The sequence below is a fragment of the Solanum lycopersicum genome, chromosome 10, assembly GCF_036512215.1.
Source record: "Solanum lycopersicum chromosome 10, SLM_r2.1".
In the NCBI taxonomy this organism is placed as follows: domain Eukaryota; kingdom Viridiplantae; phylum Streptophyta; class Magnoliopsida; order Solanales; family Solanaceae; genus Solanum; species Solanum lycopersicum.
This window is the reverse complement of record NC_090809.1, coordinates 59,516,547-59,655,216: the sequence shown is the minus strand read 5'-3', so window position 1 is coordinate 59,655,216 and position 138,670 is coordinate 59,516,547. Positions and strand designations below refer to the sequence as shown.

General features: G+C 31.9%; 22 protein-coding genes, 1 long non-coding RNA gene and 4 other non-coding genes across 35 annotated transcripts in view; 18 read left to right on the top strand and 9 right to left on the bottom strand.

Annotated features, from left to right (window-relative positions):
* Nucleotides 1-1,279: 1,279 nt before the first annotated feature.
* LOC101253335 (uncharacterized) lies at nt 1,280-3,858 on the bottom strand. The gene has a single exon (XM_004249125.5). The coding sequence runs from the start codon at nt 3,409-3,411 to the stop codon at nt 1,504-1,506; it is 1,908 nt and encodes a 635-aa protein (XP_004249173.1). The 5' UTR covers nt 3,412-3,858; the 3' UTR covers nt 1,280-1,503.
* Nucleotides 3,859-5,262: 1,404 nt separating this feature from the next.
* LOC101250176 (late embryogenesis abundant protein 46-like) lies at nt 5,263-6,513 on the top strand. The gene is made up of 2 exons (XM_004249679.5): nt 5,263-5,457; nt 5,851-6,513. The coding sequence occupies exons 1-2, from the start codon at nt 5,371-5,373 to the stop codon at nt 6,427-6,429; spliced, it is 666 nt and encodes a 221-aa protein (XP_004249727.2). The 5' UTR covers nt 5,263-5,370; the 3' UTR covers nt 6,430-6,513.
* A 979-nt stretch (nt 6,514-7,492) lies between these two features.
* On the top strand, nt 7,493-9,786 carry LOC104644357 (uncharacterized). The gene is made up of 3 exons (XR_738226.4): nt 7,493-7,957; nt 9,222-9,309; nt 9,399-9,786. It is a non-coding gene; the product is annotated as an uncharacterized lncRNA (long non-coding RNA).
* Nucleotides 9,787-11,706: 1,920 nt separating this feature from the next.
* On the top strand, nt 11,707-12,734 carry LE25 (Protein). The gene is made up of 2 exons (NM_001309385.1): nt 11,707-11,856; nt 12,364-12,734. The coding sequence occupies exons 1-2, from the start codon at nt 11,782-11,784 to the stop codon at nt 12,553-12,555; spliced, it is 267 nt and encodes an 88-aa protein (NP_001296314.1). The 5' UTR covers nt 11,707-11,781; the 3' UTR covers nt 12,556-12,734.
* A 1,871-nt stretch (nt 12,735-14,605) lies between these two features.
* Nucleotides 14,606-15,417, top strand: LOC101249875 (late embryogenesis abundant protein 46-like). The gene is made up of 2 exons (XM_019216136.3): nt 14,606-14,910; nt 14,993-15,417. The coding sequence occupies exons 1-2, from the start codon at nt 14,824-14,826 to the stop codon at nt 15,185-15,187; spliced, it is 282 nt and encodes a 93-aa protein (XP_019071681.1). The 5' UTR covers nt 14,606-14,823; the 3' UTR covers nt 15,188-15,417.
* Nucleotides 15,418-15,547: 130 nt separating this feature from the next.
* Nucleotides 15,548-19,121, bottom strand: LOC101252539 (zinc finger CCCH domain-containing protein 14-like). Its single transcript, XM_010313756.4, has 3 exons — nt 18,803-19,121; nt 18,000-18,060; nt 15,548-16,537 (listed from the first exon to the last, which is right to left on the bottom strand). Exons 1-3 carry the CDS (start codon nt 18,873-18,875, stop codon nt 15,790-15,792), a joined length of 882 nt encoding a protein of 293 aa, XP_010312058.1. The 5' UTR covers nt 18,876-19,121; the 3' UTR covers nt 15,548-15,789.
* A 3,322-nt stretch (nt 19,122-22,443) lies between these two features.
* On the top strand, nt 22,444-27,028 carry LOC101252237 (enoyl-[acyl-carrier-protein] reductase [NADH] 2, chloroplastic). Its single transcript, XM_004249121.5, has 13 exons — nt 22,444-22,683; nt 23,801-24,091; nt 24,192-24,301; nt 24,397-24,452; nt 24,534-24,618; nt 24,709-24,756; nt 25,330-25,404; nt 25,492-25,603; nt 25,756-25,807; nt 25,886-25,937; nt 26,039-26,096; nt 26,430-26,528; nt 26,631-27,028. The coding sequence occupies exons 2-13, from the start codon at nt 23,818-23,820 to the stop codon at nt 26,786-26,788; spliced, it is 1,179 nt and encodes a 392-aa protein (XP_004249169.1). The 5' UTR covers nt 22,444-22,683; nt 23,801-23,817; the 3' UTR covers nt 26,789-27,028.
* Nucleotides 27,029-27,485: 457 nt separating this feature from the next.
* On the bottom strand, nt 27,486-31,291 carry LOC101251938 (non-structural maintenance of chromosomes element 4 homolog A). The gene is made up of 7 exons (XM_004249120.5): nt 30,800-31,291; nt 30,195-30,275; nt 29,334-29,586; nt 29,161-29,251; nt 28,577-28,793; nt 28,398-28,489; nt 27,486-28,044 (listed from the first exon to the last, which is right to left on the bottom strand). The coding sequence occupies exons 1-7, from the start codon at nt 31,008-31,010 to the stop codon at nt 27,787-27,789; spliced, it is 1,203 nt and encodes a 400-aa protein (XP_004249168.1). The 5' UTR covers nt 31,011-31,291; the 3' UTR covers nt 27,486-27,786.
* Nucleotides 31,292-42,635: 11,344 nt separating this feature from the next.
* Nucleotides 42,636-46,207, top strand: LOC101251632 (myb family transcription factor PHL5-like). The gene is made up of 7 exons (XM_004249119.5): nt 42,636-43,693; nt 44,117-44,303; nt 44,393-44,469; nt 44,565-44,604; nt 45,393-45,447; nt 45,528-45,597; nt 45,701-46,207. The coding sequence occupies exons 1-7, from the start codon at nt 43,133-43,135 to the stop codon at nt 45,917-45,919; spliced, it is 1,209 nt and encodes a 402-aa protein (XP_004249167.1). The 5' UTR covers nt 42,636-43,132; the 3' UTR covers nt 45,920-46,207.
* Nucleotides 46,208-51,652: 5,445 nt separating this feature from the next.
* LOC101251341 (uncharacterized) lies at nt 51,653-55,226 on the top strand. 4 transcript variants are annotated; one of them, XM_010313754.4, is made up of 2 exons: nt 51,653-52,068; nt 54,556-55,226. In XM_010313754.4, exon 2 carries the CDS (start codon nt 54,601-54,603, stop codon nt 55,006-55,008), a length of 408 nt encoding a protein of 135 aa, XP_010312056.1. In that variant the 5' UTR covers nt 51,653-52,068; nt 54,556-54,600; the 3' UTR covers nt 55,009-55,226. The 4 variants fall into 4 exon arrangements, with proteins under 4 accessions (XP_010312056.1, XP_004249166.1, XP_010312057.1 ...); XM_004249118.5 differs by having other exon boundaries at nt 51,657-52,068; nt 54,567-55,226; XM_010313755.4 differs by having other exon boundaries at nt 51,657-52,068; nt 54,551-55,226.
* Nucleotides 55,227-58,891: 3,665 nt separating this feature from the next.
* On the top strand, nt 58,892-64,408 carry LOC101250753 (squamosa promoter-binding-like protein 9). Its single transcript, XM_004249116.4, has 3 exons — nt 58,892-59,812; nt 63,276-63,415; nt 63,525-64,408. The coding sequence occupies exons 1-3, from the start codon at nt 59,448-59,450 to the stop codon at nt 64,136-64,138; spliced, it is 1,119 nt and encodes a 372-aa protein (XP_004249164.1). The 5' UTR covers nt 58,892-59,447; the 3' UTR covers nt 64,139-64,408.
* A 2,331-nt stretch (nt 64,409-66,739) lies between these two features.
* Nucleotides 66,740-70,447, top strand: LOC101251044 (outer envelope pore protein 16-3, chloroplastic/mitochondrial). The gene is made up of 3 exons (XM_004249117.5): nt 66,740-66,876; nt 69,046-69,388; nt 70,086-70,447. The coding sequence occupies exons 2-3, from the start codon at nt 69,055-69,057 to the stop codon at nt 70,229-70,231; spliced, it is 480 nt and encodes a 159-aa protein (XP_004249165.1). The 5' UTR covers nt 66,740-66,876; nt 69,046-69,054; the 3' UTR covers nt 70,232-70,447.
* Nucleotides 70,448-71,921: 1,474 nt separating this feature from the next.
* On the top strand, nt 71,922-75,792 carry LOC101250460 (FT-interacting protein 3-like). The gene is made up of 2 exons (XM_004249115.5): nt 71,922-72,234; nt 73,025-75,792. Exon 2 carries the CDS (start codon nt 73,189-73,191, stop codon nt 75,505-75,507), a length of 2,319 nt encoding a protein of 772 aa, XP_004249163.1. The 5' UTR covers nt 71,922-72,234; nt 73,025-73,188; the 3' UTR covers nt 75,508-75,792.
* Nucleotides 75,793-84,781: 8,989 nt separating this feature from the next.
* Nucleotides 84,782-91,809, top strand: LOC101250172 (bZIP transcription factor TGA10-like). Its single transcript, XM_004249114.5, has 11 exons — nt 84,782-85,380; nt 85,468-85,577; nt 86,078-86,160; nt 86,376-86,498; nt 86,870-86,938; nt 87,171-87,230; nt 87,473-87,550; nt 87,640-87,712; nt 88,254-88,525; nt 89,262-89,507; nt 91,440-91,809. Exons 1-11 carry the CDS (start codon nt 85,181-85,183, stop codon nt 91,587-91,589), a joined length of 1,464 nt encoding a protein of 487 aa, XP_004249162.1. The 5' UTR covers nt 84,782-85,180; the 3' UTR covers nt 91,590-91,809.
* Nucleotides 91,810-94,138: 2,329 nt separating this feature from the next.
* LOC101249690 (ribosome biogenesis protein RLP24-like) lies at nt 94,139-96,711 on the bottom strand. 3 transcript variants are annotated; one of them, NM_001307991.1, is given in 5 exon segments: nt 94,139-94,533; nt 94,625-94,761; nt 94,880-94,993; nt 96,296-96,408; nt 96,647-96,711. In NM_001307991.1, coding segments are annotated over 4 exon segments (501 nt in total). In that variant the 5' UTR covers nt 96,377-96,408; nt 96,647-96,711; the 3' UTR covers nt 94,139-94,364.
* Nucleotides 96,712-98,450: 1,739 nt separating this feature from the next.
* On the top strand, nt 98,451-102,389 carry LOC101249412 (IQ domain-containing protein IQM6-like). Its single transcript, XM_019215882.3, has 9 exons — nt 98,451-98,593; nt 99,101-99,581; nt 99,879-99,993; nt 100,108-100,173; nt 100,274-100,362; nt 100,468-100,555; nt 100,703-100,942; nt 101,042-101,143; nt 101,473-102,389. The coding sequence occupies exons 2-9, from the start codon at nt 99,106-99,108 to the stop codon at nt 102,217-102,219; spliced, it is 1,923 nt and encodes a 640-aa protein (XP_019071427.1). The 5' UTR covers nt 98,451-98,593; nt 99,101-99,105; the 3' UTR covers nt 102,220-102,389.
* A 7,745-nt stretch (nt 102,390-110,134) lies between these two features.
* LOC101248825 (small ribosomal subunit protein eS28) lies at nt 110,135-111,934 on the top strand. 2 transcript variants are annotated; one of them, XM_010313753.4, is made up of 2 exons: nt 110,135-110,275; nt 111,550-111,934. In XM_010313753.4, the coding sequence occupies exon 2, from the start codon at nt 111,551-111,553 to the stop codon at nt 111,746-111,748; it is 198 nt and encodes a 65-aa protein (XP_010312055.1). In that variant the 5' UTR covers nt 110,135-110,275; nt 111,550; the 3' UTR covers nt 111,749-111,934. The 2 variants fall into 2 exon arrangements, with proteins under 2 accessions (XP_010312055.1, XP_004249157.1); XM_004249109.5 differs by having other exon boundaries at nt 110,181-110,308.
* A 1,046-nt stretch (nt 111,935-112,980) lies between these two features.
* On the top strand, nt 112,981-115,480 carry LOC101248251 (small ribosomal subunit protein uS7). Its single transcript, XM_004249107.5, has 5 exons — nt 112,981-113,093; nt 113,175-113,326; nt 114,405-114,676; nt 114,958-115,161; nt 115,261-115,480. The coding sequence occupies exons 2-5, from the start codon at nt 113,210-113,212 to the stop codon at nt 115,313-115,315; spliced, it is 648 nt and encodes a 215-aa protein (XP_004249155.1). The 5' UTR covers nt 112,981-113,093; nt 113,175-113,209; the 3' UTR covers nt 115,316-115,480.
* Nucleotides 115,481-117,121: 1,641 nt separating this feature from the next.
* On the top strand, nt 117,122-118,500 carry LOC101248529 (ethylene-responsive transcription factor ERN1-like). The gene has a single exon (XM_004249108.5). It carries the CDS (start codon nt 117,352-117,354, stop codon nt 118,225-118,227), a length of 876 nt encoding a protein of 291 aa, XP_004249156.1. The 5' UTR covers nt 117,122-117,351; the 3' UTR covers nt 118,228-118,500.
* Nucleotides 118,501-118,768: 268 nt separating this feature from the next.
* Nucleotides 118,769-118,840, bottom strand: TRNAM-CAU (transfer RNA methionine (anticodon CAU)). The gene has a single exon. It is a non-coding gene; the product is annotated as a tRNA-Met (tRNA).
* Nucleotides 118,841-119,986: 1,146 nt separating this feature from the next.
* LOC101247768 (jacalin-related lectin 3) lies at nt 119,987-123,515 on the top strand. Its single transcript, NM_001324538.1, has 7 exons — nt 119,987-120,042; nt 120,292-120,504; nt 120,688-121,185; nt 121,255-121,500; nt 121,596-122,072; nt 122,392-122,613; nt 122,958-123,515. The coding sequence occupies exons 1-7, from the start codon at nt 120,040-120,042 to the stop codon at nt 123,252-123,254; spliced, it is 1,956 nt and encodes a 651-aa protein (NP_001311467.1). The 5' UTR covers nt 119,987-120,039; the 3' UTR covers nt 123,255-123,515.
* Nucleotides 123,516-125,623: 2,108 nt separating this feature from the next.
* Nucleotides 125,624-127,629, top strand: LOC101247272 (uncharacterized). The gene is made up of 2 exons (XM_004249103.5): nt 125,624-126,542; nt 127,267-127,629. The coding sequence occupies exons 1-2, from the start codon at nt 125,913-125,915 to the stop codon at nt 127,381-127,383; spliced, it is 747 nt and encodes a 248-aa protein (XP_004249151.1). The 5' UTR covers nt 125,624-125,912; the 3' UTR covers nt 127,384-127,629.
* A 530-nt stretch (nt 127,630-128,159) lies between these two features.
* Nucleotides 128,160-128,240, bottom strand: LOC112940214 (small nucleolar RNA SNORD36). The gene has a single exon (XR_003244179.1). It is a non-coding gene; the product is annotated as a small nucleolar RNA SNORD36 (small nucleolar RNA).
* A 165-nt stretch (nt 128,241-128,405) lies between these two features.
* On the bottom strand, nt 128,406-128,485 carry LOC112940213 (small nucleolar RNA SNORD36). Its single transcript, XR_003244178.1, has one exon. It is a non-coding gene; the product is annotated as a small nucleolar RNA SNORD36 (small nucleolar RNA).
* A 436-nt stretch (nt 128,486-128,921) lies between these two features.
* LOC112940232 (small nucleolar RNA U19) lies at nt 128,922-129,039 on the bottom strand. The gene has a single exon (XR_003244197.1). It is a non-coding gene; the product is annotated as a small nucleolar RNA U19 (small nucleolar RNA).
* A 2,315-nt stretch (nt 129,040-131,354) lies between these two features.
* On the bottom strand, nt 131,355-131,853 carry LOC101246976 (arabinogalactan protein 14). Its single transcript, XM_004249102.5, has one exon. The coding sequence runs from the start codon at nt 131,769-131,771 to the stop codon at nt 131,589-131,591; it is 183 nt and encodes a 60-aa protein (XP_004249150.1). The 5' UTR covers nt 131,772-131,853; the 3' UTR covers nt 131,355-131,588.
* Nucleotides 131,854-138,375: 6,522 nt separating this feature from the next.
* The window catches only part of LOC101246294 (uncharacterized), a 4,856-nt gene continuing 4,561 nt past the window's right edge, over nt 138,376-138,670 (top strand). Inside the window, exon 1 of one of the 3 annotated variants that reach the window (XM_004249101.5) lies at nt 138,376-138,670. This exon is cut by the window's right edge and continues 459 nt beyond it. The gene's annotated coding sequence lies outside the window, so the exon portion shown is untranslated. The other 2 variants (XM_010313751.4, XM_004249100.5) reach the window with 2 other exon arrangements.

Here is a 138,670-nt window from a genome sequence, read left to right as displayed (position 1 = left end):
CTTAAAAAGCAAAAAAAAAAAAAAATTGTTACAGTTGCACCAAGTTTGTACTAATCTGTTACAGAAGGTGATGGGATTCCCCTTTTGAAGATTATCATGTGTCAAAGCAAGCTTCATGAACAGCTTCGCCAGAGTCACTTTTCAGGAGACTTGCGTCTTCACGTTACTATGCATGGCATCTGGGATATCTCTCCATCTCTTTGTTTAGTAATCAGTTGTAACTTGACTTAACCGAGAAAATTCCATCGATTTTGATGGTCTGAGAAGAGAGCATTTACGAATTCCCGATCCGGAATCTTCCTCCTTGGACGCAGATTCCAGTGATATCCAGTAAAGCAGATTGCCAGGGTGCACTCTTTATTGTTAACCAGCTCATATAGATCTTGATAGAGTTTTCTCCATCCATTTATCCTGACATAGTCTTGTTTTCAACCCAATACCCACCCTAATTTCAACCATGTCCACATAATCTTCCACAGATAATTTGTTCCCCCACTGCCAGCACTTGATCAGATACGATCTTCTATATGCACCAATGATTTACCATTCTATTCTATGTGTGGCTACAATACTAATAGTCTAAAACTACTACTTCGTCAACAACAATGTCAGTCCCAAACAAGTTGGGGTCGGCTATATGTATCTTTACTGTTTCGTTTAAGCTCAACTCAAGCCATCAGTATTCAATACTTGGCTCTCACTACTTCTTTTCACTGGGCATTATTAAACCTATATCACAAAAAGACAAAAGATCTCTTGTTATGTACCCTTAAGTTCTTTATCCGTAATCCTCTATTTTCTTAGACTTGGTTACATCTGCTCACTTGATCAAATGTATCCTCCTCTTCTTTGCGCACTTACACCATCCGTTCTCTACTTAGTTCCAGAAACAGCAATGAAGTATAAGAAGTTATGGCATTCCAGCTCAAATATGGAGAAAACATATAAAACCACTCACAACTAAAGCTAATATGACAGGACTGGAGTAAAGAGGGATTAAATTATATCAAGTAACAAAAGGCTTCTATCTACATCAAAAAATCTTAAATCTTTTATGTGGTCGCCAAGTTTGAAATTGAGACGTAATTGATCCATTGATTGAATAAACAGCCTCTAGTTAGGATCTGAGTCTCTGACTAAGATTTATATCCCCTTCCTTGTGTACTTTATTTTACTAAAAGATAAAATATTCCACCCCAAAAAAATAGTTATAGCTGGCTTTTTTAAGATCATATTACTCTAAATGATGTTAGATGTCAGGATCCAAAAATAAGAAGACTTTATTTAAACAAGATATATCAGATATAAAAAAATCTTTTGTTCCATTACATAAAGAAAAAGACTGGGAAGATTTAAACAAAATTCCTCAACAACAAGATCATCTAAATTACATGCTAGTACATTCAAAGAAAGCTGCAAATACTTTGATAACTCATACGATGTTAAAATATAGAAAGCACAAAGACACACAAATTTTAAACCAAGAAAAGAAGTCATTGATGCTTAGTTGCATGTGTAAACTCCACTTGAATACCTGTGATCAACCTCATAAAAATCAGTCTTGCCCTCTAAAGCCGGCTGCAGAGAAATGCCAGACAAAGATCTAGTTCCTTGGGATGAAAACTTTACATAACCAAAAAGCTCTAGCTCTACCACATCATCATCATCATTAATATCAATGGGGAACCTCGCCTTCAATTTGCCAGGATGACCCTTGAGCGGAATCTCATCAACATGCCATTTCAGTTCTCTCTCAGAGCGGTTCAACACAGCTTTAGGTGAAACTTTCAATAATGTTGGGTCCACTGGCAATTTCAGGACAAAGGTCACATCGGTTAATGGAACTGGAATATCAGGATTTGCAACGTACTGCAGCATTACAGAAAGTAATGACCCGCTAAGACGCTTAACAAGTCGAATCCTCAAAGGCAACGGAGTTAAACGCGGTAGCAAACTGTACTTAATAATTGGTATAGGCTCATTTGATGGTGCTGTCTTTACATGAAACAGACCATTCCCAAGGCTGCTCACACGAGAATTTTGCATGACAAACCTTTTAACAGCAGCAGTGTCTTCAACCTTGAAAGAAAACTCAGTTTCCTTATCATCGGAAGACTTTGGCGGCAGGGTTCTTAAGTAAACAATGCCCATCAAACCAACTCTAGCAAGCAATGATTCTCTGAACTCGGCACTGATCTCCTCGGTAATAAACATTTCTGGACCATTCATTTTCTTCACCAAAATATCCTCAAGATTCTTCCCAGCACCCTCAGCAGTGGCTCCAGCTGCAGCTTTTGGTGGTTCACTGGTCGCCAGTAATTCAAGCCCACCAAGTCCTTGATCTTTCTTCACCTTTTTCGTACCCACATATTCAGAAGCATCTAAACCACCACCCCAGGCATCATTGATGCCTTCAAAATCTTCTCGCAGTGTTGATCCTTCATTACTAAATTCTATCCCTCCATACTCTCCTTCAAACCCTTCCACACCGATGTGAGTTGACTGGCTAGCTGCAGCAGGTGGCAGGGTAGTCACGTCAAGCCCTGCCAATGCCTTTGCGACATCTGAACTCTCATTAGCCTTGTCCTTCTTAAAACCACCCATCAAGGACTCTGGCTGATTAATCTTATCACTTGCTGCAAATGGATCCTGCTCCACCTCAATCTCCTCAATTTTCTCCTCCTCCTTTTCTCCACCCGTAATCGCCAATGTGGCTGCCACTTCATCTCCCGCCTCCAACGTCTCCTGAGGCAACTCAAACAACGCTTTCGAGAATGTCTCCAATCCACCTTCTTGTTCCAATGAATGTGCCTCCACATTCACCCAACTATCACCTCCCCTAATCTTATTCTCTGTATGAACAGCCGAATGCACCATCTTTGCTATACTCTCCCCGTGCATAGACGCCAACATAGCCGCCAACCTAATATTACTCACCCCTCTCAACACAATATCCAACGCCATATAAATCTCCGCGTATTTCTTAGCTAACTTCTCCGGTGTCACATCTACACCACGACACGCAGTAACCACCACAGAAACAGCTTGATTCACAATACTAATACACTCAAACACATTATTAACAACCATATCCTTATCATTATCATCAGCAGTAGTAATAGCAAGCACATAAATCGAGTTCACAAGACGATACACAACCCGATACCTCGATTCCACCCCAACAATAACTTGACCCGAAGAAGCAGCAAGTGGGTCATCACCAAGTGACATAGTAGGATCGGAAGGATATGACTCAGCGGTAGGTTGTTGTGGTTGTTTGGAAAATGCAAGACGCGTCTGGCGAAAAGCTGAAAGTGCCATTAGGGCTCGAGATGGTGGAAACCATTCACGGGTTTGGAGTAAGATATCAGGTCCATTAGTGGGTTGCAGAGAAAGTGCCAAACAAGACATTTTTCGGGTAGATCTTCACCAGATCTTTGCTAAATTTTGCACACAAAGTCTTGCTTAAAGCTAACAATTTCTGTATCTGAAGCGTGGATTCAAACTAGATCATGCTTATACGAGAAGATTGGAAGAGAGATTACTTACTTGAGAACTGTGCAGAGAATTTTGGCTGAGCTCCTCTCAATTGCAGAGATCGGAGAGAGATAGTACTATGACCGGAGCAAATGTTGACGGGATTTGGAAGGAGGAGATGATCAGTTTCGGAGCAATTGTTAAATGGGTCGGGTTGCTGAGATCCAATGTAATGGACAAAAATCAAAATTGCCCTTTTATGGATTAATAAATTTTAAAAAAAATAAGGCACTCCATTAATTTATTTCTAAAATTTAATTTAATAAATATATTTGAATATTATGAATCATTCAATAAAGTTTAAAAAATTACATTATCAGAGTATCACTTCTTTGAATTCTAGGAAGTATATGATGTTGGAGTAACTTACGTATTTAAAAATGAATAGTTTTTTCAATATATTTAATTTAAAATAATTTATTAAATTCTAATTGTCAACTCAAGAATTGATATTTCAATGGGATGACTACGATCAAATATAATTAGGTCAAGTTATATTCAACGGCTTTATAGATTCATGCTATGTGTACTATATAATAACTTATGTTGAGATCTATTTAAATTATATATTCATTATAATAATAAAAACAATAAAATCATCAATTATTTTTATTTTTTAAAATTATCAAATAAAACATTTAAGTGTATCCTAACTAATATTTTCAACAAAAAAATTAGACTAGCGACAATATGCGGACTTCCTGATTCTTTTACCTGCGAAACCTTGTATTTGTATTGAATTTTTCAAATTAGTACTATTTTTGAAGAACTCGACACTTCTGAAGAATCTGATTAAATTTTTTTTTTTATAATTATTTGAAAATCTCCACATAAGTATTTTTAAAAAAGAAAATCTATTATCACATTCTTAAGTAGAATTTCTATTTATAATTCAATTGTGCTTTTAGGTTTGATTTATTTTTAGAGATTGCTTTAGAATTTCGAGAAAACGGGTGTAAAAGTACTCACAAATAAGTTTGACGGATAAAAAATCAGAAAATTTATTTATTTCCGTCGATCTTAATTTTTTTTCTTCAAAATATTAGTTGGATACACTTAATTATTTATATAATAATTTTTAAAAAAATTGACAGCTTTATTTTTTGTAGTTTTAAAAAGTAAAAAAGTAGACAACTTTATTATTTTATTATTATAATGAGTACATAATTTAAATGAATTTCAGTCATAAATTATTTTATAGATACACATGTCATAAATTATATAAGGTCATGAAATACTACCTGACTTAATATTACTTGATCGAATCTTTATTTCTAGCGAGGATACGCAACAAATCGCGTAAAATTCACTTAATTATTAGCTTTAGTACTAATTAATCACACTATAAAACAAACATGACCATTTGATTCAAAATGTGTTCCAACTTATTTACGACCATAAAACTTAAAAACATGTAAGCTAGACAATTTTCTATAGATTGTAATTTTTAAATACTTGTAGTTAACATAATATCATTCATATTAATATTTTATTTTAAATTGAATTAAGTAAAAATGGACGAGGCAAACCAAATCCTCACAACTTAAGCCGCAAGCAATTTTTATCATTTTGACAAAATTTTATAAACGTGTTTGAATCTCATGCATCCAACCCGTATATGTATCCACGTATCACTTTAATTCCACGTGGCATCACCCCCCCCAATGTTCTTCTTAAATCATGCCAAACAATGAACAATTTTATCCTGTGCGTCATTTATAATCAAAATAAACTTTATATTATAGCCCCCATCGAATCATATTTTCTAAACGAATCAGACCTAATTAATCAATCAACATAACCAAAAAAAAATAAAGGAGGAATAATTTGAAGATGGAAGCAGCAAAGCAAACAGCAGCTAATGTTGCCGCTTCAGCTAAGTCTGGCATGGAGAAAACAAAGGCAGTTGTTACAGAGAAGGTCTTTTCTACCCCATTTTTTTAAATTTAAAGTAACCCTTGTAAACTCTATAAGGGTATATATAGTTTGTTTAGTTACTTTTTTGGTTATTAGTGAAAAACACATACATTCCCTCTCTTTCATTTATATAGCACTTTTTTCGTTTCTCGGAAGTGAAATAGTTTTTTTTTTTTTTTGAGATGAGTATATTTTTTAATTACAATAATTAATAACTCAAAATATCAATTCAACAATATATGTTAAAACATATATGGAATGTGAAATGTGTTACAAAATGAGAAGGAGGGAGTTTTATAAAATCAGATTAATTCACAAAGAAAATGACTCTATATACACCTGATTTGTTGCAACTCATATGTTATAATAGATTTAATTGAAATTTTGTTTGAACAGACGGAGAAACTGACGACAAGTGACCCAGTGCAAAGACAAATGGCAACAGAGAAGAAGGAGCAGAGAATCCATCAAGCGGAGATGGATAAGCTGGCGGCGAAGGAGCAGAACGCAGCCTCGAGACAAGCGGCTGCCACTGGAGGAACTACTGCTTATACTGCTACCGGTGGTGGCATCACCGGAACACATGGCACGGCTACAGGTCACACTGGTCTCGGTCACACCACTACTGCTACTCATGGTACTACCGCGAGTCATACTGGTCTCGGTCACACCACTGGTACGCATGTCCCAACCGCGGGTCATGCTGGTCTCGGTCACACCACCGGGACACATGGTACCGCGGGTCATACTGATCTCGGTCACACCACGGATCATACTGGTCTCGGTCACACTACTGGTACACGTGGCACTACACCAGGGCATGCTACTGGTGTGATGCCACGAGGCCTGGCAGCGGAGCACTCAACCGGGACCACAGGGAGCGATTATCTACCAGGGACCACCGCAGGAAGCGGAAGAGATACGGTTCAAGGCCCTAATACTGGTGGGCTTCATGGTTCTGATTCTGCCATTTAATTAGCTAGCTAGGAAGTTTTTCTTGTGAGAGTTGTAAGATTTATACTTCTAATGTTATGTAAACCGTGTAGCCTGAGTTTTTTACTTGTTTCTCAAAGAGTTTTTGAGTAGTGTACATCACCCATCTAGTCATGTTTATATTAAGATTTCAAATTTCATATTACAATTAAGAAACAGTCTCAAAATCGAATAAATTACAATTTGAATAAAATTCATCATTGTTGTAATAAAAACATACAATTTAAAGTAAATTTCAACATGTATATACAACTATATATCCGTAAAAAGGAGACTACTTAGGTTTTTACCTAATTATATAAAACTTTGAACTATATCTATATGCGTAGAATATAGTTTGTTGATTACTTCAAATATACTTTGTTCTATCGCCAAGGGACTAATAACGATTGTTGAATTCGGAGCTTAGCTTAAATGATATAAAAAGAAATTACTAATTATTGTTGAATTCGGAAATGATATTAAATATTAATAAAAATTTTAAAATTTATATAATTTAATATTAATCAAAATGATAAAATTGTGGCTATTTTTTTGCCGTAAAAAGCAAAATATTGCAAAATGTGATTTTTTTAAAAAAAATAAATATCAAAATTTCTTGAAAAAATCAAATATAAAATAATTTGTTGATTTTGCTTTTTTAGCGGAGGAAATCGTTGTTGTTTCAGCAATTTTACTGTTTTAGATAATTTATATATCATTTGAAACTTTTGATAATATTTTATTGGGATAATGTCAAATACCCCCTCAACCTATGCCCGAAATCTGAGAGACACACTTATACTATACTAAGGTGTTCTATTACCCCTGAACTTATTTTATTAATAATTTTTATCCCTTTTTAGCCTACGTGACACTATCTTGTAGGCCCAACGAGTTTTGACTTTTTTTCAAAACTAGTGCCACTTAGGCTAAAAAGGGGTAGAAAATTACTTATAAAATAAGTTCAGGGGTAATAGGATCTTAGTAAAATATAAGTGTGTCTCTGAATTTCGAGCATAGGTTGAGGGGGTACTTGTGCATTTTCCCTATTTTATTTCGTTTAGACTTTAAAATTATTATTTATTTATTATTATTTTCTCTTATATTAGAAAGAGCTTAATCAACATGTCTGTTTCATCTCCATACAGTTCTATTTTGTTTCCATGTGTCTGTGTGATCATCTAATTTTTCTTATACGTGGCTTCCATTCTTGAGCTTTATCCCTATAAGCTTTCACGAAGATCTCTACAGATAAAGTCCAACTGCAACCCAGATAGAACAACCCCTCCATGTAATACTCTTAAGCTGTGCAAATCAAAATTCTCAGAGCTGGCTTTTACAAGGCATGCATAAGTGAAGTTATCAGGCTTTCAGAATGAAGCACATCATTAAACAGCGAAAATGCATTTCTAAATTTGTGGGCTCTAGCATAACCTCAAATTAAGGAGTTCCAGAGGTAAATGGTTCGGTGCGGAGTTTTATCAAAAAGTTTGTGTGCCGAGATGACGTCGTTGTTTAGAGCATTAAGGTACTTTTTTCCCTCGGTTATTTTTTTCTCTTTGTTCTCAATTTTTTCATTGAATTGTGTTTGTGCATATAGATTAGAGTTCCTATTTACGTATTTGTCAACTCTAATTTTTGGGTTCATGAAATTTTGATTTTTATGTTGGTAAGAACTTGAATTAGGGCAAACATTGAGATAAAAATCACCCTGTTATTTCTCCAGAATTGTAGTCATTTGACTCACTATTCACTTATCAACATTGTAACTGAATCTGAAAATTGTGTTTCTCAATCAAATTTGATTTTAATGTTTCTATATTTCTTTTCTAAATTTGAATTTTGTTATTTATTACCTCTCTGGCTCTCTTCCTCAAATTAGAGGTTTTCCGAGATAAAAATATTTGTACTACATTTTAATCTATTTTCAATTGAAGTGTATATAAGTTAAGCGGCTTAAAAAATTAACCCAACTATTAATTATTCTGAATGTTTCTTGTAGGTTTCCGTCTCTGTTATTATGACTAACTTCATGATGGAGTATTAATCTTTTGTTTGCTTTGAATATCATTGTTTATCTTCTTCAATTTATCTTTCTCTTTGATTGTTTATTACCTTGGATTCATATGTTTGTCTAAAATTTTTATGATTGTTGTTGTGGTAATCATTTACTTCTCATTCAAACTATTTATTCCAATTCTACTTGTTTCACCTCTATACAAGCTTACTTTTGACAAATTGCTTGACCTTGGGTAAGGTTGCCTCTTGGTCGTCCTACTTCCTTTCCTTCCATTCATGAAAGGGCACTTAGTAGAACTGAGGAAGGAGTAGAGCTGAAGCTCTTAATTAAGGACACATTCATGTATGATGCCTATATAATATTATGCAGGGATTGAAAAAATCCAACACCACTTGGGTAAGCAAATGTGTTTGTTATATATAGCTGCCTTAATTATTTAAGGTTACATCATACTTCGTCTATAAATTGTTTCTACGTAACTGCATAAGCTGCTTGTTGTCGATCTTTTTCTTTTACATGCAAGGGATGGAAAATATAGTTTGAGAACGTTACTTCACGTCATAATATTTATTGTGAAGGCAAAATCTGTGAATTTTCATTCTGCTTTAACTCAACCGGTGATGCTTTCAGTTAAACCTCGCTCATTTATTATTATACTATTGGTAAGCAATACTTTAGTAGAGACCGAACAAATTAAGCTCCTTTATATGTTGCCCTCAGTTTTCACTGTGTTGTGTGCAGGATCTTTTTTTTTAATGATTTTTTTAAACAGTGTGAAGGTACTTTTGCTGGAATTAACACCATTTGACTTCCCCTAAAGTTCTAAGGGTATCTCCATACCTTCAAAATTCACAACCAAGGTAGGATACCTATTAAAGACAACACTTATGATGTTAGAGAATCAATAGTGAAACTATATATACATAATAATTCCTTTTTACTTTTTCAGAATTGGAGGTGGATGGGGTGGATGGAGCATTAACCAAACATTTTTGAAACCTCCCATGAACATATGAAAGGCGTTAAGACAGCCAAAGGTATCATTGCTGAAAATATTGATTCAGGAAGACATTGATCCCTTTGTAGTTATATACGACCTGTTGATAAATGGGTGTTGTTTGCTAGGATGTATGCATGAAACAAAAGAAATATGTTTCCATTATCAAAGGAAGAAAGTAGCCTACATAGTTATGAGTTTGTAAGTAGCCTATGTAGTTATGAGTTTGTAAGTACTCTTTACATGTAAGATGAAGCTATTTCCTAGCTCAGTGCAAATCATATATGAACTTGCTACAAAACTGAACAAAGCATAGAGATGAAATAATTGTGGTTGTGAATTTGTTGTTGGAGACGCATAGTGTCTATTTTGCAGCTATATATAAAAAATAGTCATATAATACCCTTTTTTATGAAAAATAATATTTATTATAATTTATTTAAGGAAAAATTGTATATAATAGCAAACTAATAACCTAAAATAAATAGAATAGCTAGGGTTTGATTTAATTGTGCTCCATAGCAAACGTTAGCTAAAATTTGTCAGCGTCTCTCTCCCAATAATCTCGCTCGCCACAAATTTGCCAGCGTCTCTCTCCCAAAAATCTCGCTCGCCACTCTCCATTCTCGTTCACCTCTCTCGCTTTATACACAGAAGTGTATAATTCTGTTTCTGTTTTGTATAAAGCGAGAGAAAATTGTATATATACATGCAAAAATATATATCTTCGTGTTATACACTTAATTATACAATTTACAAACATTTTACTTCAAATATTGCAGAGAAAAAGGCCAACGAATTATACAATTGCGAATTATACAATTGCAGTGAAATATAATTTTCTCTAGCTTTATACAACAGAAGTGTATATATTGTGTTTCTGTTTTTGTATAAAGCGAGAAAAATATATATCTTCTTGCTATACACTTATAATTAGGCAATATACATACATTTTAATTTGATTCAACTGTATACAAAGCAAATTATACAATTGCAGCGAAATAGGCCAGCGAATTATACAATTTAGACCAGCGAATTATACAATTGTATATGTATAGCGAATTATAAAGTTTTATGTTTGCTATGGAGCGCAATTATGCAAAGTTTACTATAGCATACAAATATAAATTTTTTGTTTGCTATATGTGAAAGTTGTCCTTTATTTAATTCAATATAGTATGTTACTTAATTGTGTTATGCAAAATTGTATCGGTTGAAACTTAATACGCTACGTGTTGGGCCGGTGCTTGCACGGCCATTATCAATCTAGTATTAAGAGAGATAGATAGACAAGCAGGTGACGGGTCTTTTCCGTAGGAGAGTAGTCTTATACCAAGTAATTAGGTTAAGATTCATTTAGGTGCTTTGGAGCATATCATTCACTCATATAGGCTCAATTTTCTACTCTTTTTTAATGACTATTTATAGCTATTATCTTGATTTTTTTTTTTAAAAAAATCGATTCAATATTTTATTTATGTCCTAGTTGATTCTGATTTTCAATGTTAAAAGTCTATTTAATTTCCCCAGTTATCAAATACTTTTGTCTATTAATAGCGCATATTTTCTTCCGTATGAGTGAGTTCTAACGGTTTATTATATATTTGTTATGTAATAAAGGTCTCTATATCAATTTTAAAGATGTCGAAAATACTATTTATATATATATATATATATATTAAAAATTAATTTATAGTATTATATAAATTTTAAAACGAAAAACGCATGATTTAACAGAATCCTTATTCAAAAGCTTTGCTTTAACTCGATAATAATAAGTAATAGAGAGCAAAGATAAGTGCGTCATCACTATATTCAAATAGACTATTGTTACAGCAATAATCGAATATTTCATTAGTAACTATATTATTCCATATTCAATAGTAATATAACTATATCGACGATCAATTCTCTTGTTTCTCATTTTTATGCAAATAAAATATATTTCCAATTTTAGTCTGTCCAGCAAACACAGAAAATACTCTGCATTTTTTAAAAAAAAAGAAGTAATCATTATTTATTACATAAAAGACATAGAGTTCAAAGTCATCTTTGCATGGACTATCTTGTTGATACAAATCCAAAAAAGGAATTAACATGTCTATCTATTCAATTACTGAAAAACAAAACGTGTCATGACCTCAAAGTTTCTACATCTCATGACTCACCACGCGTACGTTTATAAATATTTACGTGGCATCACTAGGTTACCCATCCAACTCCTATATAAAGTAATTTTCGTAATTTTTCGTAATAAAACGAAATTACGAAAGACTCTAGAAAGAAGAAGAGAAGAAAACGAATTATATTGATTTAAGTTAAGAAAAACAGAAAAATGCAGACAGGAAAGGACGCAGCATCTGCAGCCAAAGCTGGCATGGAGAAAACCAAAGCCAATGTTCAAGAGAAGGTTTCCAATTCCTTGCTTTTAATAGATTTTCTTTTTAATTGTTTATGTGCTAGTTAAGTTGAATTTGAATGATGGATAGAGTTAATAAATGAGGTTTATTTACTCGTTTAAAAAATATTTTGGGCAAATTACACTAAAAATGTATATAAACTTAGATTTTTAATTCGACATCAGTTGATAATCATGATTTTAAACGTTGAGCCTACAGAAGTAGGTATTTGAATCTGTAAAAACTTTTGTTATACTCTTATTTTAGGTATGTATTAAGTAGTATTTAAATTTGTACAAGATCAAATGAGTGGACATATTTGTCCTCCATAATAGCCTGTATGGCAAATTGATGTCCTGTGTGGCGTCTGTTCTATATGTATTGTGTCAATATCTAGTCTTGTGCATTTTTAAGTGCACAGTCAGAGTTAAAAGTCATAATTATCCGTGAAATTAAGTGTACGTATTATGTTAAAATTTCGTTGATTTTAATTTTGATAACCCATCGTATTTGTGTAGGCGGAGAGGATGACGACGAGGGATCCGTTGAAGAAAGAGATGGCGACGGAGAAGAAAGAGGATAGGGTTGCAGCGGCGGAGATGGGTAAGAGAGATGCAAAAGCACAACATGCAGCTGAAAAACAAGGAGCTGCTACCACTGGAACTGGAACTACTGGTTATGGTGCCACTGGCAATCATACAACTTTCTAGAAGAAAAAAAGGAGAAATGAAGCTAGTTGCTTTTAATTTTGATTTTCTCTTTTTTTTTTCTTTTTTTTCTTTTTGCTTTGTTATATGGGAAGTGATGTGATGACACACTTTTGTGTGGGTGTTGGCTTTTAAGATTTGACACCAAATTAAATAAATAAATGAAGTGGTAACTCTTCCTATAATTGTTTTGTTTCACATCAGTTCACTTTTGGATAGGTACGTTTATATACCGTGGTGGCGTGGTGGCTTCACACTTCTAAAAAAAATAGTAGGTGTTTTAGCCTTTCCAATTTAAGGGCTTCTATTTTTAGTAAGAAGCTTCTAGAAGCGGTGGCTTTTCGCCTTTCGAGTTCCTTCGAGGTGAGAATTAGTTGGAGAAACTTCCATTCTAGAAGTTTTTCGCCTCCCTCATTTCCTCGGGGTGAGAATTAGTAACCTTAGAAGGAGAAGCTTTCATTCTAGAAGCGGTGGCTTTTCGCCTTTCGAGTTCCTTCGGGGTGAGAATTAGTTGGAGAAACTTCCATTCTAGAAGTTTTTTGCCCCCCTCGTTTCCTCGGGGTGAGAATTAGTAAGAGAAGCTTCCATCCCAGAATCGGTGGTTTTCCTTTTCCACGGGTTTTTTCGGGCGTGAGAAGTTACCCTTTTCTGAGAAAAATGCTTGTGTTTTAATCTAGGGGTTTCATTTTTAATAATAATAAGTTAACAAATATGGATCACTTCAATAAAAAAAGTGAATTTTTCATCAAGAAATTATTAAAGGAAGAATTATTAAAAGAAATGACGAAATTAAGAAATTTAATTTATTTAGAATATTAATATTTTATAAAAAATAATTTAAAATAAAAATGATTATATTATTAAAAAATTAATTTAAAAAAAATTATTAATAATTTAAGTTTTATCTGTTTGATTTTTACTAGGCACTAATATGCATTTTAAGTCATTTTTACTTCAGATACTAATATGCTTTAAGCTGTTTCTGTGTCTAGAACTTTTGGTAAGAAATTTAAAATTTGAAGAATTAGATAAAGAAATTTAAAATTTGAAGAATTAGATAAAAAGGTTGAAGGGAATAATTTAAGTTTAGCTGATTTTTACTTTAGGTACTAAGCATTTTAAGTCATTTTTACTTTAGGTATTAATCGCTCCTACTCGTGAATGTTTAGAATTTTTTATAAGAAATTTAAATTTTTGACGTGAATGTTTAGAATTTTTTATAAGAAATTTAAATTTTTGACAAGGAATTTAAAATTTGAAGAATTAGATAAACAGGTTGAAGGAGTGGTTTGTATTAATTACACGTACCCAAAATAATATTTTTAAATTATTTTAATCATGTATTTTTTTTGTCTTGATATAATTTTTTGCCGCTGCTCATATAGTGTATATATGAAAAAATAATATATAAGAAGATTAAATGAAGAGTTAGATTAGTGGATATTTAATTTAAAAATATGGAAGAGCGTGTGATTTATCAATCTGGTGTTTATGAATTATGGTTTCTTCATTTATAAGTGTACAAAGATTGATGAATTTTTTAATTGTTTTTCATAAATTTGTAGGGCTCTAGCTTAAATTAATGAAAAATATTGTCATTTAAGAAACATAATTGGCATATGACAGTTCAAACAAAAATTTTTCTAAAAAGTCCCCTGTAAAATTTTATAAATATCATATTTGGGACCTTAGAAGTTGAATAATACTACTTTCTCCATTTCCAAGTTAGTGTTATTCTAAAATTAAAATAGAAAATAGAAAATCAATATGGCTTTTCCACTATATTCTTATATGATAATATGATAGAGATCCCACATTACATTTATTAATTTTAGTTAACAATGAAGATGATTTCTAATTGTACTGCTTACTTGGAGACAGAAATCATTTTATTATATTATACTTATCTCATTGTTAGGAAAACCATTATTCAAAATATTGTCATTTATTAATTTCATCTCCTTGGAATTTGTTGCTCATTGGCCATTGCCATGACTTTTATTCAAGTAAAAACCAACATGAAACACTAAAGAAAATTCCATTTTTTTTCCTCATCATGAAAAGTCTCTACTTCAGACATTTTGCTAACAATTCGATGAACTCTAACACCTGTTTCAACAGATGTCAAAATGTTAGTGAAAATCGATAATGTAAGATGCTTATACCGTTTACTCATTGACCAAATATATTTAAATCGTGATAATCGAAGCTTAAAATAAGTGTATTTTTACATTAACAGAAACTATTAAGGATAATTATTAGAACAAGAAAATGCAGTCATTGAAGGAAAAAGCATCAAATGTTGCCGCTTCGGCAAAATCTGGCATGGAAAAAACGAAAGCTACTGTCCAAGAAAAGGTTTTTTTTTTTCTTTCACTTTTTCATTTATAATTTTATCAGTTAATTTCCTCGATTCGTTTTAATTTGTTTGTTATAAAAGGTGGACAAGATGAAAGCCAATGATCCAACAGAGAAAGCAGTGGCAACAGAGAAGAAAGATGGAAGGATTTATGAAGCAGAGATGAATAAGCACGCAACTCAAGACCGGAATGCAGCTCTCCACCACGGCGCCGGCACAGGCACCGGGAGGCCACATTATTCAAACACAACCACTGGACACCCTCATAACTGCTAGCCAGGGCTAGTTAAGCTCGGGAGGAGCACAATAAAGTTACGGGTTAAGCAGAGAATTCAATAAATATTTGGCAATTGAAGCCTAATATTACCTTTAATGACACTACATTTAGGTGCTTCAATTGGTAATAGGTTTTTGAGGGGTATAATTACCCCTCTTCTTCGTGTTGTTATATTTTCTGATTATTGTATGTTTCAAGAAATGCAAATTAGTTTATTCCAAATGACAAACTGACTTGATGCAAGTAGTAGTTTTCATGTTAGATAGAAAAACAAACTTGAAGCAGAAGTACTAATGGAGATATACATCCCGCTAAAGAAAACGATTAATGGTTCAAAGGCCCTCCGAGAAGCAAAATCCTTCAGACAACAATCAAAACCTACTAAGATATTGAAGGGATTTATCAAATAAATGGAAGTACAGAGAAAACAGAGCTAATAAGCAACTAACACAACTCAAAAAAAGCTAGAATTAGTAGTGTACTGTTAAGAAGATACCAAATCATGCCTAGGTAATACTAGAGCCCAAAATTGAGATATACAATGTATCAGCATGACCAACCACAAGCAGGGTAACACAGGGAAGAAGTTGCCTTCTTAAAGTCACACCCCTGTTTTGCGCATTTCAGCATCCCCGTGGGCAAAGTGGCACCTATCCCCAAAAGTGCAAGACCCTTTAGCAAAATTCTCGCAGAGCTTCGTCTTGTAATTGTTCATAGGAGGGGCAGGGCCGCCACGACCAGCCGGATCTCTTCCAGGGCCACCTACTGGACCAAGGCTGTTGATCAACTCTCTTACCATAGCACTAGCCTGAGAAATTTGTTCAAAAGTACCCTCCAGTTCAATGTTTCTGAGATTTGTATCTGTTTCATGCTCCCGGATTGCCAGCTTTGCTCCCGTCTGTCGACAAATCTGCTTAGAGTTCACACCACCCTTCCCAATGATTGCTCCAGCGAGAGAAGCATCCACACTGATCTTTGCAGTTGCCGTGGTACCAAAGCTAGAAGCAGGTCCAGAAACAGCAGGCTCTGTCCGCCCACCAAAACGACTAGGAGCAGGTCCAACACCCATGGCACGTGGATCTTCCTGTGATGGCACAATCGGCTTACCAATTTGCCATTCCCCGTGAGCAAAATTGCATGCGTCTCCAAATTTGCATCCCTCAGCTGTGTTGAATTTGTTGCAAAGTTTGGTTTTCACAGCAGGAGCATTTCCATTGGACATGGGTGGTGCAGCCACATTTCTTGATGCTGGAGCTGATCCTAAGTTCATCATCTGGGCCACAGCATTGTAGCCACCAGGGACGTGATGAAGGAAATGACAGCTCTCACCGAATGGGCAGCCAGCAATGCTGTGTAAAAACAAATCGAACAAAATCAACTCCAAACCAGGTCAAAAACATAATTCCCATCTCAATATCAGCAAAGAGGTATGATCCAGGCAGCACATATTATCAGTTCACCATAACAGGACTAGTATACCTATGCAAATGAGAATCTTATCCAGACCATATTCTAAGAACAAGGGAAAGGGCATCCCATAGAACATAAAGAGCAAGCACTCTAGTTGCACTCAGGTGCTTTTAACAATGGTGGATAACTGCAACCAATATATACATACAACAGAGCTGCAAAAAAGGGATTGCTAACTTCCTATGCTCCAATCAGACAATCACCAAGAAGACACAGTACAACTACTTCCCTTTTGCCCTCTCCAATCTCCAATGAGAAGAACATTTGAAACAACTGGTTTTTTGAAACAAGTGATGTTCAAATGAAGAAAATATACAACTCTCCCTGTTATTCATCCAAAGCAATGAACATAAAAAAGTACTCACTTCGATTGACATTGAGGAAAATTGAACAAACAAAAAATCAGGTCGAATTGACTGAATCCTTCAGGTTATTTGCTTTATTTTGGCCTGTTTCATCACAATCTAATAACTTTTAAGACAAGCACGGGTTCTCTAAGACTACTCCTTTGAATAAAATAAAAGAATCCTTATGAACACCAACCTAATGTATGTGCAGACAACAACTGAGCCTCTTGATAACTTGATACACCATCTTGGATCGTGAGCTGGCACTATGTTCTATCTTAGCTAAGAATGCATTGATTTAAAAAGTTTATGACTGTAGTACTTCCTTTCATGTAATTGAAGAGCATCACAAAGACAAAATTTCAGCAACAATTCAAGCCTTCTGAACTGAAGAAAAAGGACAGCACCTAAATCCAAGCTCATTGCTCTTTCAAAAAGGATATGGCATGTACTTGTAAAATAAAGCATCAAATGGTAAAGTGTCCCGCAGATGCCTAGCATACCATTTTGCAACTCAAACTTTTTAAGAAGTCCACTATCTTGTAGACACAGAAAACTGAGATTCAGTCATTTGGGATATCATATAAATACCTCTACATGGATTATACCAACTCTGAGCAGCTTTACAGTTAAAAAAAGAATTACTTACCTGTTTGAAACATATTAAGGCTTGAAAAAATTCATTGCAGTATATAGTAGATAAAAACTTTGGAGGACTGTGACAATATTTTATTTTAGAGTTCCCCTCTCTTCCAAGAGTATCACAGCAGGTAAATATTTATCTCTATGGACATCGTTAACAGACATCTGTCTCATCATTAACTATTACACAATTTATTGAGAATTCATCAACCTCAGCCTCGGCCCTCAAGGGCGAATATTTATGCTTTTAAATTTCTCACAACAGGAAAATACTGAATGTTTGGATCTTGCACTTGATACTCCACAGCAAATTTAAAGTTAAAAAATGTCATTAGGTGGGAAAGATTTGAACCTGAAAAACTTCGTGCATGGCTTCGTTTTACTTCCTATACCACCCGATAAGGAGTCCATTTCTGTTGCACCAAATTAATTAATTTTTACAAGTTAGAAATTTTGATACTTCCTAAATTGATGCTGGACAAAATTTTAAAGATATAATATACTTTATTAACATCGAAACGAACTACATTCAATTATAACTCGGGAACTCAGAATCTCAATATTAGAGAAGAGAGTTCACCATATACTCTGTAAGATATACCTTCATCATCGCAGTAAATAAAGGTATAAAGCCCCTTTTCACCTAGATAAAGCTTTCAGGCTTTCTATGCATATTTCAGAGAGAATTCATCTTCTTCAATTATTAGAAATTCATCTCTTCCATCTGCAAGTGATAAACATTATAGTTCCCCGAGTAAACAGTTAAGACACCAAGTTGTCTCTCTTCAAAATTTTCTTCCGCTTCTTAAGATTTACGCAAGCCTCTGTTCATCCTCCTAAACATAAATTTTTTACTTATTTTTTTCAGGAGAGTATTTTACTCAATTAAGCGTAGCTAAGTACTTCAACCAGCAGCCATTCCTGCTCTAGCACCTCCCTCGATAACAAGAGAAGTCGCAACAAAGGAGCCAAATGAAATACAGAAAAGCTTTCAATACATGATACATGAACATACCAAAATCTAAACAACATAAACGACGGTGCAGATAATGCAAACAGTATTCCTCCATAAGATCCACACGAGAAAACGACAATTCAAAAAGGCCAAACAAGCATAAAACTGAAAACGAGAGTAGATCTATTAAACGTACAAACCTGGCTTTGATTTCTTCAAACCTCCATTGAAGTTCGAACCAGCTCCATTCCTGCTTCTCTTCCGGAAATCCATAGCTACTTAAAACACTCAGATTCGAACAAATGAACAAAAAAAAACTCTGAAAACAAAAAACAAAAGAAAAATATAACTACGGCCTGCAGAACCCTAAGCAAAGCAGTAGAAGTAGACGAATGAAAAAAAAAACAGTAAGCTAAAACCCTAACCCTACTTCTAGGGTTTATCGGTGAAGGAGAAGAGAGCGTGAAGATGAGGAGAGTGAGAAATATATGAACTGTGGATAATAATAGGAATATCTTTGATATTTTATTTTTTTTAAATTTATTTGGAGGACGAAATTACGACGTGGAGAAATTGGAGGAGGTCACGTGCTATACCAAATTACGTGCACTCTGTGGATCTACTATCTTAGGGCTTTAGTTGTTTTTTTTAGGCCTTTTGAAGTTAGGTCCAATAAAATAGGTTGATGCTTATGATGAACGTCGGATAAAAAAAAGGCAACTTTCATATATAGCAAATAAAAAATTTATATTTGTATGTTATAGCAAAGTTTGCATAATTACGCTCCATAACAAACATAAAACTGTATAATTCGCTATACATATATAATTCGATGGCCTAAATTGTATAATTCGCTGACCTATTTCGCTGCAATTGTATAATTTACTTTGCATACAGTTGAATCGAATTAAAATGTATGTATATTGCATAATTATAAGTGTATAGCAAGAAGATATGTGTTTTTCTCGCTTTATACAAAAACAGAAACACAATATATATACACTTATGTTGTATAAAGCTAGAGAAAATTGTATTTCACTGCAATTGTATAATTCGCAATTGTATAATTCGTTGGTCTTTTTCTCTGCAATATTTGAAGTAAAATGTTTGTAAACTGTATAATTAAGTGTATAACACGAAGATATATATTTTTGCATCTGTATATACAATTTTCTCTCGCTTTATACAAAACAGAAACAGAATTATACACTTCTGTGTATAAAGCGAGAGAGGCGAGCAAGAATGGAGAGTGGCGAGCGAGATTTTTGGGAGAGAGACGCTGACAAATTTTAGCTAACGTTTGCTATGGAGCACAATTAAATCAAACCCTAGCTATTCCATTTATTTTAGGTTATTAGTTTGCTATTATATACAATTTTCCCTAAAAAAAAGAGGTAATTTTTGTAAAATTCATATTTGTATGTTATATCAAAGTTTGTATAATTGTGTTTTATAGTAAACATATTATATGTATAATTTACTTTACATATACAATTAAAGTAAATTGCATAAAACGAGAAAGAGAAAGATACTTGGACAGAGAATTGTATAAAACAAAATTTATAAAACGAATTGTACAATTATAAGTGTATAGTACGATTATATATAATTTGAATTTGTATAAAATGAGAAAGAGAGAAAGGCAAAAGAGACTTGAACAGGGAATATATAATTGAATTGAATTGTATAAAACAAAAAAGAGAAAAATTAGATACAATTTGAATTTGTATAAAACGAAAAAGAAAGAAGGCAAAAGAAACAAGGCAGGAGAGTATTTTTATTGTATAATTATAAGTATATAGGACGAAGACATATACAATTTTCTCTTACTTTATACAAACAAAAAAACACAATTCATACAATTCGTTTCTGTTTGTATAAGTGATAGAGGCGAGAGTGGCGGACGAGATCTAGGAGAGGGGAGAGAGGGGAACGTGTATATATATATATATATATATATATATATATATATGTATATACACAGACACACACAAATTTTCTCGCTTTATACAAATACAAACATATTTTATAATTTCTGTTTGTATAAAAGTGAGAAGAAGCGAGTGAGAGATATAGAGCGAGAGGAGAGAGGCGAGCGAGAGTTTGAGGAGAGAGGTGATTGGCAAACAGTTTGCTACGGGGCACAATTAAATCAAATGATGGTTATAACATTTAATTTGATTTATTAATTTGTCATTATATTCAATTTTGCCTAAAAAAATGAACAAATTTTTAGGTTAATAAGTTTCTAGAGAAGATATATTGGTAATTAAAATTGCACTTTATTATTCACTACATATTTTGATAAAATTTTAATTATTCTAACAAATATATGAAAACTTTCATGAAAAACATGTGCAACACACTTATTCAGAAACTAGTAATATATGCACAGATACAGAGCAGGCTCATGTGGATTCATCCAAAATTCCAGACAAAAAATTACACTATATATATAAGGTATTTTTTTGTATTTGCGAAGATATTTTAATCTTGAATAGCCTCATGGACAAGAAGAAAGCTATAACGCAGTAAAGTCAACTCTCATGTTTGAAGTTTAAATCCCGGCGCGAACATTTATTTATTTAGCTTTTTTTCATTTAGTCGTTCCTAAGAGCGTGGATTTTAACCCAAAAAAAAAAAAACTCAAGTTTCAATTTCCAAATTCGTAGGTTTATAATATTTTTATCTAATTATTTTACGAGTAAATTTTAGGTTCAACAAACATAAAATCATATTTGTATATTATAGCTATAGTTTGTATAATTGCGTTTCATATCAAACTTTATCATTGCTATGGAGCATCAACTTTGTATAAATTGTTGGCAGGCCTCTCGTTTGTATAAAAGTGCAATGATGTATATGTATATAGGTTAGGTAATTGTATATATATAATTATTATGTATATGTATCAATGATTATATTTATATATTTGTATAAAATTTAAAATTGTATACAATTTAATGAATTTTTGGCTAAAATAATCCTTAGTCTGTACCCAAAATTTAACCTACATCTTTAAAGTATCATTCTTAGCAGAAAGTATCCTTCAAGTATTAAAATGTGAATAATTTTCATCCTTTTACTTGAATTAATTAGAAAACTAACAAATCCCACAAAAAATTAAGCATCCTCAGTAATTATTATTCTTAGATACATCAAAAATATTATCATGAACTTTTTTTCGGTAATTGAGTTTAGCGTTATGCAAAATCTTTTAATTTTGACTTTTTTTTAAATTTAGTTTTCATGTAATTTGATATTAAAACTATTAGTTGAATATGTTTTTTCTTAATTAAATATGTTCGAAGCGGTGTTTGTTGGAGAATTTTGCTTCTAATAATGTAGAATGAAACTCAAATATGAGATATAATCAATATTTTGATTTCTTCAATATCTGACTGGCCTAAAAATTTATTGATCTAAATACAATTTGACTTTGAAAAGGGTAAAGATAATTAAGCTTCATTTACGTTACTAAATAAGAAAAACAACACATCATGTATCATCACACCTTCCAAACATTTTTTTTTGTTTCAGTAAGTAATGGTGTCTAAGATTTTTAATACTTTTTTAGGAACTTATAGCAGATAATGAAATTATGCAAGAAATTTTTTTGTTGATAGTCACGTGAATTACTCATGTTTTTATAAGATCCTTTTATTTTCGACGATATCTAACAGAAGGATGAAAATTGTTAACTTTTATATACTTGAAGGATGTTTCTGCTAAGAATGATATTTTAAGAATGTTGTTTAATTTTGAAATATAGATTAAAGTTGTTTTTGACCAAAAACTCTAATTTAATCGAAATAAAATAGTATTCCCTTATTAATAGTTTGCAAACTTTTTTGACGGGCTACTAATGGACTTGGGCTATAGGCCCAACCCTTAACAGGGTAAAATTGCCATTCAACAGAAGAGCCAAAAGTCCCACCTGTTAGCACTCTCACTCACTACATTTTCAAAGCTCCTCAACTTCGATTTCATCGAAAGAGACCTATATTAATTCTACTTTGAGAAATCTAAATCAGTTTATTTTCTTCTTTAAGCATTGTTTCTTCGTTTTCATCGACGTGAGGTACGTTATTTTTTTTTTCAGAAATATTTATGATCCAAATGCTGTTTAGATTTGCTACATTGATCAATTCATATCTCTATCAGTTCGCGATTTTGTGTTTTTTTAGTATGAATTTTATGTTTCCGTTTAGTATTTTGATTAAATCTGGAGAAAATTTGAATGCATTTGAATGTATACATCTGTAATATCACTTCTGTACTGCTTGAGCTAAGATTTCTCAGTTTTTTTGTTGGAATTTTCTGTTTCCGTTCAGTATATTGATTAAATCTGGAAATTAGAATTCATTTGAGTGTATGCATCTGTAGTATCACTTCTGTACTACTTGAGCTATGTTATCTCAGTTTATTTGTCGGATTTTTTTGTTTCCGTCTTGTATTTTTGATTAAATCTGGAAATTAGAATGCATTTGAGTGTATGCATCTGTAATATCATTCCTGTACTACTTGAGCTATGTCTTTAGCTTTTTGTCTGCTAGCATTTATTATTTATTTCAGGTTGTGTCTGGTATAATGATGATATAAGTTGAGCTTAAATGAGTAATGAAAATTCATGTAGCCGACCTCATCATGATTTGGATCGAGGGTAGATGTTGTAGGTTGTGTATGTTATGATGGAAAATTTTCATTAACAAAACCTTTGTCACCAAAGAGAGAGAATGCTATCGAGTTTCCTAGTGGAACTTAATTTTCTTTACAAAATTTTCAACTTTTAACTTTATATTGCCTTCTCCAACAACACTCAAGACATTATTATCAATTTTTTTTAAATCAAAACTCTATCCAGCTTCCTTGCATTTAAAATTGATCTTTGATAAATATCTTACCGGAAAATATTTTCACCAAGCACACATTTTTAAGCTGGGGTGGAGCTTGATCATTCTTATTTTTGAGTGCTTGATGGAGGTTGTTGATGAATGCTTAACTTCATTTTTTTGGGGTGGGTGGGGGTTATACCCTGAGTTCAAATTTGTGTTATATGGAATAAATATCTCGCTAGATACAATTATAAGCTTTTCATGTACTTACTTACACATTTGGATTTGATGTTAACGTGTTATAATATATGTTCTCTTGGTTAAATGATATTTCATTGCACTGACCATCTATGATTCCTTCAGATTCTTCTTTGTCGGAAATGGCTGCAAACACAACTCCTGGCTTGCAAATACAAGCAACCAAACAATGCATTCCTGCATCGCAGAATGTTTCGAAAATGAGCACTATGAGTTTCAATTTTGGAAGTAAAAGAAAATCTTTTACTGATTTTAGAAGTTCATCACATATCTCGCTCGCGAAGCCAATCCATAGCTTCAAATTGGCTCCTATAAAATTTGAAAGGATGGTTACAAAAGCAATGTCTGGAGCTAGTGAACAAGTGCCAGTTTCAGGGTTGCCTATTGATCTGAGAGGTTGCTCCGAAGTGTCTATGGATTCTCCTCTGAGTTGAGTTTTGTGCAGAAATTCAGAGTTCATACTTGCAATATTGATTGCTATTTCTTATTGATGCAGGTAAGAGGGCATTTATTGCTGGCATAGCAGATGACAATGGGTATGGATGGGCAATAGCAAAGTCTCTTGCTGCTGCAGGGGCTGAAATTCTTGTTGGTACATGGGTGCCTGTACGTATATATATGATTTGTTTTTGAAGTTACTACTATTTATTACTTATAGCAATGTCAAAGAGGTTATCTTTTCTAATAGCTTCATATTTTAGGCGCTCAACATTTTCGAGACCAGTCTGCGCCGTGGGAAATTTGACCAATCACGAGTGTAAGAATGATGATGTTCTTTCTTTCCATGTACTCTTTCCCCCCACTCTTTTCAGAGGGATAATTTAATTTGATGTTTTAGGTTGCCTGATGGTTCATTGATGGAAATTGCAAAAGTCTACCCATTGGATGCCGTTTTTGACAGTCCAGAAGATGTTCCTGAGGATGTAAGATAAACTATTTTCAGTACTCTTTCCAACAAATTATAGGAAAATTGCTCAAGTCTAATCATTCTTGGTGAAATTTGTATGGTGCAGGTGAAAACAAACAAACGTTACGCTGGATCCTCAAAGTGGACTGTCTCGGTATTATGCTCTACATATTTGTTGGTGTTTATCATATTTTTCAACTGGATATGTGCCTGCGTGCAATCATATGCAATTGTTAATGCTCATATTAAGGAAACTTGGGTTCATGCATGTCAGAGTATTCAAACATATACCAGATGTTTCTGGTCGTCTCACCTTTTTCCACCATATCTTTGCACATTGCTTATAGTTGACATTCATATTATTATTAATTGTTTGTGCTACAGATAGTACCAAGGAACTAGAATTTTTATTTAAAATCTTCTTGAATCTGGATCCCTAGAACTATTGGGCCAAAAAAGATGTGGTTAGGAAGACTTCATTGTGTATATGCATCATTACTGGTGAGTGCTGGTGTTTGTGTTTGGTTATCAGTAAAGACTTAATTATATGCTATAGGCATCATTGATGCTGGAACTTGTGTTTGGTTATCATTTTCTCCTTCAATTTTGTAGTTGAACTATCTATGTTGCACGTAAAGTAGTAAATCAGTATTGTATGTTAGGGAATGCATTATGTCAAAAGAGCTGATAAACTTGTTACGTGACCTTGCAATTTCTAATATTTTAGGAAGTTGCTGAATCTGTAAAACAAGATTTTGGCACTATTGACATCCTTGTACATTCACTTGCAAATGGTCCAGAGGTACACTTCTCCTTCTTCCTTTCATTATTTTTTGTAAGTCATGTATAATCTTCATCAGGCCAATAACTTCTAAATTTTTTGTTGTAGGTTAGCAAACCTCTATCGGAGACATCAAGAAAAGGATACCTTGCAGCTATATCTGCCTCCAGTTATTCCTTCATATCTCTACTAAAGCACTTTCTTCCCATAATGAATCCAGGTAAACTCTTGTTAATGTTCTGTTGTTTTTTGTTATTTTGGTAATACAAAATAAGTGAATGATGTGCTGTTCATCAGACAACTCCTTTTCTGTAAACGTTTTAACAAGAAAGAAGGAAATCTGAATCTTTCAACTATGTCCTTACCTTGCAGGCGGTGCCACAATCTCTCTAACGTACATTGCTTCTGAAAGGATTATCCCTGGGTACGACTCTCATTAATTGCCTAGGTTGAAGTTCCTTAATTTCTCAGTATATGTTTAATATTCTTCTTGAATTTACAGATATGGAGGTGGTATGAGTTCAGCAAAAGCTGCTTTGGAGAGTGACACAAAAGTAAGTTTGTTGCTAATTTTATTTTCGATAATCCATATCTCGTTTCCTTTAGCTTCAACTATGAGCATCGCTTAAGAGTTATTTTAACGTTTTTGTTGAAGGTCCTGGCATTTGAAGCTGGAAGAAAGCACAAAGTCAGAGTCAACACTATATCTGCAGGTATGCATCACAACACTCAGTTTTTCGCATAACTTGATGCTCTTTGAACTCTGAAAGTTTGCTGCACAAACTAATTCAAAAAAATGCTGCATTTTTCAAAGCTTGTAGCTTATTCCCGTCACAGGAAGAGTATGTTTTCCATGTTAGTACATCCCTTCAGTTCCATGACAAACTAAACTTCATAAAAATATATTTGGTGGAGAACCTCTTCAACCCTTTTGTGTGTTCGACTTGCACAAAAAAGTCCTATTTTTTTGGCTTCCTTCCCATGTGCTTGGTGCTCATAAATCTGGAATCCCATTGCCGAAAATTAAACAAGTAATTGTTTTCCAGGTCCACTGGGAAGTCGTGCAGCAAAAGCTATTGGCTTTATCGACATGATGATAAATTACTCACTGGAGAATGCTCCTTTGCAAAAGGAGTTGTATGCTGGTAAGTCACTGACAATGCTGTTGATTCTGATAGTTGTATTAATGGAAGTTGTTTGTGGCTCTATTGTTTCTGAGTATCTAAACCTGTAATTGGATCTAACAGAGGAGGTTGGGAACACTGCTGCATTTCTGGCATCTCCTTTGGCTTCAGCAATTACTGGCGCCACTGTGTATGTTGACAATGGTCTGAACGCGATGGGAGTTGGAGTTGACAGCCCAGCTTTCACGGGTCTCGACATCCCAAAAGATAATAAGAGCTAGTGCTAGAAGCTTTGGTGATCTAGAGAAACTTTGTTTTGTTATCTGTCATAGATTCCGGATAGCAATTTTTAGTGACGACATCCTATCTTTTTCCAGAAGGTAACTTAATTTGTACGACGCAATCTCAGTTTTAGCTGCGGTCCTCATTATTTATTGGCAGTGTGTTACCTGACCTATCTACATTAAGCTAGCATTTGGCTATAGATTTCCATATACCAGTTTTCCGTGAAGTTTCTATTATTGTGCCTGGCCATATATTTTCGGTAACATATTTCACTTTTTTCAAAAATAAGACAGAACAAACATGAAACATAATTTGACTTCATAAGTTCGATATAAAATTACCATTTATTTTCATAACAAACTAGATAATACATTATCTGAAAATAACACGATATTTTATTAGAACTACTACTAATACAACTGTCAGCTGCTAATGAGGGGTTGTATTGATAGGAATATAGTTTATTTTTGTTTAATTTTTTGGGTAATCAGAAAGAATCTATATTCCTTTGCTTTCTGATTACCCAAAGAAATACTACTTTTTTCCTGATATTCCACATATATCGTCACTTGTTGTTTTACACTTTTTTGGTAATGATGTTCAACCTCTGCACAAACCATGGTTTATCCAGGTGTACCATAAAAATGTACAACAGGGTCAATACCAACTTCTCTAAGAAATTCAGCTAAGCTATTACGGAATTCGTCGTCATTTAAAAAAAAAAAACACACTGAATTGTTACCACCAGTGTCACAATTACTTGTTTACTACAAACAGAGAACAATTTACAGATAACATAATACTAACTTGAGGGATTCCCAACATTTGAATTCCCATGTCCCCAACGAATGTCAAATTTGGCACCTAGATTAACCAAAGAGATATTGGCCAAAGAGGGGGTGGGAAGAAGATCAGAAGGAAGTTAGCAAATTCCTAATACTTCACCAAAAACTAAGGAACATCCTGCATCATCTCAAAGTGGATAAACTGTAGCTTAGTCTTGTGTGAGCTTTCGTTTTCCTTTACGAATGGCAGCAGCTCTTGCAGAATTGTCATTTTCTGGGGAGTCTTCAACTACAGTCTGCTCCTGCAAAACCAGACCACGATTCCGAGATAACTTCCTTATCGGTGTTGTTGAAACAGCTTGTTCCTTATCTACGGTACTTGATGCTGGTTGAGAAGTGGCTGGTATATCGGCTTCATTTCTGTGAGGCATTAATTCATCTCCAACAGCAACAGAAGCTAACATAAGCTGCATATAAGGATGAAAATTCAGATCATTATCAGCCTTAAAATGATCGTCTAACATATTCAAAAATGTGCAGTAAAGTGGTAGAAACCGTGCTTAGAACAATAAACTGTTATGAATCACAGATGAAAATGAGTCGGATGGAAAAACTGATCAAACACCTACTAGTGCAGAATCATACAAATTTCACAGTTGTTTGTCATCAACTATTCCAAATCCTTGGCCATTAGGTTTGTGTGAGAAACAAAGTTTTAGTAGAAGATAGAAAGTCATTTCAGTGTGCTAATACAGCAATCTCAACAGATACAAAATATTGACCACCAAAACAATTTGAGAGAGGAGATGGTTTGTGTTACCTTCCAATCCTGGAAGTCAAATCTAAAGACGAAGTGGTTATAAGAAACCTCCCCTGAAAGGACTGCATTAGAAGCAGGCGCATTCCTTGGTGCTGCATCAGCATTAGTTACTCAAGTCATGAAAGAAGAAGTAGCAAAAGAAGAGAAAGGAGAAAACAACTATGGATGTAAGAACTTACAAACCCTATGACAGCCTTTGTCGTCAACAGTTATGTCAGCCCGCCCATCTTTAATTAGAAACGATAGGGCAAACAAATTTTCAACTGTTTGTGCAAAGGATCTTCTATTCAGGATTAAGTTTTCAAGCTTGGCACTTTTATGCCTCCTTAGAATTTGGAACATTGTCGCCATATTCTTGTCAGTGTCTGTCTTGCCTTCACCATCAGGTTCATCTAGCTGAAAACATATCTAGAAATCTTAGGATACAATTCATTTCGCCAAAGTAAGAAAAAGTTAGCTAGTGGTTTATACAGTTCAGAGGAACTACAGATGAAAAATAACTGCAATCAGCAGCATGTAAAATAGAATGAATAAACACGATTGCATACAGAGAAATAGTTGATCAATGGAAATCTACAGGATAATAGTATCCAAGCAAAATGCTTGCTTAAACTATTTTAGTGATAGACCCAATTATTCTAACAGAAAACATCAGAGTAAAGTACTTCAAATGTTTTAGCTCAAAATATATTCCAGCTTCTGGTAAGGGGTAGCAATTTCCCCACAAAATAAGCAAGGCTGTGTAGAGCTTTGTAATTTATACCTCCTCTGGGTGTTCACTTTCTGTTGGTATCACACGCTTTTTACGAACCACAGGATTGCGTTGCTTAATTTCAGTATTCATAGGTCCAATCCTGTAAATAATATAGATTAACATCTGGTTCAACAGACAAAACAGTACCTATCAAGAAAGAATATGGATGATTGAACAATTACATAGTGCAGCATCCAGGAGCACCCCTGAAAACATGAGAGACTACACGACCAACATTGTACCAGTGCACATTGTTTCCGTCCTCTTCTGTCCTACGGCTGGATCCAGCTTCTTGGCCAAAGTCCCTAAGTAAGCAACTAACAAAATCTGAAGGGGTCACGCCTCCATTACTATGTGCCTTTACAGTGGTCACCAGTGTGTTTGTGATGTCCAGCAAGGCTTCAGCATCGGCGACCTGTTCCCTAGGTTTTTGTACTATATATAAAAAAGAAAAAAACTTCTAACTGAATTCAGAATATTCAAACATGATAGTGTGAATGAGTCATCAGGGTTGTGAACCTTAAAAATTCAAAAGAATAAGCTTTTGTTTCATTTCTCAGCAATTAAACAAATCAAAAGTTGGAGGGAAATGATCAAACGTGTGTTTCTCATGCTCCAAATTTAAAGGAAATTATCAGGCATTTTCTGAGGAAAGTATTATCCACTTACACTCAGCTTTACTTAATTTATTTTATATCAGGTTTTAACTCAGCATAAAACAAAGATTTGAGAAACAGACTAAACTAACAAATCAATCATAGTTATGCGAGCAAGTAATGGAAGGCTATCAATCCAATTACTGAAGAAACCATCTTTTTAAATGCACTAATTCTTTTGCCAAATGGATCATGAGATTTCGCAATAACATGCTGCGAAAATTTCAACTTTTGCAGTAGTACTTCCAAAACTCTAGAAAAAACAGTTGTTTCACTCATTTATTGTGGAGGGAGCATTCAGTGAACAAATTTCACTCACACAAGCATAGATGAGCTACATTTAAAGACAGCACAGATAGTATCAATGCACCAGACTTGAATCAATACCTTGTTGATGTAGCCTTTCAACTTCCTCAATTATTGACTCAAATCTATCTGAATCAACTGTTGATATATTATCTCTCTCATCTGCAACAAACACAAAAATATTATTGCCTAATTATGCAAAAAAGACAGCAGCACCGGTTGCATTCATTGAATCAACTTACTAACATGAGATATTCACCATAAAATCAAAATTGAACTCTTTTGACTCCAACAGAAACTAGTCTTAGAACTCATCCAAAAAAAAGTAAGAACCAGTTGCTAACAAATGACATAAAAAAGGCAAATTTAAAGAAGATGAAAATGACAATTCTCTACGACACTAAGACTACAAGGATTTCAGTGAGAAAGATACTACATTTTAGATTTTTGTTTCGTTTCGTTTGGCATTATATTTGTTCAAATGAATAGTATAATTATCTATAACTATTTCACCAATAGTGCTTTCAGTTCTATCTGAATACCTGAACTCCATATCTGAATTCTAATTAGATAAGTCATGAATCTATTCAGTTATGCAACAGAGTATTAAATCACACATACAATTAAGAAAAAAAAACTGAATGCAAGCATATAAAGGAGCAAAAATTATGAAACTACTAAATTACCAGAAATCCGATTCTTAAAATTGAGATAATGAGAGCGTAGAACTCTTCGCCCTACTATAGTCTCTTCCTCCACCGAACTGTTATTGTTGTTCCTATTGCTAGGGCCTGCTACTGCTGCCGCCACTGCCTCTGCCGCTGCTGCAGCATTTCTCCTTGTCTTGACTCCATTACCCTGAGTATCAACAGGTTCGCGTTTTACAGCTCGAACCATTGCTTAATAAGGAAGCTTTTTATGAAAGAATTAGGGCGAAATTGTTCAAATAAGATTCGAGAATCAATGAAGCAGATCGAAGAAATTGATAAATCAGAGAAGAAGAATCGCTAAAATTTGAAATCCAGAAGAAGAAAGAAGAAGAAGTAAGAACCCTATGAATATTCAAAAAAAAGTTGAAACCTCCATTGAGGCGCGCTGTGAGTAATTTACCCCTTTCCCTCTCTCGCTCTGTGTGTAAGTTTTGGGTAATGATGAATATAGTCCTTAATAACTTTTACAAGTGTTCAATTTGGTCCTTTAAGTTATAAATAAAGACAATAGTTATTTTTATTTGTCAAGAATTTGGTCCTTTAAGTTATAAATAAAGACAATAGTTATTTTTATTTGTCAAAATAAATTGTGGAAACATAACATAATATACTTAGTTAAATCGAGGATATTTTAGGCTTCCTTTTATGTTGCTTGTATCGAATATATTCAATTATTCAACATAAAATTGCAACTTTCTTCAAGTTCTATTGCTTATGAGACTTTCAAATTAGATTAGAAAATTTAGTGTGAGATATAAAATTGAATGGAACGATACACAAATGGTCTTAGAATTTCTTTTACGATAACTTTTATTAGGTAAAGTATATAAGAATAGTACTAAATAGAATAATATTCAGATTAGTAATGATGATATTAATTTTATTAAAATTACTTCTTATCCACTGTTTGAATTTGTATCTCAGAGGTGGTTTTGTTGGTAACCATACTTATAAATATATTACTAACTTTGTATTGTTAGTGTCATAATTTATTATATAGTAGTTACACATCTTTTTGTAAAGAATTAGGTGTATCCAAGATCATCCATTTCTAAAACTATTGGGCCTACTCGGGTAATAATCAGAATTTGTTGGGTTAAGGCCCATAGCCCATAATGGCATATTGGCCTACCTAATTGGTACTCTTGTCGAGATTTGACCATATCAGTGCGGATTTATCTAGGGATTTATCAGAATTCAGTATTTAATAGTAAAATTTAATTATTAGTTTGAATTCACGGAAAGGGTTTTAAATATCCTTGAAGTATTACAAATGATACAAAATTATCCTCCATCTACTTATTGGCTCTAAAATACCCTTATCATTCAGCTATTGACTCCAAAATATCCTTGTCATTCATTTTTGGGTTCAAAATTGATCACTTATTTAACGATTTTTAATTTAAACTATTTAAATATTTTTTAATACATTTAACTATTTGGTATAATTTAACTTATTAATATAATTTATAAATCAATCTACTATCCACCATTACTAATTAAACCACACCCAATTAATAAACCCGACTCATTACTAATGCAACAACAGAAAAAGTACTGTTAATTCTAGAAATTTGAGGCGAAAATGTCTGTAGAAGTAGATCATAAATAGAAGTCCTCGATGAAAACATATTATAATTCAAGTGTCTAATTAAAAATTACGGATAAACTTAAAAGTCTGACTATGTTCATCTTAATTATTCACTCGTCTCAATTATGTGACGTTACTTAATAGATAACTTTTTTTAAAAAAATTGTATTGAAATTTTATTTATTAAATTATATATTTTTTTAAAAAAATGCATGAATTAATTCGTTATGTACTATTTCTTTACCTTTAATCATAAAATTCTAATTTAAGCTTGAAAGAGAATTCTATTAAAAACGTCCTCCTAAATAAGCGGTTCAAATTAAATTTAATTGGAGTTTCAATTCAGACTCGAATAAGTTTGAATGTCATTTTTCAGGAATCTGTAATTTCATCGTGTTTTAGTAGTGTTTAGGGCGATTCTGATATTAGAATTGATTTATTAATTGGGTGGGGTTTAATTAGTAATTGGTGGGTATTGGGTTGGTTTATAAATGATATTAATAAATTAAATTATATCAAATTGTTGAGCGCCAAGTATTTTAAAAAATTATTCAAATGGTTTAAATTTGAAACCGTTAAATAAGTGATTTATTTTGAACGCAAAGGTGGATGACAATGATATTTTTGGAGCCAATAGGTGGGTGAAAAGGGCTTTTTGAGCCAATGATGGATGAAGGGTAATTTTGTACCATTTCCAATACTTCGAGAATATTTTAGGTCTTTTTCCGTTGAATTCATGGTAAAAACCGATACATTTGATTTATTCTAATTACACTGTAGGTGTATCAATAGTGATTTTGTGATGATCGCTATACGTAATGGTAGTTGTGCTCGACTGTGGTGGAGATAGTTGTGTTTTTGGGGTTGTAATAATACTTGTTTTGTGTCTACGCAGACTACACAGTGAGATAAATTATTATAATATTTATCATGTGAATAACATCTTAATAAATTTAAACTCTTTATAAGATTTTAATATATTTAACATATTTATTCAGATATAAACTTTTACCGAACACAAATAAATATCAAATGTCATGCAAATCTCTATCATCCATAAACCGTGGAAATCTTATTCTAAAAACATGCTATAAGAATATTTTCAACTTTTATTGCCCATTTTATTGAAGTATCTTTTATTGGGTTAGGCAAATTATGATCTTAAAACATGATGAGAATTCTTTAAAAAAAATAGTGGTCACCAATTTATGTTCTTTTCAACGATGGCAAGCGTCGTTGTAGGGTGTGTTTGGTATAGAATTTCAAACTCTTCTACATTTGGCTAATTAAAATATTATAAAAAGTAATTTTTTTTAATGGAAAAACAAATTTTATAAAGGGAAAATTATACTAACTCCACTCCTTGACCACCACCTCGCCACAAAAAAGTTAGTTTTTTGCCAAACGTCGTTTAATAAAGGGCAACTTTCACATATAACAAATAAAAAATTTATATTTGTATACTATAACAAAGTTTGAATAATTGCGTTCCATAACAAACATAGAAACTATATAATTCGCTATACATATACAGTTGAAGCAAATTATATAAAATAAGAAAGAGAAAGACACTTGGGCAGAGAACTGTATAATAATGAAGTGTATAAAAAGAATTGTATTATTATAAGTGTATAGAACGATTATATACACTTTGAATTTGTACAAAATGAGAAAGAGAGAAAGACAAAAGAGACTTGACAAGGAATATACAATTGAATCGAATTGTATAAAACGAGAAAGAGAAAAATTAGATACAATTTGAAATTTGTATAAAACGAGAAAGAGAGAAAGATAAAAGAAACTGGGCAGGAAAATATAAGTGTATAGGACGAAAATATATGTACTTGCATGTGTATATACAATTTTCTCACGCTTTATACAAACAGAAATGCAATTTATACATTTCGCTTCTGTTTGTATAAGTGAGAAAGGTGAGGGTGGCGAGCGAGATTTGGGAGAGTGGCGAGCGAGATCTGGAAGAGGCGAGAGAGAGAACAAAAATATATGTATTTATACAATTTTATCTGTTTTATAATTAGAAACAATTTTTTATACACTTGTGTTTGTATAAAAAGTGAGGAAGCGAGCGAGAGATTGGAGGGGAGTGACGAGCGAGATATTTGGGAGAGAGGCGCCTGACAATTTTTTGCAAACGTTTGCTATGGAGCACAATTAAATCAAACTCTAACTATTCCATTTATTTTAGGTTAAGTTTGCTATTATATACAACTTTCTCCTTAATAAATGACACTGATACCTACTACAATCCCCATAATAACTTTTTTAATTAGTTATAAATGTTCTTCAAATTATATTACTATTGTATTTACGGACAAAAAATAAGTAAGAAATTTTTTTTTAAAAAAAAAGTAAGAAAATTATTTTTTTAAAAATAAAGAATAAAAATCATGGAGGACATATCTCTTCCTCCCAAACACGCCCTTAGTGAAGGGCGATTAAGATTAGTCAATAGACGTGGCTTACACTAAAGGTATGAAATGAATTTTATGATAGTGATTCGCAAGGGGTTTAAATTTTCTTGTAAAATTAATATATTTAAAAATAATAAGGCCATGTTTGGAGAGTTTTGACAATTTAAAGACAGAAGCCGAGATTCCTCTATAATTTTCTTGTTGTCACAGTGTTTATAATTTGATGCCAAACATTATATTATAAAGAAATCATAGAACATTAACAATTACTATATTTTTAGGGTTCCTTTGTTTGTTAGATTTTATTCATCGTTACAAGATTTTGACCTTTTGGGGGTGTCTTTTTCTTATTCCAAGTTATGGAATGTTGAATTAGTTTGTAATATTTAATGATTTAAAATCGAACGAATATAATTTTGCTAAAGAGTATTGACTCATCGTAATGAGCTCTCTCTTTCTCTCTATTTGTATACGAGGGTTTTCTTAAAATAACATAAAATATAATTTTATATTGTATTAAAATATAAAATATAATTTCTTATATATGTTCCTTTATATGAAATTATTATGAACAATGGTGTCATGCTAAAGTCTTTCTTTTTTCTAATTTCGTTTTATTGTTTTTTCCTAACTTATGAAATGCTTGTTAAAAAGATTGAATGATTCTTTTGTTATAAAACTATTTTTAGAACCCCTATGTGGAGATGGAATCTTTATAAATTATAGTAATATGCTTAAAAAAGTTTTTAATTAAGGACATTATTATTTTAAAACACGTGTAAAAAGAAAAATTCATCTGGATGGAATCTGATAATTTAAAAAAGGAGAAAATCATTTTCATTCACATCTCTCTCTAGTCTGCATTATATAATTATTAATGACTATCTAATCTCCACTTAATGCAATTTTATTAGTATTGATTAATGTAATGCTTGAGAAGAAGAAGAAGTTCCAAAATGCATATAAAAAATAACAATTTCCAATTTTGGGTATTAGGGTTAAATATATGTTCCCAATTCGATTATGTTTTTTTTTTATATTAAATAAATATTAAAAGAAACAAAAACAAGAGACTTTTCAGATTTAATAAATTTACTCCGTGAAAAGCCTTTGAGATATTATTATTATTATTTTTTCGACAAGATCAACAATATAATAGAGGATTGATAGACTGATAATTTTTTAGATTTTAAAAAATGGAATGCATGCATTACATGACATTCTAAGTGAATTTTATGTTGATAGGAAAAATTGATGAATTTTATAAAGCCAAATACAATCAAAATGGATAATACATGGCATAAGCTTTTCTTTTTGAGCTATAGTGTATTTCAACAAGAGTTCTAATTTTTTTTTAAATATATTTAAGGACGATTAATTTCATCATTAAAGATATGATCGTATAATTGCATACATATAACATATTTCATATTATAAGTTTCTAAAGGTCTGTTTTCACTTTTTTCAATCGTTAAACTTTGTCCATAGTTAAGATAAAATGTATTTACATACATTTGAAGATGAAGTTATATTTTATAAGTCTATAATAGTGATTTTTAAAAAATGAAAATTTCACTCGATATTCGATATCTAAGCCTTGAGTTTAATTGCACAATGCACAAATCTTTTATTAAATATCTATGGAAAAATATCAATTTTATTCTTTCAGCTCTTTCTATGTTTCAACAATGAGATTTTTTTAAAAAACAATTATTTTCTAAAATAAAAATTTAAAAATTCTTATCCAAACGAGGACAAGAATATGCAAAATGAGAAGCCAACAAATTTGGCTAAGATCAAATATATTATATACTTATCATAAAGTAGCATAATATTAATTTGCCTATTGATCAATACCAACTGGCCAATGTGTTGAAGGTTTCTATAAGGTGTCCTTTGAACAATTTAAGAGGCAAAAATAGCTATGTAATTGTAATGTTCATCCAAAACAAAATATAAAAAAGGTCCTTTTCATAATTCCGTAAATAACAAATATATCTTTTTGCCCTTTTCCCTTTAATAATATTTTAATTCCAAAAGCATCCAAGAATGTGATTTTTGAATTATGAATCTAATCCACCAGAGTGGACTACCGACAAACAACAACATATTCATAGTAATCATATATGGAAAGTTAAAAGAAAATTAAACGGATAGTAGATATACAATTATCAAATAATTTTTAATTTAAATAATAAATATCAAAATATTTTTTTAAAAAAATAATATAAAAATTATAAGAGGACGTAGCAAATACATAGTCAATTAATATCCCGTTAATTTAGGGGAATTAATCATTTTTTTGGTACTTACCTATTGTAACATGCTCTTATTGTCCCAAATTGGAAATATCACACTAATAATAATATAATATAAAAGTCAACGAAGAATTTTTTTTTTCTTGCATATTTTATGTAAGATCGTTTTCATTCTTTAATTTGTTTTTTTTTTCATTTAAAATTTGGGTTGATTAAATAAAAAGTAAGGATAAAAATTAGCAACTAAATCAAGAATGTTAAAGCCTGTAAAGACAAATAATCATAATTTTTCTTTTTGGGATTTATGGATTAACATTATCTTCATTATCATTAGATAGAAGTAGAACTATACATATATCAAAAAGTGTAAAAAAAATAATCTACTTCCAATAAGAAAATATTTTTAAAAAATAATAATAGATTTTTGTAATAAGTTAGTGAGACAATAATTCCAAAAATATATATAGAGGAAAAAAAAATATTAAGGATATTGGCAAGGGGTTGTATCGGTGTACAAAATATATCGAACCAAAATCGAGTCAAATTGATAAAAAATTCGACTAGTGATTTGAGTTGATTTGGTTTGGTGTTGGAAAAAAAATCTGACTATATTTGGGTTGGTCTGATTTTAATTAATAAAAAATCAACCCGAGATCAAACAAACTCGACATTATATATATAATTTTAAAATTATATTTTATACGTAAAAATACTTAGTTTGATATAATTTTTAAATATCTCTTATACTTTTTCATATTTTTTTCTTTTAATATATTTATTTCATGGTGGAAAGTTAAAATCTTAACGATCTAATAAAGATTATAGTCATACATGTTGGTAATTATAATAAAGTTTAAATAGAAATAACACTAAGCAAAAAGAAAATCAATTCAACACTAAGAATGACAATAATATTGAATATTTGTTTTTTTAGTTTTACATAGATTTAGAAAATTATAATACATGATCTAATTTTACCTTCTTTTAATATTTAGTTATGTAACTAATACTTACTAAATTTATTTTAGCATGATTTATTACTTTATATTATGATCAATTTCATTATGACTTAGTAATTGTAATATTTGTTTTACACAATATTATTATTTTATTGGATATTTTAGTGTCATTAATCATAGCATATTTTTTGTTATTTTCTTGAGAAATAACTTAGATAGTTGCATTTTGGTAGGACTGAAAAACTATTTGAAGTACAAGTAAATTATATGTTTGTATTAATACTTTATAGAAAAAACCCGAAAATCCGAAGAAACCCGAGGTTGAAAAATCCGTGTTTTATTGGTTTGGTTTGGTTTATATATTCAAAAATCCGATACAAATGGTCTGATTTGATATTTGAAAATCCGAACCAATCCGCTCATGTACACCCTAATTGTACCTAAATAGAATTAACGGATAAATAATTGATTTAAATAGTATCTTTTAAATGATTTTTTAACTAAACTAAGCCATTATATAAAACAATTTACCAAAGTAATACATTTTTCTAAAATTTTACAAAACTAGTATAAACCTATTTCACAGTAACGTTTTAGGGTATATTTTTTTAAAAAAAAATAACAGCATTAGGTTGATATATGTTATTATAAGTAACGTTTTAGGAGTAAAACGTTACTGTGAGTAACGTATATCAATCTGACGCCATCAACTTTTAAAAAATAAAATATATCCTAAAACGTTACTGTGGAATACGTTTATACTAGTTCTGTAAAAATTTTAAAAAAAACATATTATTTTGGTGAATGAATTTATATAATAGCTTAGTTTGATTAAAACCTCCTTTTAAATTGTTTAAGCTATAATTATATTCCAAACTGATTAGACTATAAACCATTCATGCGCTTCACCAAATAATTGTAGTTGATTATTCCATTAATCATTTTTATAATTAATAATAGTTAATCATAAAAGTCACACCTATCATTTGATTAATTTTTTAAAGATATAAAAACAAGTTCTCCAAATACAAACCCAAAGAAACCATTGTTATTGCATTTTATTTATTTATTTATTTTGGCTACTAGAACATAGTGGAAACCGGGCATGTTTATTTTTTTTTAATATGTCAAAAGAGAATTAAAAAGAAAAAAGTGAGCTAATGAGAATTGAACTCAAACGTATTGTAAATATAAAAAAAGTGACCCAGTTAATATAACTAGACCATAGGTTAGGGTTTGAGAAGAGCCATATTCATATTAAGGAATATTTCACTAAATTAATATATATATGAAAATTAAATCAAGAACCTAGTTCCTCACATATATACTATTATTAATAAGAGGAAGTTACTCGGATATTAAATATTTTTATCTTTAAAATATATATATATATATATATTAAGTTTATATTTAGATTTATCTCTGATGTAATACAGATGGTGTAAATAAAAAAGTTAGAATTAAAACTTTAAAAAGCTTACGAGTTTAAATTCCAATCTTTTGAAATTATCAAGTTCTAATTAATAATCTATGTCAATTTAGTAGGTTTTTAAAATACAAATGCAAATTAAAGCATGGATCAAAGCTATTGGATCGCAGCGCTAGATAGCTCCTATCCAGAATCTGTCTTAACATAAATACGCGATTCAAATTTTAATAACTGATTTCATAATTAACTTGTGATTTATATATATATATATATATATATATATATATATATATATATATTCCATGAAAAATAATTTTAGCTTTGCTCTGACATTCCCTTTATCTTAACACTCAACCCCACCCAAAAAAATGTATGCTGGGGGATTGGATATTTTTATTGACGATAGTGGTGTAACTTGATTCTTTTACTGCTTTGTTAGCTTATAGTTTAATAGTTTTAACTTAGCAGTTAGTTGGTGTTAATTATAATTGAATTCTGTTATTGACAGATGTACAATAGTAATTTTTGTCAATTTTATTACTGTAAATGTCAGCTACATATTAATCAAGATTTTGAAAAAAATTAAAAATGAGATAACCAAGGTGGTTTCTTGTTTTTTAGTTTTTGTTTGATATTATGTGGGAATCAATCTGATGATTCACTTTTTGTCTACTTCTTGCTGATACAATAAACACCTTAGCACTCAAAGTGAAGCCCTTCGATCGATTCGATTAGGATTGATTTTCAAAATCGAGACCTTATTAAAAGTGGGAAAATTTATATAAATATAAATAATAAAAGAATATTTAGCATTTATAGTAATAATATTTTTATCTCGTTTGATCATTTTTAATTCATTTATAATATAAGTTTAATACATATTATAAAGACAATTTATTATTCACATTTAATACAAATTTTAATGATGAATAATACATTTATCACACATTTTGTTACACTTATAATACAATGTGACAATTTTTTAACAAACAAACATGGTATATTTCAAAAAAACAATTATAATTCATATATATTGTATACATAATTCACTTTTAATACATATTACAGATTTAACAAAGCACAAAAAATATTGCTAAAATCAGTAATTATTTTTTAAAATGTATTAATTTATGTAATTTTTCCTTAAAAGGGTATTAATTGATATTTTTCAAAATCTTTCGACTTACACGATGTGTTTTCACATTCTCCAGCTATAATAAATAAATAAAAAGAATGGGCTGGTGATCCTTGGTATATATGCATGCAAATTGTTTTTGGAGTTGAATTATAATCACTAAATATGTATATAAAAAATTATTGTCGTTTAATTACATGTTATAGCATGTCATTTACCACTTTTTTTTTTTTTTTTAAAGTTGTATAAGTCACATGCATCGAACATCCAACATACACTATTTGGGAGAATCTAACAAGCTCGCATCGAAGAATTCGAACAAATAATAACTATGATTTTAGGCGTAAATTCCTCCATGTTACGTTCCATTTTTTCACATAAGAAAAGGAAGAAGAAAAATGAAATAATAAAACACGTATTATTATTAATTAACAAATCAATACAAGAGAAGCTTATCTATCAAATAAAGATCCGGTCAAGTAATGTCCAATGACTTTATAAATTTATATTATGTATACTATATAATAATTTGTGGTTGAGATTCATTTTTAAATTATATACTCATTATAATAATAGCTAATAAAAATAAGTTGTCAACTTTTTTATTTTCTTAAAACTAGCAAACAAAGCAATTAAGTGTACCAAACTAATATTTTCAAGAAAAAATTAAGATTGACGGAAATATGCGAACTTCCTGGCTTTTTATCCGCCAAACTTCTTCGGGAGTAATTTCACACATGCTTTCTCCAAATTCTGAAGTAATCTCTAAAAATAGATCAAACTTAAAAATACCATTGAGTTCTAAAAAAACATGATAATACATTAAAAAAATTATTTGGAGGTTTTAAAATAATTATAAAAATATATTTATTCAGATTTTTCAATAGTGTTGAATTCTTTAAAATTAGAATAGTTTAAAAAATTCAATACAAGTACGAGGTTTGGCAGGTAAAAAACTCGAGAAGTCCGCATATTCCCGTCAGTCTTTTTTTTTCTTGAAAATATTAGCTAGGGTAAACTTAATTATTTTATTTGATAGTTTTAAAAAATAAAAATAATTGACGGCTTTGTTTTTTTTATTATTAAAATGAGTATATAATCTAAATGGATTTCAACCATAAATTAGTATATTGTACACATGACAAATCTATAAGGTTATTGAACATTACTTGACCTAATTATACTTGACCGAATATTCATCCCACTCCAAATGTCTCAATTTTAGGTTATTATTTAGATTTTATTTTTATTTTTATTTTTAAAAGTTGTATGAATATAGTTTTTGGAATTGACAAAACATGATTCTATATATATATATATTAAAAAAATTAACCACACTATTTTTTCCATAATTTTTTTAGTTTTCTCAACAGAAATCTTTAGATGCAAGTTTGAGAAAGAAATAAAAAGATGACGATTTACTAAACTTTTTGAATTTAAAATAAAATGAATGTGTGAATAAGGAAGTTTCTAGGCATGAACCACACTATAGGCTACTAAGAATAATTAAGCTTGTGATAAGAGTATTAGTGGATATATACCATTCCTCATAAATTTATTATGTTGACAGATGCACCCATAAGCTATATTCTTTTATCATTAAAAGTGATGCTAAAATTAATTGTTTAACCTTATATTCCTCCTTTTTTAAAAATTCTGTATCTTTTTCACTTTTCATTTTAATAGTATAAGAACAAAACACAAAAAAGACACTTAAATTCTAGCTAGGCAAACATCGTTATAATGACATCGTTTGTCTGAATTTGTTATATTGTTATATGTATATGTATAATGAAGAAGAAATGTACGAATGTAAAAACGCAAATTTCAGTAGTTCTTCATCGTAAAATTATGATCATAATTAATGGATACCATTTAAATATATTTTTATGATTTTAGATATTCGTCCTTGAAATTCACTATCTGAATACATTAATAATAATTACCATAATACAGTATTTTGTTTTTACACATAGTATATAGTTGTCAATATTGTTATAGGTAGAATGTTGTTAAATATAACATGAAAAATCGATCGAAATATGATAAGTGAAATGTTGGTATAAGGATGTTTGACTGTATTTGTTAGTTGGAAGGGACAAAATGCTATTATATATAGAAGTAAATAGTTCACATTGTAAAAATGTTGTCTTTGGTCTTATCATTTGTTCATTCCTTATCTACATTACAGAATATTTAAAATAGTTGGCATTTGGCACTTACATGTTGACATATTCATATTCTTTATATCATGTGTATGGAGTCATTCAGCATATAACAAAAAGAAGAAGAAGAAGAAATTAGGAGCAAAAGATTCAATTTTTATTTTTCAAGAATCTTCATCCTTTTAGTTTCTTGATTTTCGCGCTTTTTAACTAAGATATTCATTCAAGAAATGCAGTTTGTTTGTTGAAAAGATTAAAACAGAATCACTCTTGTTTGTATATTTTGATAGAAGTTGCAACTTTCTTGATCTTGATCTTGACCAGTCGTTTTGGCGAAAAAATGAGTATTCAGAACTATGAGTTAGCAAGTGATTGCAACTTAGAGTTCCCACAGATGGGATTTTGTTTCCAGCCTGAAAGCTCTGTTGAAAATGGTTGTCAACAGCAGCAGCAACCGAATTTTTGGCCTAGTACTGATTCATCATCATCGAGAACGATTATAAGTCGAATAGGATCATCACCTTCTGCTTTTTTTGCTACAGAGAGGTACCTTGGATTAACACAATATGATTACCAAGACAACAATAATAGTTGTACTCAACTGTCCAAGAATCTTGATCCTCAAACTACGTCGTATACTCAGCAATGTGGAAATGGATTCTCAGCAGATTCATCAGCACGAGTTGACACCGATTTTCCTAAGATTTCAATGCCATCATTCATCAGATCACAGTTTTCAAGTAGTCAACCATTTGGTCCTGAAGGACTATATGGAAATCCTTTTAGTAATCTATCAGAGAAAGAGAGAATTTTGCTGCTTAAGAGTAAGTTGTTTAGAGAAATTGACTCTTCAAATAGGCAGCCTGCTTCAATCCCTTTTCAAGGAAATCAAGACTATGGTGTAAGTACTTGATTCTTGTTTACATAACACAGTCAAATCTCTCTGTAACGATTTTGTTTTTCCTGATATGTTTTGGCTGCTATAGCTAGATGTTGTTATCGAGAACATCTAATATAACGTAACATGAAAGTTTGTTCCGAAAAAACTTGGCTAGTATAGAGAGGTCTGACTGTAGTATTTTTTTCAAGTAATTGAATTTCAGTACTTTCAATTGATTGTTGTCTACATAACACAATCAAACTCTCTATAACAGTGTTGTTTGTCCTGATATGTTTTAGTTGCTATAACGAGATGTTGTTATTTAGAACCATCTAGTATTACGTAATATGAAAGTTTGTTCCAAAGAAAACTTGGTCGTTGTAGAGAGGTCCGACTGTAGTATTGTTTTTCAAGTTTTATCTGACTCGAGTTATGCTCCTACAGGTCTCAAATAATACATGTGGTTTTAACTTGGTACATATAAGGCAACAATCTGGAAGTCAACCAGCAAATAGTTTTAACAACTCTGGATGTTCTGGAGGATCTTTATCGAGTAAGGCACGAATCAGATGGACTCAGGATCTTCATGATCGATTCGTTGAGTGTGTAAATCGTCTTGGAGGAGCTGACAGTAAGTAAATTTACACATTTTTTAGCTTTTGTTTCTTTGGAGGTGATCATTTTGGCTATGGATTAATTGTTCTTCACTTCATTTGCCAGAGGCGACGCCAAAGGCAATACTAAAGCTGATGGATTCAGAAGGCTTAACAATTTTTCATGTAAAAAGTCATTTACAGGTACTTGTTAATAAGGAATTAATACTTTCTTGGAACAACCTTGTTGTATTTAGACTAAATTCTGAAGCAAATGTTCTTTTTCTTGTTTTGACTAGAAATATCGAAATGCAAAGTTCATCCCAGAATCGACAGAAGGTATGTATTATCCAAAATAAGCTTCATGTTTAATATGAATGACAAAACAAAATCATCCACAGCTTGAAGCCGTGACTTGTAGTTCAGACTGAGATAACTTTATCGTTGCTCAAGACTCTCTTCATTATGCAAGCATCAGTACTATATTCTGCTGCTTGTTTTATGCTTTTGTGTGTTGATTTCTGAGAAAAAAAGGGAATATATGTTTCTCCATATAGGAGGTCCTTAACGAGGTAATTCAACCACATAGAAGTATCCACATCTTGGCTAACAACTACTACACCTCAATCCCAAACAAGTTGGAGTCCGTTGTATGAATCCTCACTAACCATGTTCTAGACCTTCTTCGAAATATCTTCTCTGCTTTTCATTTTTTGTTATTTATGCAACAAGTGGATCCAACATGATATAAGAACACAAGAAGACACTATCTCCTTACAGAGATATGCTAATAGTAAATCTGTTGAAGTCTTTAAAATCTCAGAAGATTGAAAGAACATTTTCATCTTACTTCTTAGACATTTCACTTTAATTTTATTTCGTATGATGATGATATAAAATGAACTAGTGGAGGATTTCTTATAGGTTACCCCAACTTGTTTGAGACTGAGGCATAGTTGTTGTTGTTTAAATTTGATATTTACAGCAAACTGCAACCTTAATTTTAACTCGCTTGTGGAAAATGCTCTCTGAGATATACTCGAAAATCTGCCATTACATGCTAAGTACTTATCTTAAAGTTTCCATATCTTTATGAAAATGAGAGTTCCCTCCTTCCTATGATGCAGGGAGATCTGGAAAAACAGACTGCCCGAATAATGTGACACAGATCGACAGCAAAACGTATGTTCTTTGCAATTAGCTTAACTAATTATTGTGACTATTTTAGCTGGAAAGTGACCTTAATCCAGATTTATTTTCAGTGGAATGCAAATCAAAGAAGCACTGCATATGCAACTAGAAGTCCAGAGACGCCTTCACGAGCAACTAGAGGTACATTTAGTACATGAAAAGATAAAAAATTTAAACAGGCATGCTTAGAGCTGAAACAGTATCAATGAAAACTTTCTAAATCATATTGTCTTTCTGTTATTAGATTCAGCGGAAGTTACAATTGAGGATCGAAGAACAAGGGGAGCAGTTGAAGAAGATATTTGAACAACAACAACAAACAACTAGGAGTCTCTTGGAGACGCGAAATTCAAGCATTTCGTCTCCTGCTGATCAGTTCACCCCGCACGAAGATGAAGTTTTTGCTGCAGAAAGCTTCAATAATACTCATTTCCAATCTAATATAAGTTACAATGATATGTAAACAAAGTAGTTTGACATTTTTTCATCTAGTTTTTGAAAGAGAATCGACGTTAGCATTTCTGTAGAGCTAATCTGCCTCCCAAGCAAAATACACGAAGAAAAAAAATGTATAGTACAAAGTGCAGACATAAATATCATGTAAAAACTTAAAGTACTTCATTCATGCTACATGTTCAATGGTGCTCTGGTGTGCATAAGGAGAAATTTGACTAATATAGTTATTTAATAAGGCGATCTTGTAAGTTGTAATATGCTTATATACACTAAATTTTGTCTTTGCTTCTCTGTAGTTTTCCCTCAAGTGTGACACAATCGTATATCATGAGAACTTCGAGCTTCCAGCTTTAACGTTTACTGAAATGACTTATAAGTTCTGAAAATTGGAAACTAGCTTAGCCTAACTTCAGATCAAAATATCTTAAGTTCAAAGTTCATCTTTACCTTATTCTTCACATCATTTTATTCAAGTTATACCATATTGTGAGACCATTGTATGCAACGACATACCTTCTACAGCCAGAATTTCTAGTAGCAATCGATTTTTCATCCTTTGGTCTATATTGGATCCTTGTGTTGTACCTCCGTCCGTCTGCATAAGAAAACAAAAATACAGAAGCAACAACATGATGAAGAACACAAGGAGAGACTATTGCCTTACACAATTCTAATTATAAAAATCTATTGAAATCTTTGGAATCTCAGAAGATTGAAAACAACATTTTCGTTTCACTTCTTAGGCAATTCCAACTTGAAAAGGAAATATACATTGTTTTCCTCCTATAAATCTGCCTTGTGATGGCAGGATTTTAGCATCCACACTACTCTATACTACATTAACAAAAGAGCAGTACAAGGAAATTGTAAAACTATAGTTAAAATCTGAAAAATGGACAGCCCGAACAATGTGACACAGATCGACAGCAAGCCATATGTTCTTTAATTTGCAACTGTCTTAACCAATTTTCTTGATTACTTTAGCTGGATTATCACTTTAATCAAGATTCTTTTTTTCAGTGGAATGCAAATCGAAGAATCACTACATATGAAGCTAGAAGTCCAGAGGCGTCTTCACGAGCAACTAGAGGTACATATAGCCATGAAAAGATATTAATGTAGACACTTCTAGCTTGCTTACAACTGAAAATGTTGCTAGCTAGAAACAATATCAAGATAGACTTTCTGAATCCTATCGTCTTTCTGTTGTTAGTATCAATGAATGTTACAATTGAGGATCAAAGAGCAAGTGAAGCAATTGAAGATGATATTTGAACAACAACAAGAGACAACCAGAAGCCTCTTGTAGACGCGAAATTCAAGCATTTCGTCAGCTCCTGCTGAGTGCTGATCATCTATTCACACCACATGAAGATGTAGTTTTCATTGCAGAAAGCTTTTTATAAAGCTCATTTCCAATCTTAAATAAGTTGATCATGTTAGCACTTCTTTAAAAGTTAAAATAGTCTCCCAAGCAATTAAACCACACAAAAAATGTTTAGTATACAATGATCAGACACAAATATCATGCAAAAACATGAAATACTTCATTCATACTATATGTTCAATGGTTCTTTGGTGTGCATAAGGAGAAATTTGACTAATGATATGCTTTGTATATACTACTCAAATTTGTCTTTATGTGTGAGATAATGCATGTGACATATGAGGCCTTTGTGCTTCTAGGGGGGTAGGTGTAGCGCGAATGATTTTAAAACAGATTCCTCATTCATTAGATAAAGAAGATCATCAAGTGTCGTGATTCAATCCAAAATTTATTTCAATTTCAAGAGCTTGGATTGAATCGAAATATTAAATACAAATTAATATTAAGCTTGGATTGAATCGACATACAGTCGATATACAAAACTTAAGTACTCATTTATGATTGCCATAAGTAGCAGCTAAATAATTAAGGGCGTGTTTGGTAATGAAGGAAATTTTCATTTTTTCATATTTTTTGAATTAAATGTTTTGGAGAATAGAATTATTTTTGGAAAAACTAAGCAATATAGCAAACATCAATTTATATTTATTGTATATAGCTACAGTTTATTTTTTAAGCTATATGGATATACTTGCATATTAATTAGCAAACTTAATTAACCATGAATTATCAGTTATTTTTTTAGAAAAATTATATGTATTTTAATAACTATTATTAAATAGGAAAGATATCACTATACACCTACTAAATGCATTATGCACATTTTATGGGGCTATACTTACCTTATTCTATATTTTTCTCTTTCAATATACATGTATTAATGTATTTTTAATTATTATTATTTTTCCTCCAATTTCCTTCTAATCAAGATCCTTTGCATGATTATATGAACGATTTTTGTATTATCTTCATTGGGTACTTTTTAATTGCATTTTTTCTTGTTTATATTTGAATATATATATATTTCTCTTTTTTCATAGAGTTTTATTTGAAGAAGTTATTTTCACCGACATTCAAATACATAATTTAATTATGTTAAAATTCACTTTGATATAAATGTTGTAATACATGAATACATTTCACTCTCTTAATACACACATATAATTGTATTTGAATGTTGAACGCAATATAATACATATACATTTGAATACTTGTTATTTTTCATGAATTGTCCCATTAGAAATACAAGTGCATTTGAATACATTAATACATTACATAGATTTGAATGTATACGTATACAAAACATCTGGGTTTTTTTCATAGAGTGAAATATATATACATTTTGGATAATCATATTGTAGTATAACTCATTGTCATTTTTTTTTCTAGTTTGTCCAATTGTATTGATATATCAACACAATTGTATTGAACGTTCTTAGAGATACAATTATGTTTATCGTATATTTGAAATCGAATCAAACAAGATTCATCACAACTACAATAAATCAATTTAACTAAGAAATATAAGTTAAATACCTTTACGTTTAAACAAGAACAATAGCGACAATAAAAATTTGTATACGATGTATCTATTTTTTTAAAAAAAAGTAATTGAAATCCAAAAGTATACATTGACTATGTAATTATTAGTTGTTAATGTAATAATGGGAACTTGAGAATTTCAGCACATAATTAAAGGGATTCAGTTACTTTATTTAATTCACTATAATTCTAATTGTATCACTGTATAATAAAAAAAAACACAAATACAGATAGATATTTAATTAAAGAATAGTCATTTTTAGTAAATAACGTATTTATAGCTATTGAACTTCAATAACCCTAAAATGTAATCATTTATGTAAGTTGCTCATTATTTTTTAAAAAGACTTTATGCGTGAAAATGAGGGACCTGAGGAAAAACATTCTCATCATACCAAGACACACCTTAAGTCTGTATTCCAATAGTACTTGTCCAAAATCATATCTAATATAATAAAGGGCAATGAACGGAAATCACATATTTTTAAGTCAAAATTATTATTTGTCTCTTATAAGTTTATAATTACAAAAATTCCTCAAATTGATACAATAATATAAGCACTAATACAATTTATCTGATGCACGAGATACATTAATTGTTAAATGAGATACATTACATTTTATTCATGATACACTAATCAGATGTACATTTTATACATGATACAGTAATATCATGCGCGAGATACATTACTCTGATGCACGAGATCATTAATTTGATGTGCTGATATATTAATCTGATGCGTGAACATGAGAAATTTTGAAAATTTGTAAAACTAATAAGGAAAAATGATAATACGAGAACTTAAAGGTGGAATTTATGTCATTTATAGAAATCCAACTTTTAAGTTCTCTTATTATCATTATCCCCCTTTTACTTTTACAACTTCCCAAATTCCCTCATTTTTGCGCATCAGATTAATGTATCAGTCGATCAGATTAATGTACCTTGCGCATTAGATTAATGTACCTTGCGCATTAGATTAATGTATCTCGCGCAATAAATTAGTATATCATGTATAAAATGTACATTAGATTAGTGTATCATGTATAAAATGTAATGTATCTTACTTAACGATTAATGTAACTTGCGCATCAGATTAATGTATCAACGCTTATATTATTGTATCAATTTATGAAATTATTGTTATTATAAATTTATTAGGGACAAATAGTAATTTTACCTTAAAAATATGTAATTTTTATGTCGTAATAAATGCACGGGGGGCTTAAGCCCAATTTATGATTTTGAGTTATGTAGGCCCATGATAGTGTCCAATCATCATCACTTTTGTTTTGTACCAAATAGTAACCAACACAACATGTGGGACCTGACCCAGAAGCGACGATAAGTCGCTGATAGAAAGCCCCAAAACAAAAAGGGCTTTTCGGTCATTTCATCTTTAAATAATTAATTAATTAACCTTTGTACTCAATTGGACTCTTGGGATTCAGTTATGTAAGGAATATTTACTGTTAATCATAATAATTTAATCTTCATATAAAATAGTTATTTCTAATTCATCATGAAAAAAGACAAAAATACCCTCCCACAATTTTTTAAAACTCTATTAGAACTTGTCAAATGTGAGTGGATACCAGCAATTTGCTCTACACAAAATCTCACGCGTTTCTTTTGCTGGGTAAAGCATAGTCTTTATAAGTGAGTTTTCGATATAACTTATCGAGAAATTAATTGAAGAATAAAAATTAATAATTTGTGAAAATATGATAATAATTTAAATATTTTTACCAAGAAATTAAACATATATATATAAAAAAAACGAACTCTCGCATAAATTAATGAAATTTGATGTTTGTTATATATATAAAAAAAATTGAATTACTTTACCATATGACATGTGTGCATTTGTTCAAGACAATAATATAACAAATAGTTGGAGTTTTGCCTAGTTGCATGTAAATTTTTTAATTTACAGAAGGGTTTATATATATTAAAATTAATTGATTGCTCGTCTTAATTTAACTTAAGTAGGTTTACCATTTATCAAATATTAATTAAAGCCACGAGATATTCATTAACATGATTCTTTAATAATTACATACTTCAAATCTTCAATCATTTCCTACCCAACTAACTATACCTATTAATTGATTCATTATTTTCCTTATTCTTAAATATACTAATATCCATCCATTTCCCTATTGACCACCTGTCCTTATCTAGTAAATCAGTAACAATTTATTTATTTTTATAAAATACGAATTAGATTAAATATATATATTTTTTTTAAGACTCATTTTATTTTTAGGAGTTTTCTTTTTGAGATACTAATTAGATTAAACATGTATTATTTTGTTAATACTCCCTTTATTCGTAGGAGTTTCTCTTTTTTTGCTTGTGTGTTGAATTTCAAGTTTACAATATTAGGATTTGAGACGAGAGACACTACAATTTGAACAGCTCACTTTAGTCTTTTTAAGCTTTACTAATGAAATTACACTGAATATATTATTATTGTTATTATTATTTATGTAATTTTCCATATCAACATTAAACTTTATTGTGATATACATATAAAATATTAATTATAAGTTATATATGGTTTTGTATGTTTAAGCACATATCAATACCATAGAGGTAAATACTTATTCGCAAATTAATCGTAGCTAAGTGAAAAATGCATATATGGTTAAGCATATGATATATCTTGGCGTAATATAAATAAATTTGTTTCATATTATAAAATTATTGATTTGAGTAAATATTTGATTGGATAAATATTACCCTCATTCTTTTTTTTTTTTACCATCAAGTTCCTTATTTTATACTTTACCCTAATTCCCCAAAAAGCCCATCTTGATAATACAAAAATATTTTTTCAATATTTTCTACTATTACTACTACTGTCCCATTTTTCTCTCTTAACTTGTGTAGTCTTCTTTGGATTTGCCTCTTCTGCCTCAGCTTATTTTTCACACTGCTCTGAACCTCTAATGGCAGAGATTCTTCTCCTCGTAACTCTACTCACATGTTAAACTTTTCACTACTTTCTATTATTTTCTGATCTGAGTTTCCAATATTTTCTCTCTGATCAATTTTTTTTTCTTTAGGTTCTTCAGTTTCAAGAACTTTTATATCCTTTAATACAAAAGGACTTTTTTGGGTATTGGGGTTCTGTTGTATTGGGTTGATAGGATTTTAAAATGATATGTTTTGGTTAAGGATGGAAATGGTGGCTGTTTCTTGAAAAATCATTTTCAGTTTGGTATGTTTCTATTCCCAAGGCATCAGAATAAAAAGCTTTATAGTTTCTTGTTTGTGGGTTAATCGAAAGATTCAATCTTTTTATGATTTAGTGTCTTAATTTTTTGTTCAGTATTATATATATATATATATATATATATTGGTGAGGAGATATATATATTGGTGAGGAGATATCTATATGTTTGTTGATGTGTGTGAAGCTATGATGGGGTTACTCTCTTGCTCTTCTTGTATTGTTATTAGCTTCAAGCATGTTTTGTTTTGGTTGTTTACTGAATGTCTGATATGGTGAAAGTTTGTGTTTTTCTATAATGTTTTATTCCCAAAGCATCAAAACAAATAGCTTTATAGTTTCTTGTTTATGGGTTAATCGAAAGATTCAATCTTTTTATGATTTATTGTCTTATTTTTTTTCAATATATATATTGGTGAGGAGATGTCTATCTGTTTGTTGATGTGTGAAAAGCTATGATGGGGTTGTTTACTGAATGTCTCATATGGTGAAAGTTAATGTTTTTCTATAATGTTTTATTCCCAAAGCATGAGAACAAAATAGCATTATAGCTTCTTGTTTGTGGGTTTAATGATTTGCTGTCTTTTTTTGCGTTCAATAAAATATACGTTTGATGATGTGTGTGAAACTATCATGGGGTTACTTACTTATACTCTTCTTGTATTGTTAATAGCTTCAAGCATGTTTTATTTTGGTTGTTTACTGAAGGTCTGATGTGGTGAAAAGTTTGTGTTTTCTGTAATGTTTCTATTCCCAAAGCATCAGAACACATAGCTTTATAGTTTCTTGTTTGTGAGTTGATCCAAAAGATTCAATCTTTTTATGATTGTGTTTTTTTGGTCAATAAATGTATTCGTGGGGAGACATCTACCTGTTTGTTAATGTGTGTGAAGCTATCATGAGGTTATCACTTGCTCTTCTTGTGTTGTTAATAGCTTCAAACATGTTTTGTTGTGGTTGTTTACTGAATGTCTGGTATGTTAAAGTTTGTAAGTTTGTGTTTTTCTGTAATGTTTCTATTCCCAAAGCATCAGAACAAATAGCTTTATAGTTTCTTGTTTGTGGGTTAATCAAAAGATTCAATCTTTTTGTGATTTACTGTCTTTTTTTTGTTCAATAAATATGTTTGTGGGGAGACATCTGACTGTTTGTTGATGTGTGTGAAGCTATAATGGGGTTACTCACTTGCTCTTCTTGTGTTGTTAATAGCTTCAAACATGTTTTGTTGTGGTTGTTTACTGAATGTCTGGTATGTTAAAGTTTGTAAGATTGTGTTTTTCTGTAATGTTTCTATACCCAAAGCATCAGAAAAAATAGCTTTATAGTTTCTTATTTGTGGGTTTATCAAAAGATTCAAGATTCAATCTTTTTATGATTTACTGTCTTTTTTTTTGTTCAATAAATATGTTTGTGGGGAGACATCTATCTGTTTGTTGATGTGTGTGAAGCTATCATGGGGTTACTCACTTGCTCTTCTTTTGTTGTTGATAGCTTTAAGCATGTTTTGTTTTGGTTGTTTACTGGATGTCTGATATGGTGGAAGTGTGTGTTTGTCTGAAATGTTTCCATCCCAAAGCATCAGAACAAATAGCTTTATAGTTTCTTGTTGTGGGTTAATGAAAGATTCAATCTTTTTATGATTTTAGCGTCTTTTCTTTTGTTTAGTAAATATATCTGTGGGGAGATATCTATCTGTTTGTTGATGTGTGTGAAGCTATCATGGGGTTATTCAGTTACTTTTCTTATATTTTTAATAGCTTCAAGCATGTATTATTTTGGTTGTTTACTCTGTCTGATATGGCAAATTTTTCTGTAATGATTTTATTTTCTTTTGTTTATTGTAATTTTTTCTGGATTACAGACCAGTTTCTTCTCTTTCAATAGTGGCTTTTGTTTGTTTTATTTGTTGTATTTGAATAATTTGTGAAGGATTCTTGTTTGAAATCGTTCTTGGTATTTTTGGTTCAGTTTTTACTTGAGGTTGAGTGTGAATACGTAGTTTTGTTTGTTTGGGACAAATCTCATCTCTCACATTTGATTGTATTTGGTTTAGTTGAGGATAGGATGTTGTAGAAGATAAAGTTGTTGTCTTTATTGTTCTTATTGGTGAATCAATTCATCTGGGATCATAGTTTTAATGAGCTGAATTAGCTGAAGTACTTAGTGTGAAGACACATAATTTTGTTTGTTTGTTTTGGACAAATATTATGTCTCATGTTTGTTTGTATTCCACTTTATTTTCAGTTTAATATTGAGTATAGGATACAGTAGACAATAAAGTTATTGTTTTTATTGTTCTCATCGGTGATTGATTTCATCTGGGATCCTCTTCACCACAACTTGTTTTAATGAGCCTAACTACATCCTTCCCATATGTAAAATTGTGTTGGTTCTTTTTGGTGGTTTATTTCATTATATTCAGCAAACCTTTAATTTTCTATTGGTGTGTTTGAGTTTAATGCCTCTGAAGCTCAGATTTGTTGCAGGAATCTTTACCAGTAAAGTTCTCTTATTTGAAAAATGGGTAGAGGAAGAGGAAAGGCAAAGAAGCAATCTATTCGTGAGGATCTTGTGACTGGTGAAGAAGAGAAGATGCCAGCACGGAGAAGGGGAAGACCACAGAAACCAAAGGATGAAATAGAGGAGGAAGAAGGAATTGAGAAGGTACTGGATGATGAAGATGACAGCGAGAATACAAAAGGTTCCGTCTTGAATAAAGATATCAAGAACCAAGTAGCTGAAGATGGAAAGAAGAGGAAGAGACCTTCCCAAGTCATGGAAAATAAGGATTCTGTGAAAGAGGAAAATGGAGTTGGAACTAAAACTATCTCAAATGACTTAATAAAGTCAGTTGGATTCAGACCGAATGGTAGCAGAAGGAAAAACAAGCCTAGACGGGCTGCCGAAGTTGGTGTTGAGTGCAGATGAAGGGTCCTCGTTGTGATTGAGAACTGACTTTATGATTACTTACATGTGCTTATCTATTTTAGTCCTGTTATAATTACTTCTTTTTGGAAATTTCAACTTGAATTTTGTGATGATTTCTGCAGCAAGTTTTAGTTCTACTGAATGTATTGCTGCTGAATCCCTTTGACAATTCTCTCATTTTGCATGTCTCATCAATATCCAGAATGATATTTCTCCTCTATGGTGACTTTTTCTACTTCCATTTTGAAATGTATGGTTCACTTTTTCTTCATCTATCATTTGTATGCATATACTAAACAACCATGACTAGGCCTCTTGGTGTATACCATCAAATGACCAGAAAGAATTCCTGCAACAATGGCTGAGCTGGTGAGTGAAGCTGAACTTCAAATGACCAGAAAGAATTCCTGCAGCAATGACTGAGCTGGTGAGTGAAGCTGGAAGAAGGCCACTTTTTGATATGCAGAATCAAAGAGGACGGGCTTATTGGAACTTGAGTTTGTATCATAAACCTTTTGCTTTTCTCACTGATATTTAATCCCATTGACTTTATCGTACATGAAAACTGGAAGCTATTTCTCTTGATACTATGGCTTCGCTTCATCCAATCTTAGATGCACTTTCTATTGCTTTAATATACATAATGTCTAAGAATAGTTCCTCCACTGGTGTAAACAAGCTTCTGTTTATAAGATACAACTCGTGATATCTAAATTTTCATTCATACCTTGTGTCAGAGCCTTGGGTCATAGTTTTTCTTGAAATATGTAAACCTCAAAATCTGTTTCGAGGAACAAATACTCTTGGGACAACTGATGCTCTGTCGATCCCCTAGCTAGTCTTGCGGCTGTTGATAAAAATGGCTCTGCATAAATATGAATTTGGTCCAACTCAAGTCTAAACAAAGCACATATTAGCTCCAAAACTTTTTATCTACTTCGTACTTGTTTCTTCCTTTCCCGACCCTTGCATCAGAGACGATGTGAAATGGTTACTACTACACTTGAAAACCGAGATGTTATTGTCTTATTTTTTTGTGATTTATGTAAGTGGAAGAAAGTTATTTGAGGGTGAAACTTCATGAGAAATGCTTCTTGAGCTGAAACAATAGATATGCTACTAAGGAAAGTGGTTGGTACTTTACATGAAAACTAATATGAAACAATAGATTTCTTCTGGTGATTTTGTAGAAATGGTTCATGAACTGAGTTTTTTAGTGTCTGCATATTCTATGAGGATGTCCTATTTAGAGGACTTCTTGTGATTTATTGCAGCAATCAGGTGTTTTTGTAAGTAATTCGCGATATGCTACTTGAGCAAAAATTCTTGGATAATCTGACCAGGCCTGTTGTATTTTTTTCAGTTTACTAGTTTTGTTGATGGAAAGGATTTGTGACATGATTATGATAATGTTCTGTTCTCCTCGTTCTACATCCTAAAGAGATAGGAAATAAAATTGTTAGAATATGGGGTTTCCTTGAGCCAAGGCTCTATCCGGAACAACCTCTCTACTTCTACAATATAGGGGTTGCGTACAGTCTACCCTCTTCAGACCTTACTCGTGGAATTACATTGGATATGTTGTTGTTGTTCGGGTTTGTGCAACATTTTTGATGTTCTTGTATAGGAAAAGATCATGGACTAAGTTGAGTATTGTAACTACTTGATTCAGTTTGCCCTTCCTGTAGAATTTCTGAACTTGACTAGTTGTCTTGTTAATTTGATAATCCAGAAATCTGTTGTTTCTATCTTCGAAACTCGAGGGATTATGGAAGAGTCGTCCCCTATCTAGTGGAGGTAGAGAAACAGTTTTCAATAGAACTTCAAACTCAAATAAAAAAAAAAGGAAAACAATTCAAAAAAGTTTTGAACACAAAAAAACTGAAGAATCCATCGTGAATGGTACTAAGGAAAGCATAACATAGTAACAATAGTTAAATAATACAATAACTGACATATAAGACATAGTAACAAAAAATAAAGAACAAGAAACTATGGGAATAACACTATTTTATTAATCAAAGATTTTAAGTTCGAATTATGTGAATAGAACTTCTTAATAAAAAGGTGTTACTTCTTATATATGAAAGATATTTTACGAATTTAATCGAGATGCATGTAAACTGACTCAAAATAGCACGATTATAAAAAAAAAATGAGACAAAATTGGTGTGTGCTTTGGAGGCATGCACACAGATACCCAGACACACACGTACACACAGTTTTACAGCATCAATTTCCCATAAAAGCACTTGAAACTATGAAATGAGTCTACAGTCAAAATGTATGTTTTTACTATATAAACACATGCCTTTTCAACTACTCAAAATTTTATTTTATTTTTTGCTTCTGCCTTGATATTTGGTGTCCCCTAAAAGACTTATTCCCTGTCTTTTCTTTTAAAAATAAAAAATAAAAATCTACGATTCTATTACAAATTTACTATTTCCTCCGTTTCATTTTAATTGTCTATTTAACCATTGGTTGAAGGAAAGAAAAGATTTTGTTTCGAATAGGGCTCGACTTGACTAAATTTTTTTCATTAATTTTTAAATTATGAGAAAAATAGAAATATACAATTCAAATGGTTCAATTTTGAATAGTGAATGGCATAAATATCCTTTAGTTTTGCCCAAAGCAAATGCCACTTTTATGTTCAACTTATTTGCATTATTGCCCTCTATTTGAGGGTAATTTGTCTATTAAAAAGAGATACAAAAACAGTAGCAAATAATTTTATAGCTTTTCTCCATTTTCAACTTTTTTTTACTTACCGACAATTGTGTCATTGGAAGGGGCCGTATGGTACGCTGGACAATCATAAATAGTTTTGAGATGATAATTTGATATTAACTTTTTTCGTAGATGATTACTAATCATAGGATGCGTTATATCAAGAATAATAATTGATATTGAAAAAAAAATATTTGTATCAGAAAATGAAATAATATGATATCAGAACTATTTATTTTCAAGATGAAAAATATTTTTATAAATAATCAGCTTCTTCTTAAAAATTACAAACAAGGATAAAAAAAGAATATCTCCTATTAAAAGTTAAAATGGAAAAAAAAAGAGTTAATCTACATGATTATTGGACTAAAAAAAAAAATAATTAAAAGGTATTCATTTTCCTCTCTCAAAACTTAAGGGGAAAATTGGGATTTCAAGGAAAATTGGGGATTAAAAATGCAAAGTATCTTTTTGGAGAGAGAAGTGTTTGGGCAAAAGTATGAAACAGATTCCATCAATAGCATTTACATCAAGTCATAGCAAGGTGATAGATGGAAATATAATAATAGTAATAAATGAAAGATAAGCAAAAGGGCCCCAATTATATTTCATATGTACAATATGTTGTGAAAAACTAATTCAAATTTCTACTCAAAAAAGTTTAGAAGCTCTAAAACTCATTGTACAAATGTCTATTAATCTTAAAGGTCATGCAAGTGTTAATATAAAAAATGTGACATCTAGTATAATGAAGTAGCCATTACAAATATGACTCAAAGTCAATTTTCTATGACATCTATCGGAAAGGAAAGTGGATGATGATCAAATCATGATAAATATTTTTTATTTTATCATGAACGTTTTTATTTTATCGCCATAAATGATGAGCTTATATAGGAACGAAAAAAAGATATCATAACTACATGAACTAAGTAGAAAGAAAAGACAAGATCAAAATTCTTGATTTAAATTGAAAGTCTATCAAATTCAAGATTAAACTTTAGACTCCTTAAAACAACGTCCATGAAAAGTAAAATAAATATAATTGTAACCCTCATCATTTTTGGTCTTCATTATTTTTAGCCATGGAAAATACTAACAAGTGTGGCCATTAAAGGGTTATTTGACATACAAGATCCTGTAGTCTTAACCAAAGATTTTTGAATTTAAATAAGTTTAAAACGAATATAGATTATTCAATCAGATATCGAACACAAAATGAAAATGCAAGTTTGAGGAAGAAGAAGCAAAGATTAGAAAATTGTGTGTTTTTATAACATGGCAGTTGGGAGTTAGTGAGCCCAAAAAGCATCAAGAGTTGTAAAGCTGCTGTGAACTCTTCAAAAAGCTCTCTCTTCTCTCTTTCTTTTCTTTGCTCTGCTCTCACCTCCATTATTTGACAGTCTCTTCAGAGCAAATGGGGTACCTGCACAACCTCCCAAGCTGGCATCATGGCCCATTGTCAGGTGTCTACTTTTCACAATGCCCCAAACAAACAAAGCAAAAAATGAAAATCTCACTACTACCCTTTCTTTCTCCTACTTTCTTTACTACCTCTATATACTCAAAAATGCACAAAATTTAACAATACCCATATCGAGATAACCCCAAAATATACTAATAAAGAAAAAAAAACTGATCTTTTTCACCAGTATCTTGTTTTTCCTTCATATGGGTACAGTTTCTATTATGATTTTGAACCTATAATGGAACTGGGTTCAGTGTCTTCTTCGGGTAATTCAAGCTCATCTGATTCTTTGAATGGCTTGAAGTTTGGCAAGAAAATCTACTTTGGAAATGCGGGTGTTGGAGTTCAGGTCAAGAATGGATGTGGGTCGTCGCCGGTGAACGGAGATGGGAACCTGCCACCGGCTCCGGCAACGACTAAGAGGGGGAGGGGTGGGTTGGTGCAGGGTGGTCATCCACCTAGGTGCCAAGTTGAAGGTTGTCAGGCAGATCTGAGTGATGCTAAGGCTTACTATTCTAGGCATAAAGTTTGTGGTATGCACTCTAAGTCTCCTACTGTTGTTGTTGCTGGTCTTGAACAGAGGTTTTGCCAACAGTGTAGCAGGTCAGCTTAATTTTCCATATTTGCTATAATACTAACAACTGTTTTTAGAGAAGTATTTATGAACTAGTTATATATATTATATAGCTGTGTCAATAGCAGACACAACATATGCACAGCAGGTGGGGATAATTAACTCACTTTACAAAGTAAGTTCATGCTATAAAACACACCTAAAGTATTCTAGTTTATGAGTTTCAAACCCGAATCAGTAAGTTTGCCAGTTCTCTATCTAAACTATCACCAACTATCAAAACAAACCTTAACTATGAGTTTTCCCTTTTTCTACCTGAAATATCACCATTATTTAGGTAAAGAAAAGCGAACAATGGATAGTTGGGGTGTGGTTTTACAAAGTAATTGGTTATAGTTCGCGGAGTAATATCCACATTTTCCAGTTATGATATGAAACTCGAATAATCGAGATACTCTATTTCTTTTTACCTTCACTCTTTGTAGTATAAAGGGATGGCAATTTTGTTTTTTAATGTTTTGACTAATAAAATAGTGGTTCTTGTACTTGTAATTGTTTATATACTGGCTTGGTGGAGAGAGTTGAAGGTTGTGGGTTTGTGAAATGATTGTTCTGATTTAGTAGTTATAATTGGTTGGCTTCTCTAGTTAAAGTAGAGGTAGTTTTTGGCTGGTTCTGGTGTCTTTCCTTATCCCTTAGATCCAACAACATTTTGGAAGTTATTAATTTGAGATACTGTGCTTAAATAGGACAAAAGATTTTGTGAATGTTGTGTTAACAATTCCTTGCTTATAGTATTGTCCGAGTATCATTTAGGCTTTCTTGGCGCTTTTCTGCTTCATCTAGATGACTTTGGAGAAGCAATATGTGTTTGTTTTCTTACATTCAAGGGAAAGGAAGAGGAAACAAATAAGAGGAGATAGTCTGAGAACTTAAGGAATCATGTATCTCCTTGTCATTTGGTGCATATCAACAAATTAATTTCATTTGTCAACTTCTAAAGGTTTTACTCTCTCCGTTACAATTTGTTTGTATAATTTTAAGAAAGTAAAGAAGACTTGAGAATTTTGTGGTCTTAAACTAAAGTTATGTAGAATATAGCCGAAGTCCTTTAATTTTGTGGTATTAAACATTTCATGAAGGAAGTAGTTGCCAAATTACGAAAGAGATATTCCTTTCAAACGGTCTAAAAAGGAAAGTAAGTTAAACAAAAATTGGAACAGAGGGAGTATGTATGTGAGCATTCTGTTTGAGTTGGAAAAGAAGGGTGATGTCCCTCTTCTATAGACATGTTAGGTAAACTGAAATGGCAGACAATCTGCAAAGGAAAGTATTATCTTTCTTTCCTACCGACCTTTATCTGTCCTCCTATTTTTCCTGCTTTTAGTTTTCGGGAAAGATGGCGATGCTTTTATCTGGCATGAGGACTGAAACTTCCGTTCCTTTCTAGTGGAGGCAAGTAAGTGAAAAGTTCCTCATCCTCTTTAAGCTTTTCCCTTCACTGAATCTAAAGGCATACTGTTTCCTCAATTTCTGATTTTTATGGACTTCGCTTATCTTCTTGGCTGCAACTTCATTGTTGGCAAAATTATACATCAAAGAAGGAAAACTGTGATTCAAGGATCATTATAGAATGGATACCTCCTGAAGGCATGTTTCATTCGTTTGAATCTTTTATCCTTCTTTTTAGGTATTAATCTTTCGTATTCCCCATGGACTTCTTCAACCACCATCACTATAGTGTTTTGACTCGGCCCTTTATCATCTCAAGTTTATAAAACGTTTCAAGTCATACAAGACGTGCTCGGGCATTTCAGGGTCTTACTACTATCTATGCCGAAACATTGATAATTGTTTTCACAAGATCGGTATTTATCCTATTGAGTTGTTTTTTGCTAGAAAATAAAGGGCAGCATATTGTAGGAAGCAGAATCACTGCTATATTAGTTTCTGTTATGTCATGCCTCACTAGCTTTTCAGATAAGAATATTGAGTACTATTCTAGAGTTATGTTTTTCTCCTTGGTGACTTGAAATCCTTATTCTGGTATTTATGGTTGTTAAGCACATTATATCCACTATACTAAGGGAATAGAAATTATTACATCCGTGGTTTTGATTTGGTTAACTTCATTTACATGCTAAAGATTTCATAAACGAAGTATTGAACTAAACGCTAGAATAAAATGCATTGAGCAACAAAAAGATTAGAATCACCAAGAATGACACCAAATTAATATGTTACATGTTATCTGTCAAAAAAATTAGTATGTTTCTATGTCTATCGATACAACTTTACCTCTTTGCCTTAACAGAAGTACTGAAGTCCATCTTGGTGCATTGGTGGTGAGAGAATTATATGGTTAGCTGAAATTTGCGTATATGATGGTTAGATATAACTATGGTGTTGATTAACTGTCAAGGTACTAATTTTCCATTGGCAATGGTCTCAAACCAAAACTTTTGTCCATACTATAGGCATTAGGCATATCTCACAATGCTTATTAGGTGAAAATTTAGTAAGAAGTGATATTAGTCATGAAGTTTTTGAGCTATGCACCTTTTTGATGTAAAACGTTTAACAGTTCATAAATCCCATCAACCCATGTACAGTCAGTATTTTGCTCTTGATAGCACATAAGGAATCTAATATCTCACAGTCACTAGTGTTACTCCGATAATAACTCAATACTTGTGTGTTTCTGTCACATATATGTGTGCATACGTTTTTGTTTTCCTTCAATACTCGAAGACGCCATCTATGTTATATGCTTGTTCTTACCTGAATAAACAATTCATTGTGTTTGTTTAAACTTAATACAAATGTATTTGCTCTAGCAAGCATTACTTGTTAATCTGATATTGTTATTACTAAAGATTGACAGAGAGGATTAGAAACAAATGTATCTTCGTATATTCTGAGACTATTTTATGGGAGCCATAGAGCTTGTGTTGTGGAAACCTCATAATCTGTCGTCATGCCTACGTGAAAAAGCCGACTTTGAAGTAAACTTTCTACTGTGACAGCAGAAAAACTTGTTTTTGTCAAGAGCCATGTTCCACAATTTTAGGACATCGTGATTTTAGATGATACCTATCTGAATGGGTTTTTGGGGGGGGGGGGTGAATTTAGTTGTGCCAGATATTTACACCAAATGATTGAATGCAAGACATGTGTCTTTCATACAGACATTTACTTAACCATGGTTAAAGCAACATGTATTCTCAGTTTAATTTATAACTATTATGGTTGAATTGCTTGGTTTGATGTAAACGCCGGGGGCGGGGTAGGTAGTACCATGAAGGGGGTGTTTGTTTCAGTAAGCTTTTCTACTTTGTAGAATGAGATTATAATACTTGCCATGAGAGATTTGAAATCAAGAAAAAGTCTTATCTGAGGTCAGCAAGCTCATCTTCTCAGATAACTTGTGGCTTTTCGATAGCTTCCTTTGTTCGTGAATCATGATTATAGCTGCTCGGTACTTCGTTCCAGGTTCCACCAATTAACTGAATTCGACCAGGGGAAAAGGAGTTGCCGCAGGAGACTGGCATGCCATAATGAGCGTCGTAGGAAGCCTCCATCTGGTTCTCTTTTCTCTACACACTATGGGAATCTTTCTTCATCAATATTTGGTATGATAGCATTCCTCTCCCTTTCTTTTTGTTCGTGTTAATACTTGAAAATTTTCTTAGAAAGAGAGAACTTAAGGCTGACTTTCATTATTCTGGTTTGAACTCGTAGAAAATAATAGCAGTAGATCCGGAAGCTTTCTGGTAGACTTCAGCTCACACCAAAATGTCAATGAGAGTTCATGGCCAAATACTCGAGCATCTGAACAAGGATGGGATCATCAATCATCAGGGAAGTTCCTTCAACGTCCTTGGCTGAATAACTCTGAAAATGCTGCTAGTGAGCTTGTTTTGCAAGGTTCAGCTACCAGGACCAGTTATCATGGTGTTCCTTCAGGAGACTATTTTCCTGGAGTCTCAGATTCAAGTGGTGCTCTCTCTCTTCTGTCAAATCGGTCCTGGGGATCAAGGAATCGACCCCCAAGTCTTGGGGTCAACAGCCAAGTTCACATTGATGGGGTACACACCATTCAACCTTCAGGTTCTCATGGTGCACCTACCAATCACTTCTCAAGCCCTTCATTGAGTTTCAAAGGAAATGAAGCTAGCAGCAGTTCACATGAGATGCCTCCTGATCTCGGTTTGGGTCAAATGTTACAAGCTTCTGATAATCCATACTGTGGCGAGCTTGGGATGGCTCAGCATGGTGATGGAAGACAATACATGGAACTGGACCAGTCTAAGGGTTATCATCCTTCTGTTCAGAATGTGCACTGGACTCTTTGATTGTCCTCCCCTTCGTTTATGATGACAATGTGTAAGACTATTTTGTTCATTATCTAGTTTGATATCTTAAAGGCTGTCTATTGACAAATGACCTTTACTATTATGCCAACTTGTGTGCATTTCTGTTGGGCTAGACCCCAGATGACTATCGTTTTCTTCTTGAACTTTTCAATGACTTGCTTCGATTTTTTCCTCTTGCTAAATGATATTCAAGGGGTTAGATGAAGTTTGAACATTTATCAATAAATATGCTTCATTATGATGCAACAATAGTCACGTCTCTTGCTGATTTTTCATTTCTGCACTTGTAGCTGGTTGTTGCTAACTTTTGATCAAGTCATCCGGTATGTGTAGCACACCGGCTTGACTACTGTATAAGACCCACTATAGGGGGAAACACTCTCCATTTCCTAAGACTTGAAACCTGACACTTTTGATTAAGGGGTAGGAATTCCGTCCATCCCATCACGTTTCAGGGGAAGGGTAGCTATTATTGTTTACTTCTTAAAAATAGGGAAAATTATATGGGATGGCAAACATCCCTATGTAATTAGTTAATAAGGGTATAGTTTAATTTATTTACGGTCAGTAAATACAGTTTCATGTTTTTGCCATAATTAATGTGATCCACTATCTATTTGTATACAGAATAAAAATAGTCATCCAAAGATCTTTATATAATTTTATTCAAAATCAAATTTATCTCTCCTATTTTCATTCCATATATTTTTCTAAAATTACTCTTCCCTTCTGATTTGAATTTCCATTGGAAAAATTTCGACCTCTCCCTCCGATGTTCTTCCACTTTTCGTAGGTAGTGCCAAATTCATGGCTTTCAATATTTTTTTTCTTGATTCCTTCTACAACAATTGTATATGTAGTATGATTGTTAGTTTTTTCATATTTTTTTTTAAAAATCTTTATTACTTATTAATTTACAAGTCTTTCAAAATCAGAATAGATGATTTATGTCCATCTATGAGGATTACGAGAGGTATGTCATTGCATGTCAATGTTGTTGATAATCCACCTTCGTTTCAATTGGATTAACTCATGATTCTGGGTTAATGTAGGGTGTATGGCAAAACATAAACAAGTTTAAGTTGAACAATCTATTGAAGAATTGAGATCCATGGAAAAAAAAAAAGACCCAATGGCAATTCATAAAGTCATTCAATTGAATCTGCCTCATCAGAACTGGACAAATTATGAAGAATATCGGAAATATCATGTAGTGTAATTTATATACAAATTACAAAGTTATGTATATAGTGGTTTGTATATTAAGTTAATATATACAATGTATTATGAAACAGTTCTCAATTGTATATTCTATTAGTTGTATACCAATCACTAAAGTTAGGTATATAGTGGGTGTATATTAAGGTAACATATACAAAGTCTTATGAGGCAATAGCTATTTGTATACAATTATTTAATTTTGTATAAAAAATTTGTAAATCACTCTTTAATATTATAATATATTATACAAATTCGTCGATATATACAAAAAATTATGAATATAATAAAATATTGTATATATAAACGTTACACCCTCAAATATAGAAACATATTTCAAGCTTATTATATATACATTAACAAATGAATATTATATACAATCAGTTTAATCATTAATACTTTTTTTTTAAAAAAAAAACAAAAACATGAAATCACAGATGCACATATATAACTATAATATATATACCAAAATTATTGTACATTATACAAATTTCTAGAATTATACAAAAAGAAAAAATAGGAACATAATAAAATATTCTATACAAAAAGATTATCCAAAAAAAATTAAAAGAATATATGATGGTCATATACAATTTAAAACACAAAATCAATTACACACAAATATTATATAAAATTATATACAATTTCACAAATATATACAATATAGTCAATTTATATATAAAAATATCTCTGTGTGTGTTTCATAATATTTGATTTTGAACTGGTATTGTCTTTCTATAGCTTTAGAATTCTTTTTTTGAGGAAATATTTGATTTTGAATGTTTTGCTTAAATCATGGGATTGATTAAATTTATTGTTAGCATCTTTTGTGCTAGTTTTACCATTTATTGAAAAATAATTTTTTTTTGTATAAATTTAATTAAAAAAAACGTTTTATACAAATTTAGAGTCACCTAACAAACTAAACTATACGCATGGAATGTAATTATATAAACTATACCCATGAAATGTAATTTCATAACATCCGTTTGCCATATATGAAATTTTCCCTTAAAAATAAGCCAATTAGAATATAATCCTTCTTTTACGTGAAAAAAATGTTAAGATGGGAAGAATATATTGACACATAATTTAAAAAGTGGCCTAAAAAGGGAATGTGGTGCAAATAATTCGATAGGTAAACTTTACAAATAAGCCAACATTTGACCATGAAATTTGATCATAACTTCAATTTCAAATAAATGGTATATTTAAACACAACTTCATCATAAGATAAAACTTCATGACTTTGAACAAGACGAAAAAGCGACAATGGTAAGTGGACGCTATTTCTACTATTCCAAAATGGGTTAGATTTGCAAAACAAGAATGGGCCTATAAAGCCCATTAGAAAAAGTTTTATGTGCGTTGTTTATTGGGCCGAAATCTCAATATTGATCCATTGGATCAATATATTACCCACATTGCACAAGCCATCTTCTTCACTTCCTTCTCTCTTCACAAAAATCGCGAAACAGATCAGTGCGATTTCCAGCTTGGTGAGTTCTCTGAGCTTAACTCTCTCTATTTATACAAATTATATGGTTGATTTTCTTGTAATTAAATGCACATGAACGATTTGTATTTCAAAATAACAATTTTTTAATTTTTTTTTTAGAGAAATTTAGTAATGTAATCCGATTTTAGGGTTCATAGAAGGGGTAGAGTTTTTTCAGTTGAATGGAATATGAGATTTTTTTTAAATATGGATTGTGGACAAGCCTGTGTGATGGATCGCAGTTTTTTAGTTCATTTTAATTGGCAATTGTTTTCCTTATCCTTTTGGTATTGTTAGAGGAGCTAGAGAATGGAAGAGCATGTGGATGATATTGACTTGTTAAGATTAAGGATGATTTGTTGCTATATTAGGTTCATTGCTTGCTAATAGCCCTTTTGTTATGGTCACAAAAAACTTGTATATTGGTGTAGGTGTAATTCATAAGTGTGAGCTTAAGAAGCTAGAGCTTTAGGAGGGTACCACTAATTTTCCTTGAAAGACAAATTAGTTAGTACAACAACATACCCATTGTAATTCCATGAGTAGGGTCTGGGGATGGTTGAGCGTATGCAACCCCTACCTTGGGAGATAGAGAGATTGTTTTCGATAGAACCTCGGCTCAAGGAAAAGCAATGCAAAGCAGGTCGAAAAGTAATGACCAAGTGGAGAAGCTATGACAAAATAGTATAGAGAGCATAACATAGCAGTCTTAAAAAAGTAGTAGACATAAATTATTTATTATTGGACTAAAATGGGCCCGACTAGAGCGAAATGCATACAGTGGGAGAACCTCGAACTATAGGGGTAAGTACCCTAATTTTCCATAAAAGACTATTTAGTATTGGAATAAAATGAACCCTATGGAAGTGAAATGAACACAAAGGATTTGTATGGGCTATGCCAACTAGTTTGGGATTAATGTAGCATCTAATGATGTGCTCCATTTGAAAGGAACTAGAGTGTTTTCTATTTTTCGATGTGGTGATTTAGATAAGATAAACCTTTATTTGTCTTCAAAGATTCCTATGTAACAGACAGGGTTATCCTTTAGTTGAGATGATTTATTTAAAAGAAAAAAATTGTCAATTCATTTTCTCTGATTAGATAAACGTTTTTAACATGGAATTTGAAGTAACCAGATGCGATAAGTGATAACTCTCTGTCATGTCTGGAATGTGTTACAATTTGACGGTAAGAGAGGCACTGCCTTTGCTTGAGCATGTACTTATAGGTTGTCTTTATATCTTTTGCTTATCTCTAACCTTCATACACATCTACGTACATCACACATGGTTAGTGGCATATCTCTTAACTTGGTGATCAATTGATAGCGCGTGTCTTGGAAAAATCAAATGTTCAGTTGAGTTTCAAGCACAAGGTGTAGTGATATGAGGGAAGGTCAATTGTCTAGCCTAACTTAGACTTCTGATGGTTTTCTGAATGTGAAGCTCACATTTTCCTTCACGAACTTCTTCTGCTTCTTCCTCACATTTTTGTTGAACCTACTTAATTTGGTTATAGACTATTAAAAGAATGTCTGAATGGTGTATAACATCCAAGTCCTTTTTTTTAGAATGATTAATAAGTATTTAAAATAAATGCAATTGCAAAGATATCTGTTAATCACAAGAAAAAAAGCTGTAAAATTAGTTCCATACCATATACTATTAATGTATGTTGCTTGGATTCTCCAAAAATACAGTGGCGGGTGCCACACCCTTACCGAATCCTCCAAATATGCACTTCTTTTGGAGGATCCAACACACACCAAGGCAATTTTGTTAAAGAGTCTGAACAACAAAGCTTTTTAGTAGTTCTGTTTTCCATCATCTTGAATTGTTCATATGGAGAACTTGTAATTCCAGTAGCGGGTACTAAAAATTGAGGCAGTATTAGAAGGCAGAATGAGTAGTTATAGATCTACACACAGGCACAATCTTATGAATTCTTTTTTGTATGGGATTGGGTAAGCATATAGGGTGATGGCCGAAATTTATGTGATCATTGTTTTCTCATCATTTGCTTCTTGTGGACTATGATGATGTTTTCTTGCTTCAAATATTTATGTTCGCGACACACTATTTCTCACTGTCTCTCGCCTTTGATATCTGATTATTAGTTCAAGCATATCTTGTTTTCACATTTTTTACTGGCGTATTGGCAAGGATAGAGTAAAATCATGGATGAGGCTGCAGAGCTAAGGTATTATGAAGAGGAGGATACAGCAGGGATGAAAACACTGAAAGGGGCAACCTCAGGTCTAGTTGCTGGTACACTTTGGGGTGCCATTATTGCCACTTGGCATGATGTACCCCGTGTTGAGAGAAATGTTGCTCTTCCTGGTTTGATCCGGACATTGAAAATGATGGGAAACCACGGGCTTACCTTTGCTGCTATTGGCGGAGTCTATATAGGGGTAGAACAGCTGGTGCAGAACTATAGGGTGAAAAGAGATTTTATTAATGGAGCAGTGGGTGGATTCGTTGCTGGTGCTTCTGTGCTGGGTTACAAAGGTAATCCCCTCCTCTACCCAACAACATCCTTTTAACAGAGAAATTGTCTGTGGACTGATTTCTTATAACAAAAAAGGGTTTGTTCTTAGTTCACATCCAGCGTAGAGAGCCTATTTATAGTGCTGGCATTCAATTGGCATTGTGATGGGTGCATCTATTTAATTCTTATCATTTCCTGCCCTGGTGTTCTTGGTTTCAGTGAAGGTTTTGGTTAATTTTAATTCCTTTATCATCGCAATTTAGATGCCTATTAAGATTTTTAACTTCACAAACAATAAATAGATTTTTTCTCCCATTAATCTGTGTGCTGTATGGACAAAGATTCTTAAACATGACCACAACCATTTTCCATGGCATTTCATTTAGTTCCAGAAAGAAACAGGGGTGTGTCTTTTTTAGGACCTGTCACAGAATAGTCATGGCTCTTGCTACGGAGAGCAGTAGCCCCTTGACTCAGCTGCTGCTACAGGTATTTGAGAACAGATCAATAGATTTCCTCCTTGCACAGAATGAACTTTTCATGAACCAAAAGTTTAGAATTCAGCGAGTGTACGATCTCATGAGTTGCAAAAGGCAGTTGTGCAGATTAAGTACATCATTCATTCAATTATTCATGGTGTTCTATACCTTGCCTCTGGTAACAGACCAATCCAAATGTTACTGTGGTGCCAAACTAATTTGACTGTTATCCTTGCAGGAAGGAGTATTCCAACAGCTCTGTCAGCTGGGGCTGCACTTGCAGTCACTTCTGGTATAATTGATGGACTAGGCGCAACCACAAGAACTGACAATGGCAAGGAGTACTATCCTTACACAACGAAGAAAAGAGTCGTTGCTGAATGATTGGTAGTTGGACAGAATTAATGTGACTCGGTGAAAGCTCACTATGAATGATGTGACTACACCTTCTTGATTTATGCTGTTCTCTTTTTCCTTTAACCTGAAAGTCTGATGCAAATAAGCATGCTATGTACTCTATTTCTAGCATCACAGGTGATTTTTGATTGAGTTTGAATACCTGACCAGATGTATTAATGGGCTATATGTTGTTCGATATTATGACGCTCTATGCTATGGCTTCTCTATTTTCAGATTTTTTATGATTTGCTACAAGACAATCGTGGTTTGCAAAATGAAGTCTGACCTTAACCTTATTTAAGCACAATCTTCGTTTTGTTTGCGCTGTATATTGGGAAGAGATTGCTGGCATCTACCCGTACTTCCTCAATCTATTTGTACTTGCTTAGATTCTCAAAAATGTTCTTAGGTGTGTTGGCTCCGCCAAAAATAATGCTTTTTGAAGGATCCAAACACAGCGGAACTTCATTTTAGAGAGTTCGAGAACACTATTCACCGACTTGTCAGCTCCATAGTTCATCTCTACCTTAATGTTTTATTTATTTAGGCCACACATTTAAACCAAAATAATGAGACAGAAAAAATGCTCACTCAAATTTTAAAAAGAAACCACCAAATAATGCTAAATTGATTCTCCCTCGTATTGTTTAGGTTATCCCTTAAAAATAATAAAAGTAAAAGTCTCTCGTTATATTGCCCTTTATATCTTGTCAAAATGAGTAATAATTGTTGAGAGGGTTCTTGAAAAATAATGTGAACTGTTATTGGAGCTAGGAATGGATTTCAAAGGAGTAATTATTACTCTTTTGATTTTTTAACTCGATGCTTATTTTGAATTAAATTAGTAAGAAAAAAACGACAATTGAAATGAATCAGAGATAGTAGGATAAACGTGACACTAAATTATGTGTCAGACATTATCGAATCTCATTCTTGCATCATAATCATAAATGTCTCGAATTTTACGTTATTGAAATTATACATTTTACATTTCTCGTGACATAAAATTCGAGAAAAAAAGAAAATTTATATTTATTTATTCCATAAACTATTCAAATAAGAAAGAAAAACGACAATACAATAATTAGCTTGAATTAAATAGAAAACTTATATAAATTTTGTTATACATACTATTTCTTTAGAATCTATAATATCTTCAACAAATAATGAACTAGGAAAATAATAATTGATCCAATTACTAAAGTTACCTTCTTGTAAAACATTAAAATTCCTCAGCATTCAATATCAAAACAGAATGACTATAAAACACATATAATAGATATACACATTGTTACTTTAATTTTTTAATTATTAAGACTCAATTATTTTCTTATATTATAAAATATAATTCGCTGCTAATAAATATTTAATCACTATGGGATTGGCACGTGTGAAGTCCAGACACACTCATCGAATAAAGAGAATTCAATGAAAAAACAATATCCTTAGTTACATTTTACGTGATACTTATTTTTTTTAATTCGTTTAAAAGATATTTTATTATTATTTAAAACTTTTTAACTTGAATAAAATAATTTTTTAATCGTATTACTTGAAAATTATTTTAAATCCTTTTTCTTATATACATTCTAAATCAAACATGACATGTAAAATAGAACTAGAACGGAGACTGGTAATATTTTTTTAAAAAGAACAGAGGGACAGAAACACAAATATTCACACACAAAATCTCAGCAGATTCACCCCCAACCCACCCTACCCCTACCCCACCCCATTGGAATCAGACAAAGAACACAGAGCTCTCTTATACCCTCTTCACTGTTTTCTTCTTTTTTTCTTGTGTTGTGTACTTTGTTACCTTTTTCACTTTTGATTTTGGCTCACTACACCATTTCTTCTACACTTTGGTTCAAGAAAGAGCAAAACCCCAAACCCCTTTTGCTTTTTTTCCTCCTTAAGACTCCATTCTTGATAACCTTGTCAGTAAAAATCCAATCTTTCCTCTTCAGATTCTATGAAACCTCAAGGTACATTCACTTTTTCTTTATGGGTTTTTGTTTTTGATGTAATTTTATAGAAAAAAAATTGATTTCATTTTTTTCATGCTTTTTGGGTTGTGTGTGTTTTGAATGCTAGGATGATGTTTAGTTGTTGGTGCCTGTTCAGCATAATGTGGTTGATTTTTGGCTTTCAAATGACTGGTTTTGTTTGCTTTTGCTTTTGCTTTTGTTAACTTTCTCTTTATGCGGGTAAGAGTAGTTCTTGTATACAGTTTGTCATAGCATTGGTTAAAGATTGCTTTTTTTATGGTTGCTCTATTAGTAAAGTTTTGTGTTTTTGATATCTGTTATCTTTTGTTGTTTATTGTGTTTCTGATATTACATTGTTCCGCTATTTCGATGTTGTTGCTTTTCCCGATAACTACTTTGATTTGCTGCACTTGAGCTGAGGCTCTTTCCGAAACAGCCTCTTTACCTCCTCGAGGCGAGGTAGGAGTAAGGTCTGCCTTGTACCTTACCCTCCCTGGACCCCACTTTTGGAATCACACCGGATATGTTGTTGTTGTTGCTGTTTTGAAGGGAATTAGAACTGATTTTTATTTTCTTTTTGATGTTATGGATGTTTGAAGCATTCAGATCTGGCTGTGAATGTTTTTGTCATTATTCTGATTGTCATTCAAGTGGTTCTTTTCCCCACTTTTAACTCTTAAGTTATTCATGTGACAAAGATCTGCTAGTCGACATTCTCTAGATTTTGCTATCTCATCTTTTTGAATACAGTTGTTTCACACTGTTTTGATTCACTATTTTGGTGCAGTAACATAATTTGGGAGTTCTCTTTGTCGGTAACTGGTTGTCTGTGCTGAGGTCTTCCTTCTGTTGATCACTGGGTCACATTCTGGTGGAGAACTAGAGGGGTTTTGTGGTGATTGTGCTTTTGACAAAGGTTTTGTGTCAAGTGTTGTTGCGTCAACCTCGAAAATGCAGAGGCCCCATCAAGAAGATTTCTCACTCAAGGAGACCAAACCCCACCTTGGTGGAGGGAAGATCACTGGTGATAAGCTCACTAGCACATATGACCTTGTTGAGCAAATGCAGTATCTTTATGTCCGGGTTGTGAAAGCTAAGGATTTACCTGCAAAGGATGTAACAGGTAGTCTTGATCCTTATGTTGAGGTTAAGCTCGGGAATTATAAGGGTACGACTCGTCATTTTGAGAAGAAGTCGAATCCTGAGTGGAGTCAGGTGTTTGCTTTCTCAAAAGATAGGATTCAGGCTTCTGTACTTGAAGTAATTGTGAAAGATAAGGATTTTGTTAAGGATGACTTTGTGGGTCGTGTCCTGTTTGATTTGAATGATATCCCAAAAAGGGTTCCCCCAGACAGTCCTCTCGCTCCACAGTGGTATAGGTTGGAGGAGAGGAATGGTACCAAAGTCAAAGGGGAGTTGATGTTGGCTGTTTGGATGGGAAATCAAGCTGATGAAGCCTTTCCTGAAGCTTGGCATTCAGATGCTGCAGCTGTTAGTGGGGCTGATGGCCTTGCAAATATAAGGTCTAAGGTGTACCTCTCGCCAAAATTGTGGTACCTAAGAGTTAACGTGATCGAGGCTCAAGACTTGATTCCAAATGACAAAAGCAGGTTTCCAGAAGTTTACGTCAAGGCCATGCTTGGAAATCAAGCATTGAGGACCAGAGTTTCCATGAGCAAGACTATCAATCCCTTGTGGAATGAGGATCTGATGTTTGTAGCAGCGGAACCGTTTGAGGAGCCATTGATTTTGAGTGTGGAAGATAGAGTTGCAAACAAGGATGAAGTCCTTGGGAGGTGTGCAATTCCTTTGCAGTACGTGGATAGGAGGTTGGACCATAGACCTGTGAACACGAGATGGTTTAATCTTGAGAAGCATGTTATTGTTGAGGGTGAAAAGAAGGAAATCAAGTTTGCTAGCCGGATTCATATGAGAGTATGTTTGGAAGGAGGCTACCATGTGCTGGATGAGTCAACCCATTACAGTAGTGATCTTAGGCCAACTGCAAAACAGCTGTGGAAATCTAGCATCGGTGTTCTTGAAGTAGGTGTTCTGAGCGCTCAGGGCCTGTCACCAATGAAAACGAAGGATGGGCGGGCAACGACAGATGCCTATTGTGTAGCAAAGTATGGGCAGAAGTGGGTGCGGACAAGGACAATTATAGATAGCTTTGCTCCCAGATGGAATGAGCAATACACGTGGGAAGTATTTGATCCTTGCACTGTTATAACTATTGGTGTATTTGATAATTGCCATCTGCAAGGAGGAGATAAATCTGGAGGGGCAAGGGACTCAAGGATTGGAAAGGTCAGGATCCGTCTTTCGACTCTTGAAACTGATCGTGTCTACACGCATTCATACCCATTGCTGGTCTTGCATCCTACTGGGGTGAAGAAGATGGGTGAAATTCATTTGGCTGTGAGATTTACTTGCTCGTCGTTGGTGAATATGATGCATATGTACTCGCAGCCATTGTTACCGAAAATGCACTATCTTCATCCGTTAACTGTTACGCAGCTGGACAACTTGAGGCACCAAGCCACTCAGATTGTGTCCTTGAGGCTGAGTCGTGCTGAGCCACCTTTGAGGAAAGAGATAGTAGAGTATATGTTGGATGTTACTTCTCATATGTGGAGCATGAGGAGAAGCAAGGCTAACTTTTTCAGGATTATGGGTGTTTTAGGTGTGGTAATTTCAGTCGGAAAATGGTTTGATCAAATATGCAATTGGAAAAATCCCATTACGACTGTTCTGATCCATATCCTGTTCTTGATACTGGTTCTTTATCCAGAGCTTATTCTACCTACCATTTTCCTCTATCTGTTCCTGATTGGAATTTGGTACTACAGATGGAGGCCAAGGCATCCTCCTCACATGGATACTCGCCTTTCTTGTGCTGATACTGCTCATCCCGATGAGCTGGATGAGGAATTTGATACTTTCCCTACTTCACGTTCTCCTGATATTATCAGGATGAGGTATGACCGCATAAGAAGTATTGCAGGGAGGATTCAGACCGTGGTTGGCGACTTGGCTACTCAAGGAGAGAGGCTGCAGTCTTTGCTGAGCTGGAGGGACCCTAGAGCAACAGCATTGTTCGTAATTTTCTGCTTGGTTGCTGCTGTTGTTCTCTATGTCACTCCATTCCAAGCCGTGGGGCTCTTGACCGGATTTTATGTATTAAGACATCCAAGGTTCCGCTACAAGCTTCCATCTGTGCCGCTTAACTTCTTCAGAAGGTTGCCTGCTAGAACAGACTGCATGCTATAACCCATGCCCTTAAACAACTATCCTACCTTCTGTTTTTTTGCATTGAATCGTCGAAAATGATGCTGAAATTGTGGGGCTCTCCTACTATTTTGCATAAGATCCTGGTGAAACTGTTAGTTTAGTGAGTTTGCTTTCTATTTGCTCTATGTTTTTCAAAAAAAAAATTGGCTGCTGATGCAAATCTATGTATGTAATCATGTAGCTTGCAAGTTATTTTGTTTTGAACAAGCCCCCAATACTCAATTCAAAAGTTTCAATTTGGGATGTGTTCTTTTGTTGACATAATGTTGCTCTATATTGATATATCCATAACTTTGGGTTTTCTTCGATAAATCAAAAATCACGAGGCTTGATAACGGTCCCATCTCTTTATCAATTCGAGACTTGAATCTAATTCACATCACATACTCGAACCTATGACATGGATTTAATCCATATTACATGTTGTATTCTAAAACCATGTACATGGTGCACAAATTCTAAGTCATTTTCATTTGATTGATAAATCATTAGTAATATAGCATATGAACGTGCGAATAGAGTTTCATAACTTTTAAGAGTAAATTTACATAATATTATAATAAATGAAGCTAGCTGACAATAATATGTTTCAGTTGATTTAGTCCAACAAATAATACTTTATGAAAAAGCAAAAGAGTATGTCAGAAGAGGTAGAAAAATATATTGAGGACCACAAAATATTTTTTTCCAAAAAAAGAAGTAAATGGCCGACTTTTTTTTAAAATGGAATATTCTCTTTTTTTCTATTTTCTGTTTGTTTTCACTTTAATAAAGCTGTGTAAAGTAACAATGGGCTTCTTTTGCTTTGGGCCAATGGTCACAATATGTGGGCTTATTGGCCCTAATTACTTACAGGCTTCTTCTATGGGCTTGAGTGAAAATTAATTGGGCCTTCTATCTAATAATTGAATGTAAAGACACAAATCTCACCTTTAAGTTCTCTTATTACCATTATTCCCTATTAGTTTTATAAATCCCCGAAATCCCTCATTTTCACGCATCAGATTAATGGACAACGTATCAAATTAATGTATATCGCGCATCAAATTAGTGTATCATGTATAAAATGTACATCAGATTAGTGTATCACGTATAAAATGTAATGTATCTTACTTAACGATTAATGTATCTCGCACATCAGATCAATGTATCAGCACTTATATTATTGTATCAGTTTGAGGGATTTCTATAATTATAATTTATAAGGGACAGATGGTAATATTACCTTAAAAAGTATGTGATTTATGTTCTTTTCGAGTAATTTTGTGGGAGTTACCATTTAAATTTTAGCCTCATTTCGAAAAAAATTCAAAACATAACTTGTTAATGGACCAACACTTGCTTAAGTAGCAAATTACGATGATCGTTAGGATTTGTTGGACAAAATCTCGAATCGTTAGAATTAAGGTGTTCATGATTTGGTTTAATATTGATACATATCGAATATCAAATCAAATTGATCTAGACCTAATATCAAATTAAGAATATTTAGCTTATACAAAATTATCATATCCTCGATGCATTCATATTCGAAGCATCTAATTCTAATTAACACATTGCATAGTTAAATATGTTTAACTTGATCTGAGTGTAGTTTAACATGACATTACATTTACACATTGCGTTACATATTAACATGATTGTTGTGAGTTGTGACACAAAACAAAAAAGAAAAAAAAAAAGAGATTAAATAATTGGAGCAGAAGGTCCAATGTGAAACGTTACGAGGACTTAGCAGCAAAAATCAAGAACAATTCATCATTTGTCTTGAAGCCATATTTAGACTGTGTTTGTTTGTTCCAAATTGTCCCAACTCCTAACACAGCCAAGATTTTAAAAGTAGACACTTTATTTACTCCGTCCATCTCAAAATAAGTGTTACGTTAACAGATATTACAACTAAACTATTCATAATTAATGTTTCATACAAATTAAACACTATTTAAAGGATAAAGAGTATGGTTTGCTTATATGGTTTATAGTTGTAGAGAATGTCACCACAACTTTTGATGGTGTACTAAATACTTTAATTAGAAGTCACTTTTAATGGAAAGCGCTTTACTTTCAAACTCTAAAGTAGAATTTTTCAACATAAATCTGAAATTAATCTATAAATAATATATTAAACAACAAATGACAAATAAAAACACCAATTTAAATTAATTGGATCAATAATGTTTAAATCAATTTTATGTCAAAAAAAGAGCTTGTAAAAAAAGTAAATGTAAGAAATATATTTAAAAATCATTTTTTTAATATGTTACATTATATTATAGGTTTCTCTATATCAATATTTAATTATAACAATCATGAAATATATCCCAACAAATGACATCTTTATAAAAGGATTTGACTGAAGATAAAATTACAACATTAGTCTTAGGCTTTCCTTATTTTATTTTAAACGGAAAAGAGTTTGATATATCCCTAAACATTGTCGATCATTTGAAGTTGATATGCCATTATTATGAAAGTGACTCATTTAATGGAAGTGAAAAAAATTAGTTTTAAATTTATATTTTTGACTAATTTTCTTAAAAGTTTTAGGGGTATATATAGTTCTTCTAGTAAAGTTCAAAGCATATCTTAATCTTTTTCATAAAATTATTTTTTGACCTCTTTTATTATAATTATTTAAGTTTTTATTCTTATTTTTTCTTTCATTCCTTAGTGTAAAGAAAAAATTTAAAACTATTTCTTTTGTGGCTATATTACAATTTAAAATTATTTTCTTTTACCTATATTGTAATTTAATTTTTATATTTGAAGAAAAAAATTTGGTCATCTATAATAAGTTCTACAAGAATATTAGTGAAACATAAATAAATTTGACCATCAAAATAATAAATCTAAATTAGTCACTGAAACAAAAAAAAAAGTCAAAATATATATATATATATATATATATATTTGAGGAGGATTAAATATACTCATACGGAATTATATCTTTTTCTAGAAAAAAGTTAAAAATTAAACTAATTTGAGGAAAAGGGTATATGTGAGTCATTTGTATATAAGTAGGGTATATATGAATCATTTGTATATAAGTACATCAGCTCTAAATAACAAAGTTGAACGATATATCATACCCTTTTCCCTATTTTAAATAGGGTTCACTTCTTTTCTCTTCAAGAGTTGTGTCTCTTGTAAGGACGGAGTTAAGAGTTTTAGCTATGAGTTCGATAGAACTCAATAAATTAAATTTTGAATTTATATTAAGCAATTTATTAAATATACATAAAAAATTTATTAAATCGTATTTGTTAAAATTTTAAATTTTAAATTTGTCTTCGCATTTTTTGAATATTCCATTTTTGCTCCCCACAGAGAGGAGAAATTTCTTTTGAATAATCAGAAGGAAAAATTGCACATGACTTGAATGTAAATTTGGAAGACAGTAAGTGAGAATACTAAGTCAAGGCAAATAGAAAACAATTTCAGACAGAAATAAAACCTACTTTAAAAAGTTATCAACAATTTTCTATTTTTAGAAAACAGAAAAAGAGGGCACATTCATTGACCCCATTGTAGATTTGGACTAAGATTAATGTTGTTGTTTGGAGAGAGAGAGGGTAGGAAGTAGTTTGTTGGAAATATTAATAAGGTGTATGTTGGTTTCTTGGTCCATCTAAGGCAAACGCGAAGATAAGATTTTAATTTTATAGGTTTTGAATTTTATAAATGATAATAATTGAGGATTAAATCTAATATACGTACATATCTAATGAATTTAATAATATATAGGAATAATTGTATATAATAGCAAACTAATAATCTAAAATAAATGAAGTAGTTACTGTTTGATTTAATTGTACCCCATAACAAACGTTTGCCAAAGTTTGTCAGTCGCCTCTCTCCCAAAACTCTCGCTCGCCACTCTCCCATTCTCGCTCACCACTCTCCCTCTGCTCGGCTCTCTCGCTTTGTACAATAGAAATGTATAAATTGTGTTTCTGTTTTGTATAAAGCGAGATAAAATTGTTTATACACATGCAAAAACATATATCTTCGTGCTATACACTTAAATATACAATTTACAAACATTTTACTTCGATTCAATTGTATACAAATGCAAATTTTATACGAATATTGCAGCGAAAAAGGCCAGCAAATTATACAATTGCGAATTATACAATCGCAGTGAAATACAATTTTCTCTCGCTTTATACAACAGAAGTGTATAAATTGTGTTTCTGTTTTTGTACAAAGCGAGAGAAAAACATATATCTTCTTCCTATATACTTAAAATTATACAATATACAAACATTTTAGTTTGATTCAATTGTATGCAAAACAAATTTTATACATATATTGCAGCGAAACAGACCAACGAATCATACAATCGCATCGAAATAGGTCAGCGAATCATACAATTATATATGTATAGTGAGGCTAGCGAATTATACAATTTAGGTCAGCGAATTATACAGTTGTATATGTATAGCGAATTTATACAATTATATGTTTGTTATGAAGCGCAATTATGCAAATTTTATTATAACATACAAATATAAAAATTTTATTTGCTATATGTAAAAGTTTTCCTAATATATACTCCTATATTATTTAAATAAAATTTACTAAATTCGATTAAACCTGTATACAGATTACTAGCTCCATCCCTTTATATAAGACCGACCCAAGTACATAGCAATTTACTTGGTCCATCTTGAAAAATATTTTTTCTAGAAAACAAGTGATATTTTCTTCTATTCAATACGTAAGAACCGGCTGATAATGGGAAAACTAGAAAAATTCATTCCAAATACACCTACATGTGACTAAAAGCTTTTCTCTTTCTCATCGTTAAAATTAAGGATTTATTTTATTTGTCCCAACTACTGCCGGACTTCTTTTTTTAATAACAATTTACTATAAGGATTAAGAATTTTTAAATTGACTTTTCATGTTTATTTTATAAGCTCTTTATAATATTATTTTGCTAGACAAATGATATTGTTATTGAGATGTTTGATGATAATTAAGATAAATATTCTTATAGTCCAAATGCCTTCTTTAATTTGATAAGATGTTCTAAAAATCTTATGTTATGAGGTGAAAGCAACCAAAAAATAAATATGGATTGGTTTTTATTATTTATTTGACTTTATTTATTAAGTTTATCTTCGAATTTTTTTAAATATATATTAGTTCTCCATGCCTTCAAGCAAGTTCCCAACCCCCTTCTTTAAAGTCTCAAGTCGTTTAGCATAACAGATTTTTGCCTTTTTATGGACAAAATATTAGAACATGGGAACTTGGAAATTTTCTATTAATGGAATTTGTTATTTAATTTTTTTATTTTTTTAAAATTTTATTTGTAAAATCTCGTTGATTATATTATTGTTGTGGTTATTTATTTTTCCCCACTCATCATGCATTTTAATTACTTGTTCACATTCACTATTTATGTAAGACAAATAATATATGATATGCATTTTGTACATAAACTTTTAACATTTTGATCATGATTCGTTGATATATATATTCTCACTATTCCGCATCACTTAATTATAATAATTTTACATAATTCATTTGATACAAATATCTTGTAGTGTAAGTATTTATTTTTAAAATATAATCAAATTAAAATTTTAAATTTGACAAATTTGACTTTCATTAACAAGAAAGACTCAAAAAGTCTAAGAAAAAGAAAATAAAATATACTGTTTTTAATTGGTTGACAAGAGGCTCAATGATGGATTGACAAATAAAAAAAATTAAATTAAATAAAAGGTAGCTTGTGACAGAAAGATTAGTGCAAACTAATGAGAAGAAAATATTTTGAATCAAATAATTGATCAGAGATACATTGTATCTAATTATGTTATTATACATTTAAAGTGTCAATTTTATTTATTTTATTATGCATAAGGAAGGGGATTATAAAAATGATAATAGTTTCCTCGTAAAAAAGTAACAATTTAGACCATCAATTAACTGAATTAATGCTTACATTTTCAAGCATATATTAAGTGTAGAACAAACGAATAATTCTAATTTTTAAAAAAAATATGACCATTATACTTATTATATTTTGAAAATAGCAATAAAAAATGATTTTGGAGAAAAAAGGATCAATGTGATAAAAAAAATAATTCTTATAGTGAAGTAATTATTTGGATGCGGGTTAGTATATTCGAGATTTTTGATAAATTAAAATAAATTAAGCTATTAATAGTGAATCAATAATCCATTTAAATTTTCATAAATTAAATTTATCGTATTTAAAAAGAGCTACGCATATGTACCACCTAATTTAAAATTGTTGCTATAGTCTAATCCTCTTTTAATTTCTTAAATTAATATTTGGTCAACGGTTGTATCTGTTGTCTTCAGAAATAAGATAATTTTGTTTTATTTCTATATTTTCCAATATTTTATAAATCTTTGTTAGGTTTTAAACTGACATAGGTAATATGCTATGTTGGTATTATTCACTTTATGGTAATTAATCTTCCTTCTGTTTTAAATAAATGAATTTGACATTTTTTTTATAGTTCAAAATAAATAAATATTTTAAAGCCCAAAGATGTATTTAATTTTTTTCCCCTTCAAAATTACCCTTCTCTCTTGAATGATTTCTTAAAACTACTGTTAGCTTTATGAAAAAAAAAAGAAAAGATAACACTGAAAAATTGCTTTTTAATTAATGTCGTTAAATTTCTTAACGGGTGTATCATAATTCACGCCTCAAAAATTTATTTATTTTGAAGGGAAAATATTTGTAATTCAGAAAATTGATAGCACATGATTCATAAGCTTCTTAAAATTCATTTTCTCAATTGAAATAGGAATAGAAAAAAAAGAAGAAAAAAATACAAAAAACAAGTCTAATAATTATTTAATTATTTTAATTAATTGGTCGTGACTTGGACTGTTCTTTTAATTGGCATTTATATGTGTGAGAAGACTGAATAATTATATTAATTATCTTTTAGCTATATTTTGTACGTCTCTTGGATAGTATATTCAATATTATAAAATAGTAATTGTTGTTAAATTAAAGGGAATGAAAGCAAGATTTGGTGACCTAAACTTCAAAGAGCAACATGCGTGAATTAATTCAAGAAAAAAAAAACTTATATAAATGAATTAGCATAGAGAACCTTCTATTTAGATAGCACGTACTATTTAGTATCCAATGAGTTTGACTACGAGGTATGAGGAGCGATATAGATAGATCAAAGAAATATTTTGAGGTAATTAGATAGGATATATTATATATAATATACTAGCCATTTATCGAAGATATAGCCTGGATATATACGAGGACATGAAGATAGAAATTCAAGATACGTAATCAAGTGTTACTATATATTGATCACATATTATGTTTTGTTCTTCCATTTAATTATTACTAGTAGTTTTATTTGATTCGATTATCGTATTCTGTTTAATTGTTATTGTTCTCTTCTTCATTATATTTCAACATGACTGTTTGCATTAATGTATCTACTTTTCACAATTGATTATATTATGTTGTATTTGCGCCAGATTTCTATCAAAAACGATATTGAAATAACAATAATGTTGCATATACATCATCCTTTTCATACCGCTTAACTAAATATTAACAAAGACAAGATAGAATATTTTATTCTCATTGTTCTTTGGGAAGCAATGGTTGACCATTTTATGGTTGGAAGGGTTTGACATAGCCAATTAGATGAAAGTGACTGAAAAATAAGTATTAGTTTGATTAATTAATACTCTCTTATAAAACAATGAGAAATATATATATATTCTTTTGTGTGCATATATACTCTCAAACCTTATTGACAATGATGTTCCAAATAAAAAATTAGGGTGGACTTAATTATATTATAAGAATAAATATTCTAATGACACATTTCCTTTTTTTTTTTTTGTATGTATAAGTAATAATTGCGAGTAAGTTCATCTCTAATTTTTTAAAATTAAATGTGTAAATATAAAAATCTACTCTGTTCAAGTTGTTAATCAAAATATTTTTATATTTTTTTTTACTGTAAATATTTTTATTTAAAAAATGTGGGGAAGCATGCCAATCTATGTCCCTCTCATTGTGTTTTAGTGAATTGTGACTAATTAATATATTGTTATTCCCACAATCTAAGTCAAAGTAATTTCACCTATATTGTGACTATCTAACGATCATCACATGTACAAGTGCTAACTCCATAATGTGATTAATTATTCATTTGTTGTATTAACTTTTCAAATTTAATGGAGTTTAAGAAATTAAAAAATTATATATTTTTGAAAATTTTGAAATATTCCAAATTATGACAAGATAAATATAAAGTGTCATAATATGCAAGAGTAAGCGTGATAAAAATAAGGAGCACATTAATATGTGCCTACATTCAAGGATAGTTTAATTCTCATATTTTAGTTAAATTATTGATTATCCCTTTTTATAAAAAAAATTATCATTTCGATTACCGTTAGCTTTGTTGAATCGTATTAGAGAGCCATAATTTTTGCATAGAGGGAACACTAGTATAGAACTACATAATTCGATATAATGAGAATATTTATACGTTTGGATATAAAAAAATTATAATTAAAGATGTTAGGATCTAGGATTTACTATAATGACAAAGGTATAGCTAATAATAAGGACTTCACAATTTTTATTTTTTATTTAATTAAGTCTATCAAACAAATGTCATGTTCGATCATGAAACCCCCCTCCTCCCCTCCCTCCCCCCACCAACAACCACCGCCATTTGTAATTTGTTCAAATGCTTACTATCATGCCAAACAAGTATTTGATAGCTAGCAAGCTCCACAACTTTATTTCTTAGCCAAATTAATTAAGTAATTAATATTATATTTAATCATGACTCTGATCGAGGTCATACCCAACCGGCCACATCACCTTAGTCTCACTATATATAGGCATAATATATGTTTGCATACACTCAGCGATTTTCACTAGATATAATCAAACACTTATTATTATGTTAAGGTTATAGCTAATAATAACGATATCGATACTCCACAATGTTATCTTTTGTAATTTATCAAGCTCATCATGAAGCAATTAAATTATTTTTTATTATGATTTTGACTCAAGCCATTTACGAATCATCAATCACAATAATCTAGTTATAGACATGATTTAACATAAGATAAAATAAAAAGTTTACAAAGTTTAACCGTAAAAGAGGTGGCTAGTACGAGTTGGTAGTTGCATGAAAATGTCAAAAGGTAATAATACCAAAGAAGAAGAGGTCATATATGTCATTTCACTACTAAGATGGTTGAACAAGGAAGCTCAAAAACGTCCATTTCCATATTAGAGATCACTCTAGATATCCTTCAAAATAAAATTTTCTTTTAAAAAAAATTCAAATAAAATCATCGTCTTCTTCTTCTCCTCCTCCTTCTTTTGCTTAAAAATAGATTTGTCTTTTTGCTTCGTTAGCATTCAATTCGCGTTTCCTTATCCTCTCTCCATCAAAAAAAGGAGGAAAAAAACATTTTATATCTCTCTATCTTTAGTACCGTACACCGACTGATGCTAGCTGTCTTACCTTTATTCTCTCTCTATAAAAAGCAAACACGGTACATAAAGCATCTTGCGCGCCTCTCTATATATACCACGAGAAAAGAGTAAACATAAGGAGTTTGCTTCTATCATCAATTATCAAAAAAGAAAATAATGGGTCTTCAAAGTCATGAAAATCAAATAACTTTTGGAAATCATGATCATCAGTTTCATCAACAACAACAACAAACTCAACATCAGCATCAACACCAACAACTATTATTTCAAAATAATTCTGATCAGCGAAGTAACGCTGATCAGATTTCTTTTGGAATGTTACATCAGTCATCTTCTGTCATACCTGAAAATTTCATGTAATTTGTTTTTGGTTTTCTAAATTCAAATTCGCGAAAAATAGTTTTTTTTAAAAAAAATTATTAATTATTAATATTTATGTGCAGAAATAAAGAGAGTAGCAGTACTGGAGGTTATGATTTAGGTGAACTAGATGATCAAGCACTTTTCCTTTACCTTGATGCTCAAGATCCTTCTTCTAATCATGATCAAATACGTACGTATATTTACTTTTTTATATTTTGAATTTTAATAGTGAATATTTTGTTTCCAAATAATTTTGATTCCATAAATTTGTTCTGAAGAGGATATTTTCTTTTTGAGATTGTTGTTTTTTTTACCAGATCCTCACATAACCATTTGAGAATTTAATTTTCCTTGAAACCGGAAAGGAAAATAAACTGCTTTTAGTTTTTCAGAAAAATTGAATTTTTTTTGTTTCGATTTCGAAAGTCAAATAATTTTTTTTTTAATTTTTTTTTTTTTATAATTGGCTCTAGAAATTGGAACTTTTAACACATAAATCTTCTGTTTCCTCTAGATTTTGAGGGTCAACTGAATTCTTATTTGTTATTTTTATAGTTAACTCTCAAAATTCAAAATTTTATCACATAAATTGAGATAGAATAAATTTTTTTCGAAAAAAAAAAGTAGATCTCTTTAACTTTTTGTCTATTAGTTGACAACTTTTTAAATTTTTTGGTTATAATTTTGCAGAAAATAATTCAGAGATGATGAGACCACCAACTCTCAACATTTTTCCATCACAACCCATGCATGTTGAGCCATCATCCACAAAGGTAAATTAAAAAAAAATGAGTTCGATACATAAAACATCTCGTCTTAGCGTAATCGGAGGAAAGGCTCAAAGTGTAATTTGATACGTGTATAAAGGAAGTATATATAATACTAAAAATAATGTTTCATTTTCTTGTCTTTAACTACTTTTTTTTCTAATTAATTAAGTTCTTAATGACTTGTTACTAATTAATTAATTTCTTTTTCTTTTTGGTAGGGAAATACTGGATTTGTTTCTAGTGGTTCTGAAAAATCATCTGAGCCATCCATAATGGAGTTATCAAAATCCAAAAATAATGTACTTTCTACTTCTTCTGGACCTGAACCTAAAATTCCTAAGGTATTACTGTTTACTTTTAACTAATTTCTAATGATTTTTATATGCTTTACGAATTTTCGTAGCCGGATTCGGAGTACGATGGTCAAATTACGATAGTTTAGATATTAATTTTTAAAATTAAATTTATATGTTTGAAAATCATATAAAAAGTATTATCAATGATAATAACGATAAAAACCACAAAATATTTAAGACACTCGGTGTCAATTTTTTTTTTTTGGATAACGGTATAGTGTCACATAAATTGAAACAAAATCAGGACTCGAGAATATTTCTTTTCCCGGGTACTTGTAAGGTTGCTTGTTCTTCAATTTTGCGCGATTATTTTTATTTAATTTCGCCTATAATTTTATTCAATTGGTTGGTCGCAGCGAGAGTGGAATAGGAAAGGTCAAAATTCAGGTTCAGAGCAAAATGCACCTAAAACAACAGATCATAAGGTAAGAGTTTTTGATTCTATTGTTCGATGTATAAAATATTTCGCATTTACACGAAATCAGGGGAAGTATCGTGCGTCAAAGAGTGTGACGTACTCTATCTGTCTGTCGTATTGCAAGTATTAGTGATTGCATTCATGGCTCGAACGGATGATTTTCTCATTTGAGAAAATAAATATAACTTTTTTTTTTTTTTGGTAATTAGGAATTTTTAGTTAATCGATTTTCCTTGCAGACATTGAGGAGACTTGCTCAGAATAGAGAGGCAGCTAGGAAAAGCAGAATTAGGAAAAAGGTAGTTAACTACATACTTTTCTTCCTTTAATTAATTATCATTGATTTTAAAATTAAAAAGAAAGAGCATCATAATTTTCTCTATTTTTGTTAATCTAGTTAGAGCCAAGTTCCATCAGAAACCAATCTCTCTGTCTTACATAAAATAAAGATAACGTTTGTATACTTTTTATCTTTTACAGTTCCTTGTGGAATCATATTGGATATGTTATCGTTGTTCCTTTAATTATTTTTCTATTGCAGGCTTATATTCAACAACTAGAGTCAAGTAGGATAAGGCTTGCCCAGCTAGAGCAAGAACTACAAAGAGCTAGATCTCAAGTAATTATAAAATTTCTCTTATATTATTCATATAATTAATTTTTGATTTTCTTCTATATTCACCAAAAAAATAAAAATATAATTTGTAGGGTTTTCATTTTGCGGGTACTCTTTTAGGAGGAGACCAAGGACTTCCTAATAACATTGCAAACATGACCTCAGGTACAATTTCAATCATTCGAATAACGAATCTATAATTTGAAGTTTATGAATTTTAAATTTTAACGTTTTTAAAAATAAAGAATGTTAAAAAGATAAATACACAGTGGACAAAGTTGTTGATACTATCAAAATAGTACTTTCTACTCTATCCCGATTTTATAATTATCTTTTATCTTTAATTTAATTCTGTATTATATATCCCCTACTAAAACTTAGACATTCTAATAGATCTTTAGTATTAAAAAAAAAAATCATCAAGGAGACTCTAATCTTCTCGATCATATTATTATTAATCTTTAATACTTATTTCTTTTTTTAAAAAAAAATATTTTTACTCACCGACCAGATATATCTTTTTCGTCTTACAAAACATAATCTCAATTAATATATATTGCTCATATTTGTTACTTTTATACTGCGAACATAATTAAGTAAAAGTATGCTCTAACGACTAATCATTAGGACTTCTAGTTTAAATGATCGCACATTTTAACATGATATCTGAATTTTCACGGTGTCATTTTTGCATGAATATTTGTAGAAGCTGCAGCGTTTGATATGGAGTACTCAAGGTGGCTAGAAGAACATCATCGTCTCATGTGTGAGCTTCGAAATGCAGTGACTGAACATTTTCCGGAGAACGATCTTCGAATTTACGTCGAAAATTGTGTCACACATTACGATGAAATGATGAATCTCAAGAGCATACTTTTAAAAACCGATGTCTTTCATCTTATTTCCGGCATGTGGAGAACTCCGGCGGAGCGTTGTTTCATTTGGATGGGAGATTTCCGCCCATCCGAGCTTATCAAGGTACGTGTATATGCACTATCAAATCACCTAAAAGATTATTACTAATATTTGTAATAAGTGAAATTAGTAACATGGAAAATAAAGTAGCTTGTTTCAACATGATAAACATGCATGGTAACATTAAAAAAATTGACATAATGCATATATGTTGCTTAAATCCTAATACTAAACCCTAATTTACCAAAGATATTAATATTACTCACTCTATTCCAATTAATGTAATGTTGTTTTATTCTATTCTAAAAAGAATGATGTTTTATTCCAATTAATGTAATTTTGTTTTATTCTATTCTTAAAAAGAATGATGTTTTTTTAATTAGTACACACAATTTAACTTTAAAATACGATCTATCTTTTAGTCCGAAATTATTCGTCAGATTTCTCCTTTTCGAAAGTCAATTTGCAACTTTTCTTATATTAACTTGATGAAAAGATATATTTTGAACACTAGTTAAAGGTCATATTATAATTTGACTCTCGAAAAATGAAACATGAACAACTAACATGAGACAAACAAAGTATTACTTTTATCTTTACTAGGATGATTTATATATTTATTTAGATGTCTATAACTTATTTTAGATCACAAATTTCAAACATGTTTTTTCTTTCATAAACTCCGTGCAAATACTCAAACATCGTCACATAAATTGGTTCTAATTTCTTCACTTTCTGTAATATGTATACTTATATTATGTCTAATTTTATGTGGTTTGTAATGATGCATGATTAATAGATAATCTTGAGTCAAATAGAGCCATTAACAGAACAACAATTTGTGGGAATATGTGGATTACAACAATCAACACAAGAAGCTGAGGAAGCTCTCTCACAAGGGCTGGAAAATCTGAATCAATCAGTTTCAGACACAATTGTCTCTGATGCATTATTGGCTAATTGCCCTCAAAACATGGCTAATTATATGGGACAAATGGCTATTGCCATCAACAAACTCTCCACTATTGAAGGCTTTGTTAGACAGGTACATATAAATTATAGTCCCTCATATACAACTATTTATAAACTCATATAGTCATTAATATACTCCCTTCGATCCAATTTATGTGACAATAATATTACAGTATAATTTCACAAGTGAAATCTAAGAGGACAGTGTGTATGTAGATCTTACCCTGACTTATGAAGATAGAAACGTTATTTTTGATAGATCCTCGACTCAAGTAAAATATATCATATCGGTGCGAAATCTAAAAATGAAAATTAATTTTTTTTTTTTAAGAAATTAAAATGTGTCTTATGTGACTATAAATCTCGTATTTCGAAAAGACTATCTATAGATATTCTTAATTAGGTGACCAGATGGTAAAATAACTTCTAGATTGACGTACACAGTATAAATGACTTTAATTTATTTTTTTTCATTTCTTGGATTTAACTTACCCTCTAACGCTTCGTTCGGTATTATTTGTCATGTTTCATTTATAAAGTCAAATTTTAAGAATTTTGATTAATATTTTAAGATGTATTTTTTCATCATATTGATATGTAAAAAAATGCAATTCATAATACTTACATATAATTTTTGAATATCTAGATTTTTTTTAAAAAATCGAATTGATGTAATTTAATTTAACTTTGAAAACTAGTCAATTTGACTTTCGAAAAGTGTAACATGACAAATAAAAATGGACGGAGGGAGTAGTATAAAGAAAATATATTCTTACTCTACTAGTATATACACTTTAACATGTTATAATGGGTAATCCACTTTAATTGACATACTTATTACTTTTTTTTTTTTAAAGAACGATTACACGATGTAGTTATCTTTTAAGTGATTTTAACCGTGTAAAAATTATAAAAGTAAAACTCTTAACACTATTTGTTTAATGTTAATATAGATCTCTTCAAATTAGCAGTTGAGATAGAGTCAAACTTAAGTGATTTTGATAGATTGGTAGGGCCAAGATAGAAGAAGTACTATATCTACTCTTGGTTTAGTTAGAAAACCTACTCCATCATGTATGACCTATTCTCACCAGCTCATTTTTCCATATATAGACTTCATTTAATCAGTGTGACCAATATTTACCTACAAGAAATGACCTTTGAACTCTTGTTCTTTGCAAACATATCATTTGTACAAATTTTGTCTAAAATTTAAGCCTTTCTGATTCGACCTGACTCAGTCACCTTAACTCTCTGTACTGTTCTATCTTTTTTCCTGCCCTCGCCTCTCACTTCATTTTGTTCTTCTTGTGTTCAATCAACCTATTCCTTTTCTACCTTGTCTTCAAGAGTAGAGTATATTTAAATGTCATTTTTGCATGAATTTCAGTAGAAAACAACACAAGAGTACAAATTTGTAGAACTAACACTTCCAAATATATGGAGTAGGGACCAAAAAATATGAGTTTTGGGCCCATACATTTGTATGAATGAAGTCATAGTCATAACTCATAAGCCTATTGAGTTCGATCGAACGTTATTACCTTTACAAATAGTATTTATGTTAAAAATTCATTAAATATCTACATATTAAATTAAGAATTTAGATATTAACGCTTGAAAAATTGAAATTATCTAATATTCAAAACCTATTAAACTAAAATTTTAACTTTACCTCTGAATCGTGGAACTCGAGTCATTTAGCCGTTTGCTCATGAATGTAGAGTAGTTATAATATGTACTGCTCTATAATATCAAAATTTTACAATTTTATAATTCCACTAGCTAATAGTAGTTGTCTTTTCACATCTTAAATTTGTAATAAAATCTACATTAAGTCAATAACTACCCTAGTATATATATATATTTTCACTGATTGCGATTTAGAATATTAATGAAATAAACATGATAAAAATCCTTCAAAGTCAAATTAACATGAATTGACTACTTCTTACTTAACTATCTATCAAAACTACTAGTTAAATGACTATTTTTTCAATTACAGGCGGATAATTTGAGACATCAGACTATTCATCGACTTCATCAAATTTTGACGAGCCGTCAAGCTGCAAGGTGTTTTTTGGCAATTGCTGAATATTTTCATAGGCTTAGAGCTCTCAGCTCTCTTTGGGTGGCTCGGCCTCGACATGAATAACTTAAAAACTTTTAATTAGCTAGCTAGCCACGTTAATTATAATTTCTATAGATAATTTCTATAGGTCCTTAATATATTTTCTCTAAAATCACTCTCCTTCTTTGTTATTTTTATATTTTCCTTAACCTTTTAGTTTATATAGATAGATGTGTAGATAAACAAAAGAAATTACTAGTGTAAAATTATGAAAGTAGAACTTAATGATCTCCTTTAATTTTAATTATGTCTTCTTTTTCTTCACATTGATTATTATTATATAGAGAGATCTAACAAACAAAAAAAATATTAAATTTTTGTTAAAGTTAAATCAGTGTGGATGAAGTGGAGGCTTGCATTCTGGGGTCTAGTATGATGAAAATGTATCGTACCATCTAAATTTAAAGGTATATAGAGGGGTGGTTAGATTAACTTTGTTGTATTAAGACAGAATATTATTGGTCAGTCAAAGACTCTCATGTTCACGTGGCGAAAGTGATGATTTTCAGATAGATGTGTGGGTATACTAGGAGCTATTGGAAATTTGAAACAAATTCGATTTCACGATAGAAACATTCAAATATTACTAGCAAGATTGGAGCTTTTCTATCTGGTGTTTGTGTTTTTTTGAAGTATGTTATATGCTGGAGTTTCTCTATTTTCTGTCATTTATGTTTCATGCTGGTGTGCTTGATCAAATCTTAATTGTGTTTTTTTTGAAATATTTGATACTCCTTTTTCAAGTTCAAATGAGGCCTGGAGCGAGAAAATCTGAATATTAATGTTTTTTGTGTGCTATAATTCATGGTTTTTTGGTGATACGAGGTTTTAGTGGGTATTTGGCCGAAAGTTTTTGTAGGCGTCTATCAAGACCTTCTTAATGGCGTGAGTTGGTCTGAAGGAAAAACTGTTAGGACCGAAAATAAGTAGGTGTAAATGCGGAAGCTAGCAAAGCAAACCTCGAAAGACCACGAGTAAGAAGACAACGACAAATTTACCAAAAAACACAAAGATTTAACGTGGTTCGGTCAATCGACCTACGTCCACAAAGGAGATGAGCAATCCACTATAAAAATGAGAGTACAAAATATAGAGGGAAACAACCTCAACCAATTCACTCGGAATACATGGGAGGTTCACACAAGTGATAACATATCAAGCTTGTGACCCATAAATTCTCCCCCTAACCAAAACTCTCAAAGTCCTTAAGACTATATTGTGAATGTTGATTAAGTTAGAAGGAACATGTCTCTATTTATAGAGTTCTAAACTTTTTCTTACCAAAAAAAAGATTAGTCTATCCAAAACCTTTTCCTAAAAGAAAAAACCTATTTATGGTAAGAAATTTAAGGCAAATAAAACCTAACAAAAACGTACGCATTTTCAAATTCAATTAAGACACTGAATAGAAAAATACGAATTTTATTGTTTTTCTAATGCTAAAATCCATGGATTTTTAGTGATAAAGGGATTCCAATGGATTTGGGCAAAATTTTTTGGAGGCGTCCGCTAAGAACTTATTAGTGGCGACTAGTATAAGTACATGGCGACCAAGTTTGCCACTAATACAAATTATTAGTGGCGACTGTTGAAGGTATTTCATGGCGACAATTTTGCCACTAAAACAGACTATTAATAAAAGGCATTTAAGATTGCCACTAAAACCTGCTATCAGTGGCGACAATAATAAGTATTGGCGGCGACGAGTGTTGCCACTAAGCATAAAACATACTATTAGTGGCGACTAAGAAGCCTTTAAAACAAACTATTAGTGGTGACAATTATAGGTATTTGTGGCAATTAAGTTTGCCATCAAAACTATGTGGCGACTATTATAGGTGTGACGGCGATTATTGTTGCCTCTAAAACACACTATTAGTGGCAACGTTCATATGTATTTGGCAACTAAGTTTGCCACTAAAACGTACAATTAGTGGCGACTTTTGTAGGTATTTCCAGCGACTAAGTTTGCCACGAAAACATTCTATTAGTTGCGACTTTATATATTGCGGCGATTAAGGTGCCACTAAAATATACTATTAGTGGCAACTGTTATAGCTTTTTGCAGGCGACAAAGTTTGCTACTAAAACATACTAATTAATGGCGACATTTATAGGTATTGCAGCGAGTAAGTCTGCTACTAAACACACTATTAGAGGCGACATTTATAGGTAACTGCAGCGACTAAGTTTGCTATTAAAAAAAACGTACTATTAGTGGCGACTACAAGTGTGTAGTCGAGAATTTGGTAATAAGTTAGGGAGGTATTTGTCTATTTTCTCTAAATTCTTAAAAAAAATTCAGAAACTATAGCATGAAGCATTGATTTGTACATTCCAGTAAAATACATTGTTATATACAAGTTAAATTCTTCTGACATGTGAGATTCTATCACTTTCACTTTGATCTTATACTAGAATTTTTCGAATATTTTGCAGTATGATGTACAAATGCAAAAGTAGGAACTAAACCACCACAAAACTACGTAGTTTTGTATCAAACCAAGGACATAAAAGTGACTCTGATGACAGAGGAGAAGGAAGGGTTACACAAGGCCCCAACGCAATAATAATTCCATGGTCAAGACAAACTAGGAACCGTACCTCATCAAAATACTCATATAGGAAGTTCAAAAAATTCTACGCACAAGACTAAGTCGAAAAACCATTACTATTCTGAAGGTAAGGGAAAGCTTAGCATGTCAATGTCATCAAAATGTTATACATACTGCAAAAATAAGTATGGACCGATTTACTGTTTTTTTAGTTTGAAAAAATAGAATATGGGAAGCGAAATGTTCATTCCTCCATGCGATTTTCCTCTGACTGCTTTTGCAAAACCTTGACCTTGGTAGGTAGTGTAAGTGATGGCTCTTTGAAGAGCACAGAAGGAGCTTTGACCATGTGAATGCTCTGCTCGAGCTCCTTTGTTGCTTCTCTCTGCTCCTTGGCTTTATTTCCTTTCATCCTGTATGATTTGCCAACTAATGTTAATAGCAAGAAAAGGAACATGATAAATTACAAAGTACCGGAAATTAGTGAAGCACAGTCTAAAGAACCTCTTTGCAATATGTCTCTCCTCCCTGTCAACTCTGATTTTATCAATTTTCTTGATGGCCTTCAAAGTGTTCTCAGTTACATTCCTGTCATATCTCTCTGGCCTATTACGCTTCCTCTCGAATTCAAATGTTGAGTCCTTAAAATGAAAATTAGCAGCAGGAAAGGAACTTTCAGTATCCAAAATAGAATAAAACAAAAAAGAAGAAAGAGCATTAGACCAAATTTAATCCAACGAACAGCAAATCACTGTTTACCTGAGTCATGTCCTTTCCATGCAGCCGTCTATATGCTTTAGTCCATTTAACTTTACGAGGATTCCTCTTCATCTTAAAGTTCTTGTGGCACTTAGACCTACAGAACCGAAAGATCTGCACAGACAAAAACACAGAAAGCTTTTCCTTTACTTGATGAACAGCCAAGAATTCAGAATAATTCATTTCCTTGTGAAGATTCAAACCCCCCAACCCACACCCTTTTCATGATGACCGCACGAAACTGGAAAGAAAAGAAAAAGGCAGAGATAAACATTGAGGAAAAGAAGACCTCAAAACTACAGCTTATCTGAATTGTTTCTCGATAACATGGTGTGCCGTCAAAAGACAACCAGAAAGATCATAAATCACCGACTTATCCACTTAAGGCTCAATTGCAATTGAGCATTAGGTGAAAGAGTTAAATTACCCTATTATTGCATGCGACTCATTAAGTAATTGACTAGCTATTTAGTTCGCTTTGAAATAAGTACACCACTTTACTCAAGGTTAGATAGCGTATTATCTAAATAAAAAATCGCTTAAATCCTTAATATAGGGGAGCTATGGAAAAGAATCACTGAAAGACCCATAGCAGGTTAGTTCTCAAAAGTGGAAGCTTACAAGTTGCAACTGACATTTCCTCTCTGTCAAATTGTCACTACTTACAAACGCAAATTGAAAGAGAAGAGGAAGAGAAATCAGAATCCCTTAAAACTTAAAGAAAAAAGGCATCAATATTATCAAAACTCAAGAGAACCTATGTGCACAGAGACTGAAAATCATGTAGTTCCACAATCCAAATGCAATGCTTACCGATTATGATTACAGTATATGCATTTAACTTTTCACAAGACATGTCTAACCCTTAGTTTTGCCTCTTTTCCTTCAATAATTCATTTATTCTACAAAAACTATTGCTTTGTCAAAAAAAATCTAAATCTATATGGTACTTATGTCTGGTCTATATGTGTTATGGACTAAACCAGCCAGTGCTAGGCCAGATGGAGAGAACCGTTGAAACTTGTATGAATCAGTTTCCCTCTAGTAATCAGGATTTCCCTTAATAATTTTACCACAAAGAAGATATTCAAATCTCAAGCTATGCTAACCAAGAGCTCACCCAGAGTAATAATATCACTTAAAACGGTTAGCTCAATCAGTGGATCATTTGAATAAAAAGGTTATTGTTAAACACTGCTCAAACAAGTGAGTATGAATAATAGCTAGATATTAACAAGTCGAACATTTACAGGATACTTATCTTGTAATATCATCACAGAAAACAATTGAGTCCAGCAAATTATGTACAGTACCATTTTCTTAAACCTAACTATGGCAATCATAGAAAATACACAAGTAATTGAAATCAAATTTAACTAACGCAAAGAAACAAAACAAGAAAGCTTAATACTCTACCTTTGCATCGTTTCGAACAAATTGAATACCATGGCCTGGATATACAGTTGAGGAACAAAACCAACATTTTTCCAATCTCATTGTGTCGTCCTGTTATATTGCCCTAATTCACTCTGTACCACAACAAAAGCAGTATTAGAAAAAAAAAACACTAACAAGGAAAAAATGAGATTCAATAAGCAACACAATAGAGTTCTACACCAAAGATCAAATTTTTATAGCAAAAAAACATCGACCTAATAAAATTTTCAGCTCAACTGTTGAGGAACTATTGGGAAACTGGAGGGGCAACAACAACAAAAAAATTAAGCAGGAGAAGTGTACGCAAAACAGAATTATGTCGGAACATACAGAAGGAAGATAAATACCGGTGGTGGCGGAACAGCTGCACGGCTGTTGGCGGCGGAGCAACTGGCGGAGCAACTGAAGCCAAGAAAGGCAGCATATATAGGGTTGAGGCCTGAGGGTTTAGAAATTTTATGAACAAATTACACTTTCAGTCCTATATTTCTTAACAATATCTATTTTAGTCCCTAATGATTTTTCTTTTCTTTTCGCAGTCAATTTATTTTAGACACCATTACAAAACCCTACTTTCTTCAAGTTTTTATAAAAGTAGGGCACACTAGAAAAACTGGATTGAAGAATTGATTTAAATGGAGTAAACTTTACGTTTAGCAGACATAAAACAATATGTTATGATTTGTATAATTGCTTCATAGCAAATATTAAATTGCTGGCAGCATCTCATTTGTATAAATCGCTAACAGCCTCTCATTTGTATAAATCGTTTGACAGTCACTCGCTTGTATAAATCGTCGGCAGACTCTCAATTCAATTTTATGTGTTTGTATATTTGTACACAATTTTAATTTGTATACAATTGAATCGACTATCGCTTTATAAAACACAAATTATACATTGTAATTTGTATAATCTGTGTTTGTATAAAGCGAGAAAGACAAAACGAAAACTGCGCAAAGAAAGATCTGTATTTGTATAACTATAAGTGTATAAGATGAAAATATATGTATTTATATTTATATATACAATTTTCTCTCCTTTTAACAAACAGAAATGCATTTTATACATTTGCGTTTGTATAAAGTGAAAGAGGCAAGGGAGAGAGTGACGAGCGAGAAATTCAGAGAGAGGCGACTTGCAATTGTTTGCTATGTGTTACAATTAAATTAAACTATGTTTATAATATTTAATTTGAATTAATAATTTGTTATTTTATATATATATATATATATATATATATATATATATATTTTCATTTAAATAGTTGTTCATCTATCACTTAAATGTAAAATGGCTAACCATTCTATAGTTAGTATGTAATAACTAATACGTGTATAATTGTATATATAATGAGTGTATCAAATGTATTTATAGTTTATTCTTTTGGTTAATTAATTAGAAGAACTAATGTTATAATTATGATGATGTAATAAAACTACATAAGTCCGTTCACTTCATAAGTACGTGGAATTCACCATTAACTAAGAACATTTGACCAAATCTCACTTTTGTAAGGCATAACTTTTCTCTATTTGTTTTTTTCTTTCTTCATATGTATATTAAGCCACTCGAGGATATGAATTTACTCGTTCAAAATAGTATATTTGATATTTGTATTAACAAAAAAATATACATTAATTAACCATATATAGTTAGGTGATAAAAGAGCATGGAGAAAATACCACTACTAAAAATGCGTAAATTTCTAATGCATGTCCATCTGAAATCAGAGGCGGCGTCGGAATTTTTAATAAGGGATTCATAATCCGTAGAAATAGATAGTCGAAGGGGGTTTGACATGTACTATATATACATATAAACTTATTTTAACCATATATAAATAATATAATTTTCCACTGAAGAGAATTCGAATGAACCCCTTAATGCAATATAGCTCCGGAATTGACTTGTTGGAAGCTTTTCTAACGTACATTTATACCTCCCTCAATTTTTTTTCATTGCAAATATAATAAATATAGACATGAATATTTAAATGTCGATACGTATTATGCATTCATTTGTTTGACGTAAACATAAAAGTGACTGAAGTTCGCTTGGTTTTGGTTAGAACTATGAAAAGGAAACCCAAATTCTTTCATTTTTCCTTAAAAACCCCACATTTTGCGGTATATCTCAAATTGATTTTAATCCAACAATTCTCTTTCTCTTTCTGGTTTCATCTCAATTTTTTCTCTTACTTCCCATTGCATTCCAAAGATTCAACCTTTTAATATCCAAATTTCACAAATTGTCATTCTCATAGGTACCATTAAGGTAAAAAGATGTAGCATTTTCATCTTTTTTTATATATATATATATATACATTGTGACATGTGTAAAAAGTATTAGATTTTTCAACGTTGTTTTCAAGATTGGCAAATGGTTTAATGATGAAATTCCATGCAAAAATATATTCATGTTAATAGAAAATGTAGAGAACTTCTAGTACATCTATTTTTATATTGTATAATGTTGGCGGAAGACATGATCAGAGATGATTCATTTAGTCTATAGATGACACCGATTTGTTTGGGACGGAGGCGTTATTATTATTCTTTTTATTAAGTTTGACATTTGTTGTAAACTTGAACATAGAGTGCTATTTAGTTTTTTCTGTTATATAACTACACATAATAGTTTCTTTTTGTTAGATTTGTTCATCATAAACTTGTAAAATTATCGGCGAAATTAATACGATATGCAACTGTTTTGATTTTGCAGATGTTCATATTTCTGAGGTTTTATACTTAGACACATAATATCCTAGTGAAACTTTTGCAGGGAAGATGGGAATAACATTTTCCTGTCCGTTTGCCAATTTCGAGGATTTGGATAGTCGGGTTGAATCATATTTGGTGAGAACATTAAGTTTAGGAAATGATGATATGAAGAATGTGTTACACACAAAGAATTTCAATGACCAAATTACTAGAAAGTCGAAAATCTTGAAGTCATTTGGTTCCGGGAATATGATCCTTGAGGGAACTCTAACCTATAAAAGGAGGGAATTTGAGGCGAAGATTGCATTGAGGACTCTTATTTCCGATAAGGAAGATAAGAAGATCAATAGATCAGACAATCCGTGGAACAGGGCTGAAGTTTCTCCGAAATTGCATAGTATCTCCGATAAAGATACTAGGATGTTACCAGTAGAGTATGGGAAGCATAGAGATCAGGCTGCTGTAAAGTTGCAGAAGACATATAAAAGTTTTCGTACACGAAGACAGCTAGCTGATTGTGCTGTTCTAGTTGAGCATAGATGGTATAGTAGTTTATAAATTATACTCCAGTCGTTTCATTTTGTTTGTCTTACTTTCCTTTTTTAGTCCGTTTCAAAAAGAATGTCTTTTTTCTCTTCTTTTTTGCAACTCTGTGTTTAATACCACAAGATTCAAAAGTCTTCTTTTTACTTTCTTAAACTCTGTACCAAGTGTCATAACTAGACAAAACATTGAAACCAAGGGAGTAGTTAGGGAACTTTTGTTCTGGATATTTGTCATGTCATTTCACGTCTTCACGCACGTTGTATCGACTATGGAACTTTTGGTGCAATTTACAGGTGGAAGCTATTGGATTCTGTTGAACTAAAGCACAGTTCTATATCATATTTTGACACCAAGAAACCTCAGACTGCTGTTTCTCGTTGGTCTCGAGCATTAACTAGAGCTGCGAAGGTATGAATTAACCTTACATTTACGCTAATTCCCTGTTAGATTCATTTCTTGTGATTCTTCCTTCTTTTTGGTTGGTTAAGCTTTGATGTAAGGACTTTACGTGTGTGTTGGTAGGTCGGTAAAGGTCTGTCCAAAGACGGGAAAGCACGTAAACTTGCTTTGCAGCATTGGCTTGAAGCAGTAAGTTCACTTCTCAAGAGCAAAGTTCAACAATCCCAAGTTTCATTTTTATTTGTGTGTGGGATTGTTGTTTATGTTCTTTATAAATTTTGATGAACAGATTGATCCTCGACATCGTTATGGACACAACCTTCGCTTTTATTACAACAAGTGGCTCCAAGCTGACAGTAAACAACCCTTCTTCTATTGGTTAGATTTTCTTCTATCAGCAAGAAATTCTAGCAAAGGAAGAAACTTCAGAATTGATTTAGTAAACTATATATGACATTTCCCCCTTGTATGTTCGCGTTACAGGTTGGACATAGGTGAAGGTAAAGAAATAAATCTTGAGAGGTGTCCTAGACCGAAACTTCAACAAGACTGCATCAAGTATCTTGGACCAGTGAGTGTTATCTTCTTTCGATCTGTACCATTTTTTTACTGGTAAATTTGGTATAAATTATTCTACTTCTAGATACATTGCACAAAGTTGGAAAAAATGTTCGAGAGCAAACGTTATTTGCAACTCATGAGCTATGAATAATCACAGATAGAGAGGGAGGCATATGAAATTGTCATTGTGGGTGGAAAATTCTTATACAAGCAGAGTAGAAGGCTTCTCGATACGAGAGGAGGCCCTCCAGAGGCAAAGTGGATCTTTGTGCTAAGCGTGTCCAAAATCTTATACGTTGGGATGAAAAAGAAAGGCACATTTCAGCATTCAAGTTTCCTGGCAGGTGGTGCCGCGTTGTCTGCTGGGAGATTAGTGGCAGAAGATGGTATTATAAAGGTAAAGAGAAGTGCCATGATTTTGCCAACAAATTGTGTTTTTTTCCCTCCGATACAAGCTGGCTGGTTGTTGATGTATCTAAATTCTTGCATGAAATAGGCAGTCTGGCCTCAGAGTGGACATTATCTCCCTACAGAGGAGAATTTCGAAGCATTCATGTTGTTTCTTAAGCAACTTCAAGTTGATATCGCTGTTGTCCAGGTACAAGCATTTGCTAACCGATAGATCTTTTCACACGAAAACTATTAGTGTTATCATCTAGTAGTATGATTTAAGTATCATGTTTCCCCAGTGTGTATTAATATATGTTGCTACATCTGTTTTGTACATTTTTGCTATTTTGTTGTCCCTTTTCTTTTCTTACTTTCCTATATCGGTTACATTTCTTTTAAGTCGAGGGTCTATTAGAAATGACCTCTCTCTACGTTGATAACTAACTTAAATATTAAATCCGCTTATGTTACCGTCTTGACTCACCGTGGCAAGATGAGCTATGTATAATCTATTAAACTTAAATCCTGATATTGCAGAAATTCACCAATTATGAGGACGACGCGCCCTCTACCAGGAAGGAATGTCATACTAACATACGTAAAAACTTATCAGTCTCGGATTTCAGCCAAATCAACGAAGATAGCAGCCTCAAAAGCTCAGACACAAAGAGGATTGGTTCTACCAACAAGGATTGTGACGACGAAGAGTTCTCAGTACCACATTTTCCAAGACAGCCCCGAGGAGTACGACCCAAAATTGCTGTTGAAATACCGGAAAAGGAAGGCATATTTGAGTTGTTTAAGGAGACAGCCCAACAGGTACAGCCTGTGGAAACTCCAGCAGATGGATACGAAACACCAGACGAGTACTTATCAGATACAGAGTTTTCAGTTTCGAAGAAGAATTTATTCGATCATGAAAATGAAGAGGAGTTCAAAGAGCCTGTTCCTGAAGAAAAGATAATCAAAAGAATACATTCACATATAGGCATGAAATCAAATCATTTGGCTCATCAATTGTCTTCATGTAAATGGACAACAGGAGCTGGACCTCGTATCGGTTGCATGAGAGACTATCCATCTGAGCTCCAATTTCGCGTTATGGAGGAAGTTCAATTGTCTCCGAGACCTGCATTTCCAGCTTCCTCAAAATTTGCTCGTCGTTATACACCAACAATCTTTTCTAGAGAAGCAAATGATCAAGGCAAAAGACCTGATTTTGAAGTAGTTGTATTTTGTGAATCAGATAGTCCATCAGTAAAAAGAGAAGCAGTTTTTGGTTGATTAATTAGTAATTCCAAACAGGAACTTGCTAGGATTTTGTCCTTTTTTCCCCCTTTTGAATCATTTTCTTTATGTAGGTCTGTACAACAAGATGTAAATTATCTTTTAGCACATTCTTTTAAAGATTATTTTAGAATAAAAGATCAAATAACAGAACTACTTCTCTCTGATTCAATTGTGTGCATTTGATTTATCGTTCTATATTTCTTTTTTGGTCAAGAAATTTAAAGACTTCAGGTTCTCAATCATTCCAGCGGAGCCAAAAGTGAGAGGTGATTTCTTCCATTTTATCTAAGTTTTTATGGATATAGTTACTCGATATTTATACCAGTGAAAATTAACAAATTGATCGAGGTGTGTGCAAGGTATATAAAAATGCCTTGGGTTTTGAATGCTTGTAGACTTGTATCCCAATGACCTGATTTTTGCTAGTGAGGTTTAGCGAGGGTAGATTGTATGTAAACTTTACGTCTATCTTTTTCAGATAGAGAGGTTATTTCCGAAAGAATCTCGATTTAAAAGAAACAAAAGACACAACGATTATGAAGACATAGGTAATAACATGATGGTAAGATAATTGAAGCATATGAGACAATAAGTAGTACAAATCTGAGAGTGAGAAACATGGAATGGTAAAATATGTAAAGGAACTCAATAAATGTGTTAGTGTGCCTTAGTTAGTTAGCTGATTAGTTGTTAGTTAAATCATTGTTTAAATCAGCTTAATTAAATTTGTTAGAAAGTTAGTTAGAGTTAGTTAGCACAGTTAGTAATGTGTATAAATACATGTACAATGTACTCATTTTTTCTTCTTCTTAACCATAAATGAAAAGATATTTTCTTCTTCTCTCACATTGTTCATGTTGCTGATTACAAATCTTCAACATCTTCACATGGTATCAGAGCTTTAACAAATGCAGATCGAGAGGATTTCTTCCACATGAAGTGAGGAATTCAAGCAATTTTATTCATCTCTTTCATAGATTTTTTTCCTTCTTGCTGTTTGATTTCATGGAGAATTTAGGAAATCTGGCACAAAATACTTCATAGAATACTTCTACAAATGTTACTGTTATCACACCATCCATCGATTATCATCATCCCCTGTTTCTATATCCCTCAGATGCTCCTGGTTCATTGTCTGTTGGGATTATGTTAAGTGGATCTGATAACTATACCTTGTGGAGCAGAGCTATGAAGATTGCTTTACTAGGTAGAAATAAACTCGGTTTCATTGATGGATCAGTAAATCGAGGTCACTTCACTGGAGATTTGGCTCGTTTGTGGGATCGATGTAACGCAATCGTTGTTTCGTGGATCATGTGCAATGTAAGTAAAGATCTCTTGAGTGGTGTTTTATTTTGTTCGAACAGTTACTCGATCTGGGAGGATTTGAGAGAAAGATTTGATAAAATAAACAGCTCAAGAACTTTTCAATTGCATAAAGAAATCTTCACTCTAGTTTAGGGTACTTCGTCTATTTCTGTCTATTATTCTAAGTTGAAGGATTTATGGGATGACTATGACTCAATCATGCCACCACCTTCATGTGCTTGTCCTAAATCTAGAGAATTTAGTGAACATTTACAATATCAGAGGGTTTTGCAATTTTTGATGGGTCTAAGTGACAGTTATAGCCAAGCTAGAAGTCAAATTATGATGATGCCTCAAGTTCCTAATGTTAATCAAGTGTATGCAATGGTGAATCAAGATGAATGTCAAAGGATTGTAGCAGGAACTAGTAAGATGATGTTGGATTATCCCACACCCACAACTATGTACTCTAAGACGGGGGATGACACAAATAGACAGAAAAGAGGACATATCTTTTGTGATTATTGTCATATAAAGGGACATACTAGAGGAGAATGCAACAAGCTGAAGAAGTGTGATTATTGTCACAAAACAGGACACGTGAAGGAGAAATGTTTTCAACTCATTGGGTATCCTGCTGATTATAAAGGGAAGAGACAAGCTAATGTGGATGTTGCTAGTTCTTTGACAGGTAGTAGTAGTGGTTTGGCTGATCCTAATTTTGCAGGTTCTCAAAGGATACAACACTCAAGCCAACATATGATGCCTCAGTGTTTCCACAATGCTGTCCAGTCTAGATATGATCCTCATCATTGTATACAACATCAGTCATATCTGCCACCACAACAATTTGCATCATCCAGTCATATAGATGCTTGTGCTGGCAGAAATGGTGTTGCCAATAGCAGTGTGAATTTGACAGGTACAAACCATTTCTTTTCTCATGAAAGTAATCATGTGAAGTGGATAGTAGACACTGGTGCCACTAACCACATGATAGGTGATCATAGATATTTGATGAATGGAGGATTGTTAGAATATGCAGGAAAAGTAAATGGAGGTCAAGTACAATTACCCACAAGAGACTCAGCAAGAGTTTCACATGTTGGAAATTGCAACTTGGGTGGAGGTGATATTCTTACTAATGTTTTATGTGTGCCAACTTTCAAGATTAATCTCGTGTCAGTCTCAAAAATGACAAGAGACTTGAATTGTTGTGCTACATTTTATCCAACCTATTGTGTGTTACAGGATTTCTCATCTGGGAGGGTGAGGGCGACTGGTAAGGAAGAAGATGGCCTCTACACTTTGTATTCACAGATAGAAGATAAACAAACTGATGGTGACAAATATGGTGACAAGTGTTTTTCATCAAGTAAAGAAGTAGATACTCTTACTTGGCATCAAAGAATGTGTCATGTCCCAATAAATGTTCTTAAGAGGATGCCTATGTTTCATGATATTAGTAAGAATAAATCCTTTACTTTGAATAACTGTGAAATATGTCCACTTGCTAGACAATCTCGATAACCCTTTCCACAAAGTATAAGCAGGTCTACTGCTATATTTCAATTGTTACATATTGATGTTTGGGGACCATATAAATGGAATACTTTTGATGAAATGAGACTTTTCTTAACCATTGTTGATGATTATTCAAGATGGACATGGGTTTTTTTGATGAGACTCAAATCAGATGTTTTCATGCTACTTAAAAATTTCTTTATTGAGGTAGGAACACAGTTTGGAAAGAAGGTTCAAAGGATAAGGTTAGATAATGGTGGTGAGTTTTTTAGTCATGATTGCAGACAGTTATTACAAAGTTATGGTATACTGCATGAGAGTTCTTGTCCTTACACACCACAACAAAATGGTGTTGTTGAGAGGAAGCATAGACATATTCTTGAAACTGCAAGGGCCATAAAATTCCAAGCTAATTTGCCAAATAGTTTTTGGGGATTATGTATAGAATCAGCTGTGTATGTATTGAATATAATACCCTCTACTGTATTGAGTGGAAAGTCACCATTTGGGTTGTTGTATAGCAAATCTCCATCTTTTAACACACCTAAGGGTCATAGGATATTTATGTTTTGCAACAAATCTTACTCAAAAAGACAAGTTCAGTCCAGGAGCAGTGAAAGCTGTGTTGATTGGTTACAGTGCTCATAAAAAAGAATACAAGCTATATGATCTAGAGAGTAAGACCTTATTTGTTAGTAGAGATGTGGTGTTCATGGAATCTATATTTCCATTCAAGGGCAGTGAGGAAGATTCACACACTCACAATATGAGTCATCATCATTTCTCTTATGATGACCTGATCGCATGTCCTTCTGTCAATATCAATTCTGATGGTTCTGCAGTTTCCCTGCTGACGAAATTGAAGTCTTGCCCTCTGATAATGTAGTAGTACCTAATGCAGAACATATTGAAGTCTTACCTTCAGTTGTTGCAGTTCCAGTAGACACTGGTGAAGTGAGAAAACCTACAAGGGGTTCAAAACCTCCTATATGGCACAAGGACTATCTGATCAAGACAGGATCTAGTTCTTGTACTTATTTTATTGGTGATAATATAGATTATACTGGTATTTCTCCAAGATATCAAAGTTTCATCTCACAATTTTCAGTTGACACTGAACCTCATAATTACATTCATGCTGCAACTGATGATAGATGGGTGAATACTATGAAAGCTGAAATCCAGGCACTAGAAGACAATAAGACTTGGGAAATTGTTATGCTTCCCAAAGTAAAGAAGGCAATAGGGTGTAGATGGGTGTACAAAATCAAATACAAGGCAGATGAGACTGTTGAAAGATTTAAGGCACGATTGGTGGCTAAAGGGTACAACCAAAAGGAGGGATTATATTATCAAGAGACTTTTTCACCTGTGGTCAAGATGACCACAGTGAGAGTTGTAGTCTCAATAGCAGCAATTAAAGGATGGAAGTTATATCAGATGGATGTTTACAATGCATTACTGCAGGGAGATCTATATGAAGAAGTGTATATGACCATCCTAGAAGGCTTTTCTAAGCTAAGAAGAAAGGTTGCTCAAGTGTGTAAACTTCTGAAATCTTTATATGGATTGCAACAAGCATCGAGACAGTGGAATATTAAACTCACTATTGCTTTAAATTCAGCTGGTTTTCAACAAAGTGCTGGTGATTATTCTTTATTTACAAAGAAAGAAGGTGAGAAGATAGTTATAATTCTAGTATATGTGGATGATTTACTACTGACAGACAATGATGGTTTTATGATACAACACACTAAAGATGTGCTACATACAACTTTCAAGATTAAGGACTTGGGAGAGTTGAAGTACTTTCTAGGAATTGAATTTGCTAGAAGTGAAGCAGGAATCTTGATGCATCAGAAAAATATGCATTAGAGCTAGTGGCAGATATGGGACTTGCTGGAGCTAAACCTGTTACAACTCCCATGGACCAGAATCAGAAGCTTACATCAACTGAATTTGATCAATATGTCCCATCATCACATGAGGATCCAGGACTAACAGACCATACAAGTTATCAAAAACTTATTGGAAGACTGCTATGTCTTACAACAACAAGACCAGACATTGCATTTGTTGTGCAAACTCTAAGTCAATTTATGCATTCTCCTAAAAAATCTCATATGGAGGCAGCCATGAGATTGGTGAGATATGTGAAGAATGCTCCAGGTCTTGGGATATTAATGTCATCTGGTGGTGATAATCTAATGAAGGTATAATGTGATGCTGATTGGGGAGCCTGTGTTAATAGCATAAAGTCTATTACAGGCTATGTATTGCAGTATGGGAATTCACCTATTTCCTGAAAGTCGAAGAAACAAGCTACTGTGTCTCGTAGTTCAGCAGAAGCTGAGTACAGGGCTATGGCCTCTGCAGTAGCAGAAGTGGTATGGATGACTAGCCTGTTCAAAGAATTAGGTGTAGATATTAAGGTTCCCATTACCTTATTTTCAGACAGTAAATCAGCTATTCAAATTGCTGCTAATCCAGTCTTTCACGAACGAACTGAACATATAGACATCGATTGTTATTTCACTAGAGAAAAAATCCAAGAAGGCCTTATTATCACTGCTCATCTGCCCTCTGAAGAACAGACTGCTGACTTGTTTACAAAAGGACTTGGTAGACACTTACATTCTTATTTGATATCCAAGCTAGGAATGAAAAATGTTTTCATATCATCTAGCTTGAGGGGGAGTGTAAAGGAACTCAATAAATGTGTTAGTGTGCCTTAGTTAGTTAGTTGATTAGTTGTTAGTTAAATCATTGTTTAAATCAGCTTAATTAAATTTGTTAGAAAGTTAGTTAGAGTTAGTTAGCACAGTCAGTAATGTGTATAAATACATGTACAGTGTACTCATTCTTTCTTCTTCTTAACCATAAATGAAAAGATATTTTCTTCTTCTCTCACATTGTTCATGTTGCTGATTACAAATCTTCAACATCTTCACAAAATAATACTAATACTACCAGCCGGAGACACCAAACACGAAATTATTTATTGCTAGCCTTCTATTCAAATCATCGACCTTCACTCCCTTGTATCAAGGGATATTTCTTTAGTAAGATAAACATGCCATATTTTGCATGATAACCTATTTCCAATATTTTTTCAACCTGCCTCTACCTATTCCTGGCCACTCTAATGTCAACCTCTCAATCTAGTTTTCCTTATCTTGTTTGCTATAGAGGTCACTTCCACCTTGGCCCGATCATCCTTATTATTTTACCTGTATCTCCTAAAAAGCCTACACATCCATCCTAGAAATCCTCATTTCCACAACTTTCATCTTCTTAATATGAGAGTTCTTGAATGAAAACACTTTGCTTTATACAACAAAATCGATCTAATTAACCACTGCTCTATAAAGCTTATCTTTAAATCTTAGTCACACCTTGTTATCTCATAAAACACCAGGCATTAGCCTCCATTTCAATCACCTCGCAAAAATGTAATGTGTACAAAGTTAATATTTGGGTCACTCTATGAAGGATTAAATGTATATCAACGACATTTTTTTAGCTTTTTTTTTTTATAAAAAAAATAGATCATCTCAATGTTTATGTGATAAAAGGTGAAGTCTTGCCTTTTTTGTGCAACCATGAAAAGTAAAGATGAATTGATGTAGGCCTTTTGCTTTTTAACTATAATAAAATATACAATTATATTTAGGCGAAATGATCTGATGAACCCCTATACTTGTATACATTTGTATTATGAACTCAAACTTAACCATTTGTCAATTGAATCCTCCAACACATTAAAATACAATATTTCAAACCCACCATTGATCATGCTTATGTGACATTAAAATGATTGAATTGGTGAGAGAGTGTAACACACACACTCAAAAGTAAGTGAAGAACATATTTAATTTTTAAAAATATAAAATAATATCTTTTTAAAAAAAGTTTCTTCTTCCTCTCACCTCATCTTCTTCATTCATCCCCCACCCCCACCCTTATCACCGCCTCTACCTTCCTTATCAACCAACCTGCTACTTCAATCCCCCTTTTCAGCTATCCCTCTCTCCATATCTGTCCTAACCCTCCTTTTTAGCTATCCCCAACTCCATATCCGCACCAACCCCTTTTTCAGGTTTCAACTATCCACCGCTCCATCTTTGCCTCTACTCTTCTTTTCAGTCACTCTCACCCCATTAGTAGACCTAGATTTTATTTTTTTTAAAAATCATTTTAGTTTCACCAAATACCACCATCAGACAGTAAAATTTCAACTACAAAAGCCTTACAAAGTAAGGAAAATAAAAGGAAACAAAGAAAGATTAATTTAGATCCAATTTAAAATTCAAGATTTTCTTTTCAATACTCTCATTCTCATTGTCAATTTTTTTTTTTGTAGAAGACAAGTTTAAATGGAAAAAACTTCTTTTTTGGGTATGAAGACAAGCTTAATGAACAAAAAGAGACTATGATCGGAAAACACCCCTTTTGACGGAGGAACAGGGTGGTCGGCGGCGACATTGATGGAGGAGAAAAATGAAATCTATGATCGAAATTTCATGTTGCCGATGAGATATACAAAAGAATATATATTTTGTCCGTAAGAAAAGAGAAGAAAAGAAAATGGATAGGGACAAGTGGTGATTTTTATTTTTTGGGTGAAGGGTAGAGGGTAAGGAGGAATAAGATGAATATGAAAAATGAGTACAGAGAGAGAAAAAGAATTGTATATTTTAAAAAAATATTATTTATTTTAAATATTTAAATTCCAATCTGTCACTAAAAAACAATAATAATACTGATGTGTCATTAAAAATGACGTGGAATTTTATGTGTAAATTGCGTGTAATACACGCACACACAAATAATGAGAAAAAGATTTCAAATATTGTGTTTTATTTAGTTTAGGGATCCAGATGACAAAGAGATAAGTAGAAGGGTTCAAAATACAAATCAATTCAAGTACGAGGGTCTACCAGATCATTATGCCTTATATTTACGTAATTTAGCTAGTTTTTCCACGTTTCTTTCCCTAAAACAATAAATTTGAACATTGGCTTTGGGCTTTTAAGACACAGTTGTATCTAGGACATAACAGAGCTGAAAGCCCAATATTTACTGGGCCGAGCTCTATCGCATTATAGCCCTCCCCCTTCAACCACCTAACCCTACTATAAATTTTCTAGGGTTTTATCATTCTTCACTCTCTGATACAAAGCAGCAACATACAGCAGCAGATTTTTCTCACCGGAAGGTAAGCCGCTCTCGCCGTCGAATCTCTCTCTGTGTAATTTCCTTGAAAACACGTTCCATTTATCAACAATCTGTAACGAATGTGTTATTAATCCGTTGTTTTTTGCTTTTATTCTATGATAAGTTTCAATCTTTTAGCTCAATTTGATTTGTGTTGATTGATCTAATAATTGTTGTATTGAGAACTCATGATATTGTTTTGTTTGATTGAATGTTGCCTGGTGATAGAAATAGGAGTTGAAAAACAAGTAGTATTTTTTTTTGTATAAAGTTAATATTTGGATTAATAAGAAGGAAACATGTGTGTAGATGAAAGGTGAATGTTTGTGTGATAAATGGTGAAGTCTTGCCTTTTTGGTACACACATAAGGTTCCTGGAAAAGTATAGATGAATGGATGTAGGCCTTTTACTTTACATATTACTTGTATGTAAGGAAAGTTGAGCTCGGGTCAGCTCAACAATGGTGGAATTTCGTGAAGGTGAGAAAAGAGTAGGAGGTAGAGTGAGAGGGTTGGATGTTTCTGCAATGATTATAACTTAAATCTGCAGTTTTTCGCCACTAGCATTGAAATCTAAAACAAGATTACTACTTTTACTAGGGTCATCGAATCCATTTGAATTAAGACCATAAGTGAATTTCTTGACACCTAATTGACTTGACAATGATGCAACGGAGAATTATATATGGTGGACAGACCTGTTAACAACTAGTGGGCTATTCAAAATCTTGGCAATGAATTTGTCGATTACTCCTGTGAATACAACCACATTTTGGATTTAAACATCCAAGAACTCGTGCAGAAAACAATTGCTGCCTTATTCTGGTTATCTAAGTCCCTTCAGCTTATAAGAAAATATGTGAACCTACTTCTAGGTTACTGTGTGGTGTTGTCTAGTTACCTCCAATACATATTTTCTGTCAGTAACATATGCTCTATATCTCTTTGCTATAAACATTAATGATTAAACAATGTAATGAATGGTCAAAATTTTGTTTAGTATATGTTTAAACCATGTCTACCTGTTCTCATGGAGATGTAATAGGTGCAGAGATATTATATATACACTTAATTAGATCATTCATCTGCATTGATCAAATGCTTTATTATGTGAGAGTGTTTGAGTATTGTTTCTTTTGAATATTATTGGTTCCCTAAGTTATAAATTCTAGGTTTTGGTGTGGTTTGTTTTGCTTTGGCCTGCTATTGTTTCATCTGACCCATCTCAATGTTTTATCGATCCTGGCTTCTTACAAATATTCTCTGCATCTGCAGAATGGAATCTGTTACCAAGCATGCAATTGTGATTAAAATCATGGGTCGTACGGGATCCAGGGGGCAGGTGACTCAGGTGAGAGTCAAGTTTCTTGATGACCAAAACAGGTTTATCATGAGAAATGTCAAGGGACCAGTCAGAGAGGGTGATATTCTCACACTGTTGGAGTCTGAGAGGGAAGCCAGGAGGTTGCGTTGAGCCCATGATTATGATTGCCAAATCAATATTCCCTTGAATACTAGATATTGGCTGGGATTTTGTTCCCTATTTAATAGTCTTTGGTTTTGTTTGCTTAAGACTCTTTTAAGTATGGACATGTCGATTTTGGTCTTTTTTGTGCACTTCATGTTTCTGGAATAGTTTTAATATATTATTATTTTGCTACATTTGTGTCAATGGCAACATGTAATGCTTCTTATTTCTTCTTGTGCGTCATCTATCACGTCGAATCTTTTCTAGTGTTCCTTATGTGTGATATTGGTTCTATTGTTTAGAATTCTAAATGGTTATTACCCAGAAAAAGTAGATATTTTGATTACAAATCCTTCAAATTTAGTACTTTGCATAAACTCAATATTAGTTAATTTTTCTTATCTAATCTATACATATAAAATGTTATGTATAGTTCTACCTTGATGTTATTATTTCTGTGCAACACTTCAAAAGTTGATTTAGAAACTGCGTGTAGAAAGAGGACTATATGAGAATTTCTATAATGTGTGACAGTGGTTCTGCATGTTTGTTCTGAAGCATATCAATAACGATTTCAGAATCAAAGCTCAAATTTGTCGAGTTCAATCATATGATGATTTCTAGAGGAAAGATGAATAAGAGGAAAAATAGGTTTTTTTAAAAAATAAATATTTAAATTATTCGTACTCCAAAAGAGATATAGGAACAATATTTCTTGGTTCTACCTTTTCAAATTTGCCACATAATATTACCACTCAAGTTTAACAAGACATGTAACTATAGTTGAAGCTTGAAAGTTGCTTTTGCAATAACCTGTAAAACACTGTTAATAAATCTACAGACACCACATGGGAATCTCAGTTTATCTAGTAACTCATGAAAGAGTACACAAAATCTAATCAATTTTGAAGTTTGAAACAATGAATTAGTTTGATAAACAAACACTACTACGAAATAGTATACAAATATACCAAGATTTATGGATCAATGAGGCCTACGGTTCTGCAATTTACTTGTCAAGACCCTCAATTTGAACGAAAATACATGAACATGATTAATCCACCAACGATATACTAACGTTCCATGAGTGTGCTCTGAAGAAGATCGAACAATCCGTTCAAAAGATATGTAAAATATGACTATATATTTTGTTTTGTGGACAAAATATAATAAGTAGGGGCCTCCGCTGTTTTGGGCCTTAGTATAAAGCCCAATATTTACTGGGCCGAGCTAATACAGAATAGCCCAACCCTCTTTGACGAAACCCTACTATAAAATCTCTAGGGTTTTATCAATCCTCATTCTCTAATACAGCAGCAGCATACAGCAGAAAGACACTTCTCCCCGGAAGGTAAGCTAGCGGCTCGTCTTTCTCCGTTTATGAAACTCAAAATCAAGCAGAATGTATTTGTTTAACGGTTAGATTTTACAGGTGAATTAGAGCAGGCAAGAGAAGTAGAAGAAGAAATGGACGCAGGTGTAGTTGCTGCCCCCGCCCCGGCCGCCGCCGTCGATGCAAGCAAAGAGAATAAGGTTCACACTGATGTCATGCTTTTCAATCGCTGGAGCTATGATGGAGTTGAGGTAGGTTCCGAATCTCTTTGATCGTTTTCATATTCGGCTGCTTTTAGCAGCTCATTACTTTGCTAGATTCGTGTTAATTACTTCATTTTGTGTTTTTTTAAACCATCAAAATTGCAACTTGTAGCACTTGAGATTATAATGGAAATTCGAAGATTAAAGTGATTTGGTTGATGTAGCTTTGTTATGAATTTCTTTGAGTATAAAATAATCTGGTTGATATAACTTTGTTATGAGCCTTAGCAAGCATAGACTAATCTCGTTGATGTAGCTTTGTAATTTTTATGAACTTCTATGAGTATAATAAACTGATCTGTTTGATGTTGCTTTGTAATTTGTATTGATTTTCATCGCTTGAAAGGTTAAAGACTGATTTTTTGGACTCTAATGGTGTTGGATTTAAGATATTAGTGTGGTAGATTTGAAGATTGCAACACATGTCTAGATTCCACGTTAAGTGGCTAGCTCAATGTATGTTCATGGTCAGTGTTGATCCATTTAGCGCTAGAAGTTTTTATGATGCATCCTAATCCTAATGGTATATATACATCTTTAACAAAAGATGGTGTGTGGCTATGATAATTGATTATTTAGAAATAGTTAGTGTTTGTTTTCTAAGTGAAATGATACTATTTGAAAATTAGAGTTTTATTTGGCCATAATTTTAAACTGGACTTGTTTTCGAATGTTTGGGAATAATTTGGAGTCGTGAAAGCAAAGACAAGTTTAATTTTATGGCCAAATGTGAAAAGTACAAAGCTTCATTGCTAAATGCCTCTTTAAAGACTCTGAACATTGAACCTTAACTTGAGCTACTTAAATGACTAAAACTTGACCTTTGCAAATAACTATGTAAATTTTTCATTCACTGTAACCTAGTTTTTTGCTAGTGTCTATTGAACCCAAGAGTCTGTAGTTCTCAGTGGAAGTGTTTGTGTTTTGTCAGAACATTTTGAGATGAATATTTCTTCTGTTTCTGCGTTTATACCTGTGTATTACTTCAAGCTCCTCTAGAGATACTGCAATCTTGAATATAATTTGTAAGATCTGTCATTAACTATGATCTCAATTTCTGGTGAAGATCAATGACATGTCTGTTGAGGATTACATCACCGCAACTGCTAACAAGCACCCAGTTTACATGCCACACACAGCTGGTAGATACCAGGCCAAGCGTTTCAGGAAGGCTCAGTGCCCAATCGTTGAGAGGCTCACAAATTCTCTCATGATGCACGGAAGGAACAACGGAAAGAAGCTCATGGCTGTTCGTATTATTAAGCATGCAATGGAGATCATTCATTTGTTGACTGACCAAAACCCAATTCAAGTCATTGTTGATGCTGTTATCAACAGGTGAGTTCAGATGATGAATCGTTAATACATTTTCTTTAGATTGTGTCTAAATTATGTTGTTGATTACCCATTGAAGTTCTTTTTTTGCTAATTCTAAACTTCAATATTCAAAACCTGGTGAATTATTTTGTCCCTTCATTTAAACACTTTCATCTTTCAAATACTCTTCTGCAACTTCAGATCATATGGTTATTTTTTTTCAACTTAAATGAAATATGTGTATGTACTAACTATTATCTGTCTCATTGATGGCTTTTCTTCCTCATTTTTTGATCATTTAGTGGGCCAAGGGAAGATGCAACACGTATTGGTTCTGCTGGTGTTGTCAGACGTCAAGCTGTTGATATTTCTCCACTCCGTCGTGTTAACCAAGCAATTTATTTGCTGACAACTGGTGCACGTGAGAGTGCTTTCAGGAACATCAAGACCATAGCTGAGTGCCTTGCTGATGAACTCATCAATGCTGCCAAGGGTTCTTCAAATAGGTAAAGGCTAAAAACTGAATCTTCACTTTAATATATTTTAAATTGATTGCATGTGTGAAACTTTGTTCCTTACTACTATGGATAATCTTGTTGATGCAGCTATGCTATTAAGAAGAAGGACGAGATTGAAAGGGTTGCCAAGGCCAATCGTTAAGAGATTGTTGTTGGAGCAACTTTTTCGAGAGACTTTTTGGTTATGTTATTTTCTCAGTTCTGTTTTCATGTAGGCATTATAGCATCTGCTACTCCTTATGGATTTAGTTTCTTGGAGGATTTATGTTTGGTATTGTTATAAATGTTAAATTTTGAAGTTCCTTTATTCGGGTTCTCAGTAGAGTTTCGTTAAACACGGTATTTTGTGATTTTCTTTAGATGTTTTGAAGATACTTCCCAACTCTATTTTGTTAGCCCATTATACAATTAGTCTTTGTTTGACAAATCGTTTTGTCTCTGCTGTCACAGTCCACACCCATAATAACACCATTCTCCTATGCATCTTTAGGATGGTGGCCCAACAGTTTTTCTTGCTTTGGTTATGCTTGGTCATCTATGGTTAGACCCAGCAAGTACCAATTGAATAACAATTTTCTTTACTTGCAGTAGGATGTAAAACTAATAACCCAAGATATCTAATGTCATAAAGAATACTAACTAAACAAGTCAAGTCTACTAGATTTGCACTTGTTCATTAAATTAGTAAGTGAATGAGATAAGCATCAAGTTGATGTCAACTGCAAGAATGCCACCAAAGCTAGTTGTTTTAGTAACCAATCAATCCCAAAAGAGGGGAGGGGGACAGTTTCAAGTTTGGACAAATACAATATGGCTTAGTTATGTTACTATAGAATGATAATACTAGAAAAGGACATTAATCTTCTCTGATATTCAGTATGGCTAATCAGATTTAAGCTCTATATTATTAATTAGTATTATAAACTACAAAGATTAACTTGTGATTATTTTACAAATGATCTAATCATATAAGAAAATTTACAGACAATTTCCTCTCATCGTGTTAGCAGCTTTCTTGTCCTTGTCACTCCATTTAAAGTTAACATTCCAACCAAAAGTGCAAATTTGACATTTTTTTGACACATACAGAAATGTTAGAACTTATTACAAATAAATAATGGCTAGTCATTATCTTTGCATCAATTAACAATGCGACCCAAAAATAAGGAATTTCTCTTAAATCAATTTTAACCTTTTGTTATTTGGATTGTTTAAGAAGCTCTCTATTTTGCCTCCAAGTGGCAGTATTTCCATATGCTTTGCAATTTTCTCTCATTATTTTATTGACTTTAAATAATGCTAACCTTTTACCAAGTCCAACTATGATAAACCAATGAAATCTTCAAAAATATATCTTCCAATTTTATGTTTATGACATCCCCCCTCAACCTTTTTTTTTTTTTTTAAAAAAAAAACCCATCAGTATAACTTCATAATACCAGTTAAACAATCACCTAAATTATTTATCATCTTTATGATTAGTATTGTATGTCCGCTATAAATTATTTTTGAAGGATTCTGTTTATATTATACTTTTATGCAATTATACTAAACATGTTGTTATCGTTGTTATTAATGTTCTTGTGGATGTAACAAGGTCAACCAAAATTGAATGGAAAGCCAGAATCTTGAAAAAAAAAATCAGTCATAAATATTGATAAAATTTTGGAGAAGTTGTAGTACACAAAATAATGAGGTATGAGTCATCTTTTTAGATAAAATAATAGATCTTCAATTTTCTAAGAAGAAAAAAAGGAACAATATTACCTAATACCAAACAAACACAATAAAACAACATAAAATAAGACAACTCAACTTCTGCTGAACTATGCATAACTCAAAGTTTTTCTTTTTCCTTTTTTATTTTTTAAATAACCAATCACATATTTCGACTAATTCAAATTTTTACGGCATAAAAGAAGCATTCCCAATCATAGTTTTTATCACATCTCAAAATAGAAGCGGAGCCACAATGCAACTTTGACCTTGACCTTGTCATAAACTTAAAATTCTAGCTCTGTCTCCGTCACAAAAACTTCATTTTGTATAAATACATAGCCACAACAACAAAAACAAAGACATGTAGGCAACTTTCTACAAAACCTTTAACAACTCTCCACTCTAAGCACCTTCAAAACTCCAACTTGCCTCTTCTTTTCACAATACACTTTTTGTCCAATGGAAATCAACTTTCAAACACATCATCATCAAAAAACAGAAATCTCAATGAAAAAAGTAACCAAATCTATCAAGGGAAGAAGAAGAAGAAGCAATAATAGTAATATTAACAGTAATAGCAACAAGTTTGTTGGTGTAAGGCAAAGATCTTCAGGAAAATGGATAGCTGAGATCAAAGACACAACACATAAAAAAATAAGAATGTGGCTTGGAACTTTCGAAACTGCTGAAGATGCTGCTCGTGCTTACGATCAAGCTGCTTTTCTCCTTCGTGGATCAAACACACGAACGAACTTTGTTACTACTCGTGTTTCAGCAGATTCACAACTTGCTTACAGGATCAAAAATCTTATTGATAGTAAGAAAATTGCAAAACAGAACAAACAGGGGAACTCTGTTTTTGGTTCAACATGTAGTGAGAAAATTCAAGAAAGTCATGAAAAAGTGCTTAATTCTAGTGATGATAAAACCTTTTATAATAAGCCTACAACTATTGCGAATCCCATGACTCAGTCTCAAACAAGTTGTGATCGGCTATATGAACCCTCACTGACAACGTGTCATCATTTAAATTCATCAGAGGCGGAGGACAACGACTTTTATAAGCCTGATATGATGAGTTGCTCGAGTTCGTGTAGTTCACAACCTCAAGTGTCATGGGGATTTGAATTTGCTGAAGAATTGTTAGATTTTCGTGTTATGGATGAGAGTATAAGTGAAATGGGATGTACAGAATTTGAGAGAATGAAAGTGGAAAGGCAAATATCAGCATCACTTTATGCTGTGAATGGTGTTCAAGAATACATGGAGAATGTTCATGATATTGATGATTTATCTCTTTGGGATCTTCCTCCTTTATGTTCTTTGTTATCTTAAAAAATAAAAAAATTCTCCACTTGTTTATGTTGCCAACCATTATTTTTGCTTTTGTTTTCTCTCCTTCAGGAATTAGAAGAGAGAGATGAAAGAAAGGTAGTTGTGAAGGTCACTCGAGTGTCTATGACAGATTGAATCAGTCTCGTAATGAAAATATGTCTTTTTCAATATTAATCTGTAAACTACTCGAGTCTTCATCTAGGGCCTTGTTAAGGTCACTCGAGTGTCTATGACAAGTCTTGTAGTGAAAAGAAGTCATTTTTCAACATTAAAGTTATTATCACCATTCAGAACAACACAATTTATCTGGTACACTACTCGAGGCTCTATCCGGACCTTGTGAAGGTCACTCGAGTATCTATTACAGATCCAATCAGTCTTGTAGTAAAAAGAAGTCATTTTCAACATTAAAGTTATTATCACGACTCACAACAACACAATATATCTGGTACACTACTCGAGGCTTTATCCGGACCTTGTGAAGGTTCACTCGAGTGTCTATGACAGATCGGGCCGTTGTTAATCATTAAAAAAAAAATTATATCAGAGCCAGGTTTCGATCCTGGGACCTGTGGGTTATGGGCCCACCACGCTTCCGCTGCGCCACTCTGATGTTGTTGTCATCTTTCTGTTGATCCGCTATCTAAGCTTTTTTTATTTTATTCAAAAAAAAAGAAGAAAGAATCAGATACTCTGTTGTTGTTCATTTTTTTTGATGGAATCTTCTCTTTTACCATAAGATTAGATTTGGATATACCCTTGTGTGATTCATGTTGAAACAAATACTTGAGGGTGAGTGCAAGAGGAACAATTTTAAAGCGGACTCTGCATTCATTATATAGAAAAGATCAGTTACAATACATAATGATTTGAATAGTAACACACATTAGATATGTTGAGTATATAAGCAATGAGGATATTACACATAAGTTCAAAAATGAAGTTTTCAAATATACCTGAGGAGATGGATCTGTAGTAAGGCGAAGATTCGACTTCTTTTCCCACTGTGGAGCATTTCATGTAAAAGAAGTCAGTTGATATTACTCAAATATGCGAATGCAGAATAACACTGATTAAGTCTTTGAACATGAAAAAAACAAGTTACACGTATATAACGTCCCTTGGCAACGTTTTTTCGAAGCATCCACCATGTTGAGTTATAAAGAATGGAATATAAAAAGCAGACTGTTGGTGCTTCTTGGAATATATATATTTCTTTCTTGGGTCATTTCTGTAACAGTAAGGGTATATGTGAGTTACTTCTGTAACGAGGAGTGTATCTGTTTTAAATCACAAAGTTGAGAGGTATATGTGAGCTACTTTTAACTTCTTTCTACTTGGGAAAATTTGGACTGCACTAGTGTGCAACTCAACGCGAGGACGAGAGGCCAAGCATTTCCTCAGCATCTGTAAATTTATTAATTAATCAATTATAGATGCTATGCCATAATCAAAATGGCTAGATTCATATTCAGAAAATGTACTATTTTTCTTGATGATATGAATATGATTCCCCCCTTTTATTTTATCCAATCTCATAGAAAGTTGTCGTTGGACGATGACATTTTGCACTGTTTGAGAATTTCTATACACCTATATGTGTATGGGACTTGGTCAAAAGTACCAAAAGCATAATATTGTGCACTGTGGAGAATCATGTTCTTTTCTTTTCATTGCTTTCTCTCCAAAGTGGAACCTAGAATTTGCTTCTTCCGCGTTATATATATTCTAAACTCTTATATATAACTCTCATGTGAAACGCCAAATCATCTAAGTCTCCTGCTCGGGCATCTTCGATTATCATCCTTCAATATGGTAAGCAAGTATATGTCTTATTTGATCTTTTTTTTTTCTTTTGATAATTGTGGTGTTGGGGCTAGCTTGAGTGCACCTCGACTAATGATGTCTGTCACTTCCTACCAGCAACAGGTATCAGGTAACTCTGTCTATCAAAACTAGAACAGATGGAAAGATTGATAGATTGATTGTATTGATTTATTTGATTGCTTTGAATGATTAGTATTAGTGATTTGATTGAACATGAGAGTGAATCATCTTTTGTAGAGTTTCGAGGATCATGGAAAACAGACCATTTCAGTCGGACCATGGGGAGGTGAAAATGGATTGCACTGGGATGATGGAGTTTATTCCACCATAAGGAAACTGGAAATAGCTCACGGAACAGGAGTTGATTCGATTAAGGTTGAGTACGACAAAAATGGAACCTCAGTAATCTCCGAGAAGCATGGTGGTGGTGGAGGTGCTAAAACAGACAAGGTTGGGATCACTTGTATCTTGTACTACATGATCTTAGCACATTCATTTTGCAAAAACTTTCTATGTATATATAATTAGTGTAGTTTGAACCCCCTTGGCCCTACTTAGCTCCGCCCCTGATTGATGAGCTTCATAAAGTTGTTTTAAAGACTATTTGATGTTCTTCTGGTGCTTTTCTTGCAGATAATACTTAGCTATCCAGATGAGTTTCTAATTTCTATGAACGGATATTATGGTAGCTTGTACGAAAGGGGGTCAGTTTTTGTTCGATCACTTACATTTGAAAGCAACAAAAGGACGTATGGACCATATGGTGTCGAGCAAGGAACATATTTCACTCTACCAATCTCTAGGGGAAAAATTGTTGGCTTTCATGGAAAATGTGGCTGGTATCTTGATGCTATTGGAGTATACATAGAGCCTATTCACAAGTCTTTGCCGACTCATTCTGTAGCTCAATCTCAGCAACTCCATTCTATCGGTCATTCCCATCAAAGCATTGTCCAAGGGATGGAAACTTATGAATACTCAATGATACAAGGAAGTTTAGGTAAAAATTTTGATCTCATTGTTGCAGTTAGACACAAGGAGGATCACAACAAAATATTACCTCCAAGCGTACTTTCAAGACAAAGTTCTAGTTCTGATCACGATACTAGCTCTATCGAACCAACTAAAAAGGTAAGGGAACATGTATTTCAGTTAATTTTTATTCATCAAATGGTTTTTTCTAAATACTATGTGTTTCAGGTGGCAACTCTAGCCCCTGCCCCTATCGAAAGAGTCCCATCGAAAACTGTCAAGGGTGTTGTGACATATTGTCCATGGGGTGGAAGTGGAGGGAATGTCTTTGATGATGGTATCTATGATGGTATTAGGCAAGTATACTTGTCACGTAACGTGGGGATCGTTTCAGTAAGAGCTTGCTACGACAAAAATGGACAAGCAATATGGGGAAGTAAAAATGGTGGTACTGGAGGTTTCAAAACCGAAAAGGTATTATAAGTCCTGTTATGATCTACTAGAATCAAATTTAGGCTTATTTGTTCTTAGCTCTTTCTAATACACATCTATCCTTGTTCCATTTTCAGATAATATTTGATTATCCATCAGAGATTTTGACTCACATTACAGGCTACTATGGACCAACCATGATTATGGGACCGAATATTATACATTCGTTAACTTTTCATACCACGAAACGTAAACATGGACCTTATGGAGAAGAACAAGGACAACAATTCTCAACAAAACTGAGTGACGGGATGATTGTTGGTTTTCATGGGAGGAGAGGGATGTTTCTTGATGCACTCGGTGTTCACGTGTTGGAAGGAAAAGTTCCCCCGTGCTTACCTCCAGCCCCAGCCCCCAACGCGGTTAAACCAAATGCAGCATCTGTCCCATCCTTACCTTCCTCATCTCCTCTCAAATCTAACAAACAAGTTGCACCAATTGTCCCATCTTTAGCTCCGCCAAAACCAGCCAAACCAAAAGCATCATCTGTCACTGAGGCTGATGATAGTACACAATGGTCATTTAAACTTGGAAGAAAAGGACTAACTGATGAGGTATTGAGTTATATGCTCTGATATTTGCTAACGTTTGTGGCTAAAGATACAACGTGCCTTTAGAATCTTGTAGTCTTGAACATATCGTGTCATTTCTTCAAGAGCATGTCATGAAGTAGAGAATTGAAATGTTGAAATTAAAAACTTCCTAACTTCAGAAATGTATCATTTTTCTTTTGGAACAGACGAAAAAGGGAAAGAGAACTGTAATATGGAACGGAGTGAGTAACAACACGTCTAGCCCACGTAGAAAAGGGGGAAAATGAAAAAAAACTAATACTAATGTGATCATTTTTTCATGTTTTTTGTTTAATTTCAGGGAGTTCAAAAGATTGTGAAAGATCCAGCACCATATGGACCTGGTCCATGGGGTGGAGAAGGTGGAAAACCATGGGATGATGGAGTTTTCACTGGGATCAAGCAGATAATCCTAACACAAACATCAGAGGCCATTTCTTGTATCGAAATCGAGTATGAACGAAATGGACAGTCTGTTTGGTCAGTAAAACATGGTGCAAATGTTGGCAAATTCACAAATAAGGTACACAAACACTAACTTCTCAGTGTTTAACGAGAGTTAACCGTCAAAAACACACCTAATACATTCAAGTTCTTTGAGTTTCCATGCCTGAACCATCAGGCGCGTGAGTTTCATACCTGAACGGCCAACAATACATCAAAACACACCTCAACTATCATTTGTTCACTTTTCCTACCTGGAATATCTTCACCGTTCAAGTAGGAAAAGTGAACTGTGTTTTTTCATAAAATGTTGGTGATAGTTCAGGTATGAAACTCAAAAATTCAATATATTTTATGTGTTTTTAACCATTCATTATTTTAACTGTGAATGACAATAACAAAGTGTAGCAATTTTTTTTGCAGGTAAAATTAGAGTTTCCTCATGAAGTTTTAACATGTATTACTGGATTTTATGGTCCTATAAGTAAGGATATGGGATTGAAAGTGATAAAATCATTAACTTTCCACACAACTAGAAGGAAATTTGGGCCTTTTGGAGAGGAATTAGGAACATATTTCACATCATCAACAACAGAAGGAAAAGTTGTGGGATTTCATGGTAGGTGTGGAGTGTATGTGGATGCAATTGGAGTGCATATGCAACATTGGTTAGGCAATCAAAGAACTTCCAAGAATCCTCTAATGAAAATGTTCCACTAAAGTTTGATACTTATTTCATGTTCTTGAATAAAGAAAAGTCAAAATTAAAAGTCTATGTCGTTTCAGTCTCTTTAAAAATGTTATCGAATGTGTATCGAATCCTTCAAAAGGTATGTATTTTTGAAGGATCAGATACAAATATGACGATACTTTTTAAAGAGTATGACCAACTTAGGTGGAAATGTCCTATGAAACATCTTATTAATTGTATGTTTGTGAGTGAATAAATAAAGTATTTTTGTAATAATATTTGGATTTTGATAGAAAGGTTTTCACATATGATTTGAACTTGAACATGGAGGGGGGAAGAGTAATTTAGTAGTTTGCAAATTCACCTTGCACCCAAAGGCACAAACAAGATTTTTTTTTATTATAGTTATAAATTTACGCAATAAATTAATTTTTTTATTTAAATAACGAGTGAACGCAAGAGATTATTTTCTATATATCATAAATGAATTGGTAACTATCTATATCAATGACAAACGTCCATGCTTTAAATGATGTTTCTTTCTTTTCCTTTTGGTCCACGTTTATTAGTTGCCTACCCTTAACTACCTATTCATTTCCCATTTCATAATTTTTATTTTACAAGTACTAAAATGTTAAAATATACGTCAATTTTTATTTCTCTTTGGAACTCTTTGATGGCTTTTTGTATGGTGACAAAAGAAGATCTCTAGCTACTTCATTTTGAATTTAATGGCATTAAATGTGCATACTTTCTTTTTTTTGCCCTTCCATTTCCATTGGAACTAAAAATATATTTCAATTTGTTTTGATTTAATATATTTGTGTTTTATGCGACATTTATATTATTATATAATAACAAAACGACGGACTTACAATTTCCGTTTAGGGTTCGAAAAATAAAAGTTTAAACTATAAATAAGTCTTTAAAAATTGAATGTTTTAATTCTTCTGGGGTTAAAGCAACACTTTTAACATGTTTTTTCAAATTCTTTTTAAAAAATTTGAAAACAGAATTGAAAAATTATCAAAAAGAAAAATGAAAAAAAATTGGAGAATTGAATTGATAATGTGACATTCAATTTGGAAACTTATACCATCAATTTTTCTTTATTATTAAAGGAGTTCATAATATATATATATTTATGAAATATAAAAAATTTATCTTATATATATCGTGTAATTTTTTTACCGAGTGGATTCGAATGAATCTCCTAAATCCAACGTAGGTCTGCCCCTGATAGTAAAAACGCTAAAAAAAATTATATTGTAAAGGCACTAAGTTTCATTTTTCAAATCCTCGTTATTTTTCAATAAAACTCCCTATAGTGGTGTCAACGGAGGTGAAATAATAAAACACTTTTTTATTTCAAATTAGATATCCTAAATTTGTTTCGGAATATAAAATTATTCTGATAAAGAACATTTCATCTTAAAATAAATTTTTTTAATATAAATTTAAATTAATCAAATCTACGAAATATCAAAAATTAACTCCCTGTGGAAGTGGTGATAGTGAGGGAAGATGTCGTGATCAATGCTCATTCAAAGGGAACTCCAACAAGCAATCTATACTTTTTCTTAATTTTCATCATTAAAAGAAAAAAAGAGAGTACAATTTTAAAATATCTCTTCAAGTTTTCTATATGAAACAAAAAAATTCTTTAAGTGAATTCTTTTTTTTTTTTTTGGCTGACACTTCTTTTTTTTACTCAATAAGTATACATCAGAATGGATCAAATGGAAGGAATTTGAGAAGTATTTTTCTTTTATCCAAAGTGACAATAAACTATTCAAAGTTATCAAATAAATATACTAAATAAATATTCAATTAATAATCCAAAGAAATATCCAGTAGCCAAACAAAAGAGGATTCCTTCTACATGGGTCCTTCTGGACCATCACTGTATTTGTCACACGTCTGGCTTATAAGCTTCCACCTATATACGATTTCATTATTTCGATAACCTATAATATTTAACGATATTAAATATTAACATTAATAAAGAGTATTAAATTTTTTTATTGATATTGATTAAGTATTAATATCACTAATGACTTTAGAGACGTATACAAAGAGTGTCAATTGTCACTAAAAATATATATATTTAACGACAGTTAAGATTTAATTGCGCTAATAATCATTTTTATTATAATCAGTACGATCGAATGAATAAGATTCTTTTATTCTTATTCAAATATCTTAAAATTTTAATAAGTATAATTGATTTCACTTATATGAGCTTGGTCATATTGCTGGTCTCAAATATAAATAAAGAAAGAAGAATTATAATAGAATAACAATCAATATAAAACTTGTTCGTTCATAACTAATCTCCATAAATTAATATAATGAGATGTAAAAATTTATATAGAAAATCTCAAATTTATTTAAAATTATAACATTATTATTATAAAACATGAATCCGAATTAATGGCAAAAAATACTACACGAGTAAAGACAAGGGGGAAAAAATATCTCACTTCCCCAAAGAGCTAGAAAGACATTTCCCAAATTGTGTGTCTTATTGCATACAATTCCACTTTATGAAAGTCACCCCCACCCCCACCTTTTTATTATTACTCCAATAATTCAGCATCAATAAAAAATCAAAATCTCAAAACTATATCACCTCACTCTTCTAGCCCCTTTTCTTCCTTAGATTTATTTTTTATTTTTCTTAAAAAATGGATCTTGAAGAGTGGGAGATTCTTCCTGATGATGGATTCCTTCAAATCCATGATGATGATGGAAAAATGATATTTTCAAGAAAATATTCATCTGATAATTCTAAGAATGAATTCAACATGAATTATTTCATTTGTCCATCTCCAAAATCATCTCAATTTGTTGACACAACACATCAATTAGTCCCTTTGGATCCAAATTCTCAAGAAACCTCAAATGATCAAGAAAAGGTTGTTATTCCCATAGAAGCCATGATTACAAAAGTCCCTCTTGAGCTTAAAGTTCCAAACTTTGGTGAGCATCATGATCAATTCTCACAAGTTTTTTTCAAGAAAATGAAGGAAAATGAATTTGACAACATGAAAATTGACTCACCAAAGTCTATTAACAAGAGTCTTTTGTCACAATTTGAGGAGAAAACAGAGGATTTTGAGGTTGAAAAAGATGAGATAATTGAAGAAAATGGTAATAGCGGATTGAACTTGTTGAACAAGAGTTTAAATGGTATTGGTGCTATTTGTTCTTTTGGTGTTGCTGCTGCTGCTACTATTTGCATCATATTCATTGGGAATCACCAAAAACATAAGCAGAATCAGAAGATTAGGTTCCAAATCTTTACTGATGACAAGGTTTGACATATTTTTCAAGTAAATATTTTCTAATCGTTTAAGCTTTTAGATAAGTTCGCGTGTCTTAAAGTTGTTTTAGAGTAAACAGAGGTCCTGAACCTAAATAGATGTCTTGATAGACTTGAATTTTAGACCTCCGACTATGATAGGAATCAAACCTTTTATTCTATTTAGTTAGTCCACCTAGCATAGGATGAGATTCTCGATTGATTTGATTGAATTTTATTCTATCGAGAACCATAATATGTTTGATAGACTTTAGACTCAATCTAATAGTCTACTTATCTTAACCTTGATCTCGAAGAAGGATTTAGGTTAGGAATGGGCTTCCACACATCTCCTAACCCCAACCCTCGCCTCGAAAAATCACTCACAAATACGATTTTGCTTAAGAAAGATTTAGGTAAGGAATGAGCTTCCACACATCTCCTAACCCCAACCCTCACCTTTGAAAAACCACTCACAAATACGATTTTGCATTCTATTTGTGATCGATCTATAAAAGAGAATCAGGTCTAAACTTTTTTATCATTTCCTTACTCTTTTACTTCTTTTTTAAAACTAATATTTGGTAGATAAAAAAACAAGTTCTCTACTCTCACGATCCCCAAGAGGAAAGTATTGATTTCTTTTGCTAATCAGGTGTTATTATCATATTATAATGATATGTTCCAGTACTAGGTATGTTATTGTTGTCGATTTTTTTTTTTTGGGATTAATACAGAGGATCAAGCGTGTAGTTCAACATGCAACAAGATTGAATGAAGCAATTTCAGCAGTGAGAGGAGTTCCAGTTACAAGAGCACAAATTACTGTTGGAGGCTACTATGATGCTCTTTAAATGTTCGGTCCACGGATCGTAAACTTCTTTTTTTCAGAGAAGAAGCAACGACGGTATCTATCTGAAGAATAAGTGTTGGTTAACTTTGTGCTATCAGACTATAGTACATAAATATAGGATTTTTATTATCATGTTGTAGATATATAATTCCAAGATTCTACAGAGCTTTTAGTGAAGTCTTCTATTATGAAAAAAAAAATGGTGTATGGTTAAGATAAATGCAATATTATTCCATGAGTTGTTAAATTTTGTGGTGAATTTCATGTGTGTTTTTTTTTGCACTTTGCATATGGATACTGAGAAAACCAATATTAAGGATAAACTAGTTTAATTTAAGATGTTTCAAACAAGTTGGGTAGATATTTTGTTTTTATTAGTAATTTAGTATAAGTAAAGAAAGGTACTGATTGAACTAATCAAACAAATTCAGTATAAAAAATGATATTTATTTGAATAGTGACTTGTGACCTACCTATTAAATTATTGTAGGAAAATAATTTAGCTTGATCAAAGCTCCCCCAAGTCACTTTAATATTTAATTATATTCAATGTTTATAAGCAACAACTTATGTAACTTAAAACTTTAGAAATTAACTGTGAGATTCAAAACACTAAGATATGATGTAATACCACAAAATAAATTAATTAGGAATATAATAATGCTGTTATAACACAAGTTGAACACGTCACTCAATTCGTGGTAATTAATACGTATAATCCTCAATTATCTTTTAAGTTAATTATACTAAACTAGATTAGCTAATAAAAGGCAATTGGAGGCATCAGTTTTAAAAAGCTCGAATTTTGGATCATCAAGAGTTTGATCAGTCCAAATAATAATAATTCATCATCTGCCTCAAAATATATATATATCAAGTCATTAAATATTTAATCGCACTCGATATTTATATAAATATAGCTTTAATTAGCTTTTAGTCCAGATAAAGGCAAAAATATACTCGATAATTAAATCGAATTAAAGTAAAACTAAAACTTAGTTCCTTAAGAATTATAGAAATTGAAAGGCATCAGTTTTAAAAAGCTCGAATTTTGGATCATCAAAGTTTAATCAGCCGAAATAATAATAAATCATCATCTGCCTCATCAAATCAAATCAAAACATTAATGTAAACTTAAACAAATATAATAAAGATCAAATCTTTAAATTAATTGAATGTTTGAAAGAACCTATAGAAAAGGAACAGATGAGAGGAAAGAAACAATTCAAACCTCTCAAACGTTAATTCATTGAAGAACAAATCTTGAAACTTTTCAGCTCGAAGATTTAATTCTCAAAATATTACTATATGCCCCTGTCTGAACCTAATGAATTTATCAACAACTCATTTGGGAATTCTTGAGGCAAAAATTAAAATTTGGTACAGACACAGAGATAAAACTATCAAACAATTAGATAAACCTTTAAAAAGATCCAAAGATTGAATCTTTAAGTCAAGAATTAATAACTAAAAATAAATTCTAATACCCTTTTGGATTATAAAAAGACCATCAATTTTTTTTTGAAGATTTGAAGAAGGGGGTGTCCAAAAGATGCTTGAAGGACAATTGATGAAGAAGAACAAGAAAGAGTTCTTTCAAAAGGCCTAAATTGAAAGCATCAAAAGATTTAGTTTCAGCCTCCTAACTAAGCCAAAATATGAAACTAAAATTTGTCCATATGGCTACTCAAAGAGGCAATTAATAAAAATAATTAGTGCATAAATTGCTACAAATTACATATGAAAAAGAAGAAGACTGAAAAGTACTATGATATTGTTGCTGCTGAATTATGAGTACAATATGATGATTTTATGGAGAGGTTTTAGGGTTTCATAGACAAAAATCTAATAATTGGGTTGGCCCAACGATATTATCTACATGGACTGAATTCTGAGCCCAATAGAGGAATATGAAAAGATGGATATGTTAGTGCATATTTGGACATCACTATTTAACATGTAAACATTTTTGGAAATATTAGAGAAATATACGTTTTATGTTTTTCTTATTTTTAATAGAGTAACTTTCACATGTAACAAATATAAAAATCGTATTTGTATATTATAGCTATAGTTTGCATAATTGCGTTCAATAGCAAATTTAATGTTTGCGATGGAACTTTTAATTTGTATTATTCGCTAGAAACATCTAATTTTATACAAATTGTTCAGTTTCGTATAAATTTATTTATACATTGTAATTGGTATAGTAAGATCTATTTTTGTATAATTATAAGTGTATACGACGAAAATATATGTATTTACATTTATATATACACTTTTATCTAATTTTATACAAACACAAACACAGTTTATATATTTTGTATCAGAATTTATAAAATGATTAATTGTATGCCGAATCAGATGGCAAAGAAATGGGCTATAACATTCAATTTTAATTAATAGTTTGCTATTTCATACAATTTTTCCTTTTCAATAAAAGTAAATTATGTATGCAATGTATATGTATTATAATTGTTTTTTAAAAATCTATTATTTTTGTTTGGTAAGAAATTGCCAAATTATATTACAAGTATATTAGAATGTGTGACAAATGTATTATCCATCAATAAAATTTGCATTATATGTGAATAATAAATTGTTCTTTGTAATATGTATTAAAACTGTATTATAATGTATTAAAAGTGATCAAGTGAAAAAGAAAATGTTATTGCTATAAATGGTAAATATCTTTTTAATACGTAAGTTTCCCTTCTAAAACTTCTTATTCATTTAATGTATCCAAACTACATATTATGTATCTGGTTTATTTTATAATGCATCCGAGCTAATTTTTAATGCATATGAACTACATATTATGTATCCGAGCTAGTTTTTAATGTATCTGAGGTACATATTGTATACGACTTATGTTATAATATATCAGAGACTATATATTATATATCCTATTTGTGTTACTTTTAAGGAATTAATGTAATTAGGAACTTAGTTTTTTTTATAAACTTTTGCAAGTTTGTTTATATTTAGACTAGTTTAGATATGTTGATGTTTGAAGTTAGGCTCGATAAAAATGTAAGCTCAAGCATAAAAATATTTAAAAGTTACCTATAATTGAAGTTCACGTAAAATGATTGAACTTTAGTCATATATGGATGAAATCCATGTAAAATTATATGAACTTTAGCCAAAAAGATTGAAATGTTAGACATACAAAATTTCAAACACCGCATGTGAAATGAGTATGGACTTGAGGGTGTGTTTGCACTATGAACATCGCTTGAATACCTATTTCGAAATCGGATATCTATGTATTTGACTTTTTAATTATGTAGGCGTGTTTGATATGATTTTTTTAATTCTCATATTTAATAAAATTAGAATATATTATTATTATTGAAAAATAAATTTCAACTTTGCTATCTCTTTTCCACCCTTCAACGCCTACAATACAATAATAATAACACTTCGATATATTTTGACAAGTGAAATTTAAAAAGATTAAGCTTAATGCAGTATTTTTTTTCTTTTTTAGGGTAAAGATTGATTTTTTTAAAAAAAGTCCCTAACCAAAACTAAATAGATAAAGAAAAAAAGAGGCAATCCCACATGCTTTCGAACAATTTACACTGACAAAATGTGAGGTGGAGAAGAATGCAATATCCAAATTGATTCCCAATAATAGTCCCTTTATTTTATTTTTTTTAAAAAAAGAAATATTAAATTTGTAAGCACAATGTAGAAAAACTTCTGTATGTATTTTAATTTTTTTTTTAATCACAAATTATTCGTTTCCCTTTTCTGATCAATAATTATTGTGCTTCTTGTGATATATTTATATGTATAATATAATTATCTTTTGAGCTCACAAAAAGCCTTAGAATTTGAATCATCTTCTCTTTCTTTTGTTAATATATAGTGCTGTTGCTATATAAATAACTAATATTAGTGTTAAAAAAACTAATTTAGTCCACGAAATTTCAATATTGCTTTTGTTTGATGGAAAAAGAGAAATTAAAAAATAAAAATCACATATTATAAATTCATAAGTATATGTCCAAAGTGATAATATTCCAATGAAATATAAAAATATATATATATAATAATACAATCAAATGGACCTCAAACTCCTCATCTCAATGATCTAACACACTGAGATGAAATAACCAAAAATAAATAAATCACATATAGTCTTGACTCAATAAAGTACTACACTTTATTAGTCGACGTTCACATAAGCTAGCTCAATCAGAAGAAAATTCCAAATGCAAGAGCTACAAGAGAGGCGAATATGGTTGGTACGAATAGGGTAGCATCCGAGGCTGGGGCAGGAGCAGGTGCATCCGCTGCAACTACATTTTGAATTTCGGACAAGACCATCACCACGACCATCACAACCATCAACAAAACATTCATCTTCATTGCCTCCATTGGTTCAAAATTTGAAAAAAAAATTAAACTATTTTTTGAGAGAAAAAATAGCACAATTCACGATTAAATTGTTGAAAGAAAGAAAAAAAGCAAAAATTTATAGACAAAATGATGTGTGTATAATATTACGGGCAGTGCTGCCCGAAGAGACCGTTAGTCTAACTACATTATATGCCTCAAAAAAATTTAAATTTTTTCATATGACATCAGAATAATAATTAAAAAATATTATCTTTTACATATTTCAAACATTATATATAAAATTTGTATATTTATATCTAGCAGTATATATATTTTTTCTTTATCTAATTACCATAATTATTTTTAAACAATTAACCAAATATATCAAATGGGTAAATTATTTTGAAGTACTCCCTCCGTTTCACAAAGAATGATCTACTTTGATTTAACACAGAGTTTAAGAAAATAAAAAAGACTTTTGATCATGTGGTGCTAAATTAAAGTTATGTCAAATATAAAAAATTATCCTTTAATCTTGTGGCCCTAAACATGTCACGTGAAAAGTTGTTACCAGAAAAAAAAAATCATTCTTTTTAAAATAGAATAAAAAAAAAGAGATAATTCTTTTTGAAACGAAGGAATTATTAATTATTTTGAAATTTGAGGTTTATATGCTGCCCGGGAAGCTGCCCGTTAGCTGACAGGGTGGCTAATTGTGTTTGGTATGTCATACAGCTGTAGCCAACGATATATTGGCTCATTTGTGGGGTTCACTTGATATTTATTTATGGAGTAGTAATTATAAAGAAATTAAACATATGGTTTTTATTTTTATGGCTACAAAATCATACAATAAAAGGTAAAAAGACGAAATGTTTTCAAATTTATGATATAACTTTTAGTATTTTGAATATTATACTTTAATTTCTCACCATATGAGTTGTGATAAAGTCGCAATAACTTTTCATTTAATTAAAAGTCTCAGTGGAGTTGATTTATCCCTCAATATAACAATTCTGAATATAAACTTAAATTTAATCGAATTCTATTATAAACATCAAATATCAAATTAAAAATAAAAATACTAAAATTATATCTCAGAGTGTAAAATTTAAAAGTTTAAATTTTGTGAATTAAAATATTGGAGTAATTGGGTGGAGGAGAGGTGTATTGAGCTGTTTGGATCATTTTCTTTGCTGTCAAGGGCGCGTCTTTGCAAATTATGGCCAAAAGGCTAGGGGAGGTTCACTTTATTATTTGGTATATTCTTTTTATTTTCTACATGGACACTTAATAATAATATTAAATCTTACGCCGCTCATGTGACACATAAATTTTGAAAGCACATAATCATTTTGTAACACAATAAAAACGAGTTGAGATATTTAAATATGCATACTTAAAATTGAAGTATATGTTACCAGTTGAAGTCTAATTTGAAGTATTTATTTATGTAATATGCTCTCTCAGAAATGCAACCAAGAAGAAACAAGCATTGAAATATGAAAAGCAGTGGAGAATTAATGAAATGTGTACTGCTGGTGTCAAGTATTGTAAAACAAATTTGCAGATTTATCAAGAGATTTGGCAACTTAAAGATTACTAAGTATTGCTCGGACTCTTGCACCTATATCGAATCCTCCAAAAAAGTGTTACATTGAAGGATCCAACACGCATGTGACATCTTTTTAGAGTCCGGGCAATCAAAATTACAACAAAAGAGAGAGATGCAGACAAACTATAGCAGCAATCTGAATTGATATGACACTGCTTAATGTCAAAGTTCTAATAAAGATGGATAAGAACTAAAGAACCAAATATGTGAAGCTGGTTTCCGATATTGTTCAGATTCTCTAAATATAATGTCATATAGAATCCTCAAATAATCATTATTTTTAAAGAATCTGATATATACCCGACGTCATTTTTGGAAAATTCAAGCAACATAACGTTAACAACACTTAAAAATAAAGAAGATGCAATAAGGAAACTACTAGAGAAGGGGGGTTATCTTTATGAATACAAATTTCATTTAAAGCATGTTTATAGATAACAAAGACAATTATATACCTTGAATACCTCAACTATGTGCTTGAGTGGAAAATTGAAGGAATAATCTCAAGAATATAACTATCAATCACAGTGGTCCTTGAAAATGACAAAATTGACATAAGAATAATTCCTAACAAGATGACTCAAAATTCATTTTGTTCAAACTCTCCTAAAATATCGCCGCACCATGTTAGATTCTCCAAATATGCCTTGTTTTTGAAGGGGACTACGACACACATCAATCAACATTTTTAAAGAATCCAACAACCACCAATTTATTCACCATTGCTAAACAAATATCACAGTATAGAAGAGGTAATCCAGCCAAATATATTGTTTTCAGTGTTTCCACATTTAAACTATTGTTATTGATTCCCAAAGGATTATAACAACCAGAACTCATGCAGCAAAAGCAACAACACAATCCTCAAATCCACCAACCAATAAAATGTTTAACCAATTGCTATATGTATATAGTAATCAACCTGGAAAAGCTTAAACTACAGCAAAATAACAAATCAGACTATCATCTACAACATACCCATTGTAATCCCACAAGTGGGGTCTGGAAAGAAAAGTGCGTACGTAAATCTTACCCCTACTTTGTTGATGTAGAGGTTGTTATTGATAGACCCTCGGTTCAAGGAAAGTATAAACACAGCAGATAACAATCAGACTATCAAAGTATTTGTTGATAGGAAAATGAAAAATATTACTATTAGGCATCAATTGGCATGTGGCTGTCAATCTTCAAGATCCAAATCAGAATCTGAGGACCAAGAAGAACAAAAATTGATACTTGGCATATGAGTATTCACAAAAAGATCCAAAATTGTAATCTTTAACCAATTAAAGCTACCAAAATCAGCCTTAAGGTTTTTTTTTTCGTATAATCAATGAAGAACTGCAACAAACTAACAATCAAATCACAAAGTTCTTATTTTTTATTGGTAACCAAAACAAACTTAGAACTATTAGTTGGCATGTTAATAAGAATCTTCAAGATCCAAATCAACCTGAACAAAGAATTGAAACTTGGTATGAGGGCATTCAAAAAAAGATCCAAAGTTCAAATCTTTAACCAATTAAAGATACCAAAATCTGCCTAAAGGCCTTTCCCCCAATATAACCAATGAAGAACTACAACAAAATAACAACCAAACCATCAATCTGAATAAAAAAAACTGAAACTTGGCATGTGGGCATTCACAAAAAGATCCAAAGTTGCAATCTTTAACCAATTATAGCTACCAAAATCAGCCTAAAGGCCTTTTTCCCCATATAACCAATGAAGAACCACAACCAAACCATCAATCTGAATCAAAAAAATTGAAACTTGGCAAGTGGGCATTCACAAAAAGATCCAAAGTCGCAATCTTTATACAAATAAAAACACCAAAATCATCCTAAAAGCCTTTTTCCCATTACAATCAACCAAGAACTACAATAAAATTAAACAATCAAACCATCCAAATTACATATTTTTGTTCTGAACAGGAAAAATACACAAAGATTGAAACTACTCTATAACTTTGACTACAAACTAGGCATCAATAGGCATGTGAGTGAGAATCTTCAAGATCCAAATCAGAATCTGAAGACAAAGAAGATGATGATGATGAAAAAGAGGGAAAAGATAGATAAGGGTTTGGTAAAGGGAAGCAAAAAAAAGTCCATAAACAAAGAGCAAATCTCCTAAATTGTTGACATGGAAAACAAAAAAGAAGATAAAGGACTTCATCACTGCTGAGTCTTTCTGGATTACAAGCTATGTATTGACACAAATCTGCAGATACATTAGCCACACCAACAATTATTGGACTACTGAACACCATTTTTTCTTTAAAAAATTGACTTTTTTTCTTGATTATTCACTTGTTATGCTGAATTTTTTTGCAAAATTTGTAGGTTTCAATGGATTGATATGAAGATGTTTCTTATGTTAGTGTTTTTTTTCTTGTTTTGGTTTGTTTGGGAATTTGCTTAGGGATAGGAAAGAGGGAGAAAAGGGAGAAAAAAACAAAATTTTAAAGAAAAATTTGTTCATGTCATTAGGAAAAAAATAAAAAAACAAGAAAGGCTAGAAATAGTAATTATTATTTTTTTCTCCTTAAATTAAAATTGTGGGTTTTAAAAAGGAAAAAAGATAAATGTCATTACTTTATTGTATTTATTTCTCTTTTAGAAAAGGATTAAAAAAATGTGAAATTAGTAATATTTAAATTTCTTGTTTTTTTTTATACAAGTGAAATGAATAGAGTATATCTTGTTATATTTATTCACTTTTAGGTCGTTATGATTTGATGAATTTTAAAAAACACACATATTGTAGTGTCTATTTTCTAATTGGATTACATAAACAATAATATGTAATTAAACATTAAGTAATTGATGTTAATTTTTTTGACATGAATACGTAATTAATCACAATGATTGACTATGCAATAGTGGTATATGATAGACACTGAATTGGAACTTTCAAATGACAATCTTATACTTTATCAAGTTAATTATTATTCAATGCATACATAGCCATCACACAAACACAAAAATCTCTAGAACTCTTCTTCTTAAGTTTACTTTTAGAACATAAAAATATATTATTCAATAAGAAATTCAAATAATCAAGTTATGAAATAAAAGAAACAGTTGAGTATAAGAGTGTATTTGGTACGAAGGAAAAATATTTTTTGGAAAATGTTTTTCAATTTTCTCATATTTGGTTGGGACAAAAGTTTTGGAAAATATTTTTCAAATCAACTTATTTTCCTCAAAATTAATGAAAATGACTTTCCTTCAAAAATTAAGGAAAACATTTTCCAAAACTCTCCTCCAATTTTAAAATTTTATTTTTTTTACCCGATTACTGACCCTCACTCATCCACCACCGGCCAGCCCCCCCCCCCCCCCCAAAAAAAAAATTGCTTTTTAAAAATATTTTAACTTCAAATTTTTATTTTTAAACTCCTGCCCCCCTCTCCCCGGCCAGCCCCCATCCACCCCCAACCCCCCAGAAAATAAATTTTGTTTTTTTAAAAATACTATAAAGTTTAAATTTTTATTTTTTCACTCCTCCCCCTCCCCCTCTCCCTCCTCCACCACCAACACCCCAAATACAAAATTTTTTAAAAAAAATATTTTCAATTTCATAAATTATTTTCTACTCTAGTAAAAATAAAAGATGTCTCTCAAAAATATTTTTCATTCATAAATCAAAAACTAGAAATTATTTCCGAAAAATATTTTCTACTAACCAAACAAGCATGAGAAAATAAGTCCAAAATCTACTTGTTTTCTAGAAAAACATATTCTAGAAAAACATTTTCCATGGAAAATGTTTTTCTTCGTACCAAACACACCCTAAGTCTTCACAAGTTTTGAATTTGCAGCAAAAAAAATCACACGAAAGAAAATGAAGAATTCTCAATAAAAATAATAGATAATTTTTAAATCTAATGTAAAAATAGTTTTTCATTAGATTTTTTTTTTCTGTAAATTTACTCTGAACCTGCATTATATGTTAAAAAAAGATTTACTTTCGGTCATTTCACATGCTACATAATAGAAATATGATTATCTAAAGTAAATTATCTCTTTTATAATTAAGGCCTAAGTCATCTCCAGCCACTCGAAGTTGTCCGCATAATTCATTTAGACACCTCAACTAATCTTTGTGCCAATTGAACACTTTATTTGTTCAAAAGTCATTCCTATTAGACACAAAATGCTGACATGGCAAAAACGTGTAATTCACTTTTTTTGAGCGCGTGAATTTATTAAAAATAATATTTTTCTTTTTTTTTCTTAATTTATACCCTTTATACCCCTAAGTTAATTTTTTTTTAAAAAAAATTAACAAAAAAGAAGAAGAACAGTTCTTCTTCTTCCCTATTCCTATCAACCCCAACCCAACCCCCATACCCATACACCAATGGTTATCTTCTTCCCCCACCGTTCTAATGATTTCAAAATTCTTAGTCTTAGTGTTTATCTTCTTCCCCCACCATTCTAATGGTTTTAAAATTCTTAACATTTTGTTTCATTTATAAATTTTTTCGGAGAGATTTTTTTGCCCATCTTTCTCTACCTAAAACACGAGATGAAGTAAAAAGTTATAATAAATAAAAAAGCTGATGAAAAAAAAAATTGTTGGGTTAAAGATGGAACTGTACAAGGAGGGGAGGGGAGGGTCACCATTAATGGAGTTAGAGGAAATGTATTTTTTGTTCCGGTTGAAGGGGCAGGGAAGTGGTGTTTAAGTTTTGTTTTTTTTTTTCATTTTTTTTACTTTAAAATAATTTCTTAAATTTTTTTACTTTATAATATAATGTTTAAATAATTTTTTGGATTAAAAAATAACACATGTCATTATTTAATTGGTCAAATTGACATGTCAGCGCGAGTGTATTTCACACACCCTCTTTTTTTGTTTATTCTCGAAAAAGTGTTCAAATGGTTCAAATTCAGAATGGTTGAAGTGTTCAATAGGTAGTACGTCTAGTTGAGGTGTCTAAATGAATAATCGGGACAAGTTTGAGTGGCCGCATATGACTTTGGCCTATAATTAACGTTTAATTTATTGTGTCTCGTTAACTCAAAAGTACAAAATTTGCATGTATCCTTTTATATTACAGACACACCGTTCTTGACCCTCTTAATAAGATTTTTTTTTATATTGACAACTTAATACAATACCTCTTGATCTTACTTACAAGTTAATAATCATTTTTTACTACTTACCCTACCAATTTTTTACAAGTAATATATGTTTTTTTTCCCAATAAATAAAAGGAGAGAAAAAAAATCGTTCTAATTTATTTATTTTATCTTTTTAAAATTATTTTTTCCTATTATGACCAAAGAAGAAATTTTTTCATCTAGCTCAT

Coding starts and splice junctions, on each gene's coding strand:
- LOC101251632 (XM_004249119.5), top strand. CDS start 43,133: ATGAGTATTCAGAACTATGAGTTAGCAAGTGATTGCAACTTAGAGTTC. Junction 44,605..45,392: donor CATCCCAGAATCGACAGAAG/GTATGTATTATC, acceptor CCTATGATGCAG/GGAGATCTGGAAAAACAGAC. Junction 45,448..45,527: donor ACACAGATCGACAGCAAAAC/GTATGTTCTTTG, acceptor ATTTATTTTCAG/TGGAATGCAAATCAAAGAAG.
- LOC101251938 (XM_004249120.5), bottom strand. CDS start 31,010: ATGGTTCGAGCTGTAAAACGCGAACCTGTTGATACTCAGGGTAATGGA. Junction 28,794..29,160: donor AAAGTGAACACCCAGAGGAG/GTATAAATTACA, acceptor ATATGTTTTCAG/CTAGATGAACCTGATGGTGA. Junction 28,045..28,397: donor TTGACTTCCAGGATTGGAAG/GTAACACAAACC, acceptor CCTTATATGCAG/CTTATGTTAGCTTCTGTTGC.
- LOC101249412 (XM_019215882.3), top strand. CDS start 99,106: ATGGGAATAACATTTTCCTGTCCGTTTGCCAATTTCGAGGATTTGGAT. Junction 100,556..100,702: donor GCATCAAGTATCTTGGACCA/GTGAGTGTTATC, acceptor GAATAATCACAG/ATAGAGAGGGAGGCATATGA. Junction 100,943..101,041: donor CAGAAGATGGTATTATAAAG/GTAAAGAGAAGT, acceptor TGCATGAAATAG/GCAGTCTGGCCTCAGAGTGG.
- LOC101251341 (XM_010313754.4), top strand. CDS start 54,601: ATGGGTAGAGGAAGAGGAAAGGCAAAGAAGCAATCTATTCGTGAGGAT.
- LE25 (NM_001309385.1), top strand. CDS start 11,782: ATGCAGACAGGAAAGGACGCAGCATCTGCAGCCAAAGCTGGCATGGAG. Junction 11,857..12,363: donor AAGCCAATGTTCAAGAGAAG/GTTTCCAATTCC, acceptor GTATTTGTGTAG/GCGGAGAGGATGACGACGAG.
- LOC101250753 (XM_004249116.4), top strand. CDS start 59,448: ATGGAACTGGGTTCAGTGTCTTCTTCGGGTAATTCAAGCTCATCTGAT. Junction 59,813..63,275: donor TTTTGCCAACAGTGTAGCAG/GTCAGCTTAATT, acceptor ACTTCGTTCCAG/GTTCCACCAATTAACTGAAT. Junction 63,416..63,524: donor TCTTTCTTCATCAATATTTG/GTATGATAGCAT, acceptor TTGAACTCGTAG/AAAATAATAGCAGTAGATCC.
- LOC101248529 (XM_004249108.5), top strand. CDS start 117,352: ATGGAAATCAACTTTCAAACACATCATCATCAAAAAACAGAAATCTCA.
- LOC101250460 (XM_004249115.5), top strand. CDS start 73,189: ATGCAGAGGCCCCATCAAGAAGATTTCTCACTCAAGGAGACCAAACCC.
- LOC101248825 (XM_010313753.4), top strand. CDS start 111,551: ATGGAATCTGTTACCAAGCATGCAATTGTGATTAAAATCATGGGTCGT.
- LOC101246976 (XM_004249102.5), bottom strand. CDS start 131,771: ATGGAGGCAATGAAGATGAATGTTTTGTTGATGGTTGTGATGGTCGTG.
- LOC101252237 (XM_004249121.5), top strand. CDS start 23,818: ATGGCTGCAAACACAACTCCTGGCTTGCAAATACAAGCAACCAAACAA. Junction 24,092..24,191: donor GTTGCCTATTGATCTGAGAG/GTTGCTCCGAAG, acceptor TTATTGATGCAG/GTAAGAGGGCATTTATTGCT. Junction 25,938..26,038: donor CTTTGGAGAGTGACACAAAA/GTAAGTTTGTTG, acceptor TTTTTGTTGAAG/GTCCTGGCATTTGAAGCTGG.
- LOC101248251 (XM_004249107.5), top strand. CDS start 113,210: ATGGACGCAGGTGTAGTTGCTGCCCCCGCCCCGGCCGCCGCCGTCGAT. Junction 113,327..114,404: donor GGAGCTATGATGGAGTTGAG/GTAGGTTCCGAA, acceptor TTTCTGGTGAAG/ATCAATGACATGTCTGTTGA. Junction 114,677..114,957: donor GTTGATGCTGTTATCAACAG/GTGAGTTCAGAT, acceptor TTGATCATTTAG/TGGGCCAAGGGAAGATGCAA.
- LOC101250172 (XM_004249114.5), top strand. CDS start 85,181: ATGGGTCTTCAAAGTCATGAAAATCAAATAACTTTTGGAAATCATGAT. Junction 85,381..85,467: donor GTCATACCTGAAAATTTCAT/GTAATTTGTTTT, acceptor ATTTATGTGCAG/AAATAAAGAGAGTAGCAGTA. Junction 88,526..89,261: donor GCCCATCCGAGCTTATCAAG/GTACGTGTATAT, acceptor CATGATTAATAG/ATAATCTTGAGTCAAATAGA.
- LOC101252539 (XM_010313756.4), bottom strand. CDS start 18,875: ATGGATTTCCGGAAGAGAAGCAGGAATGGAGCTGGTTCGAACTTCAAT. Junction 18,061..18,802: donor TTTGAAGAAATCAAAGCCAG/GTTTGTACGTTT, acceptor TTGGTGCAACAG/AAATGGACTCCTTATCGGGT. Junction 16,538..17,999: donor CCATGCACGAAGTTTTTCAG/GTTCAAATCTTT, acceptor GTTTTTACACAG/CATTGCTGGCTGCCCATTCG.
- LOC101251044 (XM_004249117.5), top strand. CDS start 69,055: ATGGATGAGGCTGCAGAGCTAAGGTATTATGAAGAGGAGGATACAGCA. Junction 69,389..70,085: donor TTCTGTGCTGGGTTACAAAG/GTAATCCCCTCC, acceptor TTATCCTTGCAG/GAAGGAGTATTCCAACAGCT.
- LOC101250176 (XM_004249679.5), top strand. CDS start 5,371: ATGGAAGCAGCAAAGCAAACAGCAGCTAATGTTGCCGCTTCAGCTAAG. Junction 5,458..5,850: donor AGGCAGTTGTTACAGAGAAG/GTCTTTTCTACC, acceptor TTGTTTGAACAG/ACGGAGAAACTGACGACAAG.
- LOC101253335 (XM_004249125.5), bottom strand. CDS start 3,411: ATGTCTTGTTTGGCACTTTCTCTGCAACCCACTAATGGACCTGATATC.
- LOC101247768 (NM_001324538.1), top strand. Junction 120,505..120,687: donor GAGGTGCTAAAACAGACAAG/GTTGGGATCACT, acceptor CTTTTCTTGCAG/ATAATACTTAGCTATCCAGA. Junction 121,186..121,254: donor CTATCGAACCAACTAAAAAG/GTAAGGGAACAT, acceptor TATGTGTTTCAG/GTGGCAACTCTAGCCCCTGC.
- LOC101247272 (XM_004249103.5), top strand. CDS start 125,913: ATGGATCTTGAAGAGTGGGAGATTCTTCCTGATGATGGATTCCTTCAA. Junction 126,543..127,266: donor AAATCTTTACTGATGACAAG/GTTTGACATATT, acceptor GGATTAATACAG/AGGATCAAGCGTGTAGTTCA.
- LOC101249875 (XM_019216136.3), top strand. CDS start 14,824: ATGCAGTCATTGAAGGAAAAAGCATCAAATGTTGCCGCTTCGGCAAAA. Junction 14,911..14,992: donor AAGCTACTGTCCAAGAAAAG/GTTTTTTTTTTT, acceptor TTGTTATAAAAG/GTGGACAAGATGAAAGCCAA.